Source organism: Saimiri boliviensis, chromosome 18 (genome assembly GCF_048565385.1).
Source record: "Saimiri boliviensis isolate mSaiBol1 chromosome 18, mSaiBol1.pri, whole genome shotgun sequence".
Classification (NCBI taxonomy): domain Eukaryota; kingdom Metazoa; phylum Chordata; class Mammalia; order Primates; family Cebidae; genus Saimiri; species Saimiri boliviensis.
The window spans coordinates 40,775,482-40,919,660 of record NC_133466.1 but is presented as its reverse complement, the minus strand read 5'-3'; the positions used below and the strand labels follow the sequence as shown (position 1 = coordinate 40,919,660).

The 144,179-nt window shown below is 34.3% G+C and overlaps 1 pseudogene; it reads left to right on the top strand.

Moving 5' to 3' along the window:
• The first annotated feature begins 30,506 nt into the window (after nt 1–30,506).
• Nucleotides 30,507–125,457, top strand: LOC101044068 (bifunctional methylenetetrahydrofolate dehydrogenase/cyclohydrolase, mitochondrial pseudogene; annotated as a pseudogene).
• Nucleotides 125,458–144,179: the final 18,722 nt, after the last annotated feature.

The following is a 144,179-nucleotide window of genomic DNA, read 5'->3' as shown; positions in this document are numbered from 1 at the left end:
AGGCCACGTATCTTTTTGAGTAGGCTGTGCAGCCTACAAAATTGATCTGTTTAGATCCCCAATTTGAATAATCTTGCAGATGACTCAAGCTAATAAATTCTCAAAAGCTGGTGTATAAAACCAGAATACTAATTGGTGTTCTGTTTTTTTCCACCAGTGAGAACTAAAAAAGTCAAGACAGCTTGTCTTTCTATCAACTGGCAAACATGATTTTTCTCTGTGAGTGAACTCAATGAAATTTGAAGCTTTCTTGCTGATAAATTATAATCTGTAGGCTGATTTCCATGGTTTAGATCAGTGGTTCTCAAACCAGTACTTGAAGACTTGAGAGGAAATCCGATTCTCAGGCTCTGCTAATCTAGATGGATCAGAAGGAATCAGCAACTGAATCAGAATTAAATGGTAAGTCAGTGGTTACACGGCCAGAATCTGCACTGTACCAAGGGCTCGAAATTATTCTAATACATGCTAAAGTTTTAGAACCACAGTTTTAGATGGTCCAAATCAGCATCAGTCTAAGAATTCATCTTCATGAATGTGAAATAAATAATGAAGGGATAAGTATTACACCTCCCTGGCCTCATTGTCTTTGATTAGCACTGCAGCTACTTAAGTACTGGCAAGAGCAGCCTTCAGGTTTTATTATTAGGTTGCTTTTAACAGATTCACTCTATTTGCACTGAATATTAGTTACCATGATATCTTTTTTTACACTTTTAGGTGATAGAATATCTCTGGTTAAGTTCATTATGTATTGATTTACAGCTGACTCTAAGAGGCTATCTTCTCGATGTCCAATGGCTAATATCAGCATATTGTTAGGGACCTCTTCATTCCAACTTTCGTTTTTTTCTGCCTATCTTTTTCTGTTTTTATACTTCTCCCTCTCTCATACATATTTTAAATTTTTGAGATGTTAAGAGATAATCTGGAGATCTACAATTAATGTACCTTCTTGCATTAAAATACATTAATAGTCAAGATATTCATAATGTTTAATCGAAAGGCCTCTGACTAGGCCAAAGCATACAAAGCCGCCCTGTTATTATCACGGAGTCTTGCAATATAGGACATAGAAGAATTTCTAAAACATATTTTGAGCGACTACCTCCGGCAGCGTTAACCAAAAATACATCATGAATGTGGCCTCTGGAAAAATGAACTTTTAATTCAAACTGGTATCTGTGAGAATCCTGTCAGTGGCATAAATGTAGGTCAGCCCTTCATGACCAACACAAATAAATATAAAGAGAAAAAGGAAACTTCAAAAAGAGTTGTCAGTACTCCATTCCCAAGGGATTATATATATATATTTCTTTTGAAATATCTACACAAGAAGACCTAAACGTATATAATCCATGCCATTTACCCCGTTTTTCCCGATAAATAACTAGATAAATTAACATTTCATATGAAATTATTCTAGATAATCACATTTGTAATTTAATCCTTCAAACATTTAATATATTTTTAAATATCAAAATATTAATCTTGGCATAGGTGTTGTATCAACTGTTTTGGCCAAAATGTTTAAAACTATTTTAAAGTGTTCCCAATTTCTCGTAACATTAATAAATTCTATTCTTATCATAGATAAAATGTCTACATTGTTTCCGGAAGTTTAACATTTATCAAATGTGTTTTACTAATTCATTGTTTTTGATATGCAAATTTAAAAAGAGATAGTTTGACAGTCTGATTTTATTTATTTATTTATTTATTTATTTATCTTTTTTTTTTTTTTGAGACGGAGTTTCGCTCTTGTTACCCAGGCTGGAGTGCAATGGCGCGATCTCGGCTCACCGCAACCTCCGCCTCCTGGGTTCAGGCAATTCTCCTGCCTCAGCCTCCTGAGTAGCTGGGATTACAGGCACGCACCACCATGCCTAGCTAATTTTGTATTTTTAGTAGAGACGGGGTTTCACCATGTTGACCAGGATGGTCTCGATCTCTTGACCTCGTGATCCACCAGCCTCGACCTCCCAAAGTGCTGGGATTATAGGCGTGAGCCACCGCACCCAGCCGACAGTCTGATTTTATAACCTTGACGGCACTTGTTCCACAGTACTTAATTTGGCATTGGTATTATATTAGAAATTTTGGAAAAAAACTAAAAATCTGTAATTTAAAAGCATAGCATTATCAAATAAGTTTTGTCTGATGACAAAGATCAGTTACATTTTAGGACACAGCATTGAAACCATTTTTGTGGAATTAAATTAGATCTGTTAATTCATCTATATACAACTGTTCTGAAACATGTAACTCACTGTATAACTCATATAGGAGGCTGCAAATTCAGGTCTGTGACTATGTTTAAAAAAGAAAAAGAGAGAGCCAGAAAGAAGAGAAAAGTCAATGCAGCATTTTAAAGAATGTCTAGGAAAATAAAGAGTTTATTCTTGCGGGATAATAGTGAATTTACCCTTTGAAGAAAAGTAGACTGTACTTTGAACCTATCCTTTGGGATCTTTGTTTGAAATGTTAATTAGACAACTGGTTTAGCAAGGATTAGGACAAGAGCAAAACACCACAGACAGCAGTATATCCTCTCCTGGGAATCTTTTCTGTTTTAGGGCTGCCGTGGTGTTTAAAGTGGATGGAGTAAAAAAATGTTGCAAAATTCAGATCACTGTGTTTCTAAATGTACATTAAAATTCCCAGTTGAACGAAGAATAGTTAACTTAAAAAATTATTTGTATGTTGAAAATGTAAAAATTTTTAAATTTAGAATACATTAAGCTAATTTTTTTATCTTCATATACATTGTGAAATGATTACTAAAATCAAACTAAATAACATATCCATTGTGTGTTGTATGTGTGTGTTTGTGTGTGTGTGTGTGTTTGTGGGTGTGTGTATTTGTATGGTGAGAACACAAGATCTCTTAGCAATTCCTGATAAATTGTGTGTCTTGCAACTTCTTCTATTTATTTACTTATTTTTATTTTTTGGACACAGGATCTCACTCTGTCACCAGACTGTAGTGCCAGGGCATGATTACAGCTCACTGCAGTCTCAACTTCCTGGGCTCAAACTATCCTCTCACCTCAGCCTCCTGAGTAGGCAAGACAAAAGGCACAGCCTATGAAGACTAGCTAATTATGTATTTTTTGTAGATCTGGAGTGTCTCCATGTCATGTTATCCAGACTAGTCTTGAACTCCTGGGGTCAAGCAGTTTATCCGCCTTGGCCTCCCAAAGTGCTGGGATTACAGGCCTAAAGCACTGTGCCAAGCCATTGCAATCTCTTTACACAAGCAGTATCATTACTTCATAGGATTTTTTTAAAATCTAAAATGTATCTATAGAAACAGTATCATCTTAGTTACTGAGGTTCAGAAGTACTGTTAAATGAAGTTTTGTCTAAATCTGCCTTTTGTAAGGTTCGTCTAAAGGTTTCTCTATACATAGTGTACTGTGACCTAACCGGACATGTAACCAGACTGTACCCTACTCTTGTAACAAGTAGCCAAGTTTCAGCCAGTCAGACAAGACATACTTCAACCACTCACAGTGTCCAACTGTTCAAACAGTTCAGAGAAGGCAAACCCTGAATCAGGCTGTTTCTGTAACTCCCTTCTGTTTTCTGTACATCACTTTCTGTTTTCTTTTCATAAATCTTATCCATCCACGTGGCAAGACAGTATCTCTTCAAACCTATTATGGCTGGGGAGGCTGCACAATTAGAGAATCATTCTATGCTCAATTAAACTTCATTACATTTAATTTATCTAAGATTTTTTTCTAACAAACTCTAGAGGCAATTTCAAATACTTAATTATATGTTAATTATTTTAACAATTATTGAGAACTTACTATGGACCATATATTAAGAGTATATTCCCAGACTCTAACCTTATGGGGTTGATACCAGTAGAGGTACAGATATACTCATAATATTACCATATTATGATGATACATGCTTCAGTGGAAATAGAATGATGGTACACATGTATATAGAGGTATTCCTAACACTTGTTGGAAGGCATCAGAAAAGCTTTTTCTGAAAGATATGAGATTGTGAGTAAAATATGAAATATGAGTAAGAATTAGGTAAAGAAAGAAAGAAGTGGCATGGAGAAAGGTCACTATAAAAAGAAATCAGCTTTTCTGAGTCTATGTCATAAGAGAGTATTTCATATTTTAGTAACCATGAACAGTTGAATCTAGCTAAAATATTGAGTTCAGGGAGAGAGGAATCGAAAATATAATTCCAATCATGGAGATCTTGTTACGGAATCCACTCTTCATCTAAAAGCAATTGGAACTCATTCACATATTTTCCATATTAGGGGACATTGTGTTGAAATTTGTGTTTCAGAAAGTCAAATTCTGGTTCCACAGATTGAAGATGAGAAATACTGAAGACAGACAGAGCTGTCAACAGACATTTGAAGTAAGCTGGTGAAGAGACAGCAGTGTGGAGAACTAGGTACACACAGAGGGGGACAGAAATAAATGGTCATACAAGAGAGTCATACAAGAGTTTAAATCAAGAAGTCTTGCTAACTCTGATATAGAGGATTAAAAGATAATAATCTATCAAATTTGGGAAATACAATGGGGTTCTATAGTGTCAAATATGTCTGAAAACATGAATTTATTTGCATATATCATGTATATGAAATACACATTTCATATGACATATATAATATATATATATAAATATTTAAACGGTGTTTCACAAATCTTTCTTGCTTAGCTGAAATAACAGGCCACCAATGAAAACATGCAATACCTTACTAGTCTTTTGTTTAGTTTAGGTTTATTGAAGTATCATTTATCAACAGCAATATTGACTCTTTTAAGTTGTATAATCCAATGAGTTTGGACAACTACAAGGATAAATTATGGAACAATTTCTTCACCTGCAAAAAAGTTCCTCCACTTCCTTTTGTAGTGAGCATCTCACCCTACCTTCGCCCAATTGTAGCTACTGATCCCATTTCAGTTCCTTTAGTTTAACTTTCTCCACACTGTTATATAAATGGAATTATGCAGAATGTAGGTGCTTTTTCATTTTGACTGAGCATGCTGCTTTTGAGAGCCATCCGTGTGGCTACATATGCACATGTGTCCCTTTTTATTACTGTCTCTTTTTATTATATATTCGATTATACAGATAAACAAATGCTTTATTATCTTAAATAATTTTATTTTATATTTTCACTATCTTTGTATTTCTGTATTTCACATTTTGGATTGTGTCCTATATGTAAACAATAGTGATAAGGAAAGAGCTAAGCTTTCCTTGTAATGCCAAGATGTCTCATTATGTGGAATATCATATAGACTATAAATCCTGAAGGGAAAAAAAAATTCAGATTTGGATAAAATACTCATATATGACTTCGAGAAAGTGTTAATTCAAAGCAGTTCCAGTTTTTTACAATCTATCTTTATTTACTTTTTTCATCTTGAGATAAAGAAAATATCCCATGTTGCTACAAGCCCTGGTAGAGTTGTCCCATTAAGTTATTGAGGGAATACTTTTCATCCAGGGACTTTAACTACTAGAGGTGAATTAGAGTGTTAAAGAGAGTAGATTGAATGGAGTGTAGAAGAAAGAAAGAGTTGAGCATTAGAGTGGGCTTTTCAATGTGCTATTCCTCAAAATAGCAAAATAGAAAGAAGGGTATTTTAGATAGAGATAATTAATACTGAGGAAAATGCTGTTTTAAATGGCTACTGAATACTTACTGGAGTTAGGTGGTAAATAGTAATACATAACAGCCTGGAAGTCAGAAAAAACTCAGATTTTACATAAATGTCAATATGGGATAATAATTGAAATACTATTAGGTAATTTAATTACATATAAAGATACTGACTATGAACAAATACCACCAAATAAAATATCAGCAAACCAAATACAGTGCTACCTTAAGAAAGAGATCGTTTTAAAAACGTGTATAGAAAAGGCAAAAAAAAAAAAAAAAAAAAAAAAAAGTTCCTGAACCTACCTGAGGGTAAATTGTGTGATTACTGAGGTTTATCATCTTCATGGAGTAGGGCTTAGGTGGAGTGAATGAATGAATAAATGAGTGGATATTCTGTACGAACTAATGGCTTCTAACTAGCCTATGTGGTTGACAAGCACAACTTGATTATTGACTAAGGTTATTTTTGAGATTCTCACATTGAAAGCTCCTTGGAATTCTTTAAGTCAATATTCCTGTTAAAATTCTTGGGGATTTAAGACAGAGTCTAACTTCACCTATGTGCCAAGATGGAACTATGAGGACTTTGGGTCATTTAAATGTCTCTGAGGCTGTCTCTGCTGGCCTGCATTCACTTTATTTCACTGCTCTGTATTGATTGCCTTCATATGAAAACCTTTCATTAGCGTATAGTGTGCATTGTGGTAAATCCTTCCAAATATTTCAACTGGGTAAAACAATATATCTGACTTATTATTTTTACTCATAATTATGGAAAAGAAACCACTTGCTAGGTCAATAACTGCATGGCAAATGCAAAGAGCTGTGATGACTTTCTACAGGATTGGTAGTAAATTGAGTAATGCAGTTGTGATTGGCTGATGATCAGCTTCAACACTTGATTTTGTAATTATATGTAATATTTCTGTATAGACAATCTGGCTTTTGTGCTAGGCAATCAGAGGTAAATATATGTTGTAGGAAAACTACCTTTACAAATTTCAAGTGTTTGGCCAGCACTAATCTCTTAGTCTAAGGAATGTATTACTTACTTATTTTTGCTTCCTGTCTTTGTAGGGTGAGAGGATAGTTGCAGGGGATCTCAACATGAGTCTTCTTACAATATGATCTCTCAATTCGTGGGTCAAGGAATCAACATAGTTCTTTTATCAGTGATTAATTACACTAATTCCCGAGTGAAACTGGGAGAGTAAATATCAAGTTTCCAGAACCCCAGTCAACTCATTATGAGATGACTATGGAAAAATTTAATTTCTGACCTCCCAAGACTTTAGCCAAACTACAATAATGTTGTTTTAGGTCTCCATGAATGAAGGTCTTTTTAAAGGCAATATTCAACAATAGCATTGCATTTGTGTAATACCTTTGCCCTAGGACATGATAACCCTGGAAAATAGACACAGGGATTTCGTGGAGACTAGAAAAGAGTCACTTACTCCTACAGCCCATTGCAGGACACTTCAACAAAATGAACCAGAAAGAAGGCTCTGGCACTGTGAACTTCCAGAACTTACTTGACAGTAAATTGCAGATGTCATGAATTTTTAAGCCACAGAGAGTTTATATCTTGTAAGCACAGAGCACACTCTTAGGCAACCAATGTAAAATTTTCAAATTCAAAATATTTGCTATTAATACAATGCTACGATTTAATGGGCAACTTATAGTAAAATTTTACTGATGTTCCAAGAGAGCCGCATAGAGTTTAAAAAAAAAAATCTTGGATCTAATCCAGGAACACATATCCCATTTATTTGTCACATGACTTTACTTTTCTTTAATCTTAAAGAATTTTTCAGCCTTTCTTTCTTTTTTTTTTTTTTTTCCTCAACATTGTGATATTTAGAGTCAAGACCAGTCGCACCATATTGGAATATGGAACACTGTAAAACGTTTCAGAATTGCGTGTGCCTAATTGTTTTTTCATCAACAAACATGCTGTAGTCAGAAATGGAGTGGCTGAATCCATTATTCTCACTCTTTTGAGCATTCAGTCTTTAGACTTTACTCCCTATAGAAAATCAGGGAGATACTTACATAGCAACATCAATGAATGGAGGCAGTCATTGAGTCCAGGTGTAAATTAGCCCATCTGAGAGACTTGCAAACCAGTCCCAGAAGACTGAGCCAACATCTTAAATTCTTATTCTCAGTCAGGTGCACCATGTCAATAGGTTCAACATAATCAAGACTTCTATTCTGTCTTCAAATTTAAAATCCATGCTTACCTATGTATTCTTCCCAGACTTCCGGCAATAGAGATTCTTACACTTTCTGTCAATAGATCTTGTAAAACTTTCAGTGAATAGGCTGTCTCTTTTGGGAATTGCCTTTGTGCTTCTCTGCGTGGAAATCATTGGACACTAATTCTTATTATATGCCTGGAGTCAATGAGAGACAGCACAGGTCATTCCTGAAGAGAATCAACACCAATTTGTAAAGAATGCTGGAGGTTCAGTCTTTGAAAAACCTTAACACAGGGGAATCATACATTCTTTAGAAAGGTGAATACCAATATTTCTCATTCCAACGAGATACCATCAGTTTCTTCCTTGCCTTGCCGTGTTTCATAATTGTTTCTCCCTTTTATTTGTCTTCTAACCTTAGATTATCTGAGTGTTAAAATTCTACTAATATTAGATTCAAGTTATTTGAATTTACATAACATAAAATGAATTGATCCCTAAAAAGAAAATCCAACACTAAAAGTTATAAATTGCATCTGAAATTTTGGATTTATTGTATAAATTTGGGAATAATTTATAATTACCCATGTTATCAACAATTCAGTTATTTGAAGAAGTTAAAAGAAAATCATATTTCTTTATATCTATCTAAAATGATTTTTAGAATAACCTAATAGACATTCCTCCTTAGAGTGCCAAACGGATGTATTTATCAATACGTACAATTGCAGTCATTGTCCAATCTATTTCATATGGTATTACAAAATCTATTGCTGTTTCTTTAAACGTAATCCTCAGGTCTTTTATACTATAAGAATGTTGAAGAGCAATGTCAGTAATAATAGACACATCTTTGTAGCTCCAAAAGCAATGTCAATACTATAGTCAACCTACTGGTGCTGATATCTATATTAGCTATTTTCTAGTAAAAGTTAATTCTTAGTAGGATGATTATTTTCTGTTTATGTAAATAAAGTTTTAAAAGGATGAGAATAATGTGCTAATCCAAAACACACAAACAATTAAGCAAAAAGAAATTTATATATGTCTAATTATTTGGGTTTTAAAAATCCACTAAGTCTTAGAATGAAATAATATGAATTGATCTATTAAAAATGATTACCTAAAGGTGAATAATTTCTGTGTAACAATGGGATTTTTTTTCCATTCTGATAAGGTTATAATTTAATTATAAACATAATTATAAGTATCTTATAAAGCATAATTACTTGATGTGTTATTCAATACATTATACAATAAGAATATGGATAACTAATAAGTAATTAAAAACCTGCAATTTATTTTTTTCTTTTGAAAAATTAACATTAGAACTTGGAATTCATGAATTTAAGATATCTTTATTGTTGCAACAGATAATAGTCTTTTAATACCTACATTTAATATCTACTTTTATGATAATTTGTGTATCATGTTATATATATAATTATTAGAAAATATATACGATATTTTAAAAAAAATAAGTAATTTATTTTCTTTTCCTTGAGAATGCAATGGTGTGATACCTGTATACGTAATGCATAATATATATTTATGAAACCATTCAACCATTTAACATGAAGAATAAAGTTTTCAAAAGTGAAACAAAAAACTATCAAAATAAAAATTGATGATAAAACAAAAAATGAAGGTGGCTTTTTTTTTTTTTTTTTTTTTGAGATGGAGTTTCGCTCTTGTTACCCAGGCTGGAGTGCAATGGCGCGATCTCGGCTCACCGCAACCTCCGCCTCCTGGGTTCAGGCAATTCTCCTGCCTCAGCCTCCCGAGTAGCTGGGATTACAGGCACGCACCACCACGCCCAGCTAATTTTTTGTATTTTTAGTAGAGACGGGGTTTCACCATGTTGACCAGGATGGTCTCGATCTCTCGACCTCGTGATCCACCTGTCTTGGCCTCCCATAGTGCTGGGATTACAGGCTTGAGCCACCGCGCCCAGCCAAGATCAATTTATTAACTAGATTACTTCAAAGATAAGAGGAGAACGTTAAGATATTATAGAGGTGACAAATGCGGGGAGTAGGTACCCTCCTAGATCTGAAGAAATTTGGTAAGAGGGCGGAATGATGGACATTTGGGAATCAAGAGTGGTACCTTACGGAGCTCAAACTCTGTCCTTTGAGGAGAAGGTGTTACTTTTTCCATAAGGTACCTGCACTCACAGGGGCCTCAGTGGCTTGGGACACAGACCTTCGAAAAAGAGGCGCGAGCTGGCTCGTGCTAATATCTTGGATGTAAGTGTCTGTGAGAATCGTAAAGGCTGCACGTTGGATTCATCTCCTGCCACAGAAGGGAAATGCTATGAAGTATGAAGAAGCATTGGTAGGGTCATCCTCCGAAGAATGAGGTCAGAAAGCCTTCAGAAAACTGAGACAAAGCGGAAGGAAAACAGAAAGGTTTTTCTTCCGTAGCGATCTAGTCTTCTTTGAGAATCCCCTATTTTCAGAAACAAACAGGAAGCCTCTGACAAAGCAAAAAGGTCGGCAGCAAACAAATATGAAACCTTCTAAAACTGATGTTGTTTTCCTCATGCGCTAATACAGTGACTATTACAAAGCACAGGGAACACAGACTAAGATTAGTAAAAAAGATATCCAGCCGTTTGACATTATAGTCGTTTATCCAGAGCTTAACTGCAAAACTCTATTCCACAGCACAGAGGAGAGTATCGAAGGGTGAAGATTTGGAGCCGAGAGATTAATTACTTAAAACTTGTTCACAGTTGGTATAATATGATGTGTTTAGAAACTAAGAATAGATAACCTGCGACGCGTATTATACAGCATGCATAATGACAGGCACTCAGTGTGTGACAAGCGGACTACTGATAATTATAATGATGATGGTGGTTGCGATAATAAACTGAACATCCAGATGCTTTGCCTGGAGATTATTATAACCTTTGAAAATATTCCGCCCTGACATTACATTGCTCCCTCCTTCAGCACCAGCACTGATTTTCTTGAGTTTTTTATGCCTTATCTTGCTGTAAGTAACCATCTGTGTTCTAACATATTTAACGTAAGAGAACCACAGAGAATCAAGAATATATAAAACACAGAAATAATAAAATACTAAGTCATAAACTCAGAGAGAATTTTTGCCTTGCAGTTCTTTCAGCTGCAATCCATTTGTTTTTATCCATAGTGTAACTAGTCACATTGTGTGGTAATAAATTGCAGTATAGGAGCATTCTATAGTCTGCCAACGCAGTCTCTTAAATCTCAGCCTTGTACACGTATGTGTGCCACAGCTGCGACATTCACAAATGTATCTTTGTTTATGCAGATTTCCTCCCCCTGCCTGCTTCCTTTTCTGACTAAAGCATTTCCAGTCTATAGCTTTGCAGCGCCCCACTTGTTGATTCTGCCTACTCCACCAGATGACACAGAAACGTCTGGAAGTGGCTGGAATGAGGAAGAATGTCCTTCCTCAGTTGTCAATGGCACAGTTGTCCTCTGTGAAGGTCCTTTAACCTGGAAAGTAGGGCTTTTTTTTTTTTTTTGAGACAGAGTGTCGCTCTTGTTACCCAGGCTGGAGTGCAATGGCGCCATCTCAGCTCATCGCAACCTCCGCCTCCTGGGTTCAGGCAAGTCTCCTGCCTCAGCCTCCTGAGTAGCTGGGATTACAGGCACGTGCCACCATGTCCAGCTAATTTTTGTATTTTTAGTAGAGACGGGGTTTCACCATGTTGACCAGGATGGTCTCGATCTCTTGACCTCGTGATCCACCCGCCTCGGCCTCCCAAAGTGCTGGGATTACAGGCTTGAGCCACCGCGCCCGGCCGAAAGTAGGGCTTTTTATGTAGAAGACCCTATGTATATTTTACATCGCTTACTTTCTCCCCCCACCTGCCATAGCCTATGGTGGGGGTGGGGGTCTCTCTTTGATCTCCAACATTATAACCTAATATGGTTTCAGGAGAGAAAGCCCATGAAAGTATGGGGGATCCCCCAAGACTGTGATCTCAGGAATTTCTCACTCTAAAGCTCCTCCATCCTTACCCTCCAGCAATTAATCAGTTATCACTGAAGTGTTTCCATCAGTTGAAGCTTCAGTGGCATCTGCTCCAGGTAAGCAGGTCTTGTATGTATAATAGATGAAAATGTTTTAATCCTTTTTTTCCAAGAATTATTATTATAGGATTTTGAATTACGTAGTTTTAAAAATAGCTTCGAAACCAAAAAGCCCACCTGACTTAAATCCAGAAATTTTGTCTAACGTCTACAAGTCAACTATTATTTAATGAAATTGTTCTATTTATACAGTTGTTACCAAAAGATAACTAAGCAAATCGATTTTAATTTGATCATTTCAAATCACTAACTCTATTTACGTGTGTGTGTGTGTGTGTGTGTGTGTGTGTGTGTATTTTAAGTAGCTTTTCTCCATGGTACCTGAATATATAAATTATATTTTAAATAATAACCAATCTCGAAGTCATCTATGATATGCAAATAAATATAGCTTAACGGAGGAATACAAAACCATAGTAAATACTTTCAAATATTTGCCCTATGGAAGTTAGTTTTTAAATATCAATGAGTAGAGATATATTGTACATATACAATATTTGAAGGTTTCCTTTTTTTTTTCCTTGATACAATTTATTAAGGGATTATTGAGAATTATTAATTTGTCATTTACATATAATAATATAGTTAATTAGCATTGAAATATTTGTTCAAAAACATACATGTGTATCGAACACTATGAATCATATTAATTCAGACATTTGATGAATATTAGACACCTAGTATATATAAAATCTTTGGGATTACAAGTAAGTAGAATTACATGCCAGTGCAAAGGCATGAATATGGCCCTTATGAATTTATATACATTATTTAAATCACACATATAAAATTAAAATAAAAGTTAGAATGTGAAGTATAAACCATTTTTTTTTCTTGTATCTTCCTGTTGAGTACATATATATACATACTAATTGTCTGTTTGGAAGCTATGTTGTGAGATGTGCTCTTTCATGTCTTTGGCCCAGTGGCCTTTAGTGTCTCTGGTCTTTTTTAAATTAATTTATAAGACTTTCATATACATATACTGAAAAGAAACCTTGGTTGGTTATATATGTTTGTCTTACTATTCATCTTTTCCATAAACTAAGTATTTAATACATAACAATTAAATAAATTTAATATTTAATTTTCCCAGCACTGTTAATTTAATAGTCTATTATTTTTTTTTTTTTTTTTTTTTTTTTTTTTTTTTTTTTTTGAGACGGAGTTTCGCTCTTGTTACCCAGGCTGGAGTGCAATGGCGCGATCTTGGCTCACCGCAACCTCCGCCTCCTGGGTTCAGGCAAGTCTCCTGCCTCAGCCTCCTGAGTAGCTGGGATTACAGGCACGCCAGGCACGCACCAACATGCCCAGCTAATTTTTTGTGTTTTTAGTAGAGACGGGGTTTCACCATGTTGACCAGGATGGTCTCGATCTCTCGACCTCGTGATCCACCTGTGTTGGCCTCCCAAAGTGCTGGGATTACAGGCTTGAGCCACCGCGCCCGGCCTATTATTTTCTTATATGCTGTAATAACATCTCAGAATATAACAAACATAGCACTTTTAAATTCTTAGTTTTGTGCAGTCTAATAATGTACTTTGTGCCAATACTAAATTTAAAAATTTGTATGTCATTATTTCCTATACTTAAGTCCTCTGCCATATCTTCTTCCTCTTAATTTCTATTTTTCTTCTTTTTTTTATTTTCATTCTTCTTTTTCTTACCATCTACTTTCTTATTTTCTTTCTTCTCTTCTATTCCCTATTCTCTTCAACTATTGTTAAACCTTATACTTCTTTCTGAATTTTAAAGTCAGTATGTATTTTATGAAAAAAAAAAAAATCCCTGTAGAAATTGTGTAGGAATTTTATTAAAACTTATCCTTAATTTGTAGATTAATTTAGGGACAATTTCCATCTACATTAAATGTAGTAATGTAACCATGTCCATGATATATCTCTATCTAATTAGGTGGTGGTGTTATTTTCTCCAACAGTTTTGTCTAATTTTTTTCTGTAATGTTTTGACAAATCTGTCCCAGCTTACTTATTTTCCATTTTAATTTCTGGAAGGTAAACAATCTAAAATCAAAAGTATGTTTTTGTATGCTACTCTCAGAACTAAATATAAATTTATAAATTTAAAAAACAATTTGAAAACTTTTAGTGTGGACAAGTATTCTGTGCCAAGATGTATCACAATTCAAACTTCTGAAAACAGAAGATATAAAACATTTTGAAAGCAGGCAGGGAGAAAAGAATTATTAACTACAGGGGTCACCAATTCTATAACAAATGATTTTTAATTTGAATCTAAGGAAGTCAGAAGGAAAGAAAGTCTTTCAAGCCAGAATTCTTATCTAGTAAAGTAATATTTTAGGGATGAAGTTGAAATAAAGACACTCTTAGATAAAGGAAATATGAAAGAATTTATCACTAACAGACTTACCACAAAAACTGACTAACAGTACTTCTTCAAATAAAAATGACATGATAAAAAGAAAACTTAGATCATCAGGGAAAAAATACCAACGAAAAGAAATATGAATGCATGCAATTATGTATCTTACGATATTCAGCACATCATAATATGCAGGATGCAGCAAAAACAGTGCAGAAAAGAAAACTTATAGCAATAAATGCTTACATCAGAAACATGAAATGGCCTCAAATCAATAGGTTAAGTTGCGATCTCAATAAACTGAAAAAAAAAAATAATAAAGCAAAAAGGTAAAAAGGAATAGCAAATACAAACACAGATATCGGTATAATTAAAATAGAAAAACAGAGGAGAAAATCACTGAAAATAAAACTAGTTATTTAAAATAAACAAATGAAATTGATAGACTTCTAAAAACACTGTCAAAAAGAAAGAGAAGATAAAAATCACCCTTATGGAGAATAAAATAGGAAATACTGTGACAGGTTCTGAAGTCAATGAAAGTAATAGAATACTATAAAAAAATGGTTTATAATTCATCATCTTACAAGAAATGGATCAAGTTCTTGAAAGCCACTGTGTTAGTCCATTCTAACATTGTTAGAATGGACTACCTGAGACTGGGTAATTAATAAAGAAAAGAGGTTTAATTGACTGACAGCTCTTCGGGCTGTACAGAGCACGGCTGGCAGACCTCAGGAGACTTAAAATCGTAACAGAAGGCACAGTGGAAGAAAGCATGTCCTACATGACTGGAACAGGCAGAAGAGAGCGAACCAGGGAGTGCTACACAAATTTAAACAACCAAATCTTATTATTACTAACTCAAGATCACAAGAACAACAAAGGGGAAATTCACCCCCATGATCCAATCACCTCCCACCAGGCCCCTCTTCCAATATTAGAGGTTACAATTTGATAGAATATTTGAGCAGGGTCACAAATCCAAACCATATCATTCTGCCCTGGCCTCTCCCAAGTCTCACCTCCTTTTCACAGAGCAAAATACAATCATCCCTTCTCAACAGTCCCTCAAGTCTTAACTCATTTCAACATTAACTCAAAAGTCCACAATCCAGACTCTCATCTGATACTGTTGTATTGGACTGAGCATTAAAAAGTCAACAACAAGACAAAAGTATGTCAAATTGCAGAGTCATTTATTGCCGGCGACCACGGAGGACTCGCGTCTCTCCAACCCGTAGCCCCGAGTTCAGGGGGAGAGGGGTTTTTAAAGCTGAAAAACCACATCCTGGTTTCAGGGTGGGGGGACGCAGGGCCAGCAACTTTTCAGCACTTATTGATAAGCAGAAGCAAGCACTTTTCATAGAAGCCAAGGTCAGCAGTTATTGCAAAGAGAATGGGGAAGCCATTACAGCTTATTTTAAGAACAGCTTTGTCTTTTACAACATGGCATTTCTCAGGTTCTAACTTTGAGGCTAGCCATGTTACAATACAAAGCAAGTCCCTTCTGCCTATGAACCTATAAAACCAAAAACAAGTTAGTTACTTCTAGGACACAATGCAGGTACAGGCATTGGGTAAATACACCTGTTACAAAAGTGAGAATCTTGCCAAAACAAAGCACTTACAGGCCCCATGCAAGTCCGAAACCTAGCAGGGCAGTCATTAAATCTCCAAGCTCCAAAATCATCTCCTTTGTCTCAATGCCTCACATCCAGGCTGCACTGATACAAGGGGTGTTTTCCCAAGGCCTTTGGCATCTCTGCCTCTGTGGCTATGCAGGGTGCAGGCTCCTTAGCTGCTTCTGTGGACTGGGTTTGAGTGCAGAGTTTTTTCCAGGCACAGGATACAAGCTGTTAGTGGATCCTCCATTCTGGGGTCGGGGGGATGGTGGCTTTCTTCTCACAGCTCCCCTAGGCAGTGCTCCAGTGTGGACTCTGTGTGGGGGTTTCAACCCCCACATTTCCCTTCTATGCTACCCTAGCAGAGGTGCACAGTGAGGACGCCGGCCCCGAAGCAGACTTCTGGCCGGACATCCTCGCTTTCCCATACATCCTCTGAAATCTAGACAGTGGTTCTCAAGCCTCAGTGCTTACCCTCTGTGCACCCACAGGCTTAACACCTCCATGAAACCTCCCAAGGATTACAGCTTGAATACTTTGGAGCATTGGAATGAGTCATGTGTAGGATCTTTTAGCCATAGCTGGAGCTGGAGTGGCTGGGATGTAGGGAGTGGTATTCTCAGGCTGAGCAGGCCAGCAGGGTCCTGGACAGGCCTGGCCCACAAAACCATCCTTCCCTTCTAGGTCTCAGGGTCTGTGATGGGAGGGGCAGCTGTGAAGGTCTCTAGAATGTCTTCAAGGCATTTTCTCCATTGTCTTAGCTATTAACATTCAGGCTCCTCTTTACGTATGCAAATATCTGTAGCTGCCTTGAATTCCTCCCCAGAAAATGGGGTTTTCTTTCTTATCTCATGGCTGGACTGCAAATATTCTAACACTTGGTGCTCTGTTTCCTTTTCAAACAGAAGTTAAAATTTCAAACCATCTCTTTGTGAACGCTTAAAACTGAACATTCAGAATAAGCCTCTTGAGTGCTTTGCTGCTTAGAAATCTCTTCCACCAGGCAACTTAAATCATCTCTCTCAAGTTCAAAGTTCCACAGATCCCTAGGGTAGGAGCACAAGGCCACCAGTCTCAGCTAAAAGATAGCAAGAGACACCTTTATTCCATTTCCCAATAAGTTCCTCATCTCCATTTGAGACCTCCTAAGCCTCGTCCTTATTGTCCTTATCACTATCAGCGTTTTGGTCACAACAATTTTATAAGCCGGTAGAAAGTTCCAAACTTCTCTTTTTCTGAGCCCTTCAAACTGTTCTAACCTCTGCTCATTACCCAGTTCCAAAGCTGCTTCCAAATTTCAGGTATCTTTATAGCAATGTTCCATTCCTACGTACCAATTTTCTGTATCAGTCCGTTCTCACACTGCTATAAAAAAAACTACCTGAGACTGGGCCATTAACAAAGAAAAGAGGTTTAGTTGACTATCAGTTGCTCAGTCTGTACAGGAAGCATGTCTGGGGAGGATCAGGAAATTTACAATCATGGCAGAAGACAAAGAGGAAGGAGGCGCCGCCTCCGTGGCTGGAGCAGAAAGAAGAGAGCAAACAGAGAGGTGATACATGCTTTTAAACAATCACATCTCATGAGAACTCACTCGGTATCATGAGAACAGCACCGGGGAAATCTGTCTCTTTGATCTAATCACCTCTCACTAGGCCCTGTCACCAGCTTCCTGGTTTATAATGTGAAATGAGATTGGTGTGGGGACAAAAATCCAAACGATATCAGCCATAAATAACTGAGTCTCAACACATTTTAAATAGATAATGTGAATAGTCCAATAACCATTAAGAGAATTAAATTTCTATTAGAAGGCTTCCATGAAAAATATTCAGATTCAGATCGTGTCATTCAAGAATTCTACTAAACCCATAAAGAAAATTATACAAATTGTCTACAGTTATTTTCTTCAAATCAGAGATGAGGAAGCACTTCCCACCTCATATTATGCAGCCAGTATATTCTAGATGTCAAAACCTTACAAAGAGTCTACAAAAAACGAAACAGACAAAGTAAAATTATCATGAACTCAGATGCAAAATTCTAAATAAGATATTAACTATTTCTAATAAATATACAACAATATAAGAATAACTACATACCGTGACCAAATGGTATTTATTCCAGGCATGCCAGGTTAGCAGAATATCCAAACTTCAGTCACTTTATTTATCATGTAAATGAATAAATTGTATATTTATTTATTTATTTATTACGTAAGCAAGCTAAGGAGGAAAAATAATTATTGTATATAAATTAATAGAAAAGTACATTTAACAAAATTTAGCAATCATTCATCATTAAGAAAAAAATAAGATCAGAAACTTAGGGAAAAAATGTAAACTTTTTCACTTATTAGTAAACAACTATAAAATGTCTATAGTTAACATTGTGCTAATGGTGAAAGACAGAATATTTTCTCTCTAAGATTAAGGACAGATATTCACGGCATGTCTATTTCACCATTTTTATTCTACATTGTACTGGCAATCTGGTAGTGCAATAGGCAGGTAAAGGAAATAAAAGGCATTCATTACAGAAAGAAAGAAAATTGTAGTGTTTTTGGATGACATGATCGTTTATGTAGAAAATGCCAGGACTTTTAAAAGAAATAGTTTTCTTAGAACTAATAAGTTGATCATAATCATAGAACACAAAAGCAACAAAAAATATAAATTCCATTTCCACATACAATGATTATACGGACACTGAAAAAAAAAATACAATACTATTCACAAACAAATACTTAAAAATAAATAACTTGGGAATACATTTAACAAAATAGAACATATACAGGATCTACATCTTGAAAATTTTAGAAGGCATAAAAGAAATCAAAGACCTTGGCTAGTCACAATGGCTCATGCCTGTAAGCCCAGCACTTTGGGAGATATATATATATATATATATATATATATATATATGTACATATATATATATATGTACACATTTAGTTTTACAAAATATCACAAGATCATTCCCCAGAGTGACTCTCTATATTTTCATTGCCATCAATATTTAATTAATTTTTATATATAATATTTATATATATATATATACACACATATACATATATATAGAGAGGTATATGTATATGTATATAGATCATAGATTTAAATAAAAACATATAATTTATTTTAAAAACCTAGGAGGATGTTGTCTGTCTAGGCCAAGACAGTAAGTTTCTTTGTTTTTTGAGACAGGGTCTTACTCTGTTACCCAGAATGGAGGGCATTGATCTGATCTCGGCACACCACAACATCCACCTACCTGGCTCAAGTGATTATTGTGCCTCAGCCTCCCTAATAGCTGGGATTACAGGCGTGATCCCCCACATCCAGTTAATCTTTGCATTTTCGGTAGAGATGAGGTTTCCTTATGTTGGTCAGGCTAGTCTCTAACTCCTAACCTCAAATGATCCACCTGCCTCAGCCTCCCAAAGTGCTGAGAGGCATGAGTCACACCCAGGGAAGTTCTTAGACTACACAACAAAATCACAATCCATAAAATCCTAGATAAATAGACACAATTTAAGACATTTTCTCCATAAAAGACCACGTAAAGACAATGAAAAAGGCAGACTTTAAATTTTCAAACTATATATTTTAAAAGAACTGGTATCTGAAACATATGAAGAACTCTTGAAACTGAAGTTAAAAAACAGAGCACAAGATATGAAGAAACATTTCAATAAAGAAGACGGATGGCAAATAAGAAAATAAAAAAGATTTTCAATGTCAGTAGCTTTCAGCAAAATGCAAATTAAAAGTACAATAAAACATCACTAAATATGTATGAGAATGGCAAAAACATAAAATAGTGATGCCACAAAATGATGAGAAGGATGGAGAGAAATTGATTATATATTGATGGCAGCAATGAAAATTTACATAGTCACTCTGGGGAATAATTTTGTGATATTTTGTAAAACTAAACATGTAGTTATCATGTAACCCTACCATTATACTCTTGGGCATTTATCACAGATAAGTTAAACCTGTGCATAAATATTCATAATAGCTTTAATCGAGACAGTCAAACACTGGAAACAATCTAAGTGTCCTTCCACAGATCAACAATGCCACTATGGTATGAATTACACAGATAAACTGTGGTACTACATACTATAGAAAACTACTTATCAATAGAAGCGTTCAAACAATTAATACATGCAACAATCTAAATCAATCTCCAAATAATTATTCTGAGTGAAACATGCTAATCCTAAAATGTTACATACTCTATGGTTATATTTGCATAATATTTTATATTATATTTTTATAAATGAAGAGCATATTAGTAGTTGTAAGGGGTTGGGAGAAAGGAGGAGAAGGTGATAGTCAAAGGGCAAGAAAAAGGATTCTTGTGTTAATCAAGCTGTTCAATGTATTGACTATGTCATTGGATATACAAACATACACATGGAATTGCATGTATAAAAGGCACACACACACATACATATACACACACACCTCACAAGTAAAAATGTGAAGGATAGAATAAAATTGGTAGATTATCTTAATGTCCAAAAATATTGAGCCATTAATGGTAACCCAAAAATAGAAAAAAATACATACTTTTTGTTTTCATACTCTGCATATAATTTCATCTAAGTTCAGAATCTTATAAATACTAGAAATTAAATATTTGTTCAATATATTAGACAGAGAATTAGAGCTAATAGGATGTGGACACACACATGCATACACACACACACACACACACACACACACAGAGACAGATACAGATAAAGAGACAGAAAAAGAAATTGATTTTAAGCAATTGGCTTAATCGATTGGCAAGTCTTAAATTTGCAGAGTATGCTGGCAGGCTGGAGATGCAGGGAAGTGTTGCTCTTGCAGTTTGAAATCAAAAGCAATCAGAAGGCAGAATTCCCTTTTCGTCTATAAAACTGACTTTTTTTCTCTTAAAATCTTCAATTGATTAGACAGTGCTTCAAATATTATGGAATGTAACCTGCTTAACTAAAAGTCTACTGATTTAAATGGTCTTCTTTAAAAGATATTACAGTGACATTTGATCAAAAATATTTGAGTTTCCACAGCCCCTCCAAGATGATGTGTAACATGTTCAATATTACTGTATTTTAATTGGGATTATAGTTTATACATAGAATATAGATGGAAAACCAAATTTCCACACCTGTCGACTTGTTTCTAATTGTGATAAAGAGTAAGGTATCACTGAATTAAGAATAATTTCAGAGACATCTGTGAAAATTTTCTGCCAATTAAATATTGCCAACGGACAGTCAAAAGACCCATAGACATCTGTTATTTTGCCTGAACAATGTATAAGACAGTATGATGGCTTTTAGATAAAACATGCATTCCTTAATTTGGCCAAGGCCTCCATTGCCTGTCTCTTATGTTTTACACCAATCTCAATTCACCCAATCCCAGGAGGAAATCTTATTTAGAGTGAGGCTTGCAGGATTGTTAGAATTTGCAGGAGTGGTTTAGAAAGAAATGTGATTTCAAAGGAATTGATTTAGAAACAGCATATGGTTTTGTAGGGCAATGATTTATTCATTATTCTTCACGTGAAGAAATGATCAAATATCTGTAACATTTTTCTTACGTTCTAAGAACTGGAATGTTTTAGAAAAGATGCAAATGTACTGCATCATATGCAAAATGTAATAACAAAATTAATGCTTTATTGTATATCAAGCTAAAAGAAAAAACATTTATAGGAAAGTGAATATTTTACTTTATTCCTTCATTTAGGGTCATAACAAAATGTACCATTGTGTTTTTACATAATACGGAAGCGCACACATAAATATATTTGTAAAGTACTGTAAGAAAAGAATCTTTCATTTTCTTATTTTATAAATAGTTACAAAACAGAAGGAAAATAATTTCTTTCTTACTAGAGCTTTTTGCCATTCACAACTGATGTTGTTTCCATAAATTAGTTTATAATTTCTTTCATAACTCAGACAGAACAACCCTTCAACTTATACTCAGCAATAAATATAGTGCTGCATATAATTCTGGTAATTATATAACAAAACCACACTTTGCTATTTGAAAATCTTGGCCATCAATCATTCAGTTTAGTGCTGGGTTAACTTAATCTTCTTTTGCACCAGCTGTGCAAGGCTCAGCCTCAAACATAGCAGATTTGCCAGATTTCTGCTGAGTAAAGTGTAAATTGCCAATGTGTAAGATAATAGGTAGCTAGATACCTAGTCACCTAGTTAAATAGAATTGATCTGCACTATATGCAATGACTGCAAAACTTTTTGGGGTGTTGGAGGTGGTGGGAAGGTATAATCCATTTTTTACTGCATGTCATGTCAATATTGTTGCTGCCATAACTTAGAGTCTTGGGTTGAAAAAACTTTATTTTATATATCATTGTTCAGAAGAAAAGAGTTGTAATTTGTAAAGAGTATACGTGTGGGAGAGGTGAGAAATTAGAATACTTAGTCCAGGAAAGTCCTAAGTTAAGAGCCTATGGTCACCTAGTTTATTTTAGCTTCTATAGTATTAAGCTCATTTTATATCTTATGGACATAAAATAGAATTTCATTAATAATAAATTAAGCTGAATGTACTAGAGAACCATTGCTCATCTTAAAATTTTATGTTGGTTAATAATTTTTATTTTTTATAATATTTTCTATTCATTAATTTATTGGAAACAAAATATTTTTTGTAAAATAATTCATGCAAGATTACTTATCCAATATTATAGAAGATACTGAATTTCAGTAGAATAAAATGACAGTTCAAATCTCACAGTATGCAGGAAAGAAAGGCCAAAATACAAGTCAATTCTATAATCTTAGTGATTTGTATTCAATGACTATATAAAAATATGTATCTTTGTTATTTATAACTCACATAAATTTATTACATTTTAAAAATAAAAAGTATTATATTTTTAAGTATATTTTTAAGTGAACCTGCAATGTTGAAGGTTGTATGTTCCATGTCTTAATTAATCTGATTCGTGTTAAGTAAAGATTCAAGAATACATCTTCATAGTAAGAAGGAAACAGGACTCTTTCAGTTATATAAAATTATTAATTTGTTTGGCATGTTGAATGTCAAAATTGTAAAATTATTAAAATAACTAATGTGTCAGAGATTAATTGGAGAAAGCAAAGATATGCCAGAACTTGAAGTCAGGCATGACATCTCCACTTAGAAAGTGAAGATGGAAGCTCAAGTGTTAACAAAATCTAGGTTTTAGATTTTGGTGCTACTAATAGTTTATATTGAAAAAGAGATATAAAAATGAGGCTCTACATTCGGTTATGATAACCGGATACATTTGTTCACATTTCCCTGTACTTTTACATAATTCTCATATGGATCAGTGCTACTAGTAGGGAAATGACTCTCATGGCAGGGCCAGGGACTTTGCTACAGTAGATATTATTCCAAGTATAAGGTAGAAATAAGGCACAGACACAAGATAATTAAGACATGATTGTGATTTTGAAGGGACTCTCCAGTGATTATCTTCCCACAGAAACATCTATTTGAACAAGTATCCACACCCTAAATTACCTTCACAAGTATTCAGAAAACAAATTGAGAGATCACAAAACCTAACTGCAGCACAGTAATAATAATAATAATAATAATAATAATAATAATAATACATTGAAAGGAATAGGAAGGACAGATTTACATGACCTGCATTACCTCGTCCACAAGCACATTCAGTACAAAGTGATGAGTAATATCTTCCACTTGAGGGAAAGAGAGGAAAGTGAACACAGTACTTTGCCTTAGTCCCCAACTCTAGGATCAACACACTAAAATCCAGTATTGAAAGAACCCTATGCCCACATATATCAGGGCAGTATTTATGGACAAAGCCTCTAGATCTGCCTAAGTACCAGTCAGGACCACACAGCCCAAGGCTTGTATGATAGTCTCAATATTCATACTGCATTTCTGGTGGGCTGTTTTCAGTGGTCCTGAGCTCCAGAGTACCGTTAGTGGTAGGCAGCTCTCAGTAGCCCTAGGGTCTGGCACAACTCAGTGCTGTATTAGCCGCATCAGCCCCAGGTTTCTGGCCCACCCCAGTGACATGGCTGATATAATGGCTACCAGGCTTCTTGCAGCATCAGGCCAGACAGAGCTTCTCCACACTCCCGGCACTTCTTAGTGTTATACCAGCTCCAGGGCTTTCAAGTCTGTGAAGACTGGAATATCGCATACTTCATTATGTGTGCAGACATCTGCAGATGATCACAAGGACCAAGAATAATCAGATAAACATGACATCTCCAAGTGGACACAATAAGGTGACAGTGTCTATCACTAAAAAAAGTGGAGATTTATTAACTGACTAATAATTCAAAATAACTATTTTAAGAAAGCTCAGCAAACTTCAATAAAATATAGAGAAATCATTCCAAAAAACGAGAAAAACAGTAAATTATCAGGACAAAAACTCGTAATAGAGAGATTGAAATAATAATTATAAAAAATCAAACAAATCTTGGAGCTGAAAAATACAATGAACCAAATGAAAAATGGAACAGAATGCACCAACAATAGCAACATAGACTGTGCTGAAAAATCTGTCAATTTTTCAAAAAGAGGATTTGAAAATATACCTTCAGAGGGAAAAAATGCAGAGAATTTAAAAAATGAAGAAAGATTATGGAATTTACAGTATAGCATCACAGGAGAAAATGTTTGAGTAATAGCAGTTATAGAAGTGGAGAGAAAGTTAAAAGTGTAAAAGATTTTTAAATAAATAATAGCAGAAAACTTTCCAAACTTAGGGAAAGATATCTGTATCCATGTACAGGAAGTTTAGTAGTTTTTAATCAGATTCAATTCAAATAATACTACCCTGAGACATTTTATAACAAAACTGTTAAAAATCAAAGACAAAGAGAGCATCCTAAAAGCAACAAGAAAAAAAGAAACAAATAAAATATAAGAAAATTCAAATATGACTAGAAGCAGACTTCTCAGAAGAAATCTTAGAGAATAGGAGAGAGTGATATTTGATGAAAAAAATAAAGAAAGAAAACAAAGCATATGTCAATCAATATTATACCCAGCAAATCTATCCTTCAGTAATAAAAGACAAAACAAAACAAAACAAAACAAAAAAACGATGTTCTCAGGGAAATAAGCTCAGGGGGAACATTACCATTATCTTACAAGAAATGCTGAAAGGAATTCTTCAAGCTGAAATAAAAATATGCTAATGCATATGAAAAAGAAATCTGAAAGTATAAAACTCACTGGTAAAAGTAAGTACAAAATTAAATTCAGAATACTTTAACACTATAATGTTCCTATATAAATCACTAATAACTTTAAAATGAAGATTAAATACAAAACTATTAAAAAATAATTGCAGCCAGGTGCAGTCACTCCTGCCTGTAATCCCAGCACTTTGGGTGGCTGAAGCAGGGGGATCATGAGGTCAAGAGATCAAGACCATCCTGGCCAACATGGTTAATCCCTGTCTCTACTAAAAATACAAAAATTGACTGAGAAAAGAGATAAAATTATTTTACAATAACAATGAAGTCAATTTAGATAAAGGATATAATAATTGTAAATATACACACCAACCTAAGTGTACCTAAATATGTAAAGCATATATTAATAAATCTGAAGGGAGAGGTAACTTGAAATACAATAATAGCGAGGGACTTCAGTATTCCATTTTCAGCAGTGGACAAATCGTCTAGAGAGAAAATCAACATAGAAACACAGAATTTAGTTTACATTCTAGAGCAAAGAGAACTAACTGACATGTACAGAACATCCCATAAAGCACATGCAGAATGCACATTCTACTCAAAAATCAGTAGAGGTAACTGGTATTGGTAAACTAAGAGCAGTATAAGACCCTAAGGAGAGGTAGTCATATATTTTAAGTAAACAAAGCTCCTTTGAGTTTTGTCCAGGTTGACATGTGTCCACTCTCAACTGGTGTCAACCAAGCTAAACTGACAGCTTAGTGCAGGTTTAGGTATCTAATTTCAAATTTAAAACACTAAAGACTTGAGAAATGCATGGTAAAATGTCCTACGAAATTTTATATTTGTTCAGTGGTCTATATGCACAAAGTAAAAATGAATGCAATTATGTTCACAGTGATCTTCCATTAAAATGGTGCTACCAAAAAGCTTACCTGAAATTTAAATAATTTTTAACAATTTGCTTTAAATATGAAATAAAGTTTGAATTTCTAAACGTTTAAATTTGATGTATCTGGTAAGGTTTTTTTTTCACCCTGATTTATAATGTAGTATTTAGGAGACTCCATGAAACACAATTCAGGGTCATATACAAAGTAAAAAAAAAAAAAAAAAAAAAAAAGAGAGAGAGAGAGAGAGCTATATATTTTTTTCATCCTATGATTGTAAAATAAAAAATTTAAATGATCACATGCTTTAGAAGAGTAATATCTTCCATGACACATTAAACAGATAAGCATTGACTAAGCCTATACATTTCTCCTGAATAAACATAATTATGTGGATTCATTTTATTGGTAAATAGTTGAAAATATAATCAAATAATACAAAAATAATAAATATTAGGGCTTTTTGAAAATCTGAAAAATATATATGGTTAATTTCAGAAGCCCCCAAGACTTAAGTAAATTAAGATTATGAAATAATTGATGTCCTCTTCCTCCCTTAGAATGCACATAACCTACTTCAATCTTACCAATTTTTTTTGCATATGATAAACATAGTTAAATATTTATGAAGATAACTTGTTTTCAAACTAAACTAAGCTGACTATACTCCTGGACCAAAGGAATGACAGGTTCTTGAGCTCTTCCTTGTGTTCCATAAAAGTCAGGCCAGCCTAAGTACAGCTTACTTGAGAGTTTAAAAATTACATAATTTACGTCTCACTGAAAGAAACAAAGAACAGAAGAGATATGCTTGATTTGGGAATTTAACTTCACTCCAAATAGAAGTAAAACAAAATGTTTTATGGTGTAACCTTATTTTCGGATTAGAAATTATATAACTGTCGTTTTTTTTTTTTAATTTCAACTTTTATTTTAGATAAAAGGGGTATATGTGCAGGTTTGTTACATGGGAATATTGCATGATGCTGAGGTTTTAGGTACAGATCTCATCACCAAGGTAGTGAGAATAGAATACTATAGGTAATTTTTCAATGCAGGCCCCACTTCCATCGTCCCTTTAGTAGTTTGAAGTGTCTGCTGTTCCCACGTTTATGTCTATGTATGCTCAATATTTACCTCACACTTATAAGTGATAATATGCAGTATTTATTTTTTTTGCTGTTGCTTTCTTAGTTTGCCTAGGACTATAGCCTCCAACCGTATCTATATTATGGCAAAGGACATGATTCTATTTGTTTTTATGGCTGCATAGTATTGTGAGATACATATATAAATATGGTATGTGTATATATATACGTATGTATATATATATGTATATATATATAGGTATGTGTGTATATATATATACACACATAGGTATGTGTATATGTATGTATATAGGTGTGTATATATATACATAGGGGTGTGTGTGTGTGTGTGTGTGTGTGTGTATACACACATATCATATTTTCTTTATCCAGTTCACCATTGATAGGCACCTCGGTTGATTTTATGTCTTTGCTGTTGTAAATAGCGCAGTAATGAACACACAATTACATATGTCTTTTTGTAGAATAATTTCTCTCTTCCCTTGGGTATACATCCAGTAGTGAAAATGCTGGGTCAAATGATAGCTCTCTTTTAAGTTATTTAATAAATATTCAGACAGCTTCCCCCAGTGGCCTGACTAATTTGCCTTCCTACCAAGAGTTTGTAAGTATTTCTCTCCACAGCCTCACCAGCATCTGTTGTTTTTTGACCTTTTAGTAATAGCCATTCTGACTGGTATGAGATAATATCTCATTGTAGCTTTGATTTGGATTTCACACATGGAAATCAAAGTGATTACGAGCATTTTTTATGTTTGTTGGACACTCAATGTCTTCTCTTAAGAAGTGTCTGTTTATGTCCTTTGCTCATTTAAAAAAAAATTAAATTCTCTGGTTCATGTGCAGAATGTGCAGATTTGTTACAGTGGTAAATCTGTACCATGGTGGTTTGTTGCACCTATCAACACATCATTTAGGTATTAAGCCCAGCACGCATTTCCTAATGCTCTCCCTCACCCATCTCACCCCCAGATAGGCCCCAGTATGTGTTGTTTTCGTCTCTGTGTCCATATGTTCTCATTGCTCAGCTCCCACTTATAAGAACAGTATACCCCAAAGAACATAAATCATTCTGTTACAAATCTACATGCACACATATGTTCATTGTAGCACTATTCACAATAGCAAAGACGTGGAATCAAGCCAAGTGCAAATCAATAACAGACTAGATAAAGAAAATGTGGTACACATATGCCACATAGAAACCGTGGAATACTGTACAGCCATAAAAAAGAATGTCCTGCAAAGGACATGAACGAACCTGGAAGCCATTATCCTCAGCAAATTAATGCAGGAACAGAAAACTTTTGTCCATCGTTAATGCATTTATTTGCTTTTTGTTTGTTGATTTGTTTAAATTCCCTATAGATTCTGGATATTAGACCTTGTTACATACATCATTTGAAAATATCTTCTCCCATTCTGCAGGTTGTCTACTTACTCTATTGACAGCCTCTTTGGCTGTGCAGAGGTCCATTAACCTAATTAGGTCTCACTTGTGTGCTTTTGGTTGTGTTACTATGGCTTTGGGGGATTTAGCCAAAAATATTTTTCCAAGGCCAATGTCAAGAAGTATTTCCTAGGTTTTCTTCTGAGATTACTGTAGTTACAACTTTTGCATTTAAATCTTTGGTCGATTTTGAGTTAATTTTTGTGTATGGTGAAATATAAAGATCCTGTACGAATAGCTTGTTATCCCAGCAACACTTATTGAATACCGACTTTTATTCCCAGTGCTTGTTTTTGTCAGTCTTGTTGAAGAAGATGAGATTGTTCTGATTTTGTGGCTTTATTTCTGAATTTTTTATTCAGTTTTGTTGGTCTATGTATGTGTTGGTTTTAGTACCAGTACCATATTGTTTTGGTTACTGTAGCTTTATAGTATAGTTTGAAGTCAGGTAATGAGAATCCACCAGCTTTTTATTTTATTTTATTTTATTTTATTTTATTTTATTTTATTTTATTTAGGATTGCTTTGACTATTTAGGCTCTTTTTGGGTTCCATACAAATTTTCAAATAGTTTTTCTCTAATTCTGGGAAAAATAACATTGGTATTTTGATGGGAATATTACTGAATCTGTAATTTGCTTTGGGCAGTTTGGCAAGTTTTACAATATTTATTCTTTCAATTGATGAACATGGAATATTTTTCCAATTTATTTGTGTCATCCATGATTTCTTTCAGCAGTGTTTGGTAGTTCTTGTAGAGATCCTTTGCCTCCTAGGTTAGCTGTATTCCTGTGTATTTTATTTACTTGGTTATTGTAAGTGAATGTGTTCTTGATTTGGCTGTCAGCTTGGATATTGTTGGTGAATAGAAGTACAACTAATTTTTTATCCATTGATTTTATATCCTAACACTTTACTGAAGTCGTTTATCAGCTCTAGGAGCCTTTTGGCAGCATATTTAGGATTTTCTAGTTACAAAATAATATTCGTAGTGAAGAGTGATAGTTTGACTTTTTCTTTTCTTATATTGATGCCCTTTAGTTGTTTTTCTTGCCTGATTGCTCTGGCTAGGACTTCCAGTACTATATTGAATGTGAGTAGTAATAGTGGGCCTCCTTATCTTGCTTCAGTTCTCAAAAGAAATTTTGTGAGTGTTTTTGCTATTCAGTATTGTTATGAGATAATTGGGGTGTCACTTTTCCAGCTAGAAACCTCTGTGACCGGTGGTGATGTTGCCCAAGTTTTCCTCACTTGTTCTGCCCACTCACCCTAGCAGGCTGCCCTTGACTCATGCTACCAGTTCAGATTCCATGCCTGCCAAGGGTGAGCCATGCACAGAGTGGCAAGGGGTGTGTGACCGAGTGAGTATGGGGTCTGGCCACTGTGCACAGCCAGCCATGCCAGCTGCTATGGAGACGCAGGCAAATCCAGGTGCTGGCACAGGCTTTGACTCTGTGGAAACCTGTGATCATATCAGATGCACCACCAGAAGCTCTCACTGTGGGCACCTTCATCTGGATGAGCCGAAAGCATTGGTTCCTGGAAGCTTGGAGACACCAGGAACCATAGAGTTCTAAAGAGAGTGTTACAGCCCTGCCTCTGGAAGTCCCTCGGTCGGGGATCCTGGAAGGAGTGCCACTCTTCTCTTTCTCCTGTTGTCTTACTGTATGTGAGGGGGATGTGTCAGCCTTGTGTGTGTTGCAGCTCTTTCAGTCCCACCACTTGATGGATCCTGAGTTCTTGTACCACATCCAGAAAGAATGAGGTATGTGGACAAGCAGAGGGTGGGCAAAGCAAAAAGATGCTTTACTGAGTGACAGCACAGATCTCGGTAGACCCAAAGCAGGTAGCTCCTTTCCACAGGTAGGTCATCCGGACAAGCGTGCAGCCCTCAGCAGAGAGCAGACCTGGAATGGATAGCTCCTATCTTCAGGCAGGTTGTCCCTGTGTTTCTGTGAGTCTGTCTGAGACTGAGGTTTTTATGGGCTTCAGAAAGGAGAAAGTGCATGCTACTTGGTTCATGGGTGGACATGGGCAGACTCAGAGAAAGCACCGTAAGTTCTCCTCAGGGGAGCGGATTCCTCCCAGCTCCCAGGCTTCAGGCCTTCCCTGGCTAGAAGGTGGGGCTTCACTGGAGACTTGCCCCTTTTCACCTAGGACCTTGTGTGCCTCCTGCCACCATCTGCATGTCATTTACGGTACCCACGCTACTTGTGCTAAGAAGTGCCTGGAGGCCTGTGCTGAGTCACTCTCATTTCCCCTTTGGCCTCCCTCCTATGCTAGTCAGTGCCCAAAGTGTGGAGAGGGCTGAGGCAGCATGGTGCTGGCATGTCAGCAACACACCAACCTGAGCACATGTACATCCGGCTGGGTTGTCACAGCACCCAGGCTCAGCCCAACTTTGCACTGCCCCAGAGCAGGCAACAGGAGTCAGGAGAGGCCAGGCAGTGGGGATAGGCACTTCCAAGGCTGTGGGGGCAGAGGGGTTTCCTGGGCCCTTGAGAGCACAAAGATACTTGGGTCCATGGCTGTCTAGGTGGCTGCAGCTGTACCCAGGAAGGCAGGGTTCCCACCCTGCCAAGTCAGAAGGATAGGGGCTCCTGCCTGTTCTCAGTTCCCACTGGCTCCCTGGAGCACACAGCCCTGGCTGTGCGTTTCCTGCTGCAGCATGCTTTTCTTTGTGGTGACTGCCATCAGAATAACGTTGGCTATGGGTTTGTCATAGTTGGCTCTTATTATGTTGAGGTATATTCCTTCAATGCCAGGAATAGCTCCTCCCTAGCTCATTCCAGAAGCCAACATAAGCCTGATACCAAAGCCTGGCAAATCACACACACAAAAATAAAACTACAGGCCAATATCCCTGATAAACACAGACACAAAATTCCACAATAAAATAGTAGCATACTAAATCCAGCAGCACATCAAAAAGTTAACACATTACAATCAAGTAGGCATTATTTTTAGGATGAAAAGCTGTTTTAACATATGCAAATCAATAAATGTGATTCATCATATAAACAGAATTAAAATAAAAATTGTATGATCATCTCAATAGACAAAGAAAATGTTTCCAATAAAATCCAACATCTCTTCATGATTTTTTTAAATTTCAATTTTAGATAATAACAAAGATTACCTCAAATGAAAGTGTTATTTTTTTCTTAAGCTAGTCTCAGATTATACAGGATGCATGACTAGTTCTAAATGTCTCTATAGTGATTTTGTCTTGTGATAACTTATTTGACATTTTATTGTACTTTTATTAAACAATGATTTTCCAAATACACATTTTTATTCAGAGACTGATTATGACATACTATGTTTGTATTTCTGAACTTTTGCCATATTTCCAAAAGGTTTAATGAAAGTAATCTAGATTTTGCCATTGTAAGTAAATAAGAACATGAACAATGCAAAGAAGTATATATTTTAATATCATATATATTATACTATTATACTTAGTGTTGATTTTCTTTTTTTTTTTTTTTTTTTTGGACAGAGTCTCACTCTGTTGCCCAGGCTGGAGTGCAGTGGCACAATCTGGGCTCACTGCAACCTCTGTCTAACAGGTTCAAGCAATTCTTCTGACTCAGCCTCCTGAATAGCTGAGACTACAGGCATGCACCACTGTACCTGGCTAATTTTTGTATTTTTACTAGAGATGGGTTTCACCATGTTAACCAGACTGATCTCAAGATCCTGACCTCATAATTTACCTGCCTTGGCCTCCAAAGTGCAGGGATTACAGGTATGAGCCACTGTGCCCAGCCAAGAGTATTAGTATTTTGTAGGAGGCATTTAAATAAGTTATTTAACTGAAACTGTTGACATTGAAAATTGATGTTAAAATGAAGCCACTTTTATCACTGGCTTTAATAATTGTTCTCTGGCACTATATGAAGCCAGTACTAACTTGAACCCTAGTTCCTCAGCAAATTACTTAAATCTTCTAAGCAACAATTTTCTTACTGATGTGGTTTGGCTGTGTTCCCACCCAAATCTCATCTTGAATTGTAGCTCCCATAATTCCCATGTGTTGTGGGAGGGACCAAGTGGAGATAATTGAATCATAGGAAGGGTTTCCCTTATCCTGTTATCATGATAGTGAGTTAGTTCTCACAAAATCTGATAGTTTTATAAGGGGTTTCCCTTTTTGTCAGGTACTCCATTCTTCCCCTTCCTGCTGCCATGTGAGGAAGGACATGATTCCTTCGGCCATGATTGTAAGTTTCCTGAGGCCTCCCCCAGCTTTGCAGAATTGTGAGTTAATTAAATCTCTTTCCTTTTAAGTTATCCATTCTCAGACAGGTCTTTATAGCAGCATGAGAATGGATTAATACATTTATCAAATGAAAACAATAATGGTTCCCCCCCATTAGCATTATGCATAGATAAATATATAGATAACTCTTATTGACCTATAGCAATTTTTCAGAGATACTTTTATTATCAACATCATCCTAGTTTTTGGTGTTTATTTTTCAGATTTTTCTCTCAGTCTAATCTGATCATTAGTAGACTTAATTTAAATTTCCCCAACTTTAAATTCAAACTGAATTCAAGATACATATTTGCAATTTATGCATTATGTTACTTTATTTTTTGGTTTATCTGGATTTAGATTCTGCATCTGCCCCAAAATGACAATAATACCTTAACAACCTGCTCTCCTATGTGCTGTAAAATCAAAAGGTGAGAGACAAAAATGTTCCTAAGTGATAAACCTATAAAATTTATTAAGGCGACAATTTTACTGAGAATTCAGAAGTACTAAAAATACAAAAGATATGAAAACATAAAAAAACTACTAGTCTATTTTAAAGCATTCTTTGCTTTTATTTTAACATCTATACTTATAATTTTGAATGACTATTTTTAAAGCTATAAGCCTATAATGTCATAAATATTCAATATTAATCTATAAAATTCAAAATTATATACTACTTTGTTGAATGATAGTTCATAGAACTTTATCTGCTGAAAGAACAATTCTTTTTCTAGTATGCTACTAGTTTTATAAGTCACATTGAAATTATAAACTTAATAAGAAATAAACTATTCTGTATATTTCACTGAAAATATGTATATTGAAACATCCTTGAAAATAAATTTTGTATCATTGTACCTTTTTAAGATTATTTACTTTTTAAAATCTCTCATCTTTAAAAAAACAAACTAGAAAACTTTATCTTACAAAAGAAAAAAAATTATAAAGAAGCCTCTTTTCAATAAGCTATTGGGTGGCAAGGATGTTATAAAGTAGTCTATAGAAAAATGTAAAATAATGCTTGATTTGAGTAATATACTTCTCTTTTACAAGTGTATTATCCATTAACATTTCAACTCTACAAAAACAAGTATCACTATCATTTTCCATTTAAGAAACTGACATAAGTAAGGTCACAAATGTATATCCAGTAGTAAAATTCTAGGCTTATGACTTCAAAAGCTCTATGCAATCAATATAACTATCATTAACATGCACAGGAACTGTTTTGGTTATACTAAGAACAGTATCAGAACTATAACAGTACACAACACGACTCAATGTAAATGTACCTAATCAGTTTAAAACTCTGCAAGATTTCATATCTTATAACCAAATAAATGACTGAAAGAGATGTCACTTTTAATCTAGGCCATAATTTGGGACTAAAGTTTCCCATTCATTGACACTACATTTCATTTATAAAAATATGTGATTAAAATTTTGATTTAGAAATTAGGGGAGTATGCATATATCAGAATAAAAGAGAAGCGTATATTTTGCAACGGTGGGTTGAAAGGCTACATTTAAACGAACAGGTACCACGACTTTAGCAAAGGTTATAAATCTACAGTTGAGAAATAGTTGTAGCTTCCAAGTGGCAGCTGAGGGCTCTGATAAGAACCACTAGGACAAGTTGAAAAGAGAAGTTGCAAGTTCTTCTGTGTCCTTTAATGAAGGCAAGATGTGAATCCAGGTTTTAACATATTAAATCCACTGTTCAGAAACTGGATAGTGTCTTCCTTTTTCACTGACTCATCCGTCGTGGTTTCTAGCAATGATTTTCTGTAGGAAGGCAACATTGTATGTTGCCTAGATACCGTGTTGTATGCATGTATTAGAAATTCTGATAAAGATAATCTGAGACTTCACTGAATAAGATGCTAATGGATAAGTAATTGTTCTATAGTATTATAATTAAATATGATGAGACTTGATAAATGTCACTTATTTGTCCATCATGGAATTTATTTGATCTAATACTGGGCAGAATTTTAAAAGATTAAAAACTAAAGTCAGTGAAGGGCAAACAGGTTGAATCAGGCCTTATTATTGAAAGCATACTTATTAGAAAAACCCCTCACATTCTCATCAAAGTTAAAGAGATAGGCATACTTTGAAGTCAAAACACAGAACTGTTATTAGGGGAGTGGATATGGCATTATTCTGCTGAGAAATAGAACATTTCTGCTACTGAACTCATTTGGCATCCATGTCTAAAGTGCTGGTTTCACTTTTGTGGGTGCCATAATTTTATAGAAAATTGACTTACTTCCAAATACAGACAATAGAAGGAAATAGCATGTTGTAACAGAATGACATCACAGCCTGTAACACAATTTGAAAAGATAGATTATTTAAAATATAGAAGATACATCTTGGAGGATGCATACAATTTACCTTCAAATAATTGACTTGCTGGCATGTAGAACTGAGTGTAAACATTTTCTATTGTTCTGGGTGTCCTGTGTTCAAATTTCAGTACTCCCAGTCAACACAGGATTGAGCATAAACTGTCCTGTGGTTCTGCTAAAGTCTTATCAATTATGTGTATGTGTTTTTTAAAAATTTCTACTTCATAGCCAATTCTCATTTCAATAGCTTATTTAATTCTATTTTTTTTCTTGATGTATTATGGAAATACAAGGATGTTTTCTGATACCTAGAGTCTTGTAATTACCCTAAGATTGATAACTGGGTTCTGTATTAACCATGAACAGACACTGAAAATACTAACTTTTATGACCGCCCAAATGTTATCTATCTGGATTATGCATTTCTGTGGGACACTCACTCTTTGAGATCAATTTTTTTAATTTTATATCTCTATTATATAATGTGTTAGAGATTACTGTATGCAACTATACTGTGGGCTGACTAAAAATACCCTGAGCAATAGTATTAAACCTTGACATTTATGTTGCCAATTTGTAGACTTCTGGATCCCAGTTCTAATGTAGTCCAGGCCAAATAGTCTGTTGCTACATAATTAAGTTGGGTTGGTGAATCTCCAGATATTACAAACTTGCTAATTTCTCAATTTGAGTCAAATGTATTTTTTCTCCATTGTTTTTTTGTTGTTGTTGTTGTTGGTTTTTTTTTTTTTTTTTTTTTTTTTTTTTTTTTTTTTCTAACGTTCTAACTTTCTGTTTCTCTAGGACCACAGTTGTTACTCTTGTTTCCAGGGTCACCTCATGCTTCTTTGCAAATTGAAAAATCCTCAGTATATTTTTCATCAGAAAATAGAAATTGATCATTTTCATCAAGGTTGATGCTATGAGTTTTTAAAGTACAAATTCCAATGCTCATTGTATCTTCTGAAATAATTATTTTTATTTTCTTAAGTCTACGCTTGTCAAGAAAAATAAGCCTCAGGCAAAAAAATATCTAAAAATAGTGATGCTGAAAATAAAGAACAGATGTTGTGACATTTGTTTTCATTAATTTTTGAATTCTAAACATGACCTTTTAAAAATATTCAGTAATATTTTCACAGGTAATTTTATGTTTTGGAAAATTAAAAAATACATTTTTGGGACTTTAAAATTGAAAAAATTAGGCCAGATGCTTCACTCTACGCCTTAATCTCAGCACTTTGGGAAGCTGAAGTAAGTGGATTTCATGAGATCAGAAGTTCCAGGCCAGCCTGAGAAACATGGCAAAAACCTGTCTCTACAAAAAATTAAACAATAGATGAGTCATTGTGGTACATGCCTGTAGTCCCAGCTCCTTGGTAGGCTGAGGTGGGAGAATCACCTGAGCCTGGAAAATCAAGGCTGTAGTAAGCTGTGATCTCACCACTGTACTCTAGCCTGGGTGACAGAGTTAGAACCTATCTCTAAAATAAAATAAAGTAAAATAAAACTGAAGAATATTTGGAAAGCAAATATAATGTTAATGATTGCTATCTTTAGATTCAAGATTTTTCCTAATGAACTAAACACTGAATAAGACTGCTACAACAGACTCATTTAATCAGTATCAAGTATTTATAATAAATTCAAGAATATAAAACATAAAGAGACACAAACAAAGTGAAGAGATGTCAGGCATTCTGAACAGAGCTGCTAACATCTTCTTTCCCACATCAGTTTCACATTTTAGACAAGAATTATAGGTTTCTGAAACAAATGGGCAGATTAGAGCACACAAGAGTTTCAGGATATGAAATATCTCCATGTTTTAGGAGTTTCATATGTTTTCTAATATTTTCTAGGGTTTCATGTAGTCTAGTTTTGTTTAACAGAAGTAATTACATGCCAAGACTATCATAGCAAAAGCATTTCTTATTTAAGGAATCCTCTTTTAACAAATACCATCTATGCACTAGCCCATTATTATGCTTACAAAGAGCTTTGATCTGATCATCTACCTGTTTCATTCCTAGGACATCCCCGATAATGAAGAGAAATGAAACTCAGGTCAGTGGATTAATTTCCTTGTCTCAACCTATAAAATTAAACTTGATACTAAAAACCTTAAGTAAAGTATAGATAATATTAACAATTTAATAACCCAGATCAGTCACCTCATGTTGATGTAACTAGAACAATAACATGGTTGCTACCACTAAGGTTCTTTTCTTAAATTGTCTTTCTCAGTACACTTTTTGAAAATTGCCTCCAACAAAATGGTTTTTAATGATAAAAGTCATTTAGAGTTTTTGTTTTTTTAAAAAAATCTGTACGAAGTATACATATGATCACTGATTTTCTGTATAGAGCTAGTCTGAGAAATAGTGTCTGACTCTAAGGGTCAATAATAGGTATCTATCAAATAATATATGCATTTGTCATTCCCTTTTTAGTAGAGTATATTCTGAATTCCTTTTGTGTTTTTTACTTTTTAAGAAGAAAGTCGATCCAAAAGAATGTGGTAAGAAAATATGTAAACAGTATTGTATTTTTTTGTCCATCTTTCTTTTTTTTTTTTTTTTTTGGATTTTTACTATTACTTTTTTATTTTAGTTTAAGTTCCAGGATACATGTGCAGAATGTGCAGATTTGTTACTTAGTTATACATGCACAGTGGTGGTTTGTTGCACCTATCAATATTGTATTTTTAAAAGGCAAGAAAATAGTTCTTTTATAAAAATGTCTTTGACAAGCAAATTGGAAAATAATTTTACCAAATAAAAAAGATTAGCTGGGCATGGTGGCTCACGCCTGTAATCCCAGCACTTTGTGAGGCCAAGGTGGGCAGATCACCTGAGGCTGGAAGTTCGAGATCAGCCTGACCAGTATGGAGAAACCCCATCTCTACTAAAGATACAAAAAATTAGCTGGGCGTGGTGGCACATGCCTGTAATCCCAGCTACTCAGGAGGCTGAGGCAGGAAAAACTGGGAGGCAAAACTTGTGGTGAGCCAAGACTTTACCGTAGTACTCCAGCCTGGACAAAGAGAGCACAACTTTTTCTTTTTATGGGGCTAACTATATAATTTCCTTACTTTTTATTATCTAGATACAGCTTATGTTCTCCACTAAAGTTTATTTTAGAAGAAAAATGGCTTTTTCATCTTTGCATTATCTATGGAAAGATGCACAATGCTACTAATCAATGACAAAATGCAAAATATAGAAGAAAATTGTATGGTAAAACATTTGGAGTATCACTAAATAAATATCTAAATAAATTTGATTTTTGTAATGAGATAAACTCAATACCATTTCATAGATGAAATTAAAGAAATCATTTTGTAGTCACAGTCATCAAATGGTTCTCACTTCCTCTCCACCTTATTCCCCCACATTTTGGGAACCTTCTGTAATCATTTTCCCTTAGATAACATTTATGTTTTTAATCTGAATCACACTAACCACCCAGAAGAAAGATCTTCTCAGTTATATCACTTTATCTTTATTAAAAATTTTTGTTTTCAAAGAAACTGGTACATAGAAGCGATATACCTCCAAAATGAAATAATCTGAAATACATGATGTTGCAATGCAAATGATATTAGACATTGAAAAAACGGCCTAGCATTGCTAGGTTGTGCATTTGGAACATTTACCTGTGATGATTTGGAAGGGAGAAAATATTCTAAATGAGTTTATGACACCAGGCAAAGCATGTGAAAAGATGGTGTTGGTGATGTGAGTTAGATGCCATATGTCAGTTTTATAGGAACCACAAGAAGAAGATGGGCTCTGAAACAAACAAACAAGAACAACAAAAATGCTGATAAAAGAGTTAAAAGTAAACATAAAACATTGAGACATTCTAGAATTTGCAAGACTGGAAAATGTAGCTATCATCCCCTACTATTAAAAGATACAATTTAGAAGTAAATTGTGAAGTAAAGAGACAATATAAACTATTTCTAAATGACCGATGTAACATAATTGTTCTTAAGATGCTGTAGAAAGTATTATTCTTTGATTCAATTACCCCGAGTAAAAATTTTGGAAACATAGGTATGTTAGAAAAATGTTTAGAAACTCAGTGCAAAAGAAACATAAGATGAGTTAAAATCCATGCCATTCCAACTATGACCACATTGCAGATGATGGGCTCAGATTGCTCCCCAGTAGGATGTGTTCTTCACTCACCCAAGAATGGAGGAAAAGACCCGCTGGGTGCATTCAGCTCATTAAAGTAAATATCAGATCCTAAAGAGTTTTCCAGGAAGTGATTTATTTAGGCAGAGAGAGAGAGAGAAAAAAAAAGGAGAAAGAAAAGCAGTTGCCACACTGCTGTAGAAGGAGATCCAGAGACAGAGTTCACACAGATGAGAGAGAAGGGGACTTTTACTTTTAATTTTTAATTTTTTAAAAAAATTTAATTTAATTTTAGTTTAGTTTTGGGGTACATGTGAAGAACATGCAAGATAGTTGCATAGGTACACATGTGGCAGTGTGATTTGCTGCCTTCTTCCCGAGAAGGGGACTTTTAACATGGGAGTTATTCCCAGCCCATTTAAATTTTTTCTCCTATGAAAGGAGTTCCTTTAAACTTCCACTGGAGTTATTGACCTTTGATTTATGGGCAATCTATCTTCCCGCACATGCAAAAGTTAAACATAGACCTCTAAGCTACGGGATAGAGACGTGGAAGAAGGCAGGTGGGGCAGGTCACTAGGAAGTCCTTGCCTTTGAAACCATGCCCCTTGTGGACCTGGGAAGAGAAGTTAATTACATTCCCTCACAACTGTGTTCAAGGCTGTAAGTGACACTCCATCCTTACCTCCTCTATCACTCAATCTGGACTCCACTGACTTGTGCTGGCAGTCCTGGCTATCTACATGGTTATCTGTAGTTGACGAAGACCCTCATTTCTTAGGTATCTGATCCCAGATCACTATGGGTATCTTGGTAGCAAATATACTCTTTCCTTCCCATTGCATAACATCAGTCCTACTTCACTCTAATGACCGGTGTCAGTTTTCTAAGCTAGGATTAAGACTCTACTCTTTCCCTGTTCTGGTCCCTTGGTTTCTAGATGGTGATTTGACTGGGTGGAACTGTAATGTGAAATTTTAATACACCTTTACTATGCATTATATGGAAACATTATCCCTCTAGCAGCCTAGGCTTCCAAACTCAAGTGTCTAGAGTTATAGATACACTATTCAGTCTCATGCATATGGCCATAGTTCCCACAGATATTTCTAAGCTAGATTCTGTAGAAGTATTATCTGCTTTTTCATATTTACTATAAATATGCATATTTATAGTATAAATCTACATATTTTGTACTAAATAATTAACAAAATATATCCTACATGCTATATTACTATATATTATATGTTATACTATACATATATTTTATACTAAGTTATATATAAATATATATATATATAGCTATATATATTTATGGGCTATATTTTTTGTCAGATACATGTATTCTTGAAATATTTCATTCTATTTAATAAAGCTCCCTGTCATTATTTAATGGTGTCTTGTGATAAACAGAAGTTATTTTTCACAGTATTGTCCAGTGCATAAATTTTTAAATTTTCGGTAAGATATATTTGCACTGTGTTTAAAAATGCATTTGCCTACTTCATGGTGAGGAAGATGTTCCATATGTTTTTCTCTGTAAAATGCTGTATTTTAACACAAATTTATATCTGCAATCTATTTGGAATTGATTTTTCTGTACAGTGTGAAGTATGAGAAAATATTTTCCCTATAAGGATATCTTATTAACTCAGTGTCGCTCACTGAAAAGATGAATGGGCATTTTAAAAGGATGTGTTTGTTTCTCTCAGTATTCTAGAATAGAAGGAAATGTATAATGTATCGATTTCTTCTCAATATAAAATTTAAATTGCTCTAGTAAAATTAAATAAGACAATATCAAATCTAATAGCTAAGATACAAAACACAGAATGGAGCCTTTACACTTGTATGAGACAACCTCACCCAGACAAAAAAAAAATACATATATCTAAGAGTAACTATAATAAATTAGCTTTATTGCCTAGTAAGTTTTGGTGTTAAAGTGTTCTTAAAATTTATTTTTAGTATTATGTATTTATGTCTAGCTAGGACAATATTTAAGCATTTATGGGAAATTGCAAAGTTTATTGTGTGATACATAAAACCATTCTTTTTTTTCTTCTCTCTCTCTCTCTCTCTCTCTCTCTCATATATATGAGAGAGAGAGAGAGAGAGAGAGAGAGAGAATATGAGAGAGAGAGAGAGAGAGAGAGAGAGAGAGAGAGAGAGAGCTATCCCTTCCCTAGTCCCCCCCAACAGATCCTGGTATGTGATGCTTTCATCCCTGTGTCCATGTACTCTGATTGTTCAACACCCACCTACGAGTAAGAATATGCAGTGTTTGATTTTCTGTTCTTGTGTCAGTTTGCTGAGAATGATGGTTTCCAGATTTATCCATGTCCCTACAAAGGACATGAACTCTGTTTTTCATGGCTGCATGATATTCCATCATGCATATGTGCCACCTTTTCCTTGTCCAGTATATCATCAATGGGCATGTGGGTTGGTTCCAGGTCTTTGCTATTGTGAACAGTGCAGCAATGAACATACCTGTGCATGTGTCTTTATAAGAGAACGATTTTTAATCCTTTGGATATATACACAGTAATAGGATGGCTGGGTCAAATGGAATTTCTATTTCTAGGTCCTTGAGGAATCTCCACACTGTCTTCCACAATGGCTGAACTAATTTACACTCCTACCAACAATGTAAAAGTGTTCCTGTTTCTCCACATCCTCTCCAGCATCTGTTGTCTCCAGATTTTTTAAATGATCGCCATTCTAACTGGCGTGAGATGGTATCTCAATGTGGTTTTGATTTGCATTTCTCTAATGACCAGTCATGATGAGCATGTTTTCAAGTTTGTTGGCCTAACACATGTCTTCTTTTGAAAAGTGTCTGTTCATATCCTTCACTCACTTTTGGATGGATTTGTTTGTTTTTCGCTTGTAAATCTGTTTTAGTTCTTTGTAGATTCTGGATATTAGCCCTTTGTCAGATAAGTAGATTGCAAAATCTTTTTCCCATTCTGTGGTTGCTGGTTCACTCCAATGAATGTTTCTTTTGCTGTACAAAGGCTCTGGGGTTTAATTAGGTCCCACTTGTCTATTTTGGCTTTTGTTGCCAATGCTTTTGGTGTTTTAGTCATAAAGTCCTTGCCTATGCCTATGTCCTGAATGGTTTTGCCTAGATTTTCTTCTACGGTTTTTATGGTGTTAGGTCTGATGTTTAAGTCTTTAATCCATCTAGAGTTAATTTTAGTCTAAGGTGTCAGGAAGGGGTCCACTTTCTGCTTTCTGCACACTGTCGCCAGTTTTCCCAACACCATTTATTAAACAGGGAATCCTTTCCCCATTGCTAGTTTTTGTCAGATTTGTCAAAGATCAGATGGTTGTAAATGTGTGGCATTGTGCCCCAGGTCTCTGTTTTGTTTCATTGGTCTACATCTCTGTTTTGTTACCAGTGCCATGCTGTTTTGATTACTGTGTAGTATAGTTTGAAGTCAGGTAGCGTGAAGCCTCCAGCTTCGTTCTTTTTGCTTAGGATTGTCTTGGCTATGCAGGGCTCTCTTTTGGTTTCATATGAAGTTTAAGGTGGTTTTCTCCAGTTCTGTGAAGAGGATCATAGGTAGCTTGATAGGGATAGCATTGAATCTATAAATGACTTTGGGCAGTATGGCCATTTTCACAATATTGATTCTTCCTAACCATGAACATGGAAGGTTTTCTCACCTGTTTGTGTCCACTCTTATGTCCTTGAGCAGTGGTTTGTAGTTCTCCTTGAAGAGGTCCTTTATATCATTTGTTAGTTGTATTCCTAGGTATTTTATTCTCTTTGTAGCAATTGTGAATGGCAGTTCGTTCTTAATTTGGCTGTCTTTAAGTTTGTTATTGGTGTATAGGAATACTTGTGATTTTTGCATGTTGATTTTGTATTCTGAGACTCTGCTGAAGTTGCTTTTCAGTCTAAGGAGATTTGGGGCTGAGATAATGGGGTATTCTAAATATACAATTATGTCATCTGCAATTAGAGACAATTTTACTTCCTCCTTTCCTAATTGAATATCCTTTTTTTTTTTTTTTTTTTTTTTTTCCTTGCCTGATTGCTCTGGCTAGAACATCCAATACCACATTACCACATTAAATAGGAGTAGTGAGAGAGGTCATCCTTGTCTAGGGCCAGATACAGAGCAGGAAAAAAGGAATGCTTCCAGCTTTTGCCTGTTCAGTATGATATTGGCTGTGGGTTTGTCATAAATAGCTTTTATTATTTTGAGATACTTTTTGTTGAAATCTAATTTATTGAGAGCTTTTAGCATAAAGTGCTGTTGAATTTTGTCAAAGGCCTTCTCTGCATCTATTGAGATGATCATGCGGTTTCTGTCTTTGGTTCTGTTTATGTGGTAGATTACGTTTATAGACTTGCATATGTTGAACCACCTAGCATCCCCAGGATGAAGCCTACTTGATCGTGATGGATAAACTTTTTGATATGCTGTTGGAATTTGTTTGCCAGTATTTTATTGAAGATTTTTGCATCTATGTTCATCATGGATATTGGCCTGAAGTTTTCTTTTTTTGTGGAGTCTCTGCTGGGTTTTGGTATAAGAATGATGTTGGTCTCATACAATGATTTGGAAAGGATTCCCTCATTTTGGATTGTTCAGAATAGTTTCAGAAAGAGTGGTACCAGCTCCTCTTTGTATGTCTACTAGAATTCGGCTGTGAATCCATCTGGACCTGGGCTCTTTTGGTTGGTAGGCTATTACTTGATGCATCAACTTCAGCCCTTGTTATTGGTCTATTCATGATTTTGACTTCTTTCTGGTTTAGTCTTGGGAGGGTGCAAGTGTCCAGAAATTTATCCATTTCTTATTTCTTCCAGGCTTACTGGTTTATGTGCATAAAGTTGTCTGTAGTAACCTCTGATGGTAGTTTTATTTCCATGGAATTGGTGGTAATATCCCCTTTATTGTTTTTTATTGCATCAGTTTGATTCTTCTCTCTTTTCTTTTTTATTAATCTGGCTAGCAGTCTGTCTATTTTGTTGATCTTTTCAAAAAATCGGTTCTTCTATTTACTGATTTTTTGAAGGTTTTTTTTTGTGTGTGTGTGTGTGTGTGTGTGTCTATCTCCTTCAGTTCTGCTCTGATCTTAGTTATTTCTTCTCTTCTGTTAGCTTTTGAGATTTTTGATTTTGCTCCTCTAGCTCTTTCAATTTTGATGATAGGGTGTCAATTTCAGCTCTTTCCTTGTTTCTCGTGCGAGCATCTATTGCTATAAATTTCCCTCTAGACACTGTTTTAAACGTGTCCCAGAGATTCTGGTATGTTGTATCTTTGTTCTCATTGGTTTTGAAGAACATCTTTATTTCTTCCTTCATTTATCAGCTTAGATAAATTTTATTCAGTTCTCCAGATGACTCTGAACTCCCTATTTCTTTAAATATATCATTATATGCTTAAATCAACTCAAATGTTATGGGCAATGATAAACCATAAACATAATGGATATATAGGATATAATTTCGTGCCTAGATCTTTCTATACAAAAAATAAGAACTATATATGTACATTAGTACACAATAGAATAAGACTTTATAAATATTAGGAGTTGCCGAGCTTATATTTTAACTTAAAGGATGAATGGATCAGATTATTGTTTTAAATATTACCTTATCACTGTGTATTACACAGCCCAGTCACTGAAAACTGCAAAAATCCTTTTAACCTGCTTGTATTTCCATAGAACTTCTCAACTTAGATTTTTCTATTTATTATATTTACTGTCTGTTTACCTCACCAGAATATAAACTCCTTGAAGCAGAGATTATTACTTGTTTGGCTCACTGCTATTCCTGAATCACAGAGTAAGTCTCTATATTTTTGAATGACTAATGTCTAAATTGTAAAGGAGAATGGAGATTGCAGAAGAGAAAAAAATGATAAACATACTCTCTCCAAGTTCTTTGGGGAGTTTGATTTATTTTACTACAACTCCAGTTACAAAATAATTTCTCTCTTGTTTATTTGTGATTACAGCCTCAAAGACATTAGAAAATAATAGACAATATAAGAAATTATTTAATACATCAATAATTGTTCCCTATCTCTGATTATCTGCTATACTGACCTATTTTGATTATATTTAGAAATGCTACTCAATGTCAAAGCCAGGGATCACAGATATCTCAATGTAAAAGGTTTGATTAGAAAATAATTTATAGTGAAATTTTAGTTGAGCAGCTTCTAATTATTATGAAAGTTAATCGATGTCTTTGGATTATTCTGGTTTGTAAAATTGGAGAAAAGGATGCTCCAAAATGTGGCATTTGACATGCTGAACTAAAGAAACAGTCTCAAGGTCTCTCTCTGACTTTCCCTTGCCCCCCATCTCTCTGAATCTCCTTCTTTTCCAAAGCACCAAGATATGCTTTCTTGGGAAGTTTCATTATCTGACTAAGAAAATGCAATTTTCTTAAATCCCGAATCTCATGCAACAACCAGGAAACATTAATCATCTGAGAAAAGAAGAGACGAGGAGTCTTCACCATGCCTAGAGAGACTTTTCATCTGTCCTTAAAAAGGCATCTCTGAGAATCCCTCGGGGATCTGTATCTGCATAATCAGACAAGCTTTGTTTACAATACAGTTCCACATTTCCACCATCTTTTCATAACTTGTCCACAAACTACTTTTAGTCCTTCAATCCTATGCAGTGTCCAAAGAGAATCATTTGCAAACCATCTTTTGGACTTCAAGCCAAATCATTACTCTCCAGTTCCTTCTCCCTAATGGAGAGAGTATTTAAGTTTCAAACATCTGGTCTTCTTTTTGGAGATTCTAATATTCTGTATTGTTATACCAGAGCGAGCACAGAAAGTCAACACCAAGAAGGTCAATACCAAAGTATGCCAAATTACAGGGTCTTTATTGCCAGTAGCCACGAAAGACTCACGTCTCTCCAACCCGTGGCCCCAAAAGGAGGGTGTCAAGACCTTTATTCCTGTAAACCACCTCAGGGGTGAGGGTGAGGGGTGGGGGTGGAATGGGGCTTCAGACATTCTGAGGGCCAGGGGACTTCGGACACTCTGATTGTTACTTAAGGGGTTCACAGAAGTCAAGATAAGTGTTAGTTTACACATTGTCAGGGTACGATGGACATTACAGACCTTGGTTACTTATTACAAGTCACAGGGGCCAAGATGGTGTGGGTTTGGACTGCTTGCCTGTCACATTAGGGTTACAGGGAGGAGTTTCAAAGGAAAAGCCAAGGTATGGCCGAGGTATGCAGTTTATAGGGCGATTACCATGTTACAGTATGACTCATGCACATATGTGCAAGCACTAAATATGTTATTCTTTTCTCTGGTTAACTTTCTGTGGTTGTTATAGCTGTGCCAACCATAACCCTTTAAAATGGGGAGGAAAGGGATCACTTTTTCCACCTCTACAAATTCTTGTTTCAAAATACATGCTCACATGAATTTAACATAAATATGTAAATCATACTTAATCCATAATCGTGCACTTATCTGAAGACTTCTTTATAGAACAAACATACAAACTATATTCAGAAAAAAAAGTAAGTACAATAACTGATCATGTAGCTATATTTAAATCATCTCTGCCACAAATTATTAGAGACACTATTTTGCATACATAAATTATGCTATTCAGATATCTCCAGAGACTCCAAATTTTGTAAGGAACTCCTTCTCTCAAGACTTAATACAAATGATTTGATTATCCATCACTCAAAAGAATGGAAAGCCAGCTCTGCTTCTAAACTCTAGGGATCTCAGAGAGTTAATTATTGTTCTTGTTCTCTTGTTTTGATATTATCATCTTTCTAAATTCTTCACTCACCTGCCTTGCCTACTAGGGTTGATACAGCTATTTTTACATTATATGTTAGTCAACAAGTATTGACAGATAGTGAAACATTTCTATAGAATTTTATGAAATAATAGAGAAATCATATAGAACAACAGAGCAGTAAGCCACTAATATACCGTGGGGGTGTGTGTGTGTGTGTACGTATATATGTGTGTATATATATATATATATATATGTGTGTGTGTGTGTGTGTGTATATATATATATATATATACTTTTTTTTTTTGAGATGTAGTCTCACTTTGCCTCAAAAAAAAAGTGGCACAATTTTGGCTTACTGAAACCACCTGTCCACTGGGTTCAAGCGATTCTCCTGGCTCAACCTCCCCCAAGTAGCTGGGATTATAGGCACCCACCATCAGGCCCAGCTAATTTTTTTTTTTAGTAGGGGCGGGGTTTCATCATGGTTGCCAGGCTGGTCTTGAATTCCTGACCTCAGATGATCCACCCACCTCAGCCTTCCAAAGCACTAGGAATGCAGACATGAACCAGCGCGCCCAGCAGCATCTGTTTTCTTAAAGTGCTTTGCTTCTGCTTAATTTCCACATCTAAAATACTTTATGCATTAACTTGCTCTTCAGACAAATTGTCTACCTTGTTATTTGAGCCTTCTCAGATCTCTCTCTCTCTCTCTCTCTCTCTCTCTCTTCTCTCTCTCTCTGTCAGGAGGATGCAGAACTTCACCCTTTCTCTCTCTGGTTGCATTCCCAAAATTTAGAATTGTATTCATTTTATGGGAACCACTGGCTTGCAATCCTGTACCAACCTCAAGGTTTACATTTCTTCATCCAAAAACAAATTAAGATATTGTGATAATACAAAGGCCAACTAGGTCAGGTCTCAAGGCATTTAGTAGTTCAAAAGAACCAGCAGAGCTTTTAACATTTCATTCTTTCCTTGATAAGCGCCAATGTTAAATACAGGTTTTCTTTCCCTTTATCTCTATAAAATGTATTATTGATTTTAGAAGAACTACCATTCACAGTCACCCACCTATTCAGAATAATCAGCTATAATTATTTTTGTCTTAAATAACATTCTAAGGCTGATCGCAGTGGCTCACGCCTGTAATTCCAGCACTTTGGGAGGTCAAGAGATTGAGACCATCCTGGTCAACATTGTGAAACCCCGTCTCTACTAAAAATACAAAACTTGGCTGGGCATGGTGGTGCATGCCTGTAATCCCAGCTACTCAGGAGGCTGAGGCAGGAGAATTGCCTGAACCCAGGAGGCGGAGGTTGCAGTGAGTCAAGATCACGCCATTGCACTCCAGCCTGGGTAACAAGAGCGAAACTCCATCTCAGAAAAATTAAAAAAAATAATAATAATAACATTTTACTTATTTTCAAATACATTTACACAATGTGTCATCACTGTATGGTGTCAAAGTCAAGAAAGGCTTGAATAAAATCTCAGCAGGAAATAAAGTTTCTGGAGAAAGTCTACATCAATAATAGAAAAAATTCTGAAATAAAATTAGGCACAATTAAATAATTTAGAAGTCCTTTTTGATAAATTGTGAAAAGAACTGAAAATAGAAATATCAGAAAAACAACTACTGTGTGAATTCCAGGATATTATTTGACTAAAATATGGTTCAAATATATTTATATATCTAATGTTCTAATACAAGATGAACGAGGTGCTCACAATTTCTCAGAACTGTTTTCAGTGGTCCATTTCATGTTTCTTCAAACACGTGTCAGAATTGTTAAATGTATCTGTTTAATACTTAGTCTCATTTTAAATTAGTAAAGGTATTGTCTAGATCTTCAAGGTTTGATTCAATATGTATGTTGCTATGGAAATTGCTCCATTCATTGAGATAATTTGTCACTAAATTATAAGCTCTAAGCAGCTGTCACTCTTTGCCAGACACTCAGAAATCCTAATGAGAACTGGCATACCATTTATCTGACAATTTAGTGTCAACAGTAATAAAAGCTCTGGGCTTAATACATTAACAATTTCAGGGAACATCTGAAATAAAATGAAAACTTGAAAGATTTTAAATTTAGTGTATCAAAATAACAGTGTACCACTGATATTGATACTGGTGATACATCAGTTTGCAATTGAGAAAATCTAAGGTACTGCTTGTGAAAATAAATATTTTACTAAAAAAGGCATTTTTCCCAAATGACTTGAATTTATGATAAATAAAAAATACACATTATATTTATGAAAGCAACTAAACCTTTAAGTTAACTTCTTATATTTGTTTAATGCCTTAAAATATACAGAGTCTTCATGTATACATTTCACTTTATGATCCATAAATGTCTTGGAAATCACAAGAATATTCTCATTTTACCAATTAAGATACTGGATCCTGGGGCATAAAATAACATCTTCGAATTCTTTTATTTAGCAGGTGTCAATCCTTAAAATAAATACAGAAAATATTTTTTTTTCCAATTTTCTAGATTTGTATTTCACTCTCTTGCATCTTCCTTTTAATTATTATTATTTTAGAAGTCTTTCATAGAGATTCAGAATTGTTCCCCTCTCTTCCTCCCTCCTTTTGGAGTCACCAGTGTCTATTGTTCTCATCTTTATGGGCATGTATACTCAAAACCTAGCTCCTATTTATAAATAAGGATATGTGATATTTTGTTTTCTATTTTTGCATTAATTTGCTTAGGATGATAGCATCCAGTTACATCCATGTTGCTGCAAACGACATGATTTTATTCTTTTTTGGTTTGTCTTAGCCTATGGTGCATGTATACCACATTTTCTTTATTGAATCCACCACCAATGCAGACCTAGATTGATTCCATACCTTGCAATTGTGAACAGTGCTTCAATGAACATGTGAGTGAGCATGTGTCTTTTTGGTAGAATGCCAAAACAATCATTCCTAATAGTGACCTGCAATTTTAATTTGTTGCACTTATTACAACTTGTATTTGTGAGTTCCTATTTCTTAAAGACCAATTTCAAAAGTTAAAGAAACAGTTTTCACTACAGAATCAACAGCCTGTAGCAAAAAGTCTAGGTCACGGCAATAATGTCATAAAGAATACATTTCCCAATTAAATGAATACCCTCAAGTAAAAAAGAAAAATCAGAAACAATTTAAAAATTAATGGAAATTTTTATTTTTGTTTTGTTGTTAACCAATCCTTAAAGTTCTTCAAACAAAACCAACAGAAAATATATGCATATATAAAAAGAGATTTATTATAGAAATTGTCTCACGCAGTTATGGAGACTTAGAATTTCCACAATATGCTATCTGCTTGCTGGACAACCAGTCAAACCAGTGGTGTCATTTCAGCCAGGTCTGAAGTCCTGAGACCTAGGAAGTCTGATGTCTGAATGAAGGAGGAAACGAATGTTCTAGCTCAACAAGAGAAAAAATCTGTCACTCCTCCACCTTTTAATTCTATCTGGGCCCTCAAAGGGTCAGATGATACCAGCCTACATTGCGTAGGGTGGGTCTCATTCTACTGATTCAAATACTAATCTCTTCCAGAAGCACCCTCATCGCCGCAACCAGAAAATAGTATTTTGCCAGCTAACTGGGTATCCCTTAGCTCAGTTAAGTTGACACAAACAACTTACTGAATACAGGAAAAAGAAATATAATATTAAATGTAGAAATATTAAACAGAAATCAAATTCATAGATGAAGTAAATATATTTTCTACATAATATTCCATCTCCAGAATCAGATGCTTTGACACTTCATTAAGAATTTTTAGATGTTTCAAATAGAACAGACTACATATTCCAGATTAACTGATCTTCATGCCACAATTCAGAAATAAGATTTTACTCAATGTTTCCAGAGGAGTTGTGACTGTTAGGTTGGATTAAAGGACAAAGTTTTGTTGGGGGGTGTGTGTGTGTGTTTGTGTGTGTATGTGTGTATGTGTGCATGCACATGTGATATTTTGTTAATATGATTATCGGCAATTTATATTTTATCCCAAGATTACTATGTTTGCTGTTGCAATAAAAATTTATAATTTCATGAGTTACTGTTAAATTTAACTGTCTACAATTATTCAAAATATCTGGAATTGTGTTGTCATTTGCAATAGCTATGCATCAATTTTATCCACAGAACAGTTTAGGAGTTTATTTATAGTATATTTATTATTTATTTATTTATTTATTTTGAGACAGAGTTTCACTCTTGTTACCCAGGCTGGAGTGCAATGGCGCGATCTCGGCTCACCGCAACCTCCGCCGCCTGGGTTCAGGCAGTTCTCCTGCCTCAGCCTCCTGAGTAGCTGGGATTACAGGCACGTGCCACCACGCCCAGCTAATTTTTTGTATTTTTAGTAGAGATGGGGTTTCACTATGTTGACCGGGATGGTCTTGATCTCTTGACCTTGTGATCCACCTGCCTCGGCCTCCCAAAGTGCTGGGATTACAGGCGTGAGCCACTGCGCCCTGCTAGTATATTTATTATAATATTACTATTACAAAATGTTTCAGGAGATTAGTGAAATTCAATTGTAAAAATATGCCTTCCATCTTTTGAAATAAATATATAAATTGTACCATCTTATCATTATGTTTCAAAAAGCTTTGCATTTTAGAATTTATATAAATACAAAAATAACCCATCTACACTTTTTATTTATTTTCTCATATTACATGTCCAAAATGAACATATCTTTCTCTTTTAACGAGGCTTTCACTGGTTTTTCTATCTTAAATCATTTATTCCAAAGTTGATGCCATTTCCAAAAAAAAAAAATGCAAAACAAACCACCAGAGTGAATAGAAATATAGTGATCTGCTGGAAATGAATGAAGACATTTGAGAAGAAATAAACTATGAATGTCATGATGTCCTTGAGAGCTTTCTGGCTTTCTGTTACTTAAAAGCTACAGAAGTAAAATAAATATATTCTGAGCATCTTTGGGAAAAAAACACTATCAATGGTAAATGTTAAATTATTGTTTTATTGACATTTGAGAGTTGGTAACATAGACAATAAAAAAATAGGTATGAACTAATATATGAGAGAAAAAAATTAAGTTCAAAAATAAATTGGTAAATAAAATAATGCACACATACAAAACAGTCACTACATTTTGACTAGATGTAATCCCCTTAAGCCAAGTAGCAAATTTAAAAAGATATTATCAGAGTAACAAGAAACTTGCTATAACTGAACAAAAACCCTAGTTTCCAAGGACAAAAAAGCCAGCTGAATAGAGTCGCAGAAAATAAGAATACTACATTCTAAATGTCACTATCTGTTGATGGGTAACATGTTTATCAGGAATAAGAGAAAATTTAATTAATACTGTTACATCTAGGATTTACCATTATCCTTGTTGAAGAAACTGAAAAATGACCATATAAGTGGTTCTTGTTGAGGAACAAAGATATGTACATTTACTTACATAGAGTTAATAGTTTCAATCAGATATCTGTTCTCCAATTGCCTATTATATATCTGTACAGTTAAATAGTAAATATTTGTTTATATGCACAAAATTTAACAGATACAATGGTGGTTACCTTTGATGAAGGTTTAGGAATATATAAGAACTTAAAAGTAGCATAAATGTGACCTCTAGAGTACTGTTAACATCTATAACATGATTAAAGAAATGATTATATAATTGTGTTCATTTTGTAAAATCAAAACTGTGTGCTTTTATTTGTGTACTATATGATATATAAGCTATACTACAACAATAACATTTGTCTAAACATGTTTAATGTTATTTTAAAGAGACAATATAGGATGTTAATTGACTAAACCTGTAAAGGGGCCTAGATTGGTTTTGGAAAGAAAAAATTCAGGTAACAGGCTTATAGGACATGGTCGATGATGGTAATGTGAGTGGAAGTCATGAATTATTGAGGATGAGGCAGGAGAGGAGGCTAGAACCTGATGATTGACAATCCTGAAGGATATTGTAAGCATCTTGACTTGATCCAACAGAAGAAGCTTTTTGAAAGTTGAAGACTATTTTATCTCAGCTAAAAAGAAATCTCAATTTTAAAAAATTTTCTACACACTCGAGGGACAAAGTTTTCACATAAATATATGATTTCCTTTTAAATATTTATTAATCATCTTAGTTTTCTTCCATAAAATCAAATTTCAAGATGCCAATGATACAGCTGAAAGTATTGAATTATATTGATCACAATGGTTTTAGATGATGAAGCCTTTACTAGCTGATAACAATAGATTATTAAATTTTTCATAATTCAAAAAACTTGGAAGTATTTTATCCACATTCTGTATGTCAATTACAACAATATGGAGAGAAATTTATTCAAATATGATTCTATACAAAGAAATGAGAACAATTCACCGGCATTTAATGTTCTTAGAAGTGGGAAATAAAATTTGATACAAGTTTATTGGCTACACTGAATGTTTCCATCACAAGTGTTAACTACTCGGCCCAACTCAGTTGTGTTGCCACCATAACCTCCCAGTTAATGTCCTTGATCACATTCCTCTCTCTTTACACGATTCCATCACAGTTTGAGTGAAATCAAAATGAAGCAGAAAATACCATTCAAAATGAGACATAGCAATAACTTCTTCCCACGGTATTTGAAAAAGCCTGTTTAATAAAGCTGGGTGTTAAGGAGTATGTAGGTAATTGAAGGAACTTTAGGGATTAAGTATGTTCATATTCTCCACTATCTCCTAAGTGACAGTGAAGATATGAGAATTTACTGGCAAGCCTCATGTTATCACCTATTACTATTTCAAGGTCCTGAATTTGCTTTCTATCAAAGCAATAGATGTGTTGAACACTAATATTAAAAAGTAGACCCTTTATTAATTAAAAAAAAAACTGACCATAGATACAAATACTAACACTTTAATCAAAATCCTTAAATGGTTTCTCAGCTTATTCAGATTAAGTTTTAAAGTCATTATTATTCCAAGGGTCTATCCCTAATTTATTTGGTCATTTCTCAGCTCTCTGATCTCATTTCTTACTGCTTTCTCCATCACTCCTTCTGCCTCGATTACATTGACCTCAGCTTTTTCTTCAAATAAGCTAAGGATGCTTCCATGTCAGATCCCATAATTTTACTCCTTCTGCTATCTGAAATTTTCACTTGCTTCACACCAGACAAAAACCACCAGAAATGTACCTAATGTTCAAAGTTAGGTTTATTAGCTTGTTGAAGCCAGGGGGAACACACGGCATGAAATCCCTGTGGCATCTCAGTAAAACAGAGATGGAAGGGTTTTATTTTAGCATCTGAACTATCATATAGTATGCAAATAAGAGCACACCTAATTTTCATTTTACAAAATGAACACAATTACATAACCATTGCTCTAATGAAGTTATAGAAGTTACCGGTACACCAGAGGCCACATTTATGCTACTTTTAAGTCTTTGTCTATTCCCAAATTCTAATCAAAGGTAACCACCATTGTGTGTATTAAATTTTGTGCATATAAAAACCGATTGACTATTTAACCATACACATATGTAACAGGCAATTGGAGAACGTGTTCATTTGATGGAAGGTTTTAAAAAAAAATAGGTGTATTCTAAAATGGATGCTTTAAGGAAGTTCAGATAACTCAGCATTTGATATTTTAACACATTTTACATAAAAGAAGAAAAGCATAAAATGGAAGTGTCATTAGTTAAAAAAAAAAGTAGTCATCTATATTAGACGAGAGAGAAAAAAGGGTGTTTAATAATCACGGAATGTCCTTTGCTCTATCACGGAACAGTCTTGTCTGGTAATCATTGTGATTTGTGGCCTTGTCTGAGAACTGTTGATATTCTGTGCCGTTTGTTTCTGTTTATTTGGCAATACTCTAACTTAGCTTCTGACAACCAGTGGCCGGCTGTCAGCTTCCAGAGGGTTTTCCTTTCTCTCTTCTTTTTGCGCTTCCTCCCTTGCTTTCTTTCTCCTTTCTTTCCTTCCCTCCTCCCTTCGTTGCTAAAAAATGACAACATATTCATAGCATCCACCTGGATACTGGAATTTAGTTTCCATAGTAAAACACTAACCATATATAATTTTGTTTCTTAAAAACAAGACTCAAAGTAAAGGAATAAGTCACCTGCCACAGTAGATTACAGTTACGCAGGAATTAGCTTGACACCCATCCGTCCTAACAGATAGAATCCATCTCGATGAAAGAGAGCGATATTCTACATAAAGCTGTAAATACCCAGTAGCCTTTCTCAATGCAAATATTCTATCAAGTTAATCTTCGGAGTCATGAGAGTTTATGTTCAACTTGAGACATTTTGTGGTTTTTTATATGCTCATGAATTCACAAATAAATACAAATAAGGTTATTACAGGAGACCCTAAAAAGTACTTCATATAAGAAGATAAATCTTTCCTGGATTACTTAGTATTTCTACAAAGTCCTAGCTTCCTCAGACATAAACATTAATATGTTATGAAAATAGAGAGTGCTTGATTTTATTTTCTCCAGAAATATTTGCTTTTTACATGCCATAAGTACGAGATCTGCAGCCATCTGTCTTATTATTTCATTCAAAGAATAAAAAGGGTCAGGCACAGTGTCTCATGCCTGTAATCCCAGAACATTGGGAGACCGAGATGGGTGAACCATGATGTCCAGAGTTTGAGACCAGCCTGGCCAATATGGTGAAAACCCGTTTCTACTAAAAATACAAAAATTAACCGGGCATGATGGCACATACCTGTATTCCCAGCTACTCGGGAGGCTGAGGCAGGAGAATCGCTTGAACTCAGGAGGTGGAGGTTGTGGTGAGCCGAGATCGCCACTGCACTCCAGCCTGGGTGACAGAGGGAGACTCTATTAAAAAGAAAAAGGCTTCTCTTATCCCCGACAAGAACTTCAAGACCTAAATGATTGTGACCTTGAAAGCAAAGGGTGGAAGAATTTACAGAGTCAGGGTCTTGTGTGTTTACATTTCAGGAGGGATTAAACCCTGTTATAAAATTGGAAACAGTTATATATCTGAGAGATTTACTTAAATTTCAAAAGATAAAGACCCAGGATCTTATCTATCTTTTTTAAAGAAGAGAAATTATTTACGTTGAAGAGATTAAAATTATCTCCCTCTCTCAGGAGGAAAAGGGTGTACAATGGTCCTTTTCAATATAATGTAAGTAGAGACATTCACATTTCTGCATTCCTCTCCTATAGGAAAAAAAAAAAAAAAAAAAAAACCTGCTCATTCACATGCTTTTCATCTGAAGGGTGTCAGGCAAAGGGAGATCAATGCAGCCCCCTTTATTGCTATGAGTAAATAAAATTTTAACTCTGACTCAAAGACTTGGCATTTCTGCTAGTATCTATCTACTTTTATATTGTATGCATTGACCTCCTTATCTGTCTCTATATTTGTAACTTTCTCTATCATAAATATATGAATATGTAACTGTCCACGTAAGATAACAGCTCAGATGCTTTATAGTTTCTGACTTAACATTTATATGAAATATAAGTCGGCCTAAACTTTCAATACTTTTAATTTTCCTATTTAAAACATAAAATTGCTTTACTAGTCCACTTAAGTACAAAGCAGATTCTGTAATATTTCTGAAGTGTTGACATACAGTAGAATCTTATTAAAATATTCATAAATTGATGCAATAATTATATAAATGCAATAGTTGAAAGGGCATATTCAGAAATTATGCCAATCTCAAAGCTTGATGGCTATCACTTTGGAAACATAACCATAGGTTGCCGCCTACCTGAGCACCACCACTAGAAAAACACACCTCTATAGGCCTATGATCCTCTCTTGGGCTCCCATCCCCTAACCGGGCTGCCTGCCACCTACTGAGAGTTCAGCCAGTGACCTGGGAAACAGTCTTTCCCTCCCAATCACAGCCAGCACCTAAACCCTGGGTGAGCCCAACCCTGGTCACACCCTATTAGGACACATACATGCTCTCCCAAATGCCATCTAGTAGCCTGTGAACTGGGAAACTAACTACCCCATTCTAACTGTAATGGTACCTGACCACTTCACAGGGCCTGAGGTCAGGTCAACCCAACCGCCTAACACCACCACAAACAACACCCAACCACGTGGGCTTAAAACTAGAGCCCCCTGCTTTATACAAAGCAGCAGTGTTACGGCATCAGAGAACAGGAAAGACAAAGTTACCTGTATGAGGCTGAGTGAAAGAAGCTCTGCCCCTAAACCATTCTCACGGAGAGTCATAAAACAAGTATTTCCGGAGGCTTTTAACCATATTGCAATCTGGAGACAGACTACAGTGTGTGTCTGAAATAGGAGTCACAAGTCCCAGGACAGGGATATGGGAGGGTAGCAGTCCAGATCATTGCCTCTCTAGGACAAGGAACTGGTACAACCTCTCTACTCTTACAGAGATGTCAGTGCATTTAACCAGGAGCTCCTCCCAGCCACCTTCATCGAGGCTGGTGCCTGTGCTTACTATAGGTGTCCTTGTGGGCAAAGCAGGGGCTCCAGTTCTTCGTGTCCGTGTCTGTGTCTCCCCAGTCCCTGTAGAACAAGAAGCTCAGGACACTGGGAACTCTACTAACTAGACATCGGCTTGCACTACCATTAGCTCTCACCTGTGAGCACAATGGGCATAATCTACGGACCTGTAGGTTGAAACACATAGCCCAATACAAATCCTACTGACAGAACTGAAGATGGCTGTCGAAGCGAACCCACGACACTACCTAACATACTCTATAGTCATAACCCTTGGTTGGGGGGTGGGGGGGAGAGAAAAGAAAAAAGAATTATATTGGCAAAGAAAAAAATCGATCTGCACAAAAATAAGTACAAATATTAGAAGTGCCAGCCTCTCCAGATAAAAAGAACCCAGCACAATAATTCTAACTTCATGAAAAAGCTGCATGCTGTGATATTACAAATGGATCACAGTAGCTTTCCAGTAATCGTCCCTAACCAAAATGGAAACCCAGGGAGGACAGATAAATAATCAAAGGAGGGATTGCAAGAAAGTTTACTGAGATCCAAGACAAGGTTGAAAATTGGCACAAATAAATTTCTAAACCAATCCAGAAAGCAAAGAATAAATTATCTTATTAAAACGAAATCAGTCAGTGCTGCTGGATTAATAAACTTACTTAAGGAATTTCAAAATGTAATTAAAAGTTTTATCAATAAACTAAACCAAGCAGGAGAATGTCAGATCTGGAAGTTCAGTTTTTCAACTTGCACAGTCAGGCAGACTCCAAGAAAAAAAAAATTTTTTTTTAAAAAAAGACAAATTCTTTCAAAAATATAGAATTATGTAAAGCCACTACACCTAAAAATTGACATTTCTGAGAGAAAAGAAGAAAAATTAAACAACCTGGAAATATATTTGCAAGAATAATTCAAGAAAACTTCCCTAATCTTCCTAGGGAGAAATACACACAGACAGAAGATATCCAGAGAACACCTGTGAGATACTATACAAAACACATATCACCAAGCACAGAGTTGTAAGATTGTCCAAGGTCAATGCTAAAGAAAATTATCTTAACAGCAGCTAGAGAAGAAAAAGCTCAGATCACATACAAAGGGAACCCATCAGGCTAAAAATAAATTTCTTAGCAGAAACTTTTCATTAGACAAGCCTTACAAGAGATCCTAAAGGGACTTCTAAATGTGGAAATAAACAAATGAAAAAATGTCACTTGCTGTCGTAAAATCACAATTAAGTACACAGCCCACACACTCTCTAAAGTAACTAGACAATTGAGACAACAAAGCAACAAGCTTTGATGGACCATAATCTCACATATCAGTATTAACATTTAATGCAAATGGGCGAAATTTACTCAAAGGGCAAAGAGTTGCAAGTCAGATAAAAAACAAGACTATCCCATTTTTTAAAGAGATCTGTCTGTCTACAAGAGACCCATCTCACATGCAGTGACATCCATAGGATGAAAATAAAGGGCTGAAGAAAGATCTATCACACAAATGGAAAATAAAAAAAGAGAAAATATATTTGTTCTTATATCAGATAAAACAAACTTTAAATGAAACATGGTAATAAAAAAGAAAAAGGAAAGAAGAAATAATAATAATAAATGGTTTGATGCAAAAAGAAGACTTAACTATCTTAAACACATGCAAAACCAACATTGGAGCATGCAGAATCAGAAAACAAGTACTTCTAGACCTAGAAAAAGATTTAAGCAGCCAGACAATAATAGTAGGGAACTTCAACACCCTACTGAAAATATTAGACAGATCATTCAGGCAGAAAACTAATAGAGAACTTCTGAACTTAAATCCACCATTTGAACAATTGGACCACATGAACATTTGCAGAACAGAATACTATACCTATCAACCACATAATATATATTTATCTCATTTGTACATTGAAATATGTGGTTTATGTCTAATAAACCACATGCTTAGAAATAAAGTAAGGCTCAACATATTCAAAAATAGTAATCATGCCTACCATACTCTTATACCACAATGAAATAAAAATAGAAGTTGATATCATGAAGAGCTTTCAAAACCACACAATTGCATGGAAATTACGCAAATTTCTCCTGAATGAATTTTGTGTAAATAACAAAATTAAGTCAGAGATTTAAAAATATATATTTAAAATAAGTGAAAACAGAGACATGACATACCAAAATCTCTGGGATGCGGCAAAAGCAGTGTTGAGAAGAAAGTTTATAGTACCAAACACTTATGTAAGATATTAGTAAAATCTCATATTAACAATTTAACATCAGACTTAGAGGAACTAGAAAAATAAGAAAAAAAGTAAGCTAGAGCTAGCAGAAGAAGAAATAGTGAAAATCGGAACAGAATTGAACAACAATGAGACACCACAATCCATACAAAAAAATCAATGAAAACAGAAGTTGGTAATTTGAAAGGATAAACAAGAGTGATCAATTGCTAGCCATATCAACAAAGAAAAAAAGAGATTTGAAAAGGACAATCAGAAATGAAAATATGACATTACAATTTTACAAAAATAAAAAATTCCACATACTATTAGGAATATCTCTATAAACACAGACTAGAAAATATAGAGAAAAATGAATTAATTTCTGGACACCTACAACACCCACAAGATTGTAGCAGGAAGAACTTAAAACCCTGCGTAGACCAATATCAAGTTCCAAGGTTGAATCAATAATCTTTAAAAATCCTACCAACAAAGAAAAGCTTCCAATCAGATGAATTCATAGCTGAATTTTACCATACATACAAAGAAGAGCTAATCCTTTTCTAATGAAACTATTTTACAAAATATAAAGGTAGAGAGACTCTTCCCTAACTCATTTTATGAAGCTGACATCATTCTGATGCCAACATCTCACAAAAAAGCAACAACAACAATAAAAGAGAATTACAGGCTAATATCCCTGATGAACAGAGATGCAAAAATCCTCAACAAAATACTAGTAAACTGAATTTGGAAGCACAGAAAAATTAATTCAACATGAACAGGTAGGTTTTATTCCCAGGAGGGTTGGTTCAACATATACAAATTGATAAATTTAATTCACTACATGAACAGCATTGGAAACAAAAACCTTATGATTATCTCAATTGATGCAGAACAGCTTTTGATAAAATACAACATGTCTTCATGATAAGAAAAACTCTCAATGAATTAGGCATCAAAGGGACAAAATAATAAGAGTCATGTATGACAAAGCCACAGGCAACAGCATACTGAATGGCATAAGTTGTAAACATTACCCTGAGAACTGGAACAAGACAAGAATGCTCACTCTCGCCACTCCTATTTAACAGACTACTGGAAGTCCTAGCTAGTGTAATCATGCATGAGATAGATTTAAAAGGCATCAGAATAGAAAAAGAAAATGATTCTGTACCTACAAAACTCTAAAGACACCAGCAAAAGCCTCCTGGAACTGATAAACAGCCTAAGTAGTTTCAGGATACAAAGTCAATATACAAAAATCAGCCTACAGGAGGAACTATGAAAAATTCCTGAACAAAATCGTGGATGACACCAACAACTGAAAAGCATTTCCATGCTCATCAGTTGGAAGAATCAATATCACTAACATGTTCATACTACACAAAGCAGTCTACAGATTTAACACTATTTCTATCAAAATACAAATGCCATTCTTTGCTGAATTTGAAATGTCTATTCTAAAATTCATATGAAATGAAAAAAAAGCCAGCCATCACCCAAGAAATCCTAAGCAAACAGACAAAGCTGGAGGCATCATGTTATTTCAACCTCAAATTATACTACAAAGCTACAGTAACCAAAGCAAGATGTTACTGATAAAACAACAACAACAACAACAACAACAACAACAACAACAACAACAAAACAGACACATAGCCTAATGGAACAGAATGGAGAACTCAGATATAATGCCACACACCAACAACCTTCTGATCTCCCACAAAGTCAACAAAAATAAAGTGAGGAAGGGCTAGACAATGAAATAAATGGTGCTGGGATGACTGGATACCATATGCAGAGGAGTAAAGCTGAACCACTACTACTCACCCTTTACAAAAATTAACTCAAATACATTAAAGGCTTAAATGTAAGTGCTAAAACTATTAAAAAAAAAAAACCTGGAAGAAAACCTAGGAAATATACTTCTTGATGCTGGCCTTTACAAAAAGTTTGTGTACTAAGCCCTCAAAAGAAATTCCAACAAAAAATTACAATTGGGACTTAATTGAATTAGAGAGCTTCTCCACAGCAAAATAAATCATCAGTGAAATAAACAGAAAACCTACCGAATGGGTGAAATATTTGCATGCTATGCATTTAGTTAAATTAAAGGTCTATTATCCAGAATCTATAAGGAATGTAAACAATTCAAAAAGCCAAAAAATAAAAATAAAAAATCACATTAAGAGACTTGAACAGACACTTATCAAAAGTTGTGCAAGCAGCCAACAATCATATGGAAAGGTGCTCAACATCATTAATCATCAAAGAAATGCAAACCAAAGTCACAATGAGATACTATCTCACACAGTCAGAATGGCCATTACTAAAAACTCAAAAAATAACATGGTAGCAAGGCTGGGGAGAACAGAGAACCCTTATACACTGTTGGTAGGAATGTAAGTTAGTTCGATAACGGTGGAAAGCAGTTTGGAGATTACTCAAGGAACTTGAAACAGAGCTACCATTTGACCTAGCATTCCCATTATTGGGTATATACCAGAAGGAAAATGAATCATTCTACCAGAAAGGCACATGCACTCCTATCTTCATTGCAGCATTATTCATAATAGCTAAGACATGGAATCAACCTAGGTGTCCATCAATGGTGGACTAGATAAAGAAAATGTGGTACACGTGTGCTGCAAAATATGCAGCCATGAAAAAGTATTAGCTCCTGTGTTTTGCAGCAACATGAATGAAGCTGGAGGCCATTTCCCTAAGTGAATTAATGCAGGAACACAAAACAAAATACCACATGTTCTCATTTATAAGTGAGAGCTAAACAGCAGGGGCACACTGACCAAAAGACGGGAACAGTAGTCGCTGGAGACTACAGGAGGTAGGAGTGGGAAAGGAGACAGGACAAGGGCTGAAAACTGTCCTATTAGACACGATGCTCACTTCCTCAGTGATGGGATCAATCATAACACAAATCTTTTTGTTAGACAGTATACCCACATCACAAACCTAGAGGTGTACCCCCTGAAATAAAAATCCATGCATTTTCGAAAGAAAAACTATAAGCAAATATGCATTTATGTTCTTCAAACTGCAGTATCTTTTCCCAACATATTATAACATTATTCATAAAAACAGCCACCGGCCGAGCGCGGTGGCTCAAGCCTGTAATCCCAGCACTTTGGGAGGCCGAGGCGGGTGGATCACGAGGTCGAGAGATCGAGACCATCCTGGTCAACATGGTGAAACCCCGTCTCGACTAAAAATACAAAAAATCAGCTGGGCATGGTGGCACGTGCCTGTAATCCCAGCTACTCAGGAGGCTGAGGCAGGAGAATTGCCCGAACCCAGGAGGCGGAGGTTGCGGTGAGTCGAGATCGTGCCATTGCACTCCAGCCTGGGTAACAAGAGCGAAACTCCGTCTCAAAAAAAAAAAAAAAAAAAAAAAATTGATCTAATTAACACATTTTAAAATACTAATTTCTGTCTTTTAGAACAATTGGTATGGCTTTTCTTTTTCTTTACTGAATGCTAAATGATACACCCCTGATCCCAAAGCTTGTTGTCACAACTAGAGACTAGAGTGGAGAATTAAACTTAGATCTGACTCACTCAAATTCAGATGTTCTTTCAACCAAACATTACTATGCTGATTATTGCAAAGACAGAGGACCTGGACTAATGATATTTGGAAGAAAAGGCAACCAGCCAGTTGGCATTATAGTCAAAATGTCACCTCCAGATAGATACCAGAATCTTAACTACCAAACTGGTTCGACAGAAATTAAGAAAAGTGAAAAACATGAGAAGTAGATGAAAAAAATAGGCTCAGGTTAGAATCCCAGTTGTAAGAATTGTCATCCTTATGAATCATTTAATATCCAGTTATTGTTCTGAAGCTTTGGTGTACAAGTGAAAATGAAATCCTGTGCCCTAAAATGTGGGATTAGGCTGGATTAAACATTTGCCATTTAAGTCAATATAATTGTGAAAACCTAGAATTGAAACTGTGAATGCAAGCTAAAAAAGAGGCAGAATCTCAGAACTAGATGGTTTTTTATTAATAGATGTATTTTTTAGGGAGATGGGAAACCCTGAAAATCTAAAAGTTTAGTTAAGAAATAGCTTACCTAAACCAAACTTTTTGTATTCTTAATTTATTATATATTTAAGTCAATTCTTATCTGTAGAAAATGTAGCCCCATTTTAGAAGAAAGTAATTAAATAAATAACATCCTTTCTTATAATGCACACAGGCAGCATATTTGGTTGGAATAACTGAATTTAATCAATGTTATTCCAGTAATTCATATATGCAAGAGGACCAGCCAGCAGCCAATATGAGACTCATCCTTTCACACTGAGAAGAGTTGGACAGCTAATTAAAAGAATGGATAGGCCTTTTGAGGGTCTATGAACAGTCACAGCATTATCATTTTATCCTGGAGGTCAATTTCCTAATTGGTACTTGCTAACTAAAGTTGTTTCTTCTCATTTCTTTTCAGACTCTGCTTTTCTGATGGCAAGTTTTATTCATGGCATACATTAGAAACTGCTTATTTAACTGCTCTTTGTCTTTTTTCCGATATTAGGAATTTAGTCTATCTTATTTTTGAATCAACTACTGCTTAGCATAATAATTTGCACACAGATTTCATTTCTATTAGTTGAAATGTTGCTTTGTTTTGCTTTCTTGCACTGTTATTGAGCAAAAAGAAAGCTTCAAGGTAACATAATTTACTAAACTATTTAACACTAAAGAATAAAATATATATTCTAAAGAAAATATTATGTTATATAGTATCTGGCCTACAATCCATCCTCAGATCATTTTGGCTGAATGATAAGGCAAATCCTTGTCCAAGAATACAGACATTCAACATGTTAATCATTAGTGTATATATCAAAATATAGTTCATATTTGAGCATATCTTTCCAATTGTAACTCTTTATATTTACATTGGAAAGTATTCTTGTGCCTCAAATTAATTACATAAATTCACAATAATCATGGTTTAGAATTTGAGTTAAAATTTTAGATTATTTATATTTTAGTAATTTTATGGCTATTACTCAAAAGACAAAACATAACAAGTGTTGGTGAGGATAGGAAGAAAAGGGAGCCACAGTATGGTGTTGGTGAAAATGTAAATAATTGTAGCAATTACAAAAAATAGTATAGAGGTCAAAAATAAACAAAACAAAACAGAACTACATATGATTTAGAAATCTCATTACTGGGTATATATTAAAAGGTAATAAAATTGGTATGTTGAAGAAGTACCTGCAGTCCTATATTTATTGTTACACTGTTCACAATATTCAAGCCATGTAATTAACCTGTGTTAATACAATAAATGAATAAAGAAAATGTGGTATATAAACAATAAAGTACTATTCAGCCATTGAAAAATGGAATTTTGGCATTTGCAACAACAAAGGTGAAACCGCAAGAAATATAGTTAAGTGGAATAAGTCAGACATGGAATGACATGTTCTCATTCGTATACAAAATCTAAAAAAATTACTCTCATAGAAGTAATAAATAGAACAGCAATTACCAGAGACTGAGGAGGGCCAGGAAGGGGAGATCGAGGAGGATGATTAATAGTTACAACATTACAATTTAAAAACAAGGAACAAGCATTCACGCTTAATGCATAATAGGGTGATAATAGTAAAAGAATAAATAAGGTATTTTATGTCTTGAATCAGTAGAGTGGATTTTATGTATTTCTACAACAAAGAAATGATCCATGTTTGAAATGATAGATGTGCTACTTTTAACATTTAATCATTAGAAGATATATATATATATATATATATATATATATATATATATGGATCAAAATATCAAGTTGTAACCTGTAAATATGTATAATTATAAAGTGTCAATTAAAAATAAAGTAAATGTATATGCTCTGTTCATTCATTCTCACACTGTATTTCTATAAAAATGGGATCAGCTGTACATTTTACTTTTGAAATTTGATTATTTAGCTTAAAATGTAACTATTTTCCAAATTAATAACCATAGAACTAAATCATTTTTGGAACATTAAATATCTTGTAATTATGTTTTTCTCTTTGATATATAACCTACTTTGGTAAATGTCCTAGAAACTGCAACTGATTGTTAGTACTACATTTCTTTGATAAATTCATAGAAGGAAAATTTCTAGGCCAAAGTATTTTACAATTTAATAGATACTACCAAACTTCATAAAGATGATTAATTTACATTTATTTATATATGTCTATATTTCTATTAATATAACTATATGTATACATAGTTGTATATACGGGATGCTCCTGTCTTTTCAGATTTTGGGAATAGTGGTTTGCTGTATCAGCCTGGTTCTTGAGTGGGTACAAAAACAGTCAGCTATTTCTTGTAAGATCAGGAAATTGCAAGCTCTTTACGTGTTCAGGCTGATACTGGAAATCAGCACATTTATTTATAAGGTGAAAATAAAAATATTTAATGTTAGCAAGATAACTGTAATAAGGCAGTAAACCATAGAAGCAAAAAAGGAATTTTATTTAATTGATCACTTATAGTGTGACAGGTTTCACCAATGATTTATCTGCTTTATGTTCCATTCTGTTTACCAGCAAAATTAAAAATGCAAAGTAGTTAATATCCAGAGTCCAGTGTTCCTTAAAGCATTATTTTTATGTCCTTAGAAATCTGAAGGAGATTAAATGGAGAGTATTATAATCATACATGAATATATATATTTTCTGAATTGTGCTTAGCACTCAATACCAGAGGGTTTTATTATTAATCTTGATTTAAAATATTTATTTTCCACTTGATCTGTTGAATCAGGAAATGTAATTAAAACATGCAGAAGTGTGGTTAGCATAATACATTGTCAGTTCATAAGTTCACTTTTTCCTTGACATTTATCTTTTTGTGTATATTTCACAATACCTTTCTATATTTAAAAATCTCATATTTAATGTAAGCTCAATGAAAGCCAATATATTTTAAAGAATTCTATAAATATGGTGGTTCCAATCATGCCTATTATCTGTTGGCTTTTACTAGCATATTAAAAGTAATTACTGAAGTCTTCTTTTCTTAAATATATAAGCATTAAGCATTTAGCTCTATTATTTTATCTTTTATTCAATAAGTGCATAATGAATTTCTTTTCAAGGACAAGGCTTAGTGAAATAGAAATGTAATTAAAAATTAAAATTAAACCCAAAGCAAATTTGTTTTTAAAAAATACAGTGTCTTATATAAAGTGAATAATTATATTTGATATAGAAACAATTTTCAGAATTACACTGGTTTTGTTATGATGTAATAGATATTGGGTATAGCTTAATATCAAAGGTTTACTTCTGCAATTCTAACATTCCTTGTCTTTCATTCCTAGCATTTTGTAGTTATTAGAAATAAGAGATTTTTGATAATAAAGTACTTACATTAAAAATGATATGTTACAATTTCTTTACTTTTACTTACCCTTTTTTCTTTAATGAAATATGTTTTTCTAGACCTGATTAGTTCTATAGAATGGATTTTTTTCCTTCTCCATTGTGCTACTAAAAACAAGATCCACTGTTTTATTTTTTATACTGCTATTCTTTTGGCTAAGTTTGTAAGTAAGTATAAATATTTTGTGGGAATTTTTCTTAGAGAAAGGAAATTGATTCCTTGCTTCATGTTTCCACTGAGCCTGGTTGTCTTCCACAGTAATTTGGCATATAAAGATGGAAAGAAATGAACCTTACGGCCTTTCAGTCCAGTGAGTCACCACTTAATGATTTAAGCAGGTTGTTAATGTATTTTTAGAATTTTTGAATAACGGTGTCTGCCACATGTGATTAACAGACTACTATACTTTGTTTAAACTACTTTAAGTATCATTCAGTTTATTTACACATATGAGACACAGGCCTTTATTTTCATGATTATTTTGTTTTATCACTAAAATGCTAGCTGCTTCGTGACAGAGACCATGGCCAAACTTTGAGTCTCTTTCGGGGCCAGTTACTTTTACAATGTTTATAAACCTGCTGAATTCAATCAGCGAATTTATGACACCGTGAGTTATCAGAGAACTGGGTGAGTCCGACTGAAATTCTATTATTACTCGGAGAATGAGTTTCAAATGTTTTCATTCTAGAGAAATGTAGAAGTATCCTGAATTTGTGCTGTGTCTCATGCAAGCTTACACAAGAACAATTCCTTCTGATAAGCTATGTAAGTGACACTGTTGGAATTCAGGAGGGTTATGCAAGGTCTACTCTGAACATGCTGAGATTAATTTCAAAATCTATGATGTGATTATCCTATACATAATCCAATAAAGATATGTTATAATGCATAATTTTTTACTTTTGCAGTGCTGGATGTCAAAATACCCATATATTATGGCTTCTTTTAGAATAAGAAACTCAGATATGAAAATATTTTAGATATTTAGATGATAGCATTTGATTTGACAGTTAAGTACTCATTACAATAGTAATTTAAAAATATTATCATCTCAATAAAATTTTAAATTGTATGTTTTATCTTCTCCTAGTTTAAACTTGTGAAGTTAGTTTTATGTCTACTTTGAATATGGGGGTTCTAAATTTAACATGTCTTTTTCTCTTCCTAGAGATCAAGTATAAAATAACAAACCCAAACAAAGTTTAACTAGAACAAGATAGAACACCCAGACAAAACAAAAATATAAACCAAGATATCAAGAAAATGTGGTAGAATAAGCAACATAATTTCAGTCAATAAATTCAGTTATAAGTGAATTCAGTAAAGTTACAGGATACAGAATCACCATACAAAACTTTGTATTATTTTATCCACTAACAAGGATCTATGCAAAAAAAAAAAAAAAAAAAAAAAAAGGAATCAAGAACCCAATCATGTTTATAATAACTACAAAAAAGAACACATACAAATAAATTTAATGATGGAGGTGACAGACATGTATGCTCAAAAATATAAAACATTTATGAGAAAAAAATTTTAAAAGACACAAATAAATGGAAGCATCTCATGTTCACGAACTAGCAGAATAAATATTACTAAAGTGTCATCCCTATCCAAATTTAAATGACATTTTTCACAGAAGTGGTTAAAAACAGTTCTCAAATTTATAAGAGACCACAAAAGACCATGAAATAACCAAAGCAATATTCAGCAAAAGAAATAAAGCTGGAGGCATTATACTATCATAATCAAAACAGCATGCCCCTGGCATTAGAGCAGGCACAAAAATGGAAAAGAATAGAGAGCCCAAAAATATACCCACATACTAAAGGTTAATTGATTAGTGACAAAGATTCCAAAACACACTGTGTGAAAAGGACAATCTTGTCAATTAAAGGTGTTGGAAAAACTTCATAGCCACAAGTAAGAGAATGAAATTAGACCCTTATGTCATAATATACACACAAAAAAAACTCAGAAAGAGTTAAAGACTTATACATAAAACCTGAAAAAAATAAAACTACTAGAGGACAGCAAAGAAGAAAATTTCCATAACATTGGTCTGGCCAATGATTTTCTTTTTAAAATATCATGCTACAAGCAATGACAGCAGGAAAAATAAACTAACAGGATTACATCAAACTACAAAGCTTCTGCACTACCAGGGAACAAATCAACAGAGAAAAAAAAAAAAAAAAACCTACCAAATGGGTAAACTATTTGCAAACCATATATATGATGAAGGGTTAATATCCAAAATGTATAAGAAGTTCAAATAACTTAAAATTAAGGAAATAAAAACCCAATTGAAAATTGTCAAAGGGCCTGAATAAACATTTTTCCAAAGAAGGCATACAAATGGCCAACAGATATATATTTTTTAAATGCTCAACATCACCAACCATCAAGGAAATGGAGATTAAAACCATAATGAAGTATCACCTCAGGTCTGTTAAAATGGCTGTTATAAAACGACAAAGAATAAGAAGTTTTGATGAGCAAGTGGAGAATTCATAATTCAATCATAATTCAATCATAATTGAATTATGATTCATAATTCAATCACCTCCCACTGTATTCCTCCCATGACACATGGGTATTTTGGGAGTTACAATTCAAGATGAGATTTGGGTGAGGACAAGCCAGATCATATTGCCTGCTCACTATTTGGGTGATTGGATTATCTGTACCCCAGTCCTCAGCATCACACCATATAACTATGTAATAAACCTGCATTTATAACCCTGAATTTAGAAGAAAAGTTGAAATTATTTAACATATATATAAATAATATTAAAGTCTACTGTACTTCTACATATTCTGTTTAAATCTCAAATTTCGTTCCACAATTTGATAGGATCTTTTGTTTTTACTTATAATTATCCATAAAATATAATTTACTACTTACCTAATTTCAGAAAGAGGTTTTATAATTTAAAGTAATATTTAATATAAGGAAAACTCATTTAAAAACCTTTGAAACTATAAAGTAGCATTAAAAAGTAACTTCATGTTTATTTATTTTAACAGAGAAAAAAATCCAGCCTTTGTTAGCAATGTAAGTTTCAAATACAGTTTTTGTGCAACTACATATTCAATAGCTTATTTTAAGTTCTGTCTGTGTGCATATGTAACGTAAACCTATAGGTTTTAGACAAATTTGTTTAATATTTACTTTGGTAAATGTGATATAGGCCAGTATTTCTCAATCAAATTTTCTACATGTATTTATTAACTCTGTTTTCATGTGTACACAGTTTTAGATAAACAAAGTCTATTTGTAGTTGTTTTAAGTCATTCAATGATTGCTTAATCAATTTTGAAATATTGTATGCCCTAACCAAACAAAATATAATTTTTGCTAAAATTGTTCACAATAAAATAAAATGAAATAGGTGAAAATAATAAAATCAGTAGGCTCTTTTACCATCTTACATTATTTTATAATATTTAGCTAAAAATACTATTTTTACATACTTAATATAGAATAAGAGAACAAGAGCTAGTATCTACCAGAATTTCTGTCAGTAATTTTTCAACAGTAAATAAATAGCATTTTTGTTTTTGTTTGGATAGAGGATTGGGGCAGCATTTGATTATTTATATTTGCATACATTTAAGAGTATCATTTGATCACTGAACTAATAGACAATAATTGAAACTCTGTAAAATAATTCCCTAAGGCTTTCTAAAATACTATCCTCAAAGTAGAGATATGGAGTTAATTTCACTTTCTAACATGCCTGTAAGTTAAAAGCTATGAGTATTGTGTGCAAATTACCATAAATCAATAGTAAATAGTTTTTTTAAAAAGCTCTACATTCAATGTTATATCTAAGGATTTGTAAATAAGAGTAAATTTCTTACTGTAGAAATTTCTGTTTGATATAAAACTAAAGTTACTTCTTTTCCCGTCGCTGTGCTGAGACCTTATCTCCTAGGAGGTTGATTCTAAAACTAGAGTCACAATTCCTGTCAACCCTTCATAATATGTAAGTAGATTCAAACATCTTGGGGAACTAAAATCCATTATTTCAATGATTATAAATAGTTGTTTTGTCAAGAGAATACAAGGAAAATGTTTGCTGATTTTTTTAGTATAATAAATTCACCAAGTTGCTATATGACTTGGGAGAAAGGAACAAAGAAATATCCTAAACATATCACCTGTTAGTGTTTTCTAATTCAATCAAAAGACTATTCTGTTAATCACTAATATCATGTTGGATAATATATTTTTAACATTTATTAACGGTATGCAAAATTTAAAAATCATAACAATTACCTCTATAAAGCTTAATACCTTTATGTGTTAGATCTTATTTGCTCAATTTCTGAATGCTGTTAACATAACTTCATGATTTCATCCATGCCATGTAACTTGGAGGTTTCACAGCAATAGCTAAAATCATTTGAAATTCATAAAGAAGTTTTACTTAGTTTCTTTCTTATTTGTTATGTATGATAGTTATTATTAAATCTAAAATGGGAAGGTATTTTCTTCTTTTTAAAATTTCAGGTTGACTAAGATTTTCAAAAGCTTTGCAAGTACATTGTTCCCAGAATATGAATAAGCCGTCATGCTCAAATAGCTTTTGGGAAAATTTAATTGTTACAGTATTTGTGGATGATAGTTTTGTCCTATATATCAATATATATGCATAAATAATTTATATAAGAAATTACTCATTCAGGACTTCATCCTACAAATGCGCTTGCACATATGCCAAAATAACTGTGTATAAGAGTATTTATTAAGGCACTGCTTATAATAGCAAGATTGGAAACACTGCAAATAGGCATCTGTTTTAGGTACTTAAATGGATTATACTGCGGTCATATGATGGAATGTTTATGCAGCAATTTAACGGTAAGTCTGACACATTTGTATGGAAAAGAAACTCTCTTCAATGTATATTAAATATTATAAATTTAAGGTAGTAAATATAGGTAAATTAGAGAATAAAATAATGTGCAGAAGAGGAATGTATACACATGGAAGGAATTCCTATTTTGTGTGTTTTCTAGCAACTATTATTTTCTATTGACGTGAATGAAGCAGCTTAGAAAGACTGTGCTTGGCAGTCATACCTAATATCGGAAGTGAAATATTTCTTCTGTAAGAAAGGTTGGCTGGTGTCCTTCTTTTTAAGATAGGAATAACAATATGCATAGAATTTTTAAATCCAATATGCACGTAAAGTTATTAGCACACATAAGGTATTTATATATTAAACCCACATATATATATATACATATGAGTGTGTATGCATACATATTATATAAATACCAAAAATATATAAGATACTAAGTTTACCATAAATTAATGTAGTTAATAGGCATGACACAAATCATTGAAAAGCAAGGAAATAAAAATATATGGTCAATACATTTGAATATTCTATAAAACATGTATCATAAAATAATTTTGAGTATAAAAAAATAGCAAATCATTATATTTACTCCTGCTGACACAATTTACTTTTTCAGGAAAATAACCACAGGGAAATATATCTCTATGTGGCAGTGCATGCTTCATGTACCATGAAGCAAGGTGTTAAAAAGAAAATATCTGGAAATTAGAAAAAGACAATTTTATAAATTGAAAAAAAATGTTGTTTGTATAGTCACTTCACGATTCCTTTTTAAAACTTTTCTGTCACAAAAATTTTAGTAGAATTTTTTTTTTTTTTTTTTTTTTTTTTTTTCCCACTATATTGGCTTACGGCAACCTCCACCTCCTGGGTTTAAGCAGTTCTCCTGCTTCGGCTGCTCTAGCAGCTGGGACTACAGGCGCGTGCCACCACACCCACCTAATTTTGTCATTTTTTAGTAGAGACGAGGTTTCGCCATGTTGGCCAGGCTGGTTTCTATCTCTTGACCTCATGATCCGCCCACCTCGGCCTCCCAAAGTGTTGGGATTATAGGCGTGAGCCACAGTGCCCCGCACAAATATATTTTCTAATATTTCTAATATCTACATTTATATATATCTATAGATGCTTATCTCATCTATATATGATGCATATTTATGGTCCTAATAATTGGATCTCCAATTGGCTGGAAAAAACCAATAAGGAGAGTTGACTATAATTTAAATTTCTTCCATCTTCACAACTTCTAAATGGGCTTGCACATGTAAATGCCTTATGTGAGCGTGTTTCAGTTTTAGTTTCAGGTGTGTGTGTGTGTGTGTGTGTGTGTGTGTGAGACAGACAGAGAGACATAGACACAGGGATTAAAATGACAAGACACTCTGGGCTCATAAAGACAAGAATGTAGAAATCAAGTTAACCTATGCTAAATGCCAAGTAAAGATTTAAACTGAAATTCATCTAGTACTTAGAATAAAAATGAGAAAAAGGTGATAGCTGCTTTCTTCTTTCTTTCTTTCTTTTTTTTTTTTTTTTGAAACGGAGTTTCACTCTTGTTACCCAGGCTGGAGTGCAATGGCGCGATCTCGGCTCACCGCAACCTCCGCCTCCTGGGTTCAGGCAATTCTCCTGCCTCAGCCTCCTGAGTAGCTGGGATTATAGGCACAAGCCACCATGCCCAGCTAGTTTTTTTGTGTTTTTAGTAGAGACGGGGTTTCACCATGTTGACCAAGATGGTCTCGATCTCTTGACCTCGTGATCCACCCGCCTCGGCCTCCCAAAGTGCTGGGATTACAGGCTTGAGCCACCGCGCCCGGCCGAGCTGTTTTCTTCTTTAGTGATTGCCCCGCAAAATGGGAGAGAATTGGGCTCCATTAGCATCTGAAACAGCAATAGAATATCTTTTAAAGGTCAATATACTTTAGTTAATCTATAGATGAAGGCTGTTCTTTTTCTATAATAACCGATTTGAAAAAGAAAAATTTCTTTTTTTTTTTGCCTGATTATTCTCTTCTGACATCACCCAGTTAACCAGAAATGTTCAAAAGAACTACTTGTTAGTACTTAATATCTCTAAAAATGATACTTCTGTGGTAAATAGCAGAACGGATATTTGTGTTATAATATTAACATAAAATTATTTTGAGGTAACACACACTCTACACAAAAAAAGTTGTGCAAAATAGATCAAAAACATGATTTTTACCCGTTTTATGAATTAGGGTTTTAGAATACAAAATAACTCATAGTGATAAAAAATAAAATTAGTAATGAGGGCCGTTAATTTATTTCACAGAATAAGCATATTTAGCATTTCTGCCATACAAATAATTTTTGGTGATATTTTTCCACCCATGTGATTTGTATAAAAAAAAATGAGGTTTGTTGCATAAAGGGCATTGCAGTGACAAATTAGGAAAACCTGCCTGCTATATTAGCACATTTTTATTAATGACATCTAACTTGAGAATTTGATTAGCTTCACTGGAGAAATTAAATTTAGATGAAAATTAACAAAGCAAAGTAAGAGTAGGAGAAAATTTAAAAAACAAAAACCACTTCACAGTTGAACGTAAATTTTGGGGATCAATTTCAAAGTTACCTTAAATAGTACATTTAGAGTCCACTTTTCTAAGCTAATATGTCAGAAGAATGATTACCTAATTCATGTTTAATGACAGTATTTTAAAACTCTTATACTCTATATTAATTTATACAGTATATTTGGTGATAAAATTGCTATTAATTTAAAAGTTAGTAAAACTTAAAATAAATACATAACTGTAAAATCAGTATGGATTTTTAATAATTCTTATGATTCAAAAACTATTATTAGTCAAAAATATTTTGTTTAAGCTTCCTCTGACTTATCTACATCATAATATTTATATAATTTATATAACATTTATATAATTTATAACAAAATATTTATGTCACAAACACATTCATATTTAACTTCTATTGAGAGTAGTTTTATTTCCCCAGGTTTTATTGTCATTATTTTTCACAAATATATATTCCTTTTAAATTATGAAATTTATATATTGCTTTTTATTATTCAATTCACATTCTTTTTGGAAAAACATAAACTTCTTAAATTATTTTAGAATATTTGGAAAGAAAAGAGTATCTGAAAGAAGAAAACAAAAAAATACATATAAACAACAATGTAAACAAAAATCAAGAACTATTTCTTCCTATTGAACAACTTTAATCTGTTTTGAAGCACAGAATTTCAACAATTTTACAATACTTAGCATATTTATTATTGTTAAGTTTTATTCATGTGCTAAAATTTTGAAAGTTATGACAGAGTTACTGTGATATTTCTCCCTGATCTTTGCTTAGTTTTTCAACTATACTATACATGGATGAAGCTGGAAACCATCTTTCTCATCAAACGGACACAAGACCAGAAAATCAAACACTGCATGTTCTCACTCATAGGCGGGTGTTGAACAATGAGAACACATGGACACAGGGAGGGGAACATTACACACTGGGGTCTGTTGGAGGGGAGTATAGGGGAGGGACAGAAGTGGGTAGGGAGGTTGGGGAGGGATAACATGGGCAGAAATGCCAGATACAGTGTAGGTGACAGGCAGATGGAGGCAGCAAACCACATTGCCGTGTGGGTACCTATGCAACAATCCTGCGTGTTCTGCACATGTACCCCAGAACCTAAAGTGCAATTTATATATATATATATATATATATATATATATATATATATATATATATAAAATTATTAATTACCGAAGCTTTTCACCTGCTTAATTTTGTACATGTGCATCACTAAATCATTCTAAAATTGAATTGAATTGAAAATATCCTTCCTCTGGATGATGTAAAGAAATAGGAACGCTTTTACACTGTTGGTGGGAGTGTAAATTAGTTCAACCATTGTGGAAGACAGTATGGAATCTCAAGAATCTAGAACTAAAAATACCATTTGACCCAGTGATTCCATTATTGGGTATATACCCAAAGGATTATAAATCATTCTACTATAAAGACGTGCCCACATATGGTTATTGGGGCACTGTTCACAATAGCGAAGACTTGGAAACAACCCTAACACCCATAAGTGATTGACTGGATAAAGAAAATGTGGCATATATACACCATGGAATACTATGCAGCCATAAAAAGGACGAGTTCATGTCCTTTGCAGGGACATGGTTGAAGCTGGAAACCACCATTCTCAGCAAGCTGACATAAGAACAGAAAAGCAAACACTGCATGTTCTCACTCATAAGTGGATGTTGAACAATGAGAACACATGGACACAGAGAGGGGAACATCACACACTGGGGTCTGTTGTGGGGTGAGATAGCAGGGGATAGGGGGACTGGGGAGAGATAACATTAGGAGAAATACCTAATTTAGATGACAGGGGGATGGATGCAGCAAACCACCATGGCACGTGTACACCTCCGTAACAATCCCGCATGAGCTGCACATGTATCCCAGAACTTAAAATATATAAAAAATAATTGCACCACTTCACTTATAATATAAAAACATTAGGAAAGAAAATATAATTCTATTATTCCCCAAGCTTTTGTGCTATCATGTTCAGTTGTTTAATCTCTACATGTGATATAAACCCTTTATCGCCATCAAATATCTATTTTTGAATAAAATAAAGTTATTAAATACCATGATTTCCAGCATTACTTCACTTATTTTTGAAACAGTGAAAACGGAGGAAAACCTTACTCTTTCCTATCATACATTTATGGTCTTGTTTATTAGAAGTGTCCTGTTGTAGAAACTCAAATAAAACTAAGGGGCTCTCAAGGCAGATGCTTTTTTTTTTTTTTTTTTTTTTTTTTTTTTTTTTTTTTTTTTGAGACGGAGTTTCGCTCTTGTTGCCCAGGCTGGAGTGCAATGGCGCGATCTCGGCTCACCGCAACCTCCGCCTCCTGGGTTCAGGTAATTCTCCTGCCTCAGCCTCCTGAGTAGCTGGGATTACAGGCACGCGCCACCACGCCCAGCTGATTTTTTGTATTTTTAGTAAAGACGGGGTTTCACCATGTCGACCAGGATGGTCTCGAACTCTCGACCTCGTGATCCACCCGCCTTGGCCTCCCAAAGTGCTGGGATTACAGGCTTGAGCCATCGCGCCCGGCAAGGCAGATGCTTTTAAGTCAGAGTATCTTGGTCTACCAAATTCTTTAGTTGAGTATTATGTAAAATGGCATTCAAAAATCATTAAATGTATTCAGATTTGAAGAATTATTAATTGAGATTCATGGCATATATGAAGAAGTTCACGAGTTTCAGTACTGCTAGATTTGTTATAGTATTTTAAATACTGCTTATCAGGTGATCAGTTGCTATTGACCTATTATGGTTGTGATCATTTTTCTACTGAAGAAAGAACACACAATGGATAATTTCATAGTGAAATATAAATCATGAGACAGAATCATATTTCTTTTGAAAAATTAGTTTAAATTAGAGGACAATTTTTTTTTTAAAGCTACATTCCATTTGAAAACTTTACATTATGGAGTATAAATGAAAACATTCTTACAATATAGTTAAAGTGGATCTAAAATCAACAAGTGTTACTTAAATTATTTGTAAAATAAATAATTATATGTATATCTTTATTTTTCACTTCCTGGTTTTAATTAAAGAATCCTTTACGTAATGTTGAGAGAAGAGGTATCTTACCTTCTTGGCACAAGTACTATTTCAAAGAATCTCTGACTACGGCATTGTTTCACAAGATTTACAGGGATTGACAGTGCTAAAAATATAAAATATTTTAACATCATGGTACAAAAATCCCTTACTTGAGGCCATGTCAAATTGACTTTCCCTTTTCCGATTTTTTTTTTTTTTTTTCATCTAGCTGAAGTTGAAAGAAGAGCAGGGGTTGGTAGCCTCTGGGAAGTATTAAATAATATTACTACTAGTCTCAGGTCATGATTCAGTACCAATAGCAGGCCATTTCTTCAGAAAATCATTTGGACTGGGTAGTTCCCTAGCAACAAAGGCCATAGCAACACCAAAGGAGACAACAGTAAGGTGAGCCTTCTCAGGGAACTCTGATTGATATTACAGAATCTGTATTGCCTGTGGGAATAAGAATCCTAACAGTGGCTATGACCTTTATCATCTTCTTTTTTGATTTTTCTTTGAGTCATTACAGCTGCTTTTCCATGGAGAGGAAACCTATGTTAGTGGGATTTTGGGATGAGATGTTTGCCCTGAGACATAGAAAACAGGAAAATAATGTACAGCAAAATACAGAAAAAATGCTTTGTTATTTCTTAGAAGCAAAGAGCTTCTGGAACAATATAAATACTTGCTTCCCAAGGACTTTCTGAGTTTTCTGTTGGTTGGTTTGAAATATTTTATTTAAATAATAATAAACGAGGTAATATATTCACATTGGTAACTACAAATTAATTATTAACAATTATTTGATTAAGTTTCATTTAAAAGTAATTGGTTTTGTTTGGCTTATAAGGGAAAAACAAAAATATTACTTAAAAGATGAGTTAATTCCCAAACTCATTTTAAAGCGAATACGTAGCATTTCAATATATATTTTCACATTTTTCTTTTTGCTTCTTATTAAGAACAAAGCCATAAATATTCTCCATGATTGCAAATTTGCCAAGCTTTCAGTCTGCAATTCTTATGTGGGAAGTTAGTTAACTTTTATCAATTATGCCACCCTTTTTAGATAAACATTTAAATATAATTCAGATATACATTCTTTCTCAGTTGAAAGCAACACTCTCAGTTTCTTCTGTAAACTACAGAATGAATATACGTCTTTGTAGTAGAAACTTCTCGGTGACCAACTCAATAGAGTTTCAGCTATTTTCTGCACTGTTACTGCACTACTGTGGTTGAAAATCTAACTAATTGCTTCCCCGTGCTCCTCATGCCATGCACTTCAGACCACTCACATGTAACCAGAGGTAGACTGAATGGTTCTAGTAAAAATTCATGTTTTTCTTGATAAAAGAGAAAATCTACTACTAGCACAAACACTGGCACGCTGCCTTTTTCCCCTCTGCTGTCATCCTTCTTGCATGAAGGTGCAGCAGCAGTCTTGAGTCCCTGAGGCAGAGGCACAGGGGACTGCAATAATGCTGGCAGTGCTGAGCAGCTAACCCAATATCAACAGTAATTTCTTCTTACCAAGGGAAACAACGTGCAATTTAACTTTTTCGATATTTGATGTTCTGCTCTTGAAGGCTAAATCTGCTTTGCTAGTTCAACATAACTATGTGGTTTACAAAGAATTATTATCTTATTGTTTCCTGCGTATTTGTTTGTTCTTCTTGCATAAATGGTCATTCAAGAAAAGAATTTTTAGTCTCCTTCGGTTTTTCCAAAGAGCTATGCACAGGGTCATACATTTGGCAAATGTAGTAAAGAGCTTCATATTAGATACTCTGTGGCAGGGTTTCTTCATCTCAGCATGATTAACATTTGTTGGTGGAGAAATCTTTATTAAGATGGGGTAGAGGAGCTGTCTCTACCATGTTTGTGTTTTAAACTTGGTACGAGCACAAGAATTTTTTTTGTTTGTTTTAACATGCTGGGCTGTGTTTTGGTCAGAGACAGGAAAAAATTCTTAAACGAACCCCACTACTATTCTACTCCACTTCAAAAAGAAGATTAAGATAGGTATCTGCCAAGTGAATTAAAGTGGCTTTTAGAAAAAATTGCTTGAGGCCAGGAGTTTGAGACCAGCCTGAGCAACAAGCATAATGAGATCCTTTCTCTAAAAATAACTTTAAAAATAGCTGACCAGGGTGGTGTGGGCTGTCATCTTAGCTACTCAGGAGGCAGAGGTGGGAAGATTGTCCTAGTTCAGGAATTTGAAGCTACAGTGAGCTATTGTGATGCCACTACACTCTAGCCTCATTGACAAAACAAGAGGCTGTTTCTAAAAATGAATAAATAAAATGGCTTTTGGTTATTTATTTTTTCTTCTAACATTAAAAATTATCCATTATATATTTGGAACCATAACTACATCAAATTTTGAGGTTATGAAGAATAATGATACATATTTTTGGACCTAAGGCTCCCATTATCAAGTAAAAATGATTACTAGAGACAATTATCTCATGAGATATTATAATAGTGGAAGTTTTCCTAAAATGATAAGAATTTGGTAAAAACTGGCTCATTTTTAAATTAATTTTTGTTTATTTGTTCAAATACACATAGTGTTATTCATTGTAAAAGCTTATTCAGAGGTCAGATAAAAAATATATAAAATGATTCAGATAAATTCTGAAGCAAACATTCTGAAAATCAACAAGATTTTATAAAAAATAAATTTATGTTAATAAATCACTTAAGAAAATAATATTAACCATAAAAAATTCGAATTAAACAATGTGGACACATTTCAATTTATTTTTATGCAAAGTTATAGTTTTAAAACAACTAAAAACAATGCAGCTCAGTGATGTGGTTAGCTTTCTTGTCTATCTGTCTATCTTTCTACATTATCAGGGAAACTTATAAGAATAAGTTCATTTTGCTGTGCAGAAGCTCTTAAGTTTAATTAGATCCCATTTTGGCTTTTGTTGCTGTTGCTTTTGGTGTTTTAGTCATGAAGTCCTTGCCTGTGCCTCTGCCCTGAGTGGTGTTGCCTAGGTTTTCTTCTAGGGTTTTTATGGTGTTCGGTCTTATGTTTAAGTTTTTAGTCCATCTGGAGTTAATTTTAGTGTAACATGTCAGAAATGGTTCCAGTTTCTGCTTTCTACACATGGCTAGCCAGTTTTCCCAACAGTATTTACTAAACAGGGAATCCTTTCCCCATTGCTGGTTTTTGTCCAATTTGTTCAAAGATCAGATGGTTGTAGATGTGTGACATTGCTTCCAAAGCTTCTGTTGTGTTCTATTGGTCTATATCGCTGTTTTAGTACCAGTACCATGCTGTTTTAATTACTGTAGCCTTGCAGTATAGTTCGAAGTCAGGTAGCATGATGCCTCTCGCTTTGTTCTTTTTGCTTACTATTTTCTTGGCTATGAAGGCTCTCTTTTGGTTCCATATGAAGCTTAAAGTGTTTTTTTCCAGTTCTGTGAAGAAGGTCAATGGTAGCTTGATGAGAATAGCATTGAATCTACAAATTACTTTAGGCAGTATGGCCATTTTCAAAATTTTTGCAATCTACCCATCTGACAAATGGCTAATATCCAGAATCTACAAAGAACTAAAGGAGATTTACAAGAAAAAACAAACCCATTCAAAAGCAGGTGAAGGATACGAACATACACTTTTTGAACGAAGACATTTATGTGGCCAAAAAACATTAAAAAATGCTCATCATCATTGGTCATTAGAGAAATGCAAATCAAAACCACATTGAGATATCATCTCAAGCCAGTTAGAATAGCAATTATTAAAAAATCTGGAGACAACAGATGCTGGAGAGGATGTGGAGAAACAGGAACATTTTTACACAGTTGGTGGGAGTGTAAATTAGTTCAACCTTTATGGAAGACAGTGTGGTGATTCCTCAAGGATCTAGAAACAAAAATTCCATTTGGCCCAGCAATCCCTTTACTGGGTATATACTCAAAGGATTATATATTGTTCTATTATAAAGACACATGCACAGGTATTTTCGCTGTGGCACTGTTTACGATAGCAAAGATGTGGAACCAACCCAAATGTTCATTAATAATAGATGGGGCAAAGAAAATGTGGCACATATACACCATGGAATACTATGCAGTCATAAGAAGCAAGGAGTTCATGTCCTTTGTAGGGACATGGAGGAATCTAGAAACCATCATTCTCAGCAAACTGACACAAGAACAGAAAATCAAACCCTGCAAGTGTTCACTCATAGGCAGGTGATGAACAATGAGAACACTCGGACACAGGAAAGGGAACGACACTCACTGGGTTAGGTAGGGGAGTGGGGGAGGGGACGGGGAGGGACAGCAAGGGGTGGGGAGGAGGGGAAGGGATAACAGAGAAATGCCTGATGTAGTTGACAGGTGTGGGGAGGGGAATGAAGACAGCAAACCCCCATGGCATGTGTGTACCTATGCAACAATACTGCAGGATACAGGATGTGCACATGTACCCCAGAGCCCAAAGTACAATTAAGAAAAAAAAGGAAAAGGAAAAAAAATAATGAATTAATGACTTTAAGTTAAATGTTTAAGCTAATGATATTAATAATATTAATTAAATTCTATTTTAATTTGACTTCAAACAGAAATAGGCAATATGAAACGGCACAGGACAGGAGTAGATTTTATACGTTTAACTTTCCATTTTAGAATTAACCCCTTCAACTGAATGTGTATTTTTGCGAATCAACAAGATTGACTCCTCTGCCATGGACTCTAAGATCCTTGTTGTTAAAAGGTCATTGGAGCCACAGCTTTTCTTTCCTATTTTTTAAAAAATTAGTATAGCTCTGTTGACCCCAATAAAACAAGTGGTGTCCCCCTATTCTTTTGATGCCGGCATTGCAGGCACTCCTGGTGCCCAATCCGCATCTCTTTGGAATTCACTATTCCAGTGCCTGCCTGTACTGGGGGGATATATATCCCAGCTCTCTTCCTTGCTCTGATAGAATAACGTTGAACCATCTTACACGTGTCTGCTAAATATCCACATTAAGGTAAAGCTTCAGTACATACAGTGGTGAGCTGCTAATGACATAGCAGCTTCACTGGCTTTGTTTCCCTCCTTGATGCCTTCCCAAAGTTCCTGTTCTTATTAGTGTTTCCTGAAGACTCCATCGAAATACATTCTTTGATTCAGGAACCCGATGTAAGTGAAGATATAGTACTTTGATATTCTGTAAGGAAATACGAGCATTTCATTAAACCGCAATTATGATTTTTAAAGTTATTCTGAGTGATGATTACTTGTAAATCTTACATTCTGAGATGGGAATAATGTAATAATAATAGTAAAATACTCAGCTGATACCAGCACAAAGGAACACATTAAAATGGAAGTGATAAAAAATAATTTAAGCATTCATAAGAGAAGAGGACACTTCTGAAAGGAGTGTCCAGAAAATCAGAGAAAATATTAATTCATTACTTCATTCGACATTTGTTTAGCCTTTCATAGGAGTCAGGCACAAAGTTAGGAGGTGTGAATAAAAAGATGATAGAGAATGAAGTCATTTTCCTCTTTTACATGTGTCACAAACTGGCAACTTTGTTTCAGAGTGCACATACGTATATTTAAACATATTTTAATGATTCATTTAACAGAAATCACTCGTTCGACAAGTTAAAGAGCAAGGACCAGGGCAGAGCACAGACATAGGAACAAGAAATGGATGAACAGTAACTTTATAATTTATCAAGATACAAAATTCAGCATCTCATTTTTGAACTACAACCAAACCAGTAAGATGACTTTTAAACTTGTAAGTCAAAACACCTGCTAGTATTTTCGAAGAGCCATGGGACTGCAAAGAAGATAAATTTTTTGTTATTGTTGTTTTCAAAATAAATATAATATGGATATTAGATATTTTATCATCACTGATCACATAAACCTGCAAAATCTGAAGGTAAGAAAAAGATAGAGCCCTCTCTAGTGAATTTCACAGCAAGATTGGCTAATTTATATGTCCTCTAACAAAGTTAAAATTTGAAAGAAAAAGAGGTAGCTGAATATAAAGCAAAGCTGGGATCAGTAGTTAGGAAAACACTAGTGTGATAAGTGAATCCTATAATTTTCCGTGATTTCATTAAACATTATAAATACAATCCCTTTTAGAACAAGTTGCATAAACCAGTTCAACTTATTTGCAACTTTCAGGTCTCAAATAAGTAATTCATCTTAGATGTATTTTATTAAGACTGGCCACAGTATTTCTGCATCCTCAAAGTTCTCAGACCTATCAAAATGGAACACATTAAATCAGAAGTTTTAAATCTTTTAGGGACATTTAATTTCTCTTTGTGATTTGGGCAGTTCTTCTTATTTTATACCTCTGATCAGATATAATCAAATGTAGTAATGCTAGCTGTTCTTTTGTTTTAAACTTTGGCTTCTTTAGTTTTTAAATGCTAAGGATTATTCAAAGCTATTTCCTAGGATATTAGACATACTTTAACATTAGATAAAGTTCTCAGCCAAAAATAGTAATCATAATGCTATTGATTTTTATTGTAACAAAGCATATTTGCTAGGATTGAATACCTTCAAAGAACTCCATGACGTAATTAGAAACGGTACACGTTATGATATTTCAGCAGAACATTTCTTGGTATAATTTAAGGTATCACATTTTTTAAAAGTTTTCCATCTTTTCTACTAGTCTTCTCTCTAATTTTCTCCTGTTTATTTATTGATAGATATCATCTAGTCAGAATGTATATCTCATAATAAAGAGAAATTTCATGCAGCAGGGAATATGAAAGCATCTAAAATATTTATAACGTTCTTTGGTTGCTTTGAAATATTTTTAAATGCCGTATGTTTATAGATTTTCGGTATTGTGACATATGTTAACACAATGAGATATCTAAAATGGAGTGTTTTTTTCCATAATGATGCCATCATATAAACTCTAAAAAGGGCAAAAAGGATTATAGGTGCAACAATTCATGCTATGCATTAAAATTCACGAAGAATTATTTTCTTTAAACCGATCTTAATAGAGAAGTCAACTCTCAGAAGGCTTCTGAGGCTTTTGCATTTAAATGTCAAGTCAGGCTGCTAACTGCAAGTTTGTGTGGGCATTTGGGAATTTAAATGAACAAATCAAGTGAGGAAGTACTTAGCCTCAGTATTGACTGATAATGAATATAGCTGAAAAAAAGTAAGAGGAGGGAACCCTTGTATACCTTTTTGTCTTTAATGGAATGACTGAGTGACAGGATTGCACATTGCCACAATAACACAAATGCTGCCCTGTCGTCATTGACCTCAATCCAAACGCACCATAATGAACCACCGTTTCAGAGAAGTTGTTGATTATACCATTAGTTATTTTCAAGGCTTGTTAGTTCAAATACTGTTGATTGCCTTCAGATGGGCTTCTTGGCTTCCTAACAGTATGCTTTTTATTTATTTATTTAATTATTTTTACTGGAGAGCCATTCTTTATTAAGGTGAAAAAAACTCATTCAGGTTTTACTTATCTAATTTGGAGCAATAAATATTCCTTAAAACTGAGAGAGTACAATGAGATTACAGTGCTGCATGTTTCAAGTTGTATTAGCGGGTGTGTATGTGTGTGTGTACAGAGGGAGAGAGAGAGAAAATTTGGCTAATTAAATCTATAATTTATACCCTGATTATGGTTCTAAAAAATATTGTGTGCTTATTGAGAAACAAATTTTAATATAGTACAAAAACATTATATCAATAGTTGAAGTTTTTATTTTGGAGGATTTTTTATTTGAAGAATTTTTATATCAACAAAAACATTAAACACCTGAAAATCCCTTACATAGAGTCACAAATTGTTAACAATTGACCAGATTTTTCTACATTTAGTCTCAATCCACATATTATTTATTCTTCTTGCTGAAAAGTTAAGAGTAAGTTTCATACTTTATTATACTTCACTGTTAATTCTTTCGAATGCATTCCTTCATTACCTCACTCCTATGATAATTTCCAAGAACTGTACTATTACACATAGGTATAATTTTTCACTATTTAGTAAAAAAATGCATGTATTTATACCTAAAGCTATATATATACACACATGTGTGAGTGCACGTGCACACACACACACACACACATATATACATATATATTTATTTAAGTTCCAGGGTACATGTGCAGCATGTACAGGTTTATTACATAGGTAAATGTATGTCATGGATATTTTTCTTTTTTAATGTTACTTATGCCATTGACAATATTTTAGAGTACAGGACAATTACCTTATTGCTGATATATGTAATCTCCTTTTATTGTTTTGGCATTAGATTCAGAATACACACACACACACACACACACACACACACACAGATACACACAAACACACACACATATGTTTTTTAAAAGAATATCCTGTACAAAATGTGGATTTTTCATTGTATCACATCAGCGGGCACACAAATATCAGAAAGTTTCTACTATTGGCATGCTAATTTTGATCACTTGTTTAAGGTAATATGCACTGATCTCTCAATTTGAAGATACCATTTTAGTCTTACAATTAATACGTGATTTACAGATGGTAATATTATTGAGTCATTTTATCTAGGTGTTCACATTTATTTGCATAGAGTTGCTTAAACTAAACTTTTTATTCCATTTATAAATTTTAATCATTAAAAAGTATTAACATTGTGAGTTTTCCTCACATCACTCCCTTAAGCGTTTCTAAAAATTCTGATATGTGGTTTTCGGTCTTCTTTTTTGTTAGAAATTCTGCAACTTTATATTTACATTTCTTCTAGTAGTAACTTAGTAAAGACATCACAAATTTCACAGAGAATTGTTTTTGTTTTGTTGCTAAGATAGAGTTTATGGACTTGTGATCAGAGAATGTTAGTTTTGCTGTTTATAATGCAGAACTTGCTTTGGATTTCCTTAGGTGACAGAATGTCTATTCGGTTTTTGGGGCTGATTCACATGTAATTGAAACACAGAAATGAAGACATTTAACATAAGATGAGGAGAAAATGAGCAAGATGGTATATGTACACATGAGAGATTTACCATTTCCCTCCAGGAAGAGGTATGCTCATAGAGGTGCTATTATAGGGTTGTAAGCATATGACTGTCTCTTGGTTATGAAGTTTATGTGGAGTTTTGACACCAGGTCTCCATCTGTTATCATGTCATTATTTATCTGTAACATACGGAAGATGCATATTTACAATTTATGTGACAAAGTTTTGTCCTTAACTTGTATGAGCCCATATCTAGAACAGAAGGAGGCATAACCTAACAAAAGAATATGGTTAATTCCACCATTAAATCAGAATATGTAGATGCCAGATTTTTGTCATCTAAATGTCATAAAACTAAGGTCATACCTAAGTACTGAATTTATGGGAGTGACCAAATTTTTCTACAGTTCTCAAACACTTTGACTCAAATGTATTTGATTGTTTTTATAGTGAAAAGCGGAAGAGTTGAAAAATGATTTCAGAAACTGAAAGAAAAGCAGAAGATAATGATATACATTTTAATCAATACAATATATACTTAGCGACCAGGCATTTCAGTAATCTATTTCTGAAATGATAAACTTCACTATGGCATTGTCAAATAATCTGGTCCCTCAAATCTTAATATATGATTGTTTAAAAAATAATTTTTAATAAAGTTATTGACACTAAAAATCAGCAACAATAGAGTTTTTGGTACCATGTGGCCATTCCAGTTAATTATTCATGAATAATGTGTTTTGCCAAGTAACATAAATGAGTCAAGCCATGTGGCTGCCAAGGAAACTTTAGTATATCTGACTAGCCAATTTTCATGAAAAGCACATGTTTTATTATTAATTTTACTGATTTTGTAAATTTGGTTTAAATAATAAGTGTGTCATGCTTAAAATATTGTCTTCTAAAACTACATAGGCTATTACTTCTAAGAAAGCAAATGGCACTGTGCCATCTGTAATTAAAATGTAATAGCATGACCATCCTAACAAATTTAAATGAATTTCATATTAATAGATTAATATGAATATAATTCATTTAAAAATTAATGAATTGATTTTATTTATTCAGAGTCTTAACTTGCATTTAACCTATCACAGGGAGTTTTCCAAGAGATATGTGTTTCTACTATCTAACAATTATTAATGAGTTGAAATTAGAATGTTGTCTAATGATAAAAATATTAGATACAAACTCATTGTATCTTTATATAAAATATACTGATTTAATAATAAGAAGAACAAAATCTTCAAATTACTGGTAACACCACACTTTTAGTCACAGAAAAATAATTTAAACATGATCGACATAAATTATTCAAGAAAATAGTACAATGTGGAAGACCAGCTCCTCCTTTGCAGCTAGGTAAATTAACTCCTCACTTTAGCATTTCCCAGATGATACCCAAGGCTCCATAAATCTGAAATCAATTTTACAGCATGGCAATATTCTTGAAAACACAATTGTTTGGGGAATATTTTTACTGAAACTTTGATCACAGTTATTCAACATGGTTCATCTCTGTCAGTGAATCTCAGCCTTTCTGGGGAAATTTCTTTGAATCATTTCCCCAAAGCCATGAGATCACAAGTGTAAGGGTGAGAGTTGTATTTTTCTAAGTAAGAAGCAAGTAAAAGGACCTGTGAGTGGCAATTATCTGCTTAATCTACCAACTAATTATAGGTAAAGTGAGAAGTTTACATAACCAAAAATTTAGAGATTTGTATGGGTGATTTGAACATTGGAAGATAAGTTTATATTGGAGAACTTTACATGAAATAAAAAGACAGCAGAAAATATAAAGCCTCGTTCATACTCTACAGTTGTACAGAGTAAAAAGGAGCTTTAATACTCAAGTTTATATAATATGTATGTAACTATTTGACACATATACATAAAAACGAGAGAAAATACAGAATGTGAGAATACAGTTCCAATGTCAGCTTGTTCTCTGCTTGTGAAAATTTGTAATAATTCTTGTGTTCTATGTACAAAGAGGGATTAAATTATAAAATTGTTGTCAATATTAAAATATAAGTGTATAAGACTTAACATGTTTTCTGGCATGTATCAGGTATTCAGCTAATTGCAGCTTTGATTTCTAAAATACCAGTTTGATTAACACATTCATCCTATAGCCCACAAACTTTCATTCATTCATTCATTAAGAGAGACCTTCCAAGTGTCACGTACTCATTAGGCATTGGAGATGCAGCAGTATAAGAGTCAGGTTACCTCTGCTCTATGAATTTAGAATTAACAAAAGAGAGACATTTAAAAACATACTAACACAAAATCACATTTCCACAACCAAAAAAAAAAGAACTCTTATGAGAACTCTGAGGGAAGAGAAAAATCAACTAATTAATTTCATTTGAACTTACAGATAATTAGGACTGTTGTTGTTGTTGTTGTTGAAATCTCTGAGCCTTAATAAATACATTTTTGTAAGTCATTTCTAGATTAGCTATGCTGCCAGTAATATATGTTATATTCAAGAATAAGTCTTATATGATACATACTGTATTGGGGGTATTATTTTAAAAATTGGCTATTTCTGTTAGCTGTTTATGATTCCAAGCTTGGATAAATAATTCTTTATGAAAACACCTTGATTTTTGTTTCTGTCTTTGTTTAGTGAGGCTTTTGGTAGTTGTATCATTGGTAGTGAGTTTACATAACTAAATTATTTGAGGAAAGCTTTTAGACAAAGAACAAATAAAAGATTTAACTTGATCTGCATAATGAAGTGAAAAAACATTGTGTTTCCAAGGCAGGCTTACTATGGAAGAGGAGTCGAAGGACTAGAATTTAAAGAAATAGACAATGAGGAAGGTAACACTTTACAGAAGTGAAAAGGAGAAAAGCTGGGGGTGCGTTGTGGCAAGAGATGAGCAGTTAATTGTGAAAAGGAGTTATATCTGCTCTACAGCCCCAAGTTATTTCAGATTATGTGTGGTATTTGTCCTGTGTCTCATCAAACCTTCTGTTAAGACTGTGATGAATGTTCTGTGGCTCTTGTTCAGGTTAATTAAAAGAAAACGGTGTTACTCCACTCAGGGTAAAGTACGAGTTAGACTACAACCACAGAAGATGAAATAGTGACCAAGTTCAAACTAGTAGATGTGGGATTGTGGTGAGCAAGGTGATTAGAGCAATATGACTCCCTCTACCCACCTTCAAATCCCCAGGAATTTGAGGATTCTCAAGTAAAGAAATGAGAATGGGTTCTCAAATTATTTTTTAAAATATTAGAGGTAGAGATAGCTATGAAAGATTTGAACACATGGAGTTGTTTGAGATTTAAGTGACTAAAAGCATTTACTTGTGCTGAAAATAATTTTTAATATGAAAATATTTATTGAACGAGCATAATAATATAAAAGGCTCTGTGTGAGATAAATATTTGTGTTAAGGACCAAAACAAATTGCATTGTCCAGTGTGGCAGAAGTATTCTCTCTCTCTCATACACATACACACGAACACACACACACACACAAATATAACGAGACTGTCGCAAAAAATCTGTGAAATTAAGAAAACATGATAAGACTTCCTCTTGACTTTTTAATAGGCTTTAGTTTTTAGAGCAATTTTGATTTCATGGTAATATGGAACAGAAGGTGCAGAGATTTCCCATATAACCCCCAACCCCCATACGCACAGTCTCCCCACTTAGCAACATCACTCAGTAGAGTGCTACATTTGTTACAGTTGATGAACCTACAATATCATATTTTCATCCCCCTGCGTCTGTAGTTTACACTAGGGTTTTCTCTTATGAATTTTCTAAGCTTGGGTGAACATATGATGACATGTATTCACCATTCCAGTTTGGTACAGAGTAGTTTTACCACTCTAAATCTTCTGTGCTGTGTCTATTCATTTCTCTCTCCCCACAAGCCCTGGCAATCACTGAACTCTATTGTTACCATAGTTTTGCTGTTTTTCAAAATGTTATGCAGTTGAAGTCAAATAGTATGTGCTCTTCAAATTAACTTCGCTTACTCAGAAATATGCACGTAAGTTTCCTTCATGTCTTTTCATGGTCTCATAGTGATACAGGAGTGAAGAAGAGATAGGCGGATGGTAAGGGTATGTGAGACCTTGGTAAGGGTTTTCTTTTTAATAAAATTATTTTTCTTTCTAACAAAGAGCAGCCTGCAAAATCTAGCTGCAGACATGGATAACAGCAGTAGTGCTAATGATGTTCAAGATGGTGACTTTGATTTGTTCAAGATTTCTCAGCCGTGTGTACAGTAAGGAGCACACAAGATGGTGCTGATCAACTTTAATGCCATTTGTATAATAAGGTTAGGGTGGGGTGACCAGCCTTCCCAGGCACCACACAGATGTCATAACTAATCAGACCAATCTATTAGCCCTATGTAAATCAGACACCACCTCTTCAAACTGGATTATAAAACTCGGCACATTCTCACCAGCCGATCCTTTATTCCGCTCAGAGATCCTCTTTTGGGCTTTCTCGACATAAGAAAGCTTTTTCTCTCCCTTTTCCTCCTTCTCTATTAAACTTCCCACTCCAAAACCTACCCCTCATTTGTGTCCATTGTCCTGAATTTCTTCTCAAGCAAGACCAAGAGCCAGGGTATATACCCCGGACAATGAAGCTGTTTCAATAGCTCACTTTCTTTTAGTGCTGAATAATATTCCACTGTCTAGATGTAACTACAGTGTATTCATTCATCCATTATTACAGGATATCTGGTTCTTCTTTTATGTCTTTTTATAAAGAAATTACACATAATATTTGTACATTTTCATGGTGTCTATGTCATATTTTGTTACATGCAAAGAATGTATATTGATCAAGCCAGAGTATTCAGGGTATCTATCACCTCAAATACTTATTATTTCTATGTTTTGGGGAACATTTCAACTCCTCTCTTCTAATTATTCTTAAGTACATTTAAAGTACATTGTTAAACCCACCGTACTCTGCCATTGAACATTAGAACTTACCTTTTCGGGTTTTTTTTTATTGCATTTTAGGTTTTGGGGTACATGTGACGAACATGCAAGATTGTTGCATAGGTACGTACTTGGCAGCGTAATTTGCTGCCTTCCTCTTCCTCACCTATATCTGGCATTTCTCCCCATGCTATCTCTCCCCACCTCCCCACCACCCCTCCTCCCCGATTTCTCCCCAACAGATCCCTTTTCTAACTGTAGATTTGTATCCATTAATCAGCTTCTCTTTTTCCCCACTTCCCTTCTCACTTTCTACACCCATCTCAGTTTCTGATAACTGTCATTCTATATCTTCATGAGATGCAACTATTTTAGCTCCTGCATATGAGTGACAGCATGCAACATTTGTCTTTTTATGTCTAGTGTATTTCACTCAATGCAATAATCTCTAGTTCCGTACATGTTGCTTCACATGAGCCTAAATAACCAAAACTATCATCCTGAGCAAAAATAACAACGATGGAGGCATCATATTACCTCACTTCGACATTTATTACAAAACCAGCATAAACAAAATGGCATGGTATTGGTCAAAACAAAACAAAACAAAACAAAAAACCACATAGACCAATGGAACAAAATAGAAATCTGAGAAGAAACAATCTACAGAGTATTTGCAAGCAAATGATTTTCAACAAAGGCACTGAAAATCCATACTGGAAAAAGGACATCCACTTCAATAAATAGTGCTGAAAAAACTGGACACTGATATGCAGAAAAATGGTGCATACGTATCACATTTTTTTTAATCCACTCTACCATTAATGGGCATTTAGGTTGATTCCAAATCTTTGCTATTGTGAACAGTGCTGTAATGAACGTAAATGTGCATACCTGTGCCTTTATGATAGAAGGGTGTACAAAAGTCAACTCAAGATGAATTAAAGACTTAAATGTAAAATCCAAAACCATGAAAACCCTGGAAGATAATGTAGGCAATACCTTTTGGACATAGGAATGGGCAAAGATTCCATGACAAAGATGCTCCAAGCAATTGTAACAAAATTAAAAAAAAAAAAAAACTAACGAGATTTATTTAAATGAAAAATCTTCTGCACAGCAAAAAACTATCAATAAACAACATACAGAATGGTAGAAAATTTTTGCAAGCTATTCATCTGAAAAAGGTCTAATATCCAGCAGCTATAAGAAACTGAAGAACAAATTTAAAAGAAAAAAAAAAACCATTAAAAACTGGAAAAGGATTTAAACAGGCACTTTTCAAAAAAGACATACATGTGTCTACCAAGCATATATATATATAAAATCTCAACATTTAATCTTTACAAAGATCATGCAAAATAAATATCTCCATTTGGAGATTTGTTTAAAAAAGAATGTTTAGGAAAAAAGTTTTGAAACTACTAAATGTAGGGATAATAATTTAATCAAATTCTGATTGTTTTAAGAGTCTACTTACTTCCAAATTAAGAACTTTAAACTAGCTTGATGGTGTGGGTACTGATATCAATACATCTGTGTTATGTAAATTGATCTGGCCATATGGAAAAATAAAAGAACTTGAGATATTTCAAGCAAAAGATGCCGATTATGTGAACGAAGTCTGGAGAGTATATGGGGCAAGGAAAAGACACTTTGATATTTTATGATGCACAATCTCTGAGAATTGCTATAATGGAACATTCACAAATTTCAATGGAAATATGTGAAAAAGAAAAGCAGAACAATACCTTAAGACTTCTTAAAATGTTAAAGAATATTTTTCAGTCTGTATTTAAGACAGAGTGATGCATAGGTATTTGTCAAGTGAGTGAGTAGAGTAATAACATTCCACACAGAAAACATCTTCAATATCAGTCCAATAATAGTAAATTCTGATACATTAAGACTGTGTGTGGAGTTCCATATGTGAATAACAACTATATGTTAATGCAACTTACTTGCATTGTTAAACAAATAAACATTTGCCTTGAAATACGTTTCTGGTTTGCTTTACTGAATTTGTCACATTCTTAGGAGGCTATATGAATGTAATGTTAACATCTGGATTTCAAAAAGTGCCATTTTACTTTTGTGAGTATTTGAAAGACTGATTTTTTAAATATGTGCTTGCTGTTATTCCTATAGACGTCTTGGAAAAATACGTATGAAGTATTCTGCACTGGAAATCGTAACTGCAAAACATTCCTATTGCCTGAAAGCAAAAATCAATTTTTATTTTGTTTTATATCTAGAAGTAGAAAATATTTGCAATGGGAAGTTCAGCTTGACATTTTCCAGAAGGAAATAAAAGAAAGTTCAGTTTTCCTAATATTTTATTCCCATGGATATGGCCAACCTTATTATTAGAGTGGAGTCTTGCTTATGAGAAAACACATACGGGAAAATTTCAGACTCATAAAAGAAGAAAAAGGGGATTAGGAGAATTTGAATATTTATAAAATATGAATATTTGTTTTAAATTTGTAAGTTTTCTGATTTGAATACTTATAAAATATGTTTTACAACTGTTTATCCGAGTAATGGAAGGAAGAAGATTTAGCGTATTTGTCTTAACTTCTGCTGGTTAAGGACGGTCTTGAGATGGCAGGAGTGGTTGCCTGTGGGAACATCAACAATAAGAAACAAAGAACAGATTCATATTAATTTACTTTTCCCTCTGATTTGAAGAATAGGAGGTACTATATAGTTAAAGAAGACAAAAAATTAAAAACCAAACAATGTGTAAATATGAAGCAGGATATAAAGTCTTTCTTAAAAGGGAAAATTACTTTTACTTGGAAGAAATAAATCAATTACAAATAAAACACAGCTATATCATGTGTTAACTAACATAATTACTGTGGCTATTCTGTTTGTACTTTATACAACTTGAATAAAGTCAAAAAACCATCAAAAGTGGATAACGCATATCATGAAGATAAAGACAGAAGTTTGTCTATGCAGAATTTCATCCCCAGTGCTGGCGCGGCACTGGATGAAATAGTCACGTGCCACCTGTCATGTCAGAGCACGAGAAAAGAGTTCACCTGAAGAGCATTTATTTGGAAATAAATGACAGTTCATTTATTAGCATATATGAATAACTAGAAAGAGTGCGAAATGGGAAAGGAGGGAAGGGGAATTAGAAAAAGCCAATAAAGGATGAAAATAAACTTGTCCATCACTGTGGGTAATGGATGATCAAGCCTCTGGATGATGTCTAAGTAGATTTATAAAACAGATTTTACAGCTATTTATCTGAGTAATGAAAGGAAGAAGCTTCAGTGTGTTTGTCTTAACTTCTGTTGGTTAAGAATGGTCTTGGGGTGGCAGAGTCGGGAAGATATTAATCCACCTTAGCTCTTTGTTAAGTGTGGTGTGACTGAGTGGGCTCCAGCAGGCATCACACATTTGGGATCATGAAATCACTAAGGATGGAAGGAAGAGGTTCATGTCACATGTCTAAAGTGAGGCAATGTAAACCCCAAATGGGGCAATGCCTAGACAGAGCTATTGTTAAAACCCGAGGCTGAAATCAGATAAGGTCTCGATCAGTTGAGGCCAAGATGATGTGGAGTAATGAGGAAGTGTCCATTAGAACCCACTCCTTTGTAGTAATCAGTTCTGCTACTACCCCAAATCCACCGTCAACACCTACCCAAATTAATGAAATCCCTGCATTGTGGGATATCAATAAACTCTGTGGAGGATAAAATTCAGAGAACCAATGGAACAATTTATATTTATTCTCAGTGTATAAAACCTCATGAAAATTACCTGAATTATTGTGTTAGCTGCATTTTTCAAATTTGTTGTTTTTAAATCATAGGTGTAATTATATTTTGAAATCATTACACTTTCTCTGTTTCAAATATTATACACACACACACATTATATATATATATATATATATATATATATTAGTGTCTTCTTAATAAGGATAATTTTAAATGCTTTTTTTAAAAATAATTTATTTTGTCTTGTATGTCTGTATGTAGGTAGTATGATTTCTGGCCTTTTATTTTTGTTAAAAGTTTATTGACTTTATAACAAGATATTTATTTACAAAAAAAAAATTGCCAAATATACATACATATCTAATGGAATGCTCGATTATGGAGACAAATCACAAACTGAATGTCACAGCTAGATTAATAGAGCAGTTCTGTGGACAAAGTTTTTTGACGTGTTACTTTTTAAAATCACCGTTCTTCCTTTTTAAAAAGTTATTTGATTTTTTAAACGTTTATTTTAGAATCAGGGTGTACATGTGCAAGTTTGTTACAAAGGTATATAATGTGAACAACAGACACAGGGGTATGCAAATGAGGGAGGAAGGGAGGAAGTGTCACATTTGGTGTTTTGAGTTTTGCTTTTGTTTTTTAAGGCAGCATCTCACTCTTTCAGTCAGGCTGAAGTGCAATGGTGTGATCACAGATCACTGCAGCTTTGACCTCCTGGGTTTGGATGATCCTCCCATCTCAGCCTCCCAAGTTACTGGGACCCCATGTACAGGCCACTACACCCAGCTAGCTTTCTTTCTTTCTTTCTTTTCTTCCTTCCTTCTTTCTTTCTTTCTTTCTTTTATTTTTTTTTTTTTTGGTAGAAATGATATTTTGCTATGTTTTCCAGACTTGTCTTGAACTCCTGAGCTTAACGTTCCACCCAGCTTAGATCCCCGGAATGCCAGGAGCACAGGCATCCACTACTACAATGGGACTGTCACTGTTTTTTTTTTTTTGTTTTGTTTTGTTTTGAGATGGAGTTTCGCTCTTGTTACCCAGGCTGGAGTGCAATGGTGCAATCTCTGCTCACCACAACCTCCGCCTCCTGGGTTCCAGCAATTCTCCTGCCTCAGCCTCCCGAGTAGCTGAGACTACAGGCATGTGCCACCATGCCCAGCTAATTTTTGTATTTTTAGTAGAGATGAGGTTTCACCATGTTGACCAGGATGGTCTCGATCCCTTAACCTCGTGATCCACCTGCCTTGGCCTCCCAAAGTGCTGGGATTATAGGCGTGAGAGGTCTGTAACATATTTAATAGTGAATCTCAAAGCCACAAAGGTAATATTTCTTGGAAGCTACCTTGGAAGAATACCAGGATCCTGGTGTTCTCTGTTGAGGCTTGCAGACACTCATAGTATTAATGCTAGATTGAATGATCGGGTATTTGATGAATACCTGTGTGCTTGCAATATAGCAGAGTTTTTCAGAATAATTTGTTATATTAGATCAGTAAGTAGCTAATACACTTAGCAAATATTTAAATCATACTTTACCAAGTTGTTAAATGATTTATACATTTATATTAATATATTTCGCATTTATACAGCAATTAATACACTTCTCATATAGAGTTTTATTTAATTATCTCAACAAATGCAAGTGATGGTAATATTTTCCCAGCTTTATATTAAATTTTAAAAAAAGAAAGCTCAGCTCTATGAAGGGACCTGTCCAAATTCCACTAGCAGGAAAATATTCCAGATGGATGTCAACACAAGAAATATTACCTAAGGTTTGTGCTCACTTATATGTTGCATAAATACTTATTTACAGCAAATCAATTAAATATTTTTACTGCAATGTGATAAAACATTTTTTCATATAAAGTATAGGTTTTTATTATGTTACATTTCCAGTACATCAGTCAGGTAATGGAAATAGCATCAATATATGTGCTAATCATATTAGATACAACTCTCTTTTCTCAATCATCAGCATTCCACCTTTTAAAGATATGAAACACAAAACTCAAAAACTAAATTGCCCAGAATTATAATAGAAAAAAAAAGTCTGACATGTTTTATCTTGTATCACTCTGGCAATATGAGGAGATTCTATACTAGGTGAAGCTATTCCACGCAATACCGTCTGCCTCCAGGCTTTGGGGAGTGGAATAATGGCAAAGGTGAGATGGGCAACCATCCAGCAAGACAGTGGGCATGAAGCAGGAGCTACCAAAGCTCAATACCAAATCCCTATGAGGAGAGTAATTCTACCCTATCACACATCTATAGCCTCTAACATCTTATTCTGCTTCATTTTCCTTTTCAGAATTCTTGACATCCCTCAGCATATTTTCAGAGCTTATGGCCATGACCCAAAGGGAGTATGTAGTGTATGTTTTCTTTTTCTCTTATTATACTTTAAGTCCTGGAGTACATGTGCATATCTTACAGGATTGTACATGGATATATACATGCCATGGTGGTTTGGTGCATCCATCCCCTGTCACCTACATTAGGTATTTCTCCTAATGTTATCCCTCCCCAATCTTCCCACCCCTCCTATTCCTCCCTTATCTACCATCCCACAACAAACCCCAGTGTGTGATTTTCTCCTCACTGTGTCCATGTGTTCTCATTGTTCAACACCCACTTATGAGTGAAAACATGTCGTGTTTGGTTTTCTGTTCTTGTGACTGTTTGCTGAGATTGATGGTTTCCAGCTTCATCCATGTCCCTGCAAAGGCCATGAACTCATCTTTTTTATGACTGCATAGTATTCCACAGTATATTTGTGCCACATTGTCTTTATCACTCTATCTTTGATGGGCATTTGGGTTGGTTCCTAGTCTTTGCTGTTGTAAACAGTGTCACAAAGAACATACGTGTGCATGCGTCTTTATCATAGAACAATTTATAATCCTTTGGGTATATATCCAGTAATGGGATTGCTGGGTCAAATGGGATTTCTATGTTTAAATCCTTGAGGAATCGCCACACTGTCTTCCACAATGATTGAACTAATTTACACTCCCACCAACAGTGTAAAAGTGTTCCTATTTCTCCACATCTTCTCCAGCATCTGTATTCTCCAGATTTTTTTAATGATCACCATTCCAACTGGCATGAGATGTTATCTCAATGTGATTTTGATTTGCTTGTCTCTAATGACCAGTGATGATGAGCATTTTCTCATATGTTTGTTGGTTGCATAGATGTCTTCTTTTGTAAAGTGTCTGTTCATATTCTTTGCCCACTTATTTATTGGGTTGATTTTTTTTTTTTTTTTTGAGTGTAAATTTATTTAAGTTCTTTGTAGAATCTGTATATTAGCCCTTTGTCAGATAAGTCTCTTGCAAAAACTTTTTCCCATTCTGATGGTTGCCAAGAGCCAGGACAAGAGACATAGGTCTGATTGAGAAATACAGTTTATTTTCTGACATCATGGTTTATAATAATGTTACGTTGAGCATTATATATAAAATTCTGATTTTTCTGACTTTTTTTCAAATTAAGAAGTGACAAAAACCTACAAGTTAAAAAGAACTTGATACTTGTTTTATCCAGTTCCAACTCAATGGTCTGGGTTACTCAATTAACTATGAGCAAAGCCACAATCACCTCATAGTAATTCAATGCAGCAGAGCAATTTGTGTTCAATAGCATTAAACAATTAATCTATTGGAAACATTTCTTTTGATTGGCTTTTTATTGCTCCAATTTAAAAGCCATGAGTGATTTTGTCATTGCTATTTATGAGACTAGTCAGCCCTATACAATCTTTATCTGCACAAGGCAGAATAATTTAAAACAGGACTCAGGAAACTCTCTCTGTAAAGGGTCAGAGAGTAAATACTTTTCGGCTTGGAGAGGCACACAGTTTCTTTCACAACTACTACACTCTAGTGTTGTGGAACAGAAAACATGACTAGTGTATAAATAATTAACTGTGGCTCTTACAATAAAACTTTATTCCATTAAACATTTTATGCACACTGAAATTCAAATTTTGTAATTTTCATATGTAGCAAAATATTATCTTTCTTTTGATTTTTAAATTGTTAATACAATGTAAAAACTATTTGTAGCTTGTGAGCTGTACTACCGCTTGTAGTTGGCAGGCTTTGACCCACAGATCACAGTTTGCTGACCCTTAAATTAAAGACTAGCATAAAGAAAGGAGACAAATGAAACATTATTAAAAGTGACAACTGCTTAATATTAATATTTGTTGCTTTATTATTTGCCAAAGATATTTTAAAATAAGAAACAAATACAATACAATTACAAAACCATTGGAAGACTGACTTACTATCTAAGAAAGATCAGATAAGTAGTGGGAGCACATTTATACAAGTTGTAGGTATTTTATCAATTTTATCACTGACAATATTTGTAAATTTAAGAAGGGACATCAAGTATTTACATTCTTATTAATCCTCCTTATTTATAAGAATGGTGCTCAGATCCAACTAGAAAATGTTAGAAAAATGAGACTATGAATGCTTCATGAACACATGAAAATTTTGTCTGTATTTGTCTTTATAATATAATACATAAAATTGTAAATTGATTATTTGTACAATGTTTACATGTGGAAGAAATGGGTATCATTTTGGAGATACAGTGTAAAAGAAGCATTATTTAAACAAACAGTCCACCTCTGTAAATTCTCATTAAATTAGGAAGCAAATATGTCTATGATGAGCAATATATATATATATATATATATATATATATATATATATATTGAATGTTCATTAATTTGATTTTTTTTTAGGAAACTTAAAACTTGCTTTGATAAACTATTTAAAAGCAAACTTCATCTTTTGGCAAAATGACATCATAACACATCAAAAATTATAATAAAAGTTATACATGTTTGCCATGTTTAGAAGCAGATATTTCATACAAACTGCAAAAGAGCAATATGCAGATGTATCCATTGAATGAAAAGTAAGTTTACTATAGCATAAAGCCTGAACAAATATCAAACCCTTTGAGGAATTTTATTTTTATAAAAAATTTTATGTACTTCCAGATTTTAAATATATTTTACTTTGATAAGTGACATTGTCACTTGTTTTCAACTTATTTTTCTTTTACCCCAAAATTGTGCATTTTTGAGCCAAATAAAAACTGAAAAGTTTGAAAAACAAAAATAAATGTTTTGATTATAATACAGAGCACCTCTGAAACAGCAGATGTCGATATTTACGATAGCATCTAAAGATCGCTTTTGGTTTTATTTTCAGTTAATTTTTCAGTTACGGAGATCACATTGTTTACATTGTGAAAAGTGTAAAATTTTTTAAAATTCATAAATTAAAAGTTGTGTCAAGTAAAGAAGACAAGGAGAAGGAAAAGAAGAAACTAAAGATTAAGTAATAGGATTATTTACAAAAAGTATTGGAATCTTGGTATCAGTCTTTCCTACTTTGTATTTCAATTATGATTTCTCATAATTACCTTAAAGATGTTTCTCTATGTTATCAGATTTTTTTGTTCAAACCCTGTGAAAGCAATAAATTACTTTGCATCATTCCCTGGACATATGAAATATATGAACACAGAAAATATATTAGAATATAAATAAGTTAAGAATGAATTTTTGTGGTTACATTTAATTTTAAATCTTAGTATTTAATATGTTTTATTTAATATATTTCTTTAGATGTGGAATTTTGCTCAAAATGTAGTTTCATAAAATTGACTAAGAAAATTTATGCAATGGGCCGGGCGCGGTGGCTCAAGCCTGTAATCCCAGCACTTTGGGAGGCCGAGGTGGGTGGATCACAAGGTCAAGAGATCGAGACCATCCTCGTCAACATAGTGAAACCCCGTCTCTACTAAAAATACAAAAAACTAGCTGGGCATGGTGGCTCGTGCCTGTAATCCCAGATACTCAGGAGGCTGAGGCAGGAGAATTGCCTGAACCCAGGAGGTGGAGGTTGCGGTGAGCCGAGATCGTGCCATTGCACTCCAGCCTGGGTAACAAGAGCGAAACTCCTCCTCAAAAAAAAAAAAAAAAAAAAAAAAGAAAATTTATGCAATGAATGTTTAATTCCCATAGTTTCTTAAATTTATCTGAAATTATATTTCTTCAAATATTTTATCAAAAAATCATCTGTAACAAATTGAATCACATAAAGCCTATAGCACATATAATCTCATAAATCTATAGCACTTATAAAATTATTTTTAATTTTTAAGATATTTAATAGATACAACTTCTTATAATTCACAGAATAAGATATCTTATACACTCTACAGTGTTTTTTTCATTTATTTTTCTCTTTTTGTCCTGGTTCAGTAAGTTGTCTTTTCTTCTTAGGCAGTAAGCATAAGTTTACATAATACTGAAATATTTTATTGCAATTTTACATAAAAATCAAGGATCACTAAATTAGAAGTCAAAGAGTCCATGGGAATATATATATATATATATATATATATATATATATATATATATACATATTAACAGAGGTAAATCTTTGTAAATTGCTAAATTAGTTCCCCTCCTTGAAAACTTTTTTGCAGAATGAGAAAAATAAATAAATAAAAGTATTTGGCTTAATGACTTCTTATGAAGGCAGAAGAGGTAGAGACAGAATTTCTTTTGGCTATATTGTTGGAAAATGCTTCATTTTAACACTTTTCAGACCCTCAGCTAGTATTATGTTCTTCTTTTTGGTAAAGTGGGTGGTGATTTTAGATGACTGATGATCTGCATGTCATTACCTCTCCATTTGAGCCACACAGAATGACTGTGGTATTGTACTGGGGAAAATAAAAATTGGTATCACACAATCATCACTCTGTCACTTTAAGACAACTTGGTACAACAATTAGATACATTGTATATTATCTCATGCATATAAATTACTTATAAACTGAGAAGACTTTTATGATTCATTTTAAAAGTTAGAAGCATAAGTTATTTTAATTTACTGGCTTCAATGTTTGGATTTCATAGGCTCAGACATAGCAAGATTTTCTACTGAAATTAAATTGTAAGTTAAGAATATAATTATGAACTCTACGTTAGAGGCAAAAGATTACTTCCGGTAAGTATAGATATTTTGAAAAAGTTATTTTTCCTTTATAAAATTTATAAACTTTTAGTAAATAAATATCTGACTGTTCTCAGAATTGGAACATATACCTTTAATAAAGTATCTGTCACTGTGTTACCGCATATCACTTCAATATAATTTAACGTCATTAGTTTTGATAGCTTACAGCAAAGATTGATAACCCTTAGTCTTATTAAGCTGCTTTATTGAAGACCATCAAGATTTAATTTTTAAAAACCTTAGCACTTGGTAGATAAATGGCTTATGAGTCCCTTTCTTTTCTAACTTTTCTGATTAATCTGAATGTCATTTGAGAGGGCAGGGAACAGAAGAGTTGGGGAAAAAAAGAAAAACCTCTTGCAGGCTAACGCTTACAAATATTATTTTTATCAATGTCAACTCCCAGATAATGCCATCTGTGCTAATCCCTAACCCTCTCCACTGTAGTGCTTTAAGTTGTCTTTCACTTTGATTTATCAGACAGCTGACCCTAGCCTAACCCTGTCAGCTTTAGTTCAGAGGAACTCTCACAAAAGATCGTCCTCTGATCTGACAAATTGATTGGCTACAAGGAAGTTTAACTGGAAAGGGATCTCCCTAACAAGTGATAAAATCCGTTTTTATTCCCAGCTTACAGCTTTGGGTATGTGGACAGAATTTATAAAATGTCCAGGAGAAGAGGAAAGCATTATGAGCAATTTGGAAAGCTAAATACAGGGGATGCAATAAAAGGCCCACGGATTTCTGTTTAATGATAGGTCTGAGGTTTCAGCCACTATATTTTATTGAAGCACAGTAAGTGGAGGCTGATTGAAAATGATCATCCTAATTAGAAAACAAATATTAAAATTCTCTTAGTGTTTCCCAGCTGACTTTAACTGGAGCCTAATGATTAGGTGTAATAAATTACAATCTATAGAAAAGCTATTAATCAGATTAAGAAACAGTTCACACAATCTCCTTTCTCTGATGAAGCCGATGAGTACTTCTGACTATGGCAGTTTTATTCTTGTCACATAATTTTGCTATTCTCAATCAATACTCTAGTACATTTTTATTCAAAAGTTGTATGACATTTATGGCTGCATTTCCCTCAGGTTTTAAGAGAAAAAAATGGAGTTTAAATTAAAAAAAAATGAAAAAGTATTAAAAAGCCAATATCAAATCTGAAACATCCATTCTCTAAACTATTTCACTATTTTAATTATGTCACCCTGCAAATATAGGGCTCTTTCTACTTTTCTTTTATTGATATTTCTTTCCTACCTTCCTTCTACTTTATCTTTTTTCCCCTTACCCATTGCACTCTTTCGTTTTTTTCTGTATTTTCAATTCATAAAATGTATGTACTAAATGAACATTAGCCTATATAACTTATTCTCAGGGATAGTTACGATGACTCACCTCCTTCATAATGTATTCCTAAAACAAACCAAAATCAACGACAGAGAAACCGAATTCATGTTTTGACGGAAAGAGCTATATCACTGATTCAACACTGGGAGGCAACAGAATATATATCTTCAGTCCTCATTTATGCCTGGAATGGAGATATGGAGCCCAGAGGACAGGAAGCCATCTTGACACGAAACAGTTAAAAATTATCCATGACGATAATGTCAAAATTGAGAGTCCAGCTGTGCAGCAGCAAGGGTTACACCAAAGCAGTGCTAACTCTACTCCCGGAGAAATCCTGTGGCCATCTGAATAGTCGTGCTAGGAATGACATGACTTCGCAGGTTTCCTCAGTACCTACCCTTTACTGACTTCTGCTTTTATTGTAACTTGAGCTTCTCAACTTCCTGGCAATCATATTAGCCACGTGGTAACATTCTGTTTCATTCTACATCTGCCGAAGTTATCCTGAGTAGGTGTGCATGATATGTAGTTTTCTCATAAGCTGTTGTTGGATGAGGGAGATAAAGACGTTAAATTGACAGACTCTAATTTTAAAGTTAGGGATGATATCGTAGGCATTTTCCAAGAATCAACACAGGTCTGTTACTTGGAAGGACACAATTATCCTTTCAATGATGTTATGAATTGAATTTCTGGGCAGTTTAATAAACATTATAAATACACAGCTAATAAATAAACCCTCTATTTATAGTACTTAGAATTGTCATGCATACTTTTTCCATGACATTTTACAGATTGGCAATGACTAATATATGCAATTGTATGTCTTATTCAAATCAGACATGAAAGTCTAGAATAAGGAAATCACTGACTAGAACCCTTTTAATTTATATTCTAAATTAAATATATAACAATGTATTAATATTAACTCAATTCTTTTTGTAAAATATTTTTTTGCTTTAACTTATTTTAACATGATTTCTTCTATATTTTCTAAAAGTTTGCCACTTTTTAAAAAGTATATTTATAACTATTTCCAGCTTTATTAAGTAAATTACTACTTCCAGGAAACTGCTAAGTGCAGTAACATACACCCTTCATATTTTTAATTTTTTATTATCTAATATGTTACTCATAGTTCTTTTTGTTAAGGGTGATGCTAGATATTGGTTTAATAAAAGGAAAATAAAAGGAATTTGACAAAAATAAGACAAGCAAAAGGAAATAAAATCTCATGAATAATGTGACTTACAAGTAAGTAAAGTTAAATTATATTTAATATTTTAAAATATACTGCTTGTATATTTTAAAGCAATGCAAAGAAATTATGTCTAATAGAATATGACTCCTCAATATACTTTGTATATTAAAAGTCAGGTTAGATTTTGTTGTTTTCTTTGCTATATTAGATGGAGTTATTTAGTCCAATATTCAGATGTTAAGAGCTGGTGAAAAGGATACAACAGAGGCAGGAAACTAAGAGTGCTTACCTTGCTGAGAGTCCTTGTCTGCTGAGTATCCCCACTTCATGTGGGTGGAAGTTTCACCCAGGACCTCACTATTTGACCTTAGTTACTATGCGTGTGGAAGCTGCCATTGTCCACCTCTAACATCTGAAGTCTGTGTGCTCACTCTCAAAACAATGACAGAAGCAAAGGATCCTTAGACATATAGCATATGGGGAGAATGTACTTTGGAATTAAAAAAAAAATAGAATACTTCAAACTGATAAGGTAAGAAATGATCAGTTCTGTTGGATATATGCAATGTCTTAGAAACAAGCGTTGTTTTAAATATGTTTGTTTTTGTTTCAAATAATAATGAAAAAAAAGTTTCTCAAAAAGTTAACTTCAATTGTCAGGGCAATTTATTACTAGGAATAACATTTTCTCCAATAATTTACTTTAATGAGGAGCAATTGTGTTTGTATTCAGCTATAACTTACTTCTGTCTTTGGGACAACCTGACTGAACATTTGAATGGCTCCTTTTTGATTTATTTCTCCGCTCTTGCTTCTTCCTTAAACCCATTGTATACCTGATATTTCTAGCTAATGATTTCTTCCATTTCTCCTTCTACATGAAATAACCATAGACATTTCTTTCTAACACCCTTTGTCCTCTGTCTCTCAATTTCACAATTTTTCTAGGTAAAAATAACAATAGTAATAATAATAAAAAGAGTGAATATTCCCTTTATCTTGTTTTAACTTAGCATTTAGCTTAGATCCACAAACACTGATACTCTCCAAGAAACTGTCTCATCAGGAAATTCTTTTTTGTTTATATATCCAAGTAGAGACATTTGAGTATGCCACTCTTAACAAATGTGCTATAAAAAAACAAAAATATTACAAGAATAGTATGATTTATCAAATAATGTTATTGAAAAATGCTACAAAATTCCAAAATAGAGTACTATACTTACCTCTTTAAATCTTTGATGAGGCTACATGTCGTGTTGCATTTCTACATGTAGCAAGGCATAGAGTATCTCTACACGTAATAAGAAAGTGAAAAGATTTTTCATTGACAAGCTTTTTCTGAAAATATCTTCTGTACATAAATAATTATAATTATAATTATATTTTATGATTATAAAAATGATTTTTACAAAACCTTCTGTTCATAAATCATTATAAAAGTAGCTTGAACTATATGACTCTAATAGAATTTTATTAAATTTGAAAATATTTTAGCATATATTTGTATGAAGATAAATTTTTTATATTTTTTAAAGAAAAACTGAATCACCCATTTTTTTTAAAGTATCTATTAACCACTATAAAAGTGAAGGCATCAAAAGCACAGACTGGACACCAATATTAAAGGTAAATTTTTAAACATCTTTGGTAGCCAATTAATATTTATAAGAACTTGTATTTTTGCATACTTTAAAATGATGTTTGCATTTTTAAGCTACATATTTTTGTTTCAATCTGCTTTTAGTGCTATGATGTATCATGCTGAATCACTCAGTCATGCTGGTTTTGATCCACATGGTTTTCAAGCCAGTTGAGGTTATTTTCAGCACAGCATGAAAAAGAATTTTCACTTTAATCCAAACCATTTGCTTCATGTAATGTCAATGTGTACATGACAGAGTTAGCAGAGATTTTGCCAAGTATGCTATGATATACAATGAACAAAAGGCAAAGTACAAAATTATTCTGTTTTTAAGTTAAAATTATTCCACCTCAGAAAGTGTTTTGAAGTAATCATTCCTGAAAAAAACAACTGTAATTGCATATGAAAATTTCATGTAGGTTTCATATTTGTTTGTACTGCTACAAATGGAAGAGTGTTTAAACAGAAATGGCATTTATTTCTGTAGTTCCTGATGATCTTTCAGGTACACATAATAATATATCGCGTTCGCTAACGATCATGAAACTATTTTTTTATAATGCCCTTATTAAATGCATACATTTTTTCCTCTATCTAAAATCAGTCTTGGGCTATTTAATGTCACTTGTTTCACATTTCACTGGAGGGGAAAACACAAATAGCTCCGCTATCCTGTTTTGCCCATGAAATATCTCCTAACAAGCATTGTCATGTCAAATATAAGTGGATTGGCTTTAGAAGATTAGTCAAACTGTTCTACTATTTACCTGTGAAAATTGAGGTCATGCGTTCACATAATGAAATGAATTCCCTTACACAGTATTTCTGCGAGTTGCTAAGTCATACCTAAATGGACCACTTTAGAAATAAAAGAGCACGTTTTTGACTCAACCCATGTATATGGTTTAACTGTGACCCCTAAAGCTCATGTGTTAGAAATGTATGCTCAATGCATGTTTAAGGGGTGATTAGGTCATGAGGGCTCTGCCCTCATGAACGGATTAATACAATTATTGCAAGTGTCATTTAGTTATTGTGGGAGTAGATTCCTGATAAAAAGCATATATTCAGACTCGTGTCCCTCTTTCTTGCCCTCCCTCACCTTCCATCATAGGATAAAGCAGCAAGAAGGCCTCAACAGATGCAGGCTGCATGATACTACGCTGCTGAATTCCTCCAGAATTGTGGAAAACATATTTTCTTCCAATAAATTACACAGTCCATGATATTCTGTTTTAGCAAAACAAAATGGACTGAGGCAGAAAATTAGTACCAGAAGTGGGTTTATTGCTATCACAAATACCCCAAAATGTGGAAGCACTTTGGAACTGGGTATTTGGTACCGAGTGGAGGAATTTGGATAAGCATCCTAAAAAGACTCAAATTGCCATGAATTGAGTGTTAAAGGCATTTCTGTGAGGGCCCAAAAGAAGAGAGGAACTGAGGGGAAGCTGAAATTTCCTAGAGGTTACTTAAAGGGTTTAAATCAGAATGTTGGTAGAAATATGAACAGTAAAGGTCAGTCTGACGAGGTCTCAAATGAAACTAAGAAACAAGATATTGGAAGTGAGAGTAGAGGCCATCCTCGTTTCGCAGTTGCAAAGAACTTGTGGGAATTTCGTTTCTGACCTAGGGCCTTATGCAAGGCAGGACTTAAGAGCCATGAGCTAAATTATCTTGTAGAAGAAGATATTTCTAAGCAGCAAAGTGTAGAAAGTGCTACATGGCTTCTTTCAGCCATTTACGGTAAAAGGAAAGAACAGAGAAGTGATCTAAAGACGGAATTTATAATTAGAAGGGAAGCAGAAAGTAAGAAAAATTGAAAATATTTAGGCTAGCCATGTAAACAATAACAAGGCATGCTTAGGAGAGGAAACTAAGAGTGTGAGTGATTACCCTTTGCTAAAGAGATTACCATTGAATAGAAGGGAGCCAGGTACTATTCATCAAGACAGTGAGGTTAAAAAACCCTGCAGGCATTTCAGAGATACTAGGCTTCCCCTCCATCGCTGGTCCAGAGCAGGTCGTTTTCAGAGGGGAACCTCTGGGACCTCAGTTATTCACCCTCCTGTGCCGTTTCAAACATCTGCTCACTGCATTATGGTGCAGCACGATTCAGCCCCCACCATGAGCTGTAGCTCAAGTGGGCTTGTTGCAGCTTAGCTCACCATACTGGAGGGCACAGACAGTAAGCCTTGGCAGCATCCGTATGGTGCTGACTCTGCAGACACACAGAGTGCACGAACTGTGGGGATGTGGTGCCCTCCGCCTGGATTTCAAAGGAATTTATTGGACAGCCTTGGGGCCCAGATTTAGATGAGACTCCAAACTTTGGACTTTTTTTGAGTTAATGCTTTAATAAATTAAGAATTTGGGGGCTATTGGACAGGAATGAATGTCTTTTGTGTGTAAGAAGGACATACATTCTCAGGGCCAAGAGTGGAATGCTGTGGTTTGAATATGGACCCCAAAGTTTACATGGTAGAAACTTAATCTACAGTGCAAGATCGTTGACAGGTGAGACCTTTTAAGAAGTAATTTGGTCATGAGGGCTCTGCCTTCACGAATGTAATAATGCCATTGCTGTGGCAATGTGTTCCTTATTTTTAAAAATGAGTTTAGGTCTCCTTCGTCTGTTTCAGTCTTTCATTCTCTTAACATATTAACATGGGATTATGCAGCAGAAAGATTCTTGCCAGATCCTGGCACCTGGATACAGGGCTGCCTATCCATTAGACCCATAGGTAGTAAGTTTCCTTTCTTAATAAATTACCCAGTCTGTGACATTCTGTTTAGCAACACCACAAAAAATATTCTCAAAACAAACTCATTAACAAAGGTATTTTCTGGACTCCTAATAACATTGCCTTTAAATATATAAATTTATGTAAAAATGGACCCATAATACTTTGCCAAACAATTTGTTATCTTTTCTCTATAGAGCAGAAAGTGTTTTACATTTATTCTTCTTTGAGTATTGTAACAAGAAGAAGTGAATGCAATTATTATTCTTTACAAATGGAAAAGAAGTTGGTTATCAGATGTTTAGTAATTTTGAAGGTTATTTTTGACAGATGACTTTTAAAAGAGCAGCAACTAAAGTAAGAGTAAATGTCACTTAAATATCAATTAATGACAGATAATTAACCACATGCTCTATGGGGGAAGCACATACAAATTACAATAATTATTATAAGTTACCCAACATACTTTAGAGATAAAACTTCAATGAATTATATATGTTCTCAAAACTCTACTAGGGTAGTAAAATGAAATGCAAAGAATTAAAAACATAGTCAAAATGATTAGTTCAAGTTTTCTTAAAATATAACTGATAACTTTAAATTTGTAATCAAATTACTGAGATGTACAAACATTATTTTTAGTTGTGCTTGTACATTATGGCTATGATGATTTTGTATGTTCTGGTATCTCATGGAAACAGTTTATTTGAATTAATTTATTTATTTTACTTATTCTGATAGATCTTACTTCCTAGTAAAATGTTAGCAAATATTTAATGTTGGCTTTTTGAAATCATATCATTAGGTACCTGTCTCCTATAAAAAGCAAATAGAAGCGTCTTCTATTCTTGAAAGTCTTCATGATATGAGTATCATATATTACACTTCTTAGAAATAGATACACAGTTCTGAAGAATTTTATTTTTAATCAAATTACACAAAGACAGGACTTATTACATCTAGTGTGATAGTCACAAGTTAAACATCATATAAATTATTTGCTAATAAATTAAGCAGCTTTAATTCTTCTGTCATCACAATTCAAGGACTTACCTTCAAAGAGAATCACACGTTCAGTCTGAAGTCATTGCATGACTAGCTCTCCCTTGAGTAATGCTAGGCTCAACGAAATGTTGGATACACTAGAGTGTCATGGTAACAAGTAGGACTAGAAACAAAAATGTAGTTAAAAAGCAGTAACAGTGTTGTAAAGATCAACACATTTCGGTTTCTCAAAGGTAAAAGACTTACTGTCATAATCAATAATGGCTGTGAGCACATATGGCTCCTCTAAGATGGCGTCAATAAGAAATAAAATTAATAACACAGAGACAACACTAAAAGCAATAAAATTGGCCTTTTCACCAATTATACAAAGTCCACTGATTCTGCATAAATAATCACAAGCAATTTTTCTGCATGCTCTTAGTATAGAATGCATCACTCAGCTATGACCTTTTAATGAAATTGAGATGAAATTGCAAAGCAGGCATTTAACTTCTTTCAAAGGCAGAATTGCATTTTCTTCAAGGGAAAAGTAAAACTCCTATTCAGTATTGTTGTAAAGTCATTTTACCCTTAGCATTATCCAAGTTATGCTATATTTTGGAGTATTAATACATTGGGAAGCCAGTAGACTACAGTCAGGCTGCTTTCATACAATTTTCAGTCCTACCATGTTTTAGCTGAACTTGGACAAGTGAGTGAAGTGTTCTAACCTTCGTGTCCTCATTTGTCAAATGAGAATAATAACGGTATGATTCTGGTAAAACATGGGTGATGATTGAATGGAATTTGGTAGCATGCTCTCAGGAAGTGATAAAAATTTGTAAACAGTGTCTGTCACAAATGGCTTCTTTTATTTTATGTGGGAAAACATTTACATATATTACATAAGCACAAACTTACTTGTTTAGCTCATTATTTTTGTTTTTATTTTGTCTATTTCTTTCCGGCCACTTGGCTTTTCTGTTTTCCCAGGCAGTATAGAATAACAGTAGTATCCATCATGTTCACTTACTGATGTGTGTCTGTCGAGGTTTATATTCATGTACACCGATAACATATCATGTTTTTAAGTTTTACAAAAACAAACTGTTATTTGCATTATGCTAATCTTTTGTTCAAAGATAATTTCTTTAATTATTCCAAGTCCTCTGAGGTAGCTCTTATACCTTTTTAATTACTGCATAATATTTTCTAGAATCTACGTAATTTGTCCTTCATTGAAGGCAGAGCATTTGCTTGGTTTTAAGGTGATTTCTCTATTACAAAATTATAGACTAAAATGTTTAAATCTCAGTAAGTTAGGCTTTTATTTTTATGGGTTATAATATCAGGTTTGGAAATTCTGTGTTTAAATGCACATGCTTATTCGAGTTTAGAGACTGTATTAGAATACAAGGGGCTTGTTTGCTGTCCAATAATATGTTCCAAGTGTCTAGAAGAGTGTCTAGAATATTCTATTGTTCAACAATGCATCCAAAATGCTTAGATGAGTGCCTACAATTTATTAAGCTCAATTTGTATTTCTTGAATAAATGAACAAAAGAATATAATGGTTCACATTTTTAACACCAATGTCATTTTCCCTACATCCCACCCAATAGTAGATTTTGTACCTCTTGTATATTTTAAGTTTTTTGATGAATCTGAAAGGGAGAGAGTCTACCTTATTGTATTTAATTTAGCTTTTCATAATATAGTATATTATCTCATTTCTTTGATAATTTGGGTTGCTCTTTTGTGAGTTAACAATTAAAATCCTATCTATTATTTTTTCCCAAATTGTAAGAAATCTTTGTATTACTATAGAAATTAACTCTTTAATCTTTCTTCTGCCTTATATATTTCATATCTATCATTGTATATTTACTTTGTTTATTCCTTGATATTCCTTACTAAGTAAATGTTTTGTTAATATTATAAATTCTGAAGCACACTGAGTGAAAATGCCACACATAAGAGTTCATAGTTTTCTTCAGCAAGTTTTATTATTTTAACATTAAGTCTTTTGTCTATTTGTTTTATTATACATTAAATAATATAAACTTCTTTATTTTCTTACATATAGCCTCATATAAAGTACCCTTTAGTAACTAATCTTTACTTTTCTCATAGAGGATAACTACTTTAGTCATATCTCTATTCTAATAAATGTAAGTATAAACTGAGTTGTAGGTACAAACTCTGTATTTTGTTCCACAGATCATTTTTTTATTTATCTGCACCAATATGACATTCATTAAATTAGCATGGCCTTATAGATTTTTCTGATACTAGGAAATATAGTCACCTATTATTATTTATTTTTCAAAAGTTTCTTTATTTACCTGACAGTTGTTTATCCATATGAAATTTAAGATAATTTCATCCTACATCATGTTCCACTTCCCAAACAATCCTGTGTTGGCATTCCAGTAATAATTATATTACATTTTTATAGATCCTGAAACAAGGAATATTGTACATTGAATGTATTATATTTTTTCCTTAAGAATTTTTCAGTGGTGAACATTTCTATTAGCTAAAGAACTTAAATCTCTAAACCCGTATTAAAAAAAAATCCTTACTTATCTAAATGCTCTTTGAATTATTTACCTTAGAAATTTAACTGCAGGCTAAGTGCAGTGGTTCACACCTGTAATCCCAGCACTTTGAGGTCATGAGGTCAGGAGATGGAGACCATCCTGACAAACATGGTGAAACCACATCTCTACTAAAAATACAAAAATTAGCTGAGTGTGGTGGTGTGTGCCTGTAGTCCCAGCTACTGGGTAGGCTATGGCAGGAGAATTGCTTGAACCTGGGAGGGAGAGGCTGTAGTGAGCTGAGATTGTGCCACTGCGCTCCAGCCTGAGTGACAGAGAAAGACTCCATCTCAAAAAAAGAAAAAAAAAAAAGAAAGAAAAATTTAACTCCAACCTCTGATGGATAACCTAAGTTCTTACTAGAATAAAACCAACAATTCCAATTAGTTTTCTTCACTGGATTCAATATCTCTAGCTAGCAACAAATTTATACATCTTCAACTAATTTAATCAGTCATTGTTAAATATGAATTATTAATAAATATGCGACTCTTATTTGCTCCTCACAATAAAATGATGTTGACTTTCTGGATTTTCTTAATCAAATAGTTTTGTCAGCTTCATTTTATTGGTGGAAAAACTACTTGAACAGATTGTACATAAAATTAAGAGTCTTATGGAAATAAATTATATTTTTATTGCATAATTCAATACAATAACAAAAGATGAGAAAAAGTTGTAACATGATAATATATCTTGTAGTATTCCTTTAATTTTATTCTAGACTTACATTTTGGAATTAATGGTTTTCAACTGAACTGTGCTTATTCTCTTAAATTTTATTTTTACACATTGAAATTTTTTTTATTGCATTTTAGGTTTGGGGCTACATGTGAAGAACATGCAAGATTGTTGCATAGGTACACACATGGCAGTGTGATTTGCTGCCTTCCTCCCCATCACCTATATCTGGCATTTCTCCCCCTATGCTATCTCTCCCCAACTCCCCACCCTCTGCTGTCCCTCCCCTATTTCCCCCTAAGAGACCCCAGTGTGTTGCTCCCTTACCTGTGTCCATGTGTTCTCACTGTTCAACACCCACCTATAAGTGAGAACATGTAGTGTTTGATTTTCTGTTTTTGTGTCAAATTTGCTGAGAATGATGGTTTCCAGGTTCATCTATGTCCCTGCAAAGGACATGAACTCATCGTTTTTGATGGCTGCATAATATTCCGTGGTGTATATGTGCCACATTTTCCCTGTCCAGTCAATCATCAATGGGCATTTGGGTTGATTCAAGGTGTTTGCTATTGTAAACAGTGCTGCAATGAACATTCATGTGCATGTGTCCTAATAGTAGAACGATTTATAATCCTTTAGATATACGCCCAGTAATGGGATTGCTGGGTCAAGTGGAATTTCTATTTCTAGGTACTTGAGGAATCACCACACTGTCTTCCACAATGGTTGAACTAATTTATGCTTCCACCAACAATGTAAAAGTGTTCCTATTTCTCCACATCCTCTCCAGCATCTGTTGTCTCCAGATATTTTAATGATTGCCATTCCAACTGGTGTGAGATGGTATCTCAATGTAGTTTTGATTTACATTTCTCTAATGACCAGTGATGAGTATTTTTTTTCACATGTTTGTTGGCCTCATGTATGTCTCCTTTTGGAAAATGTCTGTTCATATCCTTTGCCCACTTTTGAATGGGCTTATTTGTTTTCTCCTTGTAAATCTGTTTTAGTTCTTTGTAGATTCTAGATATCAGCCCTTTGTCAGATAGGTAGACTGCAAATTTTTTTTTCCCATTCTGTTGGTTCCTGGTTCACTCTAATGAATGTTTCTTTTGCTGTACCGAAGCTGTGGAGTTTGATTAGGTCCCATTTGTCTATTTTGAATTTTCTTGCCAATGCTTTTGGTATTTTAGTCATGAAGTCCTTGCCTATGCCTATGTCCTGGATGGTTTTGCCTAGGTTTTCTTCTAGGATTTTTATAGTGTTAGGTCTAATGTTTAAGTCTTTAATAAATCGGGAGTTAATTTTATTGTAAGGTGTCAGGAAGGGGTTCAGTTTCTGTTTTCTGCACACTGCTAGCCAGTTTTCCAACATGATTTATTAAACAGGGAATCCTTTCTCCATTACTTGTTTTTGTCAGGTTTTTCAAAGATCAGATGGTTGCAGATGTGTGGCATTGTGTCCCAGGCCTCTGTTCTGTACCATTGGTCTACATCTCAGTTTTGCTACCAGTACCATGCTGTCTTGATTACTGTAGCCTTGCAGTATAGTTTGAAGTTGGGTAGCGTGATGCCTCCATTTTTGTTCTTTTTGCTTGGGATTATCTTCGCTATGTGGGCTCTCTTCTGGTTCCATACTAAGTTTAAGGTGACCAGTTCTACCAATCAAGCTACCAATGACCAGTTCTGTGAAGAAGGTGATTGGTAGCTTGATGAGGGTAGGATTGAATCTATAAATTACTTTGGGCCATATGGACATTTTCACCATATTGATTCTTCCTAACCATGACCATGGAATGTTTCTCCATTTGTTTGTGTCCTCTTTTATTTCCTTGAGCAGTGGTGTGTAGTTCTCCTTGAAGATGTCCTTTACATGCTTTGTTAATTATATTCCTAGGTATTTTTTTCTCTTTGTAGCAATTGTGAATGGGAGTTCAATCATGATTTGTCTCTATTAGTCTGTTTTTGGTGTATAGAAATGCTTGTGATTTCTGCACATTGAGTTTTTATCCTGAAACTCTGCAGACATTGCTTATCAGTTTAAGGACATTTGGGGCTGAGATGATAGGGTCTTCTAGATATATAATCATGTCATCTGCCAGTAGAGACAATTTGACTCCCTTTTTTCCTAATTGAATACCCTTTATTTGTTTTTTCTTGCCTAATTGCTCTGGCTAGAATTTCCAATACTGTATTGAATAGGAGTGGCGAGAGAGGGAGTCCTTGTCTAGTGCTGGATTTCAAAGGGAATGCTTCCAGTTTTTGCCCATTCAGTATGATATTGGTTGTAAGTTTGTCATAAATAGCTTTTATTATTTTGAGATATGTTCCTTGAATACCTAGTTTATTGATAGTTTTTAGCATAATGGGCTGTTGAATTTCGTCAAAGGCTTTCTCTGCACCTATTGAGATAATCATGTGGTTTATGTCTTTGGTTCTGTTTATGTGGTGGGTTATGTTTAGCTATGTTGAACCAGCCTTGCATCCCAGGAATGAAGCCTACTTGATTATGATGGATAAGCTTTTTGATGTGCTGTTGCAATAGGTTTGCCAGTATTTTATTGACGATCTTTGTATCTATGTTCATCATGGATACTGGCCTGAAGTTTTCTTTTTTTGTTGAGTCTCTACTGGGTTTTGGCATCAGGATTATGTTGGTATCATAAAATGATTTGGGAAGGATTCCCTCTTTATGGATTGTTTGAAATAGTTTCAGAAGAAATGGTACCAGCTCCTCTTTGTAAGTCTGGTAGAATTCAGCTGTGAACCTGTCTGGATCTGGAATTTTTTTTGGTTGGTAGGCTATTAATTGCTGCCTCAACTTGAGCCCTTGTTATTGGTCTGTTCAAGGTTTCAACTTCTTCCTGGTTTAGGCTTGGGAGGGTACAAGTGTCAAGGAATTTATCAATTTCTTCCAGGTTTAGTGGTTTATGTGCATAGGGTTGTACAATCTCTGATTGTAGTTTGTATTTCTGTGGAATCAGTGGTGATATCCCCTTTATTGTTTTTTATTGCATCTATTTGATTCTTCTCCCTTTTATCTTTTATTAATCTGTCTAGTGGGCTGTCTATTTTGTTGATCTTTTCAAAAAATTAGCTCTTGGATTTATTGATTTCTTAAAGGATTTTTTTTCTCTATCTCCTTCAATTATGTTCTGATGTCAGTTATGTCCTGTCTTCTGCTAGCTTTTGAGTTTTTTGTTTTTTTTTTTAATCTTTCTCCTCTAGCTCTTTCAATTTTGATGATAGGGTGTCAATTTTAGATCTTTCCTCTCTTCTCTGGTGGGCATCTATTGCTATAAATTTTCCTCTAGACATTGCTTTAAATGTGTCCCAGAGATTCTGGTACATTGTGTCTATGTTCTCATTGATTTCAAAGAACATCTTTATTTCTGCCTTCATTTCATTGTTTATTCAGCCAACATTCAAGATCCAGTTGTTCAGTTTCCATGAAGCTGTGCAGTTCTGAGTTAGTTTCTGAATTCTGAGTTCTAACTTGATTGCACTGTGGTCTGAGAGACTGTTTGTTATGATTTCCATTCTTGTCCATTCTTGTACATTTGCTGAAGAGTGATGTACTTCTAATTATGTGGTCAGTTTTGGAGTATGTGCCATGTGGTGCTGAGAAGAATGTATGTTCTGTGGATTTGAAGTGGAGATTTCTGTAGATGTCTATTAAGTCTGCTTGGTCCAGATCTGAGTTCAAGTCCTGGATATTCTTGTTAATTTTCTGTCTTGTTGATCTGCCTAATATTAACAGTGGAGTGTTAACATCTCCCATTATTATTGGGTGGGCGTCTAAGTCTCTTTGTAGGTCATAAAGAACTTGCTTTATGTATCTGGGTGCTCCTGTATTGGGTGTGTATATACTTCCTATTGCATTGATCCTTTTACCATTATGTAACTCCCTTCTTCATCTCTTTGATCTTTGTTGGTTTAACGTCTATTTTATCAGAGACTAGGATTGCAACTTATTTTTTTTTTCTTTTTCTCTCGATTTGCTTAATAAATCTTCCTCCATCCCTTTATTTTGAGCCTATGTATGTCCTTGCACGTGAGATAGGTTTCCTGAATACAGCACACAGATGGGTTTTGACCTTTTATCCAATTTGCCAGTCTTTGTCTTTTGATTGGGGCATTTAGCCCATTTACATTTAAGGTTAATATAGTTATGTGTGAATTTGATCCTGCCATTTTGACGCTAGCTGGATGTTTTGCCCATTAGTTGATATATATTTTTCATTGTATTGGTGCTTTTTATCATTTGGTACATTTTTGGAGTGGCTGGTTGAAAGTTCTTTTCTTTAAGGTTGTTGAAAATTGGTCCTCACTCTCTTTAGGCTTGTAGGCTTTCTATGGAGAGATCCACTATGAGTCTGATGGGCTTCCCTTTGTGAATAACCCAACTTTTCTGTCTCGCTGCCCTTAGCATTTTATCCTTCATATCAACCCTGGTGAATCTGACCATTATGTGCCTTGGGGTTGTTCTTCTTGAGGAATACCTTTGTGGTGTTCTCTGTATTTCCTGGACTTGAATGTTGGCCGGCCTTGCTAGGTTGGGGAAGTTCTCCTGGATAACATCCTGAAGAGTGTTTCCAGCTTGGATTCATTCTCTCCGTCACATTCAGGTACACCTAGCAAATGTAGATTAGGTCTTTTCACATAATTCCATATTTTTTGGAGGCTTTCTTCATTTCTTTTTGCTCTTTTTTCTCTATTCTTGCCTTTTGTTTATTTCATTGAGTTGATCTTCAATCTCTGATATCCTTTCTTCTGCTTGGTCGATTTGGTTGTTGTAAGTTATGTATGCTTTGCATAGTTCTTGTGCTGTGTTTTTCAGCTCCATCAAGTTGTTTATATTCTTCTGTAAGCTATTTATTCTAGTTGGCATCTCATCTAACCTTTTTTCTAGATCTTAGTTTCTTTGCATTGGCTTAGCACATGTTCTTTTAGCTCCGAGAAGCTTGTTAGTACCCACTTTCTGAAGCCTGTTTCTCTCAATTCATCAGATTCATTGTCCATCCATGTTTGACACCTAGCAGGTAAGGAGTTGTGATCCCTTGGAGGAGGAGTGACGTTCTGGTTTTCGGTATTTTCATCCTTTCTGTGCTGATTTCTTCCCATCTTAATGGCTTTATCTACCTGTGGAATTTGTGGTTGGTGACTTTTGGATGGGTCTCTGAGTGGACATCTTTTTTGTTGATATTGAAGAGATTGCCTTCTGGTCTTAGTTTTCCTTCTAACAGTCAAGCCCCTCTGCTGCAGGACCGCTGGAGGTCCACTCCAGACCTCGCTTGCTTAGGGATCACCTGTGGGGGCTGCAGAACAGCAAGCATTGCCACGTAATCTACCTACAGAGTGATATATTACCTATTGTAATCTGTAGGAAAGTGATACAAAATATACAACATCTTCAAATTGTGCAACACAATTGTTTTGCTAATAAGGGCCACTTCATTGTTTCAAAGCACACAGTTTTGGGATTTAAACACACAGGAAAGTCAGCTTGCCAATTAAATTTGATTTTGTTTAAATTCATGGTTATGATTAATCTATTAGCCATCACTCATGCAAAGCAGCAGTCAATGAATACAAAGCAGAAAAATTATGTCAGATACATTAATTTCTAAATTCCATGAAGTTTTTTAAATGCTACAATTATTTTCTCAAAAAAACTTTGACATGTTGACAAATTTGTGGAATGATCTCTATTTCTCTTGCAAACAAAATGCATTTTACTCCAATAATTGATCATTTCACTTTAAATGATGATCAATTCTGGTTGAATAAATGCAGTTATTTGACATCTGTCAACACGAATATTTTTCTTCCAATTTTATCTTTTACATCTTCTACTCCAACTATGGACATTTTAGTATTCTAAAAAAAAAAATCTCATTAATGTAAGTTTAGTCACTATATATAATTTGGTAGATATTCTTCTAATGGTCTTTAAATTCATTGTCCCTTTTAGGCAATTCATTTCTAGTAAGTTGATACTAACAACATATTTCAAATATATGTACTAAGATACTTTGTGGAATTAATTTATTTACATACACTTACTAAGTAGTGAAGCCTCACCAATTTTTAAATTGCACAGCTATACTATGTATATTAAACTAAGGCTCTTCATTTTCTTTGTTTTGATCAGATGTATATTATTATTTTAAGTAGCATACATGCTTTTTATTTAGAAATAATGCTTTTTTTCTCACCAATATTTTGTTGGAAGTAACTAGACTGAACAAATTGTGCAACACAATTAAGATTCTTCTGTAGGTTTTTAGTTTTACTGCTTCTTATCTTTATCAGAAAAATGGAAGACTTACGCATTCTTTCTTTCATTTACGCAACTAAATAGCTTAGTACGTGTTCTTATTTTCACATTTTGTCTCATTCTTTTCTACTGTATCTGGGTTGCTTGTTTATCTAGTGCCATCCTTGACTTTCAAAATTCATCTCTTTTATACCATTGCAGACTTTGAAAATACCACATTCTTGTTAACACCTATCCAAAGTTCGTGAGACATAGAAAAATTAAGCTCTCTTTTAAAAAGTTTGTTTTAGGCAATAGTATGAGATGCTGCAGGCGTGCTGGACTTTCATGTTCATTTGGATATTTTTATATCCAAGGCCTTTCAGGATCTCTTACATAGAGAACTTAGCACTACTGCAAAGTCATGTATATCAAATTTTCTGGGAAATTAAAAAAATATATTTTATAAAGAAAAGACTGAAACTCCAGGAATGGAAAGGAGTGTAGACTGAGATAATGGCTGTAGGGTGGCTGTGTTGTAAATGCAAAATTACCCCCAATACATAGCATACAAGATCTTTAGTTGAATGGATACTTTTTATAAATATAACATAGAGTGAATTTTCCCCTAAAGAGTGCAGTATATTTCCCAAACATAGCCTCATCAGGTAATCATTGAGTAAATCGAAGTGAAAATATACAAACTAGATGAAGTTGAAGGCTACTTGTTCAAGTATTTACTAAGAGAGGACTTTGCTTATTGCAAGTATCCAAACTACTTGGCTTTTATTACTTTAAACAAGTAAATTTTATGAATTAATTTTATCACAAAGTTAAGCAAGTGGAACACTTTTCTCAGCCTCTCTGTTATCAGTCTACTATTTAAAAATCTACAAGTACAGAGAAGCCATTTAATGGGAAGACACCTAATTGTTCTGTTAAAATCCTCTGTTTGTGTCTTAAAATTTGAACTAATATTTAGTATTGAGGACATGTAGTTTGTATAAAATAATTAAGATGTTCATATATTGTTTGTATTGAAATACGAAGTTTCTAAATATTTCAGGTTTGTATTGAAATACAAAGTTTCTCAATATTTCAGATGATTTCAAAAATTATCAGGGAACTGTTTTACATTTTAAGCCTTTGTTAGTGACTTGTTCTCTAGGAGAGCTCTTAAGCTTTTAATAATATAATTGTCATTCTATTAAGGTGATTTCCTAGAAAGAACCACCTGGCTTTAGCAACTACGTTTGTATTTTCTAGATACTAACTCTCAATACTCACAGTTAGTTTTGTACATACTGTAAAATATTACGTTTTAGAAATAAATGAATGTGATCTCTTCAGCCAGTGTAATGGCTGTCACCTTCCATGACTCACATACTTAGCTTTGGATTTACTTTTCAAATCAATTCCAAATCCAAGCTTTGACTGGATTTTACAAAATAATAAACCCATCTTAAGGTGCATAGGTCTCCAAAGAATTGTAATGTGCTTTGTGCCAATGGATTTATAGAATCTATACTAATATGGCTGGCCACAGTGGCTCGCGTCTGTAATCCCAGCACTTTGGGAGGCCGAGGCAGGCAGATCATGAGGTCAAGAGATAGAGACCATCCTGGCCAACATGGTGAAACCCTGTCTCTACTAAAAATACAAAAATTAGCTGGGCGTGGTGGCGTGCGCCTGTAATCCCAGCTACTCAGGAGGCTGAGGCAGGAGAATTGCTTGAACTTGGGAGGCAGAGGATGCAGTAAGCCGAGATTGCACCACTGCACTCCAGCCTGGTGCCTGGAGACAGAGAAAGAAAAAAAGAAAGAAAGAAAGAAAAAAGAAAGAAAGAAAGAAAGAAAGAAAGAAAGAGAGAGAGAAAGAGAGAGAAAGAAAGAAAAAGAGAGAAATAGAGAAAGAGAGAAAGAAAGAAAATGTCATTGTATTGTTTCAGTTTAAATGAATCTTTTCAATACAATGATTTAATATTGTAATGTGCTTATTTGAACATTTAACACGGAGAGCAGATTAGAGTGATACCTATGTAAATGCTCAGATTTTGATAATGTAACTGTAAGTACTAATTGTTTTAAAGTTTTTCTTGTACTTATTATTTTACTTCCAATTAAATTAATTTTTACATTGAAGTAAAAATGTATGATCATATTTATAAATTTAAAACAAACCTTACTTATGATAGAGAACTGAGTGTGTACACAAAGGCTAGTACAGATTGAGCATCCCTAATCTAAAAATGTGAAATCTGAAATTGTCCAAAATCTAAAGTTTTTGAGTGCCAACATAAGACCACAAGTGGACAATTCCACACCTGACATGTTTATTCACTGTATTAATGGCATGTCATATTTCTGACTGTTAAGTACTTATGTCTGACTAAGTATAAGAAAATAATTGCTTATTTATAGCGTAAAAATTCAGTCAAGAAAGATGGAAATGTCAAATAACCACAGGTGATTCACATTGGTGGCTGAGATAGACACCTTTGCTTTCCGATATTTTAATGTATGCAACTTTGTTTCATGTACAAAATTATTTTAAAATACTGTATAAAATTATATTCAGGCTATTTGTATAAGGTGTATATAAAACAAATTTTGCATTTAGATTTGGATCCCATCCCCAAGACAATTCATTATGTATGTATATGCAAACATTTCAAAATCTGTAAACATCTGAAATCCAAAACACCTCTGGTCCCAAGCATTTTAGATAAGAGATATTTATACTATACTGCAATCAGAGCAGTAAACAAATAAATAATAAGAGAGAGAAACTAAAAGTATTGGCAAATGTTATCACAATTGGGAATTGCAAATTTTTGCCAAGGTAAAACAAAACAAAACAAAAAGCATTTTGTTTGGTATGTTAAAAACTTAAGTGAAAAAAGAAATGTAATATTGAGAGACTTGTAATAAAACCATAATAAAGTAGATGAGGAATTTCCTACCAACAGTCAAAAAAAAAAAATAGATAAAATTAGTTGCTTGAATTCAGGACCAACTATCCCAAGAAATTTGTTAAATTACTTTTTAACAGAACTGGAATTTGTAACTTTAACCAACTATAGGACAGGGTGAATTATTGTATAAAGTAGAAAATCACGTTTAAGTGAAGTTAAATAATTTATTTGGTTAAATAAGTTATTATTTCAGGTATGAAAAACTTTTTAAAAACTTATCAGGAAAAGACCAGAAAAGAATATTTTACAAAGTGAAAGATCTCAATAAGCTATCAAACAATTGTCTATAGTGTACAAGATCTTTCTAATATCAAAAATCAATTGATTCAAATATTGAAATAATATAAGTATTTTTTCTTTAGCCTGAACTGAAACATGAGATAAAAGCTACTCTTCAATTAATACATTGGTTATGTTTTATTTCCATTTTTTCAAGGAAATGCTGTCAATTTGTGGCTTTAATTATTTAACTTTTGTCATAAACTATATGTCATTAACATATGTCAAAGAAGAGAATCTGCTAGATATAAAAGTGTTATTTTCCATCACAATGGGTGGTGCCTTAGCTGCAACTGGACAAAATTTTGGATTAATTGGAATTCTAGAACAGACTGCATTCTTCTTCACATTGTGTTCTACAATTAGAAACACATTGAAAATATTTGTACACCATTTTCTGAAGCAAACTTACTGAAAAGCTTCATGGATATTTAGTTGTTAAAATCCTTTAATATGTACATGCAAATGTATAAATCATTACCAGATTATGCAAATCTTGAAAAAAAGACAAGAAGGCAGTCAATTAACATTTTTTTTTTGTTTTGTTTTTTGTTTTTATGAGAAAGACTCTCACTCTGTCATCCAGGCTGGAGTGCAGTGGGGCAATCTCACCTCCTGCAAACTCCAGCTCCCAGTTCAAGTGATTCGCCTGCCTCAGCCACCCTACTAGCTAGGATTACAGGCATGCACCTGGCTGATTTTTGTGTTTTTGGTAGAGATGGGGTTTCACCATGTTGGCCAGGCTGGTCTGGAACTCCTGGCCTCAAATGATTTGCCCTTCTCGGCCTCTCAAAGTGCTGGGATTACAGGCCTGAGCCACTGTGCCCAGCCAATTAACTTAATGATAATGTGTTCTCTACAAATGGTTATTGTTTGAATGGCAAAAAGTGTTTCACACAGACTTTCTTTACTGTAATTTCCAATTAAATATTTTCTTGAAATAAGAGAAATGCATGCCAATAATTGATAGTTAAGCCTGCCCCGAAATTCAAGTGATTTATGCTTTCTCACCAATATCTCAATATATATTAACTAATATGAAGCTAAATTTAGTATGTTTCTGTACTGAAATATATGCAGAAATTGAAATTTTTCATAATACAAATCTATAATAACGTATTTCTCTAACAGGATAAATATGCAGAATGTGTTTATTGTAATGGACAGTGTCATGTAAATTGGCTACAAAACTACATTTTTTCTAAGAAAATTTTGAGCAATGCCTTGCTGATACCAATAAACAAAGTTGATTTTAGTTTATCAAATGCTTATTTAAGTGTAATGTTAATACTACTGAGTTGACGCAGTTAGCAGATTGATTTAATTTGGGAAGTGGTATTTTGGAACTGCGACACCGTTGCTTCAAAGCTGAATTTCCTCTCTCCTCTACGGCTGTGCTTTCCCTCTGGTCTTCGCTGGCCGGCCACCTGTTCTGGCCCCCGCAGAGCTGCCGCCTGCATTCTCACCCCTTCCACCATTTGGCGGTTTGGAATCAACAGTGTGACAATTGTGAAACCAGCTTCAATTTCAGAGGAAGAGTTGTTGAATGTAATCAATAAACTAAGTAATGATGGTAATGTAGATGACCTCCTTGTTCAGTTGCCTCTTCCAGAGCACACTGATGAAAGAAAGATCTGCAATGCTTTTTCTCCAGACAAGGATGTTGATGGCTTTCCTGTAATGAGTGTAGGGCGAACGTGTTTGGACCAGGATTCCACGTAACCAGCTACCCCATGGGACGTGTGGGAAATAAGCCAACTGACATTCCAACTCTAGGGAAGAATGTGGTTGTGGCTGGAATGTCAAAAATTGCTGGGATGTCCATTGCAATGTGACTGCATATAGATGGGGTGCATGAACGTCCCAGAGATGATGCCACTGTCATAATAGCTCATGGATATACTCCCAAAGAACATTTGAAGAAACATACCATTTTTGCAGTTACTGTAATAGCTGCTGCAGGCATTCCAAATCTGATCACAACAGATCAGTCCTCAAGGAAAGAGCAGCAGTCATTGATGTGGGAAGACACAGAGTTGAAGCTCCTGTAACTGCTAAACCCAAGTTGGTTGTAGACATGGATTTTGAAGGAGTCAGACAAAAAGCAGGCTACATCATGCCACTTCCTGGAGGTTTTGGCCCCACGCCAGTGGTGATGCTTCTGAGGAGTACCATCATTACTGCAAAAAAAGTGCTGAGTCTTGAAGAACAGGAAGTGCTGACGTCTAGAGAGCTTGGAGTAGCCACTAATTAACTGCAGTGTCTTCTACGTCACAAAGCAGCACTCCAAGACAGTTCAAGAAGCAAAGCAGGCCAACAGAAAGACTTTTTTTTTTTTTAAATTTATCCTAGTGAAATGGTTTAAAGTGATGCCTTATATTTATTGAAAACTCAAATTGGGGGGTGTTTGTGCACATATCTCTGCAGTACTTCACCAGGGAGCATTGCAGTATGCACGATCATGTAGCCAAGAGCAGCCATTAACCCAGTGATGAACAAGGGAGACATTTGTCATACTGAGATGGATACTTAACTTTGTCAAGCCACCTCGGTTCGATGTTTGCCGTCACTAGGACTGCATGTCCCAAATGCCATTCCAATGAGAGTTGATACTCATTTTTGGTACCAAAGCTTTTGTGTTCAACTGATCAAAGCAAAGGAAAAATGTTGCTAGAAAAAATTAGGAAAAAGTTGACAAAGGAAAAAAAAATGGTAGTAATTGAGTAAAAAACAAAATCCTCTAATTTATATGTACATTGATTAGCAACCAGATTTATCTAAGTAGAACTGAATTGACTAGGAAAGAAGAACAAGTACATGTTAATAATGTTCCTAAGCTGTCTTTTTGAGGCTTACTCAGTCATTGGGAAAATGTTTAGGATTGTTCTTTGCTATTAGTCCTCATTTTACGTATGTTACCCTTCAGTAATTTTCCCCATTTTAGATTTCTAGGATTAAAAGTCTGACTTTATAAATTGGTCATGTGAATTGTCCTATTTGGCTTTTGCTATATACTTTAACTTCATTGTTTAATTTTTATACTGGTTAGGGAATATCTGTATAGTTTATTTGATAGATGTTAAAACCTATTTTTGAAAAACAAACTTAGCTTGATCATTATTTGGGCAACTTGGATAAATATGCAACTCACGTTGGCACCAAAGAATTGTCTGCATCTGCCTGCTTTTCTGAGATGTACGCTGTTGATATTTTCATATTTTTAAGAGTTTGAGTAAATATTACATTTAATCACACCCTTTGAATGTTATCTTTTCCTTTTAATAAAACAAACAAGAAACCCAAAGTTAAATTTCCTTTTAAAACAGGAAGTCATTTTGTCCATGTGGATACAAATATTAAAGCAAAATTATTTCCTTCATATTGATTTATTTATGATAAAATTTTAAGTATGTTTGCAACAAGTGGTGTGTATGAAATTACTTTCTCAAATGTAAATTTATAAAATCTAAATACACATACGATGTTTTCGATGAAAATTTAGTATCTGAATTAAAATAAGCTGTACATATAAAATGTAGATTTCAAATAAATTTTATTTTAAACATCATCTTACATTTGATGTCGAGATAAAAATATAACATATTAGGACAAACACAAAATACCTTTAAAGTTAAATTTTTAAAATTACATTTATGGCTCAGGTTACACTTCTATTGGAAAATGCTCTGTTCAAGCATGATTATCAGGGTGAGATCAATGCCTATATAAATTATTCCAATAATTTTCTTAGACTTTTTAACTCGAACATGATTCTCAGGAAACTAGAAATCCAGAAATATGCTGTGACACAGGGTTCGGTTTTTATTTTTTAATTAGTTGGCTCCATTATCATGTGTATGTGAAGACTATATAAAATTTAATTTAAAAACTTCTAAAAATCTACAAGAATAAAAAAGATGAAATTGTTTAGCTTAGTCAAAAGAAAGGCAAATGATGAGTTATGCTCATTTACTCATCTTTCTCACATTTTAATGAAGAAGATTGGTTATCAGTTACCATAAACATATTTATAAGCCAAGAACAGAAGATGTAATCTTTGGTACAGTAATCTTTGCTTTTTTTTTCTTTTTGAAGAACTTAACAAGTACCATGGATTATAGGCTAATTACTGAAAGCATTCATTGGTAAATTTTAGTTAAGATTTCATTCAAATAGTAAATACATAAGTATATTTTCTCTTTGTTGTTTTATTTGAAGAACGTTTTACTAATTCTCTTGAAATTATGTGTTTTCTAAATAAAATTTCTTCATAACAATTTATGTTTTAATTTTTATTCTGTTATTTTTAATGTTTACTAGATGGAAACATGCCAAAAAAATAAAAAATAAAAATAAAATTCTCACAGTTTACTATATGTGAGAAGAAATAGGGAATTAAGGCTGAAGAAAAAAAAGCAATAAACTTTTACCTATGTAAGAATAGTGAATCAGGTAGCTCACTTATTTGCTATTTCTACAAGAAATCTTAATAGAAAATGTTATTGCCTAAATGAAATTCACCAAGCCTTGATAGAATCATTCATTCTAACTTTTAGTATATCTAGGAGTCATTATTATTCCCACCATGGTCCCCATAACACATAAATTCCTTTTAGGGAATATAGATGCTCTTTAAAAACAGTCTGATTGTTTCTCTTTGTTAATCTATGAGTCATATGTCAAATAATTATTTTTTTAAAGTAACATATAAAATAAGTTTTATGACAGTATATTTTTATATTGAAGCAAAATAAAAACTAAATAAAATTTAAAAGTCTAAACCTGGGATACAACAAATTATACTTAGATCTAATTTTTTTAAAGAGCAGAATATTAATTTGACATAAAAAAATTAACATTAAGCTTGGTAAAGCCTGAGGCATTGCTGAAAAGTGTTTTCACATTTCAGTTTAGATTAACACCTTCAAAGTGAGAATATATTTAAGTTTTCTTCCTTTGTTAAAATTTTTGTAAAGAAAAAAACGTAAGATTTTTATAATACATTTTTGTAAAGAAAAGAACATAAGATTTTTATAACCTTCTAAAACTTTGCTCATCAAAAACATTAAACTGTATGTTTTCATCTGTGGTGATATTTTTAAATGACTGAAAAGGAATGTTTTGACTTCAAAAGCCATATAACTCTTTGGCAGTATTACTGAATGTGAGAGGCTATTTCAAAGAATCTAAAGGAAACACAATATTAAAAACCCAAAATTTAGTTATTTGTTATACCTTTTTCAGGATAGTTTTAGCAGTGATAATCTGGAGTTATTTTATTTTTTTATTTTTTTTTTTTACTACATGTACTTTATTTTATTCTGTTTATAAAAATAATTTAACATTTTTTGTAATCAGAAGGAAATAGGCTACGATCAATTTTAGTTACACATTAATGCCAATGTTTACTAACGTAAGAAGAGCTTTTGAAAATAGGTTTATCAACGGAGGTACAGGGAAATATATATTCTCACTCTTTCACCCACAAGGTTTGTTCACATGCATGAACATGTAACATATCACTTTGTAATATGAAAACCTGTAGGCTGAACATAATAATTTGACAAATATAGAATCTCAGCAACATAGAAGTGGGAATACAAGAGACTTAGAAACATACATATCCCATCCCTTAAGCTAAACTAAGAGTCAGAATTATGCTCCAAAAAGTTAAATGAATAGCACAAGTCACAGAATTCAAAACTTGTAGAAAGATCTAAAAATTCTAAACTTTAGGAAAACAAGTGAATTATTGGGTAGACACCCATGTTTGTAAAGAACTAGAATTTCAGGTAGGGAATTAACAGGGTTTTAGGGACACAGCCTAATTCTGCAGATTGTATTAATTAAGGAAGATTGCAATCAAATCCAATCAAAGATTATATAAGCATCTCACCAAAATGTAACTGGAGTGCAAATTAAATGTATTCAGGCATAAATACAAACTTATATTACAAACTTATGTAAATATATACTGATATAGTTTGTGTCCTCACCCAAATCTCATCTTGTTGCTCCTATAATCTCGATGTGTTGGGGAAGGGACCTGGTGGGATATAACTGATGCATTGGAGTGGGTCTTTCCCATGCTGTTCTTGTGATAATGAATAAGTCTCATGAGATCTGATGGTTTTAAATTTGGAGTTTCCCTACACAAGCTCTTTCTCTTTTTGCCTGTTGCCATCCATGTAAGATGTGACTTGCTCCTCCCTACCTTCCACCATGATTTTGAGACCTCTGTAGCCATGTGGAACTGCAAGTCCATTAAGCCTCTTTCTTTTATAAATTTCCCACTCTCAAGTTTATCTTTATCAGCGTGTGAAAATGGACTCATATAGTAAATTGGTTCCAGTAGAGTTGGGTGCTGCTGAAAAGATACCTGCAAATGTGGAAGTGATGTTGGAAATGGATAACAGGCAGAGGTTGAAAGGGGTTGGAGGGCACAGAAGGAGACAGGAAAATATGGGCAATTTAGGACTTCCCTAGAGACTTGTTGAATGGCTTTGACTAATAATGATATGGACAATGAAATCCAGGCTGAGGTTGTCTCAGATGGGGATGAGGAATTTGTTGGAACTGGAGAAAAAGTTATTCTTGCTATGCATTAGCAAAGAGACTGGCATCATTTTACCTCTGCCCAGGAAATCTGTGGAACTTCGAACTTGAGAGAGATGATTTAGGTTATCTGGCAGAATAAATCTCTAAATGGCAAAGCATTCAAAATATGTCTTGGGTACTCTTAAAGCCATTCCATTTTATAAGGGAAGCAGAGCATAAAAGTTCAGAAAATTTGCAGCCTGACAATGCAAAAGAAAATAAAATCACATTTTCTGAGGAGAAATTCTTTTTTAGTTGTGTCTCCAGGTTTTGGTATCAGGATGATGTTGGTCTCTCTTTTGTATTGTTTGGAATAGTTTCAAGCTAGCTGCAGAAATTTGCCTAAATAATGAGGAGCTGAAATTTAATCCCTAAGATAATGGAGAAAATGTCTCCAGGGCATGTCAGAGATCGTCACTGCAGTCCTTCCCATAACAGGCCCAGAAGCCTAGGAGGAAAAAATAAATTCATGGGGTGAGTCCAGGGTGCCTCAGCTGTGTGCAGTCTAGAGACTTGGGACCCTGTGTCCCAATCATTTCAGCAATGACTTAAAGGGGCCAATTGGCAGCTTAGGATGTTTCTTCAAAGGGTGGAAGTCCCACGCTTTGGCATCTTACATGGTGTTGAGTCTGTGGGTGCACAGAAGTCAAGAATTGAGGTTTGGGAATCTCCACCTACATTTCAGAAGGTGTATGGAAATGCCTGGATATGCAGTCAGAAGTTTGCTACAAAGGCAGGGCCCTCATGGTGAACCCCTGCCAGGACAGTGTGCAAGGGAAATATGGGGTCAGAGCCCCCAGACAGGGGCCCTGCTGGGGCACCACCTGGTGGAGCTGTGAGAAGAGAGGCACCACCCTTCAGAACTCAGAATGATAGATCCACTGACAGCTTGCACTATGCATCTGGAAAAGCCACAGACACTTAATGCCAGCCCATGAAGGCAGCCAGGAGGGTGGCTGAACCTCGCAAAACCACAGGGGCAGAGCTGCCCAAGACCCTGGGGACCCGCCTTTTGCATTAGCATGACCTGAATGTAAGATATGGATTGAAAGGAGATCCTTTTGGAGATTTAAGATTTGACTGTGCCACTGGATTTCAGACTTGCATGGGGGCTGTAGCCCCTTTGTTTGGGCCATTTTCTCCCATTTATGGGTGTATTTACCCAATGCCTGTACCCTCACTGTATCTAGGAGGTAACTAAATGGCTTTGGATTTTATAGGCTCATAGGCAGAAGTAACTTGCCTTGTCTCAGTTAAGAGTTTGGACTGTGGATTTTTGAGTTAATGCTGAAATGAGTTAAGACTTTGGGGAACGGTCAAGAAGGCATGATTTGCTTTAAAATGGGAAGACATGAGATTTGGGAGGGGCCAGAGGTAGAAGCATATGAATTGGCTCTGTGTCTGGACCCAATTCTCACCTTGTAGCTCCCATAATTGCCATATGTTGTGGGAGGGAACCAGTGAGAGATAATTAAATCATGCAGGAGGGTCTTTCCCATGTTATTCTCATGACAGTGAATAAGTCTTAAGAGATCTGATGGTTTTAATAATGGGAGTTTCCCTTCAAAGCACTCTTTCTTTTTCTTTTTGCCTTCTGTCATCCATGTAAGATGTAACTTGCTCCTCCTTGCCTTCCACCATGATTGTGAAGCCTCTCCAGCCATGTGGAACTGTAAGTCCATTGAACCTCTTTCTTTTGTAAATTACCCAGTCTTGGGTTTGTCTTTATCACTGGTGTAAAAATGGACTAAAACACATCAGCACATAAGATAGCATGGGGAGAAATGCCAGATATAGGTGAAGGGGAGGAGGAAGGCAGCAAATCACACTGCCAGGTGTGTACCTATGCAACAATCTTGCATGTTCTTCACATGTACCTCAAAACCTAAAATGCAATTTTAAAAAAAAAAGGACAAAGTTTTAAGAAAACAGAAAACAAAAACAAAAAACAAAAAAACCCCGTAAGTTAGTGAGTAAATTTGAAAAAAAAAAATCAGCAAGGTAACCAGAAATCATGAAGTAGCACATAGCAGAGGGTCAACAAATACATTCCTCAAATTTACCACCATTGTGCCTCTCATAATACTATGAAACTCCAATATAAAATATTTGTGATTTACAGTGTTAGGTGGAATAAAGGCCTGCCAAACACATCCTCATCCTAATTACCAGAACCTGTGCATATGTTATGCTAGACAAAAGAGAACTGATGTTGCAGATGGAATTAACTAACCTTGAGATAGGAGATTTTTTTGTTGTTGTTGTGGTTATCTGGGGATCCCTATTGTAATTAGAAGGGTCCTTGTAAAGAGAGAGGAAAAATAATCTGTCACAGTGACACGATATGAAAACTATTTATCAGCTATTGATGAGTTTCAAGATGCAAAGGCTTCCCAATCCAAGCCATGTGGGTATCCCATAGAAATCTGAAAGTCAAGAAAGTGTATTTATCCCTAGTGCTTCCAGAAAGGAACATAGCTTGTACCTTGATTTTAGCCCATTTCTGATCAATGAGCCTTGGGATATAAAATTAGAATAACAATCCCTGGAAAGACTACATCTTTCTAAAAAAAAAAAAAAAAAAAACGAAAGATGGACAAGAGAAACACAGTTTTGTTTAGCAGAATATGGTCCTCTCTATACGAGTGTCTGGAAAAAAAAAAACTGAGGATGGAGACACGGAAACGTGAACCAACTGTACTGATGCGTTTCTTTTTTTTGAAGAATAATTGTGTGTTCTTACAACATTTTGATTTCAATATATTGCTTATGGCCACTGAAAGTAATCCAACTAACAAATTGCCAAATACGTGACTGGCATAAATATATCATGTTAATTCGTTTATCTGAAATTCCAGTCTGACATAGTATCCAAAAATAAACGTTGATGTTAATAAAAATTAATGTTCATCTGCCATTGCTTTATTTTAATAAGTTATTTCTGACCCCTGATTTTCATGAGAAGTTTATGTTTTTAATCTTCTGTCTTATAACCTTGCAAAGGGATTCCAATGAATCATAGATTCAATGTTCTTCTTTGGAAATTGGAATATTAACTAATCCGGGTGAAATCCTGCCCCAAAGATTCTCCAAAGGGTTCTGTATTTTGTTACCTAATTTACAAAATTTTCTTAGCTCCTATAATATTATTTGATAAACAAACATACCTGCACTAATTTGGACTATATAAGAGCCTTGTTAAATAACTACCTATTAAATGGGTTTCATAAAAGGAAATTGGCACATAAACATAATGAGAATGTTGATAAGAATCTACAAATTTTTGAGTAGTTGTGTAAGATTTTCATTTGAAGATTTTATTTTAAGCGTCATTTGCTGGCAGGTTTTGCTATTTTCTATGGGTTTAAGGAAGAAATTATCCTCTTTAGTAGAAAATTTTCTCTTCCTTCCTTGGAGGACCTGGCAGTGAAATTAATCAAGGTCTGATAGAGGAGAAAAATGTTCCCAGTTACACCATTCCAAATGAAATTAGAAATGATGCGTACTAGACTGCCACTTTAAATATGGATTCTTATCATTGCCAGGTTTATTCTTAGAATCACTGTAGAGCTCAAGCCAAACTATCTTATTGTGCAATAATATAGGCAGCAGTCTCCAAATCTAGTTACACTCAGCCGACAGGTAGTTATTTAGGGAGACCATCCACAGGGAGTGATTGGAGTCCCATCTGTTTAAGGACTGGCTGCCAGTGATAGCAAAAGATAGGGAAGATCCATCATTCTAAATGGGGATCAATGGCTCAGAGCATACTGTGAGAATGCAAGTCAAGAGAGTGTTATTTCGTATTGGGGAAAAGTCAGAATGATATTGACTCTCTCTAAGTCATGTAGAATTGGATTTAGAGACACAGTTCTTATACTGTGAGTGCTCCATGTAACGTGTTAAAGTCATTCAAAGAGCAGTTAGACAAGGCACTTCAAGTCAGTACCTATCATTAAAAAGAATAAAAGTATGCCCATCTAACCACCCTCAGAGAAAAAGTAAAATGTCAATCTTGTGTGACTCCCAAATCTCTCCTCTAGTCTCTTTTGAGGTGAAACACACAAGTGAGCATTTAATACTAAAACACAATTTTCTCCCAGCAAGCAGATGGGTTGTCTACTTGAAAAGGGTATAGTTAAGTCAAACATTAAATAATAGACTATCAGGTGGAGATCAAGACATTACCTAGTAAAATCTTCTCAAATTAAATGTGACCTAAAAAAGCTAAGTGACTGTTTCCATAATTAAACAAACAAAAGTCTGTTGGAGGCCTAGGGTATAAACTAGTACTAAATCTTGCATAATTTAGCATTTTGTTTTCCTTTTACAATATGATGACATCTCAATGAGCTATTTATCAAGTACTTATATATTTGGAAATACATAATCATTATGCATTAAACAAAAACAAAGTAATAAAATATAATAATCCACTTGTGGAGAATGCATTGAGTCCCCACCCAATATTCATCCCTCCTCTTACTGTACTACATAAACTGAAGACTAAAAATTCAATTCCTGAGACTCTCTTGCATCTTTCGTTTCATAGGTTTTTAAAGCTCAGTCCACTAAACGAACTCCTGTATTTTGGAAGTTGAAGGTAAAGAAAATATTGCACTTTTGCAAGGAGTATTATAGAAGCATGTGATTTTTCTTCATTCCTATTGCCAATGTCTTTGAATCCAACCCTGTGTATTGGGATGCAGGCTTTGATTTTGTGTGAATCGAACAGGTACAGTACAATTTGCAGTCAATAGATGTGGTAGGGTCTTTATCATTCCTAGTTTATAACTGAAGCATTCCTGTGGTTAACAAGTGCTGTGACTTCCCATTCCCCTCGATCATATCAAAGTTAGCAGCTTCTCCAGCCTTCCACTTTAGTGGCATATTTTTATATATCATTTCCAGAAGCCCAATCAATGGAAAGTATGTTCCTCTTATCTTCTTTCAATGTAGTAAGTGCTTTTCCTTTACTAAATCTATGTTTCTTTTTCTACCTGATGTTTTTCTTTAAAAAAAAAACTTATAATGAACCATGACTAATGTACACCTGTTTGGTGTGGGCTATGTTTACTAAATATTCAAACAAAGGGAATATGAATTAAGACTTGACTATTGGAAGGTTTCTTAAAGGAAATAGAGCTAAAGTTAGCTTTAAAACTATCTAAGATTTTGATAGCCCAAAAGATAAGAAACTGAGAACTCAGATATGAGAGACGACCTGAATTTATGATATTAAGAATGAGCTTGCATGTTGCATGTGTCCACTTTTTACTGTTTTGAATTCCTATGATAGGCCAAGTAGTAAGAATGTGATGGATTTGAATCACTGTAGATACTGGCTTAAATACAGTGAAGATTATGTTTGGGGAAAATATTGAATATGCTATTGAATTTAAAGGGGGGAATTCAAATAGAGGAAGCCTTTAAAAAGTGGAAGCTGTTGAAGGAAATTGTCTTTGAAGATTTTGGAAAAGCAAGTGATGTGCTAAAAATGCTGTTTAAAGCATAACATGGGCAGTAATATATAAGACGGTAGAGGAGCTGGACTAGAGGAATATTAAGATTAATGATGCTGGAAAGGGAGGCATAAATACAAGAGCAAGGTCTTTTAGGGAGGGATGATGTGTATAAGCATAGAGACTCGTTTTAGTGAGCAGTTAACTCTAGAAGATAGACATTAATAAAGGTTTTCATATAAGACTATAAAGAAGATGACACCATTGGTGTAATAAAAACTGTAAGGAGCTTACGTAATATAGGACTTCTCAGAAATGAGAGACGTTCTCCTGTGCAGTCTGTGGGCTGTAGCCGGGTGGAAAGCTATAGTAATTGGAACCCAATGAAATAGAAGTAGGTTTAAGAGGGTTATTTGGGGAGTCCACTAAGAAAACGATACAGGACATAGGAGAGAATAAAGCTAGACTATAAATTTCATGTAGACCAAGTCTACCAATGGGGTTCTATAGTCCAGGGTATAATTGAGAAAAGAAATGTAGATTCTGTTTGAGCAATGTGTGTAAATATGATAACACCAGACAAACTGGAAAATAAATAATAAATAAATCATAATAAATGATAATGTCAACATTTCTAAACCAACTCTAGGTTTTATGTGAATGCAAATAATCCTGAATAATGGCACATACATGATCCTCTAGTTTGTTTTCTTTTTCCTCTAAAGTCTCAGGCTTCGAGACAATTTGCTCTAAGACAGCAGCCCAGATATCCTGAAGAGGCAGTTGCTTTCCTATGAGAGGGGACGGACTGCACTCCCTAATGGGAAAATTGATCTCTCTCTGCTGCATCCAGATAGCCTTCCAGTAGAGGCACCTTTCTTGGGCAGATATTTATTTCACAAGTTCAAGAGTGATCTTGGCCTCATCCTCGCTCTGCCCACATCAGAGATGGGGCCTGAACGCGTGGGCCTGAAGAGGGCTTTGCTGGATAAGGGGGTAGGCTCTTCCTTCTCGAAGCCTGGCTGGGTAAATCTTAAAGGAAAGTTGCCAAGCGTGCTCATTCCTGCCAGTGGCCCAGTGCTGATAGAGGGAACTGCAGTGGTACATCTGCGGTATGAAAGGGAGCAGGGGTAAGAAAGGGACTTTTACAGGCTACAGTTTATCAGGCTTCCTACTGGGAGGAAGAGGAATTAAGCTAATCCTGGTCCTATCTCTCCTATAAGCAGCAAGTAACTCTTTCAGTATTTTCTTCACAAAAAAGGAAGACCTGCTTTTCATCCTCATACCAAACCCATTTGTTTTGAGCACAGAAAATGCTCTATTGCCTCCCTCCCTTTCAACATTCTTCATTCTGGTAGTGACTAAATTTTTTCTGTTTCTTACAGAGATGTTTGCAGACACAAAAGAAGCTATCAAGAAGCTAGAAATCTATGCTAGGCAGAAGACAGAAGCCTGGAAGTTGGGAATCTCACCTTAATGCCATCTTAAGGCAGCAACATGAGCTGAGCTTGAGAACATTTGGCCCAGAAAGTGAGTAACGCTGTACCGCGTTCCCATTTCTACAGAAGGAAGGAGCTGCATCGAGCTGTTGCTACCAATTGCAAACTCTTCACCCACTGCCCACTACCCACACACACACGCCACACAAACACTCACTCCACTGTGGGCAGTTCTTTTGAGGGCTTGAGGGACAGACCAGGCCTTGAGGGAAGACGGAGTTTCTTAAGCAGAAGAAGAGCTTAGATAGTGGGTTACGGTAGAAATGGCTTCTACTACACTGAGTTTGACTTGTCCTTGGCTTAGGAATGGCAGGGGAAATCAAGGACTCAGAATTTCCCCCACTCACTTCCAACCTTAGGATGGTGGAAGTTGTGTCCCAGGAAAAGTTTTCCTTGAAATGAGGCTGGAGCCATAAGCCGTCTCTGCTGTCTCAGGAGTACCTGAGCAGTGACAACGGGAATGTGACAAAGAAGACATAATTGACACATGTTTTGCCAAACCTCTTCTTGGACAGAGGCCCTGGGGCTCATAAGCTAGTTGTGGGCATTACACTCAGGAAGATCTTGCTTGTCCCATGCTAAGAATTTTAGGACTTACACATAACACAAGATGCTTGATGTGGCAGAAAAACAAACGGATGGGTGCTATTCATGTCTAGTTATTAGCCTGATTTTTGGATAAGTCAATGAACCTAACATAGGTTGAGAAGCTTTTCCATTTGTTTAGCAAATTATTAAATGACCTGAGATTTGAACCTATTTAGAAATTAGGTCTGATATAACTGATTAATTTTCTCAACAAAAACATACTATGGATTCTTGCAGGTCAGACACTAAAATAATAGTAAACAAAATTAGCTCATCTTGTCAGAAGTTTATCATCGAATGGAGAATACAGATGATAGAAAAGAAAACAAAGCAGAAAGAGGTCTATTGCATATACAGGCAAGTAAAATCATGGTAAGAAAAGTACCATATATAATGTAAAAAAAGGCTGCTGTGGGTATTGTGTTTGGCACTCTGCATCTCTTTCAGCCTTCCTCTGGTGTACTTTCTGTTCTACAGAGGCTAGAAAACTTGGAGGCAGAGATTTGGATGCAAATTGAATTAAGGTAGAAGATCCAAAATGAGATATTAAAAGCAGAAGTGAGACATTTGAAGCTTATTACTGCTTCTGAACATGGTTGTAGGGTTGATTTCTTTTTTCTTCTTTATAATTTCGACTTAGTCACTTGCTCTGTGGAACTTCAGGGGCTGTGGCAATTAGTAAGTTGAGCCCAACGTTGCCATAATTGTAAGTTTTTGAAGTTAGCCATTCCAGTAATGGTCTCCTGATTCTCCCTCATCCTGATTATGACAAAGGCAGATACTCCCTTGGTTGGCAGCCACCTGTGCCTGTGCATTACTGGTTGTCTACCTGAGTGCCCACTCTTTGTAACTGAGTGCCTACTCTTTGTAATTGACAGCAAGTACTAATTTAAATTGCTTTTTATTAGGAAAAACATTTCTCAAGAAATAACTCATGTTGATAACTGAAGGAAGAGTCAGAGTTAACCAGCTAATGACTGGGTAACAGAAACTTTCAGGCAGAAGGAATAGCAGGGGCAAAACTCTGATACTGGAAAGCATTGATATGGCTCCTGATATCAACCCTGAGAAGAAAAATAAACTTAAAAAAAATAGTATCAACCTTAATTAAATATAAGATCTGTTAGTAAGGCTTTCATTGCAAAAATGGTTCTAGTGATAAACATTTTCTAAAGTACTGAAAATAATCCAGGCTGACTGGTCTAGGGAAGGAATAAGGAAGGGTAATGGGGACTCTTGGTAGATGATGCTATAGAAGTAATAAGAGTGTTTATTATGTAGTGAGGAACAATTTGAAATTTCTCTAAACATAAGAGAGATTGACTGAAGACAGCAGAGAAGAGTAATGAACATGTTTGTCTAGAAAAATAATTCTCAAACTGATTTTAAGGACAATATTAAGAAGAAACACAAACAGGTACAAGGAATGAAATTAGAATATTATTGTGATAGTCTAGGCAAAAGTTGATGACAGTGTAGACCAGGGTGACTGTAAATAGAAAGAATGAGATAATTTGGCAGATATGAGATATTGCTAAGCCAAAGAAATTCATAGATATCTAGCAGAACAAGAAAGTAGGGTTTTAAACATTTCTGATTTGGAAATAAGAAGTATTGTCATACCTGAATCTGAATCTTCAAACATTTGATGTGTATATGTTAAAAACAGATGAGCACATAAAATAATTCCTTCAATTAAATTTTTAGCTTTTAATTCTATTTTTAGAATTGAAGCATTATCGTCTATCCTGAGAATAAAAATTAACTTATTTTTAAAATATTATCACCCTTAATTAAATCTAGGATCCATTAGTAAGGTCTTCATTGCAAAAATGGTTCTGGTGGTGATAATTTGCTGTTTCCCAAAGTACTATTCTTTTGTCAAAGATTACCTTTTGTGCAATTAGCACATTATGAGCCTTTCTCATCATGCTTACTCGGTCACACGCATGCACACGTTTACAAAGGCAGGGGTGTATGGAAAAGCATTGTGAACTATCTCATGAGACCAGATCTTCAGAGCATAAAAGTTCAGGTCAAAATTAAATAGTTGCTATAAAACTATAACTCAGAGAATAAAATGTTTACGGTGCCTCTTTCTTTTCAGTGCAAAAATGACTATAACTACAGACATTGTAAAATAATGCCAGGAGCTTTGAATGGGAAGTCAAGACTAATCTCTGGCTCTTTCCCTAATGTTATCCAAGCAATTCTCCTTTAATATTTGTGAAGCTGAATTTCTTCAATTGTAAAATTATGTGCTTGAGCCAAATTTATTAAACACTAATATATTTAATGATCTATAAAAGATTTAGCCCTCAGAGTAAGCACTAAAAGTGTTTCCATGCAGTAACTATAAAATGCAATTGTGGAGGATATTCCAATTACATGATATACACAGGAAAAATAATTGGTATCAATTAAGTCATTGTCATTGATATTTGCAATTGTTTTGTGTCAACTTTTATTTATATGTTTTGAGAATTTATTATAATATTAACTGCCTACACACATAAAATAAACACTTTAGGAAATTGAAATCACTATTCGATTGCCTCCTTTTTGTCTGAAAATATCTGGGCTAATAAGCCAACCATGCTTATACTAATATATATGTATGTTTCTTTTTGACAATTTTCTCTTTCTAAAAAAATGCATCTTTTCCACTTTCTTTTCAACATTTCTGTAACTACATGTTTTAGATATAGCTCATGTAAAAACACATTGTTGGATTTTTAAAATATCTAATTGCAAAACAATTGTCTTTTGACTGGATCTTTTTATCTATGTATATTCAATATAATTAGTGATATACAGGGTGAGTAACCCTTATCTGAAATGCTTAGGAATGGAAGTGTTTCAGGTTCGGGATTCTTTCGAATTTTAGAATATTTACATTACACTTACCAGTTGAGCATCAGAAATCTGAAACCCCATCTCTACTAAAAGTGCGAAAGATGAGCCAGGCATGGTCGTCCATGCCTCTAATCCCAACTACTCGAGAGGCTGAGGCAGGAGAATTGCTTGAAGCCAGGAGGCAGAGGTTGTAGTGAGCATAGATCACACCACTGCACTCCAGCCTGGGTGACAGAAAAAAAAAAAAAAAATTCTAAAATGTGAAATGTGCCATGTTGACACTCATAAAAGTTTCGGATTTTAGTATAGGATGGATTTTGAATTTTTGGATTTTGGAAGCTAAATTTGTATTTGAATGTGTATCTATCATTTGATTTACTTCTAATAATTTGTGTTTCTTTTCTTGTTTTCTTTTGTGTTTGTTATTTGTTTATCATTTTATCTTTCATCAATTTATTGTAATCAACCCTCTTTTTTGGTATATCCAAACTTTTATTATTCTTTTCAAGGTTAACTTAGAAATTAAAATTTGCATTCTTAATTTTTTAAAGTCTTAAGCTAATTATGGTATTTTTCCTTCTCCCTTGTAAAACATTTTAAGCACATTAACTAGATTTAGCTCATCTTGTATTATATGATATTTAATTTAATTATTTCTTTGCAAGTCTATAGTATTGGTTTAGAAAGCTGATGTTGCTTTCTGCTTGTTACTTCTTTGAACTTTTTTTTCCTTTTTTCCATCTCATATCTTCTTTCTTGGGTTACTTTCAACGTCATTCAGATTTTCTTGTAGTAACCATCTGCTGTTAGGAAACTCCCACAAATTTGTCTGTTAATATCTTTATTTTACTCTTTATTGTTTTTTTAGAGCAACTGTAACAGAGTACTGCAAGCTGGGCAGCTTAAACAAGAGAAACGGGTTGTCTCACAGACCTAGGAGTTGGAGGTCTGAAATCAAAGTGTCCGTAATGTTTTTTCCTACTGAGGGCTTTGAGGAAAGGATCTTTTCCAGGCCTCTTTCCTGATTTTGTAGACTACTGTCTTCTTTTTGAATCTCTTGACCTTGTATTTCTGCTATGTGTGTCTGATTCTGTTTTCAGATTTCCCCTTTTATATATTGGATCAGGGCCCATCCTAATAACCTCACTTTAATTTGTTTCTCTCTCTCTGTAAAAGACCCTATCTCCAAATAAGAACACATTCAGAATTACTGGGGGTTGGGACTTCAACAGATATTTTTTGGGGGTTACAATTCAACCCTCACCCTCTTGTTTAAAAACTGGTATAAAATTCTAAGTGAACATTTATTTTTCTTTATATTAAGGGTGACCATTGACTTGTGGCTTCTAATGTTGTATTTAAACATCAGGTTAAGGAAACTGGGAGCCATTCCTTTGACATGTAACCATCAAGGAAGGTAGCTTCCATACTTCTGAGTTTCCACGGGACCATGAGTCGAACTTCAGCTGGCACCCAGCTCCAAGTTGCAAATACATGAGTTCTTTACTTTTTATCTGAATTAAGACAACAAATACAGGTGGCTACTACAATTAGTATGTAAGTTTAAGGTGATCTGTGTGTGACAAATGGGCCTGTCAAGTCTTCTTAATTAAAGACTCTGTTGTTAATCTGCAGAGCCTGTATGAGATGGGTTGCATCTGCCTGGCTCTATAAAAGGGTAAAATCTTTCTGACTTTGCAATGTCCAGAAGATTGCCTTTTATGCACATCCAATTTTGGTTTCATGCTTATTCACTAATAAAACTTTTCTTTTCCTGCTTTTAACTTTTTTTAAAATAGAAAGAGTAGCCTCTTTCCCTAACTCTATATTCTATTTCTGTTAATTCCAGTATGTAAGATTATTATAGGTTTTTAATATAATTTTTATATGCATTTTAATTCAGTGCATTATTTCCTTGTGGCTTAGAAATACTTTTTTTTTAAACTACATTCAGTACTTTCTTTTGAAAATAATACTTATAAAAATTCTTTGAGAATTCTGTGAAAATGAGGTATATTTTTCCAGAGAGAATTTCTTTCTTGTATTTCCCCTAGGTAATTAGGTGTGTATTGGGAAGAGTCATATTAGATTTATGAATTTTTCCAGCACTTATGTGACAGGAATTTGGGCTGTGAAATAGACACTTTTGTTGTGTGACCTATAACCTCAAAGCATAGCATGTCCCCATGTTTTTGAAAGTCAAGAATCCAGGGACAGTTTATCTGAGTGGTACCAGTTTACAGTCTCTCATGACATTGTAGTCAAGATGTTGCCTGGGCAACAATGATCTGAAGACTTGACTGGGGGTAGGGAATCTCCTCACAAGACAGCTCCCTCACTTGGCTGTTGTCTGGAAACTGCATTTCTTTGACAAATGTACCTCTGTATAGAGCTGATCTCAAGATAGGATCCAGTGTCCCCTAAAGCAAGCAATCCAAGAAAGAGAGATAAAAGAGGAAGAGTCACCTGGGCATGGTGACTCATACCTGTAATCTCAGCACTTTGGGAAGCTAAGGTGGGCAAATCACCTGAGGTCAGGAGTTCAAGACCAGCCTGGCCAATATGGTGAAACTTCATTTCTACTAAAAATACACAAAGTAGCCCTGTGTGGTGGCAAGCCCCTGTAATCCCAGCTACTTGGGAGGCTGAGGCAGGAGAATCACTTGAACCTGAGAGGTGGAGGTTGCAGTGAGCTAGGATCATGCCACTGTACTCATGCCTGGATAACAGAGTGAGACTCCATCTCAAAAAAAAAAAAAAAAAAAAAGAAAAAGAATCTTTTATTACATAAAATTTAAAGTTATAAACTGTCATTTCCGCTCATTTTTTTCTATTGATTACAAGGCACTAATTTTAGTTTGCAGTCAAGGAAAAAGAAATTAGTCTCCACCTCTTAAAGGGAAACATATCGAATAGTTTGGTGGCATATTTAAAACTACTCCAAGCTGTGAATACGATTGAGAGCTGGCTAGTCATTTAACTTCTCAGGCACATTTGTTTTTTCTTGCTGTGCTGTATACTAAGGCAGATTTTCTTCCAGTAGTTTAAAAGTGGTGAGTAGTTATGGTGAGTTTAATTTTTATTTACATTTACTCTGAGAGTATAGCCCCTTGTGATCACTTATTAGATTCTCCCTTTGGTCATAACCTGGGCTTATATTCATATTTTGTTAAACTAGTAAAACTATAGCTCATTCCTAGTAGTTTGAGAAATATTCTCAGGCAAAAGCAATGTTCCACTTATCTCTGATTTTCTACCTTACTTTCCTTTATCTAACTTGCTTTATCTCAGTAGCTCTTCCATGCTTCCAAAGTAACTTTGTGATTTTCATCACCTTGCATTTTCTTTTAACTTTTTTATTTTTCATTAATTATAGACACATTGGAAGCTGCAAAAATAGTATAAAGACACAGAGTTTCCAGGATGAGAATAAGGACGTCTGTAAATCCATTTGTCTATAACAGCAATGAAAAAAAAAACTGGCAAAAGATAAAAAATTCAACTTTTAGCAAACTCTGGAAACTAATCAAAGCCTGTAATAACATGAGAACCACTTATTGAAGAAGAAAATGACTGAGTCTCAGTACACACAGCAGAATTTGTGGTACGTTAATGTGACTTACACCTCCCCTCTGCATACAACATTGTGGTAGCCTTGAAAATAAAATAAGCAGCTTTGCCAGGATGGTGTAGCTATAAATTCCAGCAGCCTTATAGTCATGGGAGGAAACCTCATATTTGGAGCTCCTCATATATTGTTACCTCTAGAGCATTGTCTTTATTCGACCTGCTTCACAGGTCCCTGAAAATGCCCCAATCACATGTACATGGCCTATTTTCTTATACTTATTTTGCTTTTAAAAGATCAATTGTAAATTGTATTGAATTTTAAATCTTAGTTGCCATATGTTTGTTTCTAGTATACAGAAATATGATTGGCTTTTTTTGTACTGATCTTTTATTCTGCAAACTTG